At 41.4% G+C, this 121,896-nt stretch overlaps 2 protein-coding genes across 6 annotated transcripts; both read left to right on the forward strand.

The window, feature by feature from the left end:
- Window positions 1-539: 539 nt before the first annotated feature.
- Window positions 540-23,541, forward strand: LOC135446217 (24-hydroxycholesterol 7-alpha-hydroxylase). 4 transcript variants are annotated; one of them, XM_064709889.1, is made up of 13 exons: window positions 540-692; window positions 1,251-1,361; window positions 7,760-7,895; window positions 8,664-8,838; window positions 10,423-10,572; window positions 11,408-11,501; window positions 12,972-13,070; window positions 14,946-15,036; window positions 16,066-16,199; window positions 17,037-17,132; window positions 18,970-19,058; window positions 21,886-21,973; window positions 22,686-23,541. In XM_064709889.1, exons 4-13 carry the CDS (start codon window positions 8,714-8,716, stop codon window positions 22,755-22,757), a joined length of 1,038 nt encoding a protein of 345 aa, XP_064565959.1. In that variant the 5' UTR covers window positions 540-692; window positions 1,251-1,361; window positions 7,760-7,895; window positions 8,664-8,713; the 3' UTR covers window positions 22,758-23,541. The 4 variants fall into 4 exon arrangements, with proteins under 4 accessions (XP_064565959.1, XP_064565957.1, XP_064565958.1 ...); XM_064709887.1 differs by lacking the exon at window positions 540-692 and having other exon boundaries at window positions 1,110-1,361; window positions 18,957-19,058; XM_064709886.1 differs by lacking the exon at window positions 540-692 and having other exon boundaries at window positions 1,114-1,361.
- A 13,176-nt stretch (window positions 23,542-36,717) lies between these two features.
- On the forward strand, window positions 36,718-121,464 carry RCAN2 (regulator of calcineurin 2). Of its 2 annotated transcripts, XM_064709894.1 has the most exons (5): window positions 36,718-36,820; window positions 44,515-44,741; window positions 104,911-105,084; window positions 107,678-107,849; window positions 115,085-121,464. In XM_064709894.1, exons 2-5 carry the CDS (start codon window positions 44,517-44,519, stop codon window positions 115,243-115,245), a joined length of 732 nt encoding a protein of 243 aa, XP_064565964.1. In that variant the 5' UTR covers window positions 36,718-36,820; window positions 44,515-44,516; the 3' UTR covers window positions 115,246-121,464. The 2 variants fall into 2 exon arrangements, with proteins under 2 accessions (XP_064565964.1, XP_064565965.1); XM_064709895.1 differs by lacking the exons at window positions 36,718-36,820; window positions 44,515-44,741 and adding an exon at window positions 78,852-79,187 and having other exon boundaries at window positions 115,085-119,014.
- The last annotated feature ends 432 nt before the right edge of the window (window positions 121,465-121,896 follow it).

Below are 121,896 nucleotides of genomic sequence, written 5' to 3' on the forward strand. Positions count from 1 at the left end.
AGCCTCTCCTCAAATGACAGATGCTCCAGCCCCTTTTTGGCACTTCACCCTTGGCAGAGGATCACCTCCCTCAATCTGCTGGCAGCACTTTCCCTGATGCAGCCCAGGGTGCTCTGACTCGTGTTCAACCTGGTGTCCACCAGGACCCCAGATCTGCAAAGTTCCCATCCACCCAGGTGCCCCCTCAGCCTGTACTGGTGCATGATGTTGTTCCTACTCAGTGGCAGAACTTGCTATTTCCCTTTGCTGAACTTTATTTATTTATTTATTGTCAAGAAAAGCTGGACCAGGGGATCCTTGGTGTCCCTTCTGAACTGTCATTCTCTGATTTTGAGATAAGTCCCTCTCTGCCCATTTTTTATCCTGCTGAGGTCCCCCTGAGAGGCAGCACACTCATCTGGTCTGTCAGCAACTCCTCCTGGTTTTCTGTTCTCTTCAAAGCTGCTGAGGGTGTGTGGGGGTAGATGCTGACAGCACTTCCTAGGGGCTTTTTATATTTAATGCATTCTGTAAGTAATTTTGACGTGCCACTTTCACACACGCAAAGAAACTAATCTGACCTCTCTGAAACCTTGTCTTCTGACATGGCACAGATGTAATAGAGGTGGCCGGCAGGTTTTGATCTGTTAGTTCAACCTCAGAAGCATTTCTCTGCTCCTCAGACACTGGACACACATCCAGCCTTTAATGAGGTATTTCAGACGGGCGAGAGATCTCTTTCTTAAGGTTTCTGCTTCAGGTGATGCCTGCAGAAGTTTCTTGCCATCTATGACTTGCTGAAAGTGAAATGTCTGCAACTCACAGGCTCTCTGCTTTGTAATCTCAATACTGCATATTTTTTAAATTGAAGAAGGCTCTGCACTGCTTAGCCAGTGTCCCTGGCCGTGTCCCTGGCTGCCCGGTGGCCTTCCAGCAACCACTGCAAAGTCCAAGGCTTTGCCACAGCAATATCTAGGTTTTGTAACAGCACAGTTGGTCCTCATCCCAGAACGGATGAGAACTGGCTCTGCCTGTAACAGAACAAGGGCTGTGCCTTCTGCAGCTCAGGGCTTTCACGCTGTCCCCGCTGTCTCCGTGGCAGCGCAGGGCAGCTCAGGGAGGATGAGCTCGGAGCGCGGCCAGCGCGGCCATGCCGGGGCAGGCGGAGCAGCGGCCGGGGCCGGGCCGGGCGGCCGAGAGGCAAAATGGATCTCGCTGTGCTCTTGGCAGCGCTCCTGGGACTCCTCATTGTCAAGGCTCTTTTATTTCAGCTGAGAAACCCGAGCTCGCCTCCTTGCATCAGGAGCTGGATCCCTTGGTTCGGAGCTGCGTTTCAGTTCGGGAAAGCTCCTTTGGAGTTTATAGAGCGAGCCAGGAACGAGGTAAGGCCTGGTGCTCGTGGGTGCGTGTTCAGGGTGGCTGCCTGCAGGGGGAAAGGCGAGCAGAAACTCCTGCCTTCAGTTTTGCCCTTTCCTGACACCTTTTATAACGTCAGGAGCATTTAAATGGTGAAGAATCGGCTTAGTGCCACCAGCATTGGTGAGTTGTGGATCTGATCCAGGCACGGTCTCTGTGCTATCATCCTGTTTGGACCTCTGCCGTTTTGCTTTTGCAGTCTGGCTGTGTGTTAATCTTGGTTTCAGATAATGTGGAAAACTCTATGCCAAGTGCTGGGACCAGGAAACCACTTATTTGCATGCCTAAAGTTAGGTGAGATTTTTGAGCACCAGCTCGAAAAAGTCCCTCAGCATTCAAGGAATACAGATGTGCTTGGCAGATCAAATTTTCTGTCCTAAAAATCTTAACTAAACATAGGGGTCAGGATTTACCCCTTGGACTTGAATTTCTTTTTCTGTGTCTGTCGGATAGAAAGAGGTAAAATTCTTAATTTCTAGATATTTAATAATAACTGATATAAACCCCAGTTTCCCACTTTCATTCAGGAATTATATTTCCCCTGCTACTACAGTGTCATCAACGTTGAGTGTTTCATGCTGAAGGATCCCACAGCCCCACTACTTGCAAAAACTAGCTAAAAATGAAACCACTGTTACATCCTGAAATTTGAAAAAAAGAGAAAACCCACATCAATAAATACTGGATACCATTACTTTTTCATTTTGAACTGCTTGATTTCATATTTGCATTTCTTTTGTATTGTTATAAACACGTGGTATTAAAGCAGAGGATTAAATCTGATCTTTGAGAACAAGAGCTGTCAATCTTGCATTAAAGCACATTAGGTGCATCATGGGGTAAGCTTAGAGGTATGATCTGGAGTTTCTTGGCTTCTCTGTGCTTGACAGGCCAATTTAAATCTTTTTATTACCGTGTCTTTCCTGTAGCTTTCATCTGCGCAAATGCACACTCATTGGCTCTGGGTTAATTAATTTTGGTGTTCATTTGGTGTTCATCATCATCCAGGATGATGCTGTGGCAGCTGCTGACGCATCTGCACACTCTAGGAACACCTGAAGGACTTTATAAACCTCTGGTTTTGTTGGGACAGAAACTAGAACAAGAAACATTCTCAGTGGCTGAAAACTCAAAGCAAAGAAGGAAGAGAAGGCTTTCTTACACCTCTCCCTTTACTGTGTGTTTGCTGGTAGGGCTTCTCCTTTGACTTTTGGTCCAGCAGCTCCTTCTGACCTCTCCCTGTGGTCCCCCTGGGCCGAGGTCGATGTCTCCATCCCTCCCTCCCAGGTTGGCCACCTGCCTGCAGCACCATCACCTGGCAGTCTCCCTGCCTCTGAGGAAGGCCACTTGTTTGTTGTCCCCTTCCTCTCCTGAAAGCGTCCTCAGACACTGAAAGTCTCCCTCCCTTCCCACCTCCCACACTGGCACGCTGTGCTGAGGCCAGGGAAAATGTCTTTTCCTGCCTGCTCCCTTTGAAAGAGTAGGCACTGTTGGAGAGCACAGCCAAACCAAACACGTGCTGCTGCCAAAGGGGTCATTAACAGGCACTACAGGGCTTGCAAAATCCATCTGCAATAATTCCAGGCTCCTTGATACTGCCAGAACAAGGTTAAGTGTCCTTAATATGAGCGAGCCACCCTCGTAAAAGGTGTTACAGACACAGGCTTTAGGCAGTGTGAAACCTCCTCGTCTCTGCTAGGTCATTGTCCTCAGCGGAGACTCTTGCAATTCCTCCTCTGGATTAATCCTTCAGACTGCCAAAGTGACACTCATGTCTTTCTTAACCCCTTTCTTCCTTAATTCCTTTTGTGTCTGTCCTTCACTGTTTTTTCTCTCAAGCCCTGGGTAACACAGTAAAGTTCCACTGCTGCCAGCCTGCCCTTTGCTTGGAGTTTGCTGCTTCTATTTTCCTCCCACGGAAGAACACGTGGGCTGGAAGAATTGTCTCCTTTCCCCCTTGTGTCATCACTGGGACTAAGAAAAGAAAGTTCCCCTGCTCTAATAAAATATTTAATCTCTCATCTAATAAAAGATACCACCTCTTCCTCCTAAAGCTGCCTGGTGAGACAAGTTTTGTAGCAGTATGGAAAGGACAGGAAATAACCAGAACCACCATGCCCCATAAAATACAGGGTGATCTGCTTAATGAGGGGTTCAAAAAGTGGCTCCCCAGTTCTCCTGGGTAACATGATAAGAGTTAGTAAGAAATTTCAAATTCTTCTCATCAGTTTGCTGATTAAGCAAACAGGAAAATTTCAGTTAAACCCAGGGGATTGTTGTGCACTGTTGTGGGGACCTGTGGGATCCATACATCCCTCTCAGAGGCAGTGCTGAATTGGGACAAGGTGCTGTGTCCAGGACTGTTGGCCTTTCTGTGTGTGGCTGGGTGAGGGATGCCTCACTGGGTTACTCTGCAAGGGAGGGGAGCAGGCTGGAGAAGGCTTCTGGTGGAGCATTTCCATACTCAGTGTCCACAGCTGAGTCCCTGAAGGTCTGTGACTGGTCCCAGGTGTAGAAGACCAAAATGCTGCAGTCCCTGAGCTAGAGAGGGGACGTGGCATTGACCCTGTGTGTGTGCACACCCACGGGAGAGAGAGGAAACCCACCCAGTGCTCCCAGCAGAGCTCCTGGTGCAATGCAGCTGTCCCAGCTGAGAGTGATTGCTCCCTGTCAGTGCCCCTGGGGAATATGACTATTTCCCTGATTTCCATTGGGATTTTGGAGAACATAATTCTGAAGTTTTTATTTCTCTGGAGTGTTACTTTCTTCAGGCTTGAATCTGTCTCTTACTATGGCACTGAAGTGTTTCTCAATCTTTGGAAAAAAATTAGCTTTCATGAGTGAAAGCAATAAATCCTAAAAGGATTTTTTTTTTCTTTCTATATCTCTCTATATTGTGAAGTGTCCTTAAAAGCTGTTTCAGATCAGTAACCTGGCTGCAGTGCTGGCAGCAGAGCCTGCATTCTGTTGGTACCTTCCCATAAAACAAGTGCATTCCAGGAGCTGATTTTATTGCAGTGTAACATCCATGTAATTACACATTTTGACAGATGAGCAGTCTGGTTATTCAGGTGTCTGTCTGGGACTGCAGCCATCAGGAGATGCTCAGTAACCGGGTGTAAGGAGCACACCCAGGTGAGAGTATGTAGCTTCCTGCTTTTTCTTCTCAGCTCCTGGTTTAGGGATTTGCTAGGCTGGAATCCGCATCTATATGATTTGACCTAATCTCTTTTGTTACCCTGTGTATAAATTTGGCTTCACAGCAATGCACAGCAGTGAATCCTTAATTTAATCATGACCCATATAAATAAAGTATTCTGTCTGGTTTTAAGCCATCTAACTCCTAATCTCAAGCCCATTAACTTTTACATTATGAGGAACTGAGAATAATGATTATCTTTTCCTCTTTTCCTGGGATCTAAGTTCACTTAATCTCCTTTTATTGAAATATTCATGCATGTTGTGCATCCCTTTGACTGTGACTAGCTCAGAATATCCTGCTGAGATGGAATGGGCAGAAACACAAATTAAAGATGCAGGCACAGGATGGGTTTAGATGTTTCTTGTCCTTTTTCCTGTCCTTTCCTAGCAAGAGAAGAGCTCCAGATTAATTATCATAGAATGGTTTGGGTTGGAAGGAACCTTAAAGATCATCTCATTCCAACCCCTCTGCCACAACAGAGACACTTCACACTATCCCAGGTTGCTCAGAGCCCCATCCAGCCTGCTCTTGAACACTTCCAGGGATGGGGCATCCACAGCTGCTCTGTGCAACCCGTGCCAGGGCCTCACCACCCTCACAGTAGAGAATTTCTCCCAAACATCCAGTACAAACCTACTTGCTTACAGTTTGAAGCCATTTATTAGCACTTGCAAAATAGATTTTGGAGTTATTTCAGTGTCATTATTCTAAGCCTTCTTCTGTGACATTTCTAGGTCTTCTCATTTTTTAGACTCTCAGATGACTCCAGATCATGAGTAAACTTTTAGTTCTTCTTCCAAAGAATGAATTAGAAAATATTTCTAACACCACACAACCTTATGTCTCCCTAAAAGCTGTGCTGGGCTCTTTTGCAGTACATCCTATTTATCCACTAGTAATTCCAATCTTTAATAATGCTTTCTCTAATTTTTTGAATACCAAAATGACTCTGAGGCTTCCCAGGTCCTTCTGGCACTATGTTTGCCTGTCCATGCTCCTGTTGCTGAGAATGATTTAACAGATCACAGTAGGGAGTTCTGCAACTTCTTATTTTAATTCCTCAAGAGTTCTGAATTGAAATATTTATCACTGTTTTACCTAGAACTTGTTTAAGTCTATTCTGCTCAATACTTCCAAAACAAGGTCTCAGTCCCTCACTCTCAGTGAAAGGCTCCAAGGTGGGACTGGTCCTCCACTGATGTATTCCTAACTCAGGTTCCTTCCCCTCTTGGTTTCCTTACACCGTGAGTGTTTATCAGGCTCAGCAGTGCACTGGGAGACTCCCTGCATCTGACATGCTTGGAAAAGTCTCTAATCTGCCTCTGTTGAGGCAGATTACCTTTATTAGTTTGATTCTCAAACCTTTCTAGTTTGAGAACTAATAGTTTAGTTTTGCTTTGCATTCATCAAATGTCATATCTATTTGGACACAAAATTCTGCTTTCTGAAAGATTTGTTTGAATATCTGCCATGACAGTGCTGCTCTGTGAGACTAACTTATTCTGAAAGAGTCATCTATGGAGTTTTCTTTTTTCAGTTTTGTTAAATATTGATCTAATTTTAACGATTCTAAATAGATTGCAGGAAGTTGGATGAGATTCAAACCCAGATTGTTGTGGAGGTGTTTGCAGGTTACCAAGATGGTCTCTGGACAGGTTGTCAGTGCTGTCAGTGGAGTCCAAGGGCAGATTAGCTCCCTCCAAAACCAGGAGTGCAGGAGATGGTCTGGTGAATTGGTGTTTGAGATCCCTTGACTGCACAGACTCGATTTCTGTTGTCTGTTATTGGAACTCAGACATCTTGTTCACATGTAATCACCTAAAATAAAGTGTTCCAATCATTAATTGAGTGTGACCTTAATTGAATAATTAAGTGTTATTGCAGGCTGCTATTAATTCAAATTCAATTTTATTTTTAAATTAAAGTATGTTTTAATGTTTATTTAAAATTTTAAACATTTAATTTTTAAGCATGATACAAATTCACTGATATTTATCCAGACTGATGATGAGGACATGGACATCAAAAAGCAATCTTAGAAATTCAGCTGTTATAGAGTCATGGAATCACAGATTGGTCTGTGTTGGAAGGGACCTTAAAGCTCATCTTGTTCCACCTCCTGCCATGGGCAGGGACAAATTCCAGTGGACAGGTGCTCAAAGCCTCGTCCAACCTTGAACACTTGTTATTAAAACAGTATTTTATTTATTATCACCCAGAGAGTTGGAACTGTCATTCTTTCTCTAATAATTTGCAGTTGAAGGACACAATCAAAATTCAGCTGAGGCCAGGAGGAATCTTCTCCTTGGCTTCAAAGAGCTTTTGATGAAGCAGGATTTACACCACAGACACCAACAGCAAAAGAAATGGTTTAAGTCAATGGTATAAACAATGTGAGCAAGGTAGAATGATCTTTTTATGCCTACATCTGGCAGACAGAAGGTATTACACATTTGTTTTCTAGTTTAGAGTATTTACAAACATCAGTGTTAATTTTGACAATGTAGGAACTCAGAATTGAATTCCTATTGCTGGAAGTTCTAAGAAGGCTCTAGGATATTAGATTAAGGGAAGATGAAATAATGATTTATGGCATCAAAAACCTTTCCTGAATGTCAGTCAATCTGTTCTGCTCAAAGGTTGTTAGCTATTTTGATATTAATCTCTACAAGAAAGAAATCATTGGTATTGGGAGAAAAGACAGGGGGAAGGGAAGGGAAGGGAAATATTAAAAATATGTAGGAGGGTGGACTTTTTGCTAAAACAGTGTAGACTGAAACTGTAGGATTATGGATTTTTACAGTATTGGTACTTTGCTGTGTCAGCCAAAGTGTGCAGAATATAACCCATACCTTGACTTCTCTAAATCCACATAGGTTGTATTGCTTGAGCTGCAATGTAATTCAAATATAAAGTGTTAATTTAAGAGAAGAAATGTCTTTACTCTGCAAGAGGTCAGACACATACCACATTCCCTTCTGGTCATAAATCTGCAAATTTTGGTCTGATTCATGTTCATCCTGTGCAGTTCTGAGCCAAGGTGTGCAGAGGGCAGGAATGACCAGATCCTCCCTCCTGACCTCTCAGCAGCACTGAAGTCGTGCTGGGGCTCCTGCAAATTGTGTTAACAGTGTACTGACAGGAAATCTCTGTTTGTTCCAGCATGGACCTGTGTTCACAATATTTGCTCTGGGAAAACGGTTCACTTTCGTTACTGAGGAAGAAGGAACTGAAGTATTTTTTAAATCTGAAGACTTAAATTTTGAACAGGCAGTACAGCAAGCTGTCAAGAATGCAGGTAACTGAGACCTGTCTCTTTTTAAAGGAAACCAAATCTAGTTACCCAGGAAGATTAAATCCCAACCAAAAGCCTATTGGCTTTTTGATTATACCTTAAATGCTTATTTTAATCCATGACTCTGATGTGAAATGGTGAAATTCAATTTCTCCATGACGATCTAGTACTGTAAACCAACTGAGGGAGTCTCAAGGAATGAGAAGTTTCTTATCCAGGGAATGTTATTATTTTCACCATCCAGCAGTCCTAGTTTGAGATCAGGTCCTTTGCTGTGGCTGGACACCCCACATGCATGTACCTTGTTAAGAGCAGTTGTAGGTAATTCTATCACTTCACTGGAAAATCAGCTTGCAGCAATAATTACTTGCAGCAATAATTAGTTGCTACACAGTAGTACAACAGTCATTAGAAAAGGATGAGGGGTTTATGAGGATGTACTTCTATAGCATGGAGACACAAACTGGTTTTTTTCACTTCATTCAGTTTTGTGGCGTGCCTGCACATCTCTGTACATCCCACTGGGGGGAAATCTCTGGATTGTTGGTACTGGCACTGAAGCTCCACAAGGCAGGAAGACATTACACAGGCTGGGAGAAGCAGAATCATTACCAAAATCTTTACATGGTTACAAGGAGGCTTCCAGGGAATTTTACTTTGGGAAAATGAGGGTTAAGGCATTTAAATTAGAAGTTAAGTGTAAAAATGTTCACTCTGTCTTTCAGTGAAAAATCTACTTTCCAAAACGTTTCTGTTTCATTTTGTATTTAGTCTCTGTTCCTGCAGAAGCATTTTATGAGAACCATGGTAACCTCTACAGCATGATGAAGGGGAAGATGAGTCCCAGTAACCTGCACATGTTCTCAGGCACTTTGTGTAAGGAGCTCCATGAGCACATGGCTCACCTGGGCACGGAGGGCACGGGAGACCTCAATGCCCTGGTAAGGTAAGGGAGACTTGCAGCACATCTCTAACTCAGGGGTGTCCTTCATGGAAGGGAAATATTTCTGTAAAGCAGCTGGAGCTCAAAAGTCTTACAAAAGTTTTGTTAGGGTGCTCCTCACAGCTTCATGGTTTCAAAGTGGCTCACAGAGTGGACAGGGTTTCATGGAAAGGTGTTTCTCCCAGTTAGAAGAAGAATCTGAACTGCCTGTTTGGAAGAAAAAAGAAAACACAGCATGTTCCAACAAACCCTGTTTCCCAAAAGATGGGATAAAAGCTTCACATTATTTATAAAGAACGTAGAAAAAAATGCTTAATCTTCTGCAGGTTGAGAAGTTTCCATGTTTGAGCCAAGCTTAGCTTGAAGCTTAACTATGACCTTCTGCAACTGACTTGGCTGTCAGAACTTCACATTAAAAAAAATTGTTTCATGTGACAGCAACAAAGCTTTTAACTCCTTTTTCCTGATTATCTGGGATAACACCTGTATCTTGTCTGTCCATCTGTACTACAAGTTGAATATTCATGGAATCCTAGAATAGTTTAGGTTGGAAGGATCCTTAAAGATCCCCTTATTCCATCCCCTGCCATGGGCACCTCCCCTAGAGCAGGTCACTCAGAGCCCCATCCAGCCTGGCCTTGAAGATTCCCAGGGATGGGAACAGATACTGCCTTTGGTTTGGACCTGTTTCTAACACCTCCCATTCACATTGTCTTTTGCTGCCCTTTCCTGCATTATACAGTAAGATACAGCTGTTAGTGCAGTTAAATCACTTGGCACCTCTCACTCCAGTTACTGCAGTTTGGATTAACTGGGAAAAATGTGGAGGAGAAGGCTTTGAAATCTTGTAGGGGGCGATTGGTTCTGCTTTGCTAAACAAGGCAAAGTAAAAGTATTGGAATGCAACATTCTGAATAAATGTTATTTAGCGGTCTCAAAATTAAATCCTTAGAGCCACCAGATGGCCCCCTCTTCCTAATAATCAGAAAATCAGAAAAGTGAGCACTGTTCCCTGAAATACCCATTTAGTAACACATGGTACGCAGCAAAGGCTGCACAAGAGTTTCCTGGAGTACAGAAGGGTCTGAGGAAGGGGCTCAGAGTTTGCAGGATAACAGAGGAGCAAGCATGAAAGAGTGAGATGAAAAGAAACCAAAAAAACATTATCTGCCCAGGAAAGCTGCAGCCAGAGGAAGGATGTTTCAGGATGTTTGGTCCAGAGGGGTTTGTGCAGTGCCCAGAAGGTTCATGTGGGTCAAACTGAAATGAGAGGGGTGGTTCATGGGGAGAAGGGGACCTCGGTGTCCAGAGCCTTTCTGCTCCTACTCGAGTGACCAAACCCCAGCTGGTGAAGTTCAGCCATGTGTAGAGGACCAGCCTGAGCTCTGTGAATCTCCTGCCTCTGTCTAAAATCTGAAATAAGTGTGGGACTTGTAAGTGTGGGAGATGTGAGTCTTGTGCCAGCCCTTCCATACTGGTGTGACCCTTGAGTCCCACAGCTTCCAGGGTGGGCAATCCAATGTGCTAAAACTGCAGCAGCAGCAGCTTCCCTGTGGCCCCTAAGTCTTGGGCATCTTGTCCTTGCAGGCATGTCATGTATCCAGCAGTGGTGAACACCCTGTTTGGGAAGGGCATCTGCCCAACCAGTCCGAGTGAAATCAAGGAGTTTGAAGAGCATTTTCAGAAGTATGATGAGGACTTTGAATATGCTTCTCAGATGCCTGAGTGCTTCCTGAGGTAAAGGGGCAGAGCTGATGATTGTGGTGTAGCCACTACAGACATTTGTCTTGCTGCAGGGTCAGCCATGGGAGGGGAGACATTTCCCCTAGATGTTGCCCAGTTTATACTAATGGTGTTCCCTCAGGTGAAGCAGGTTTTTAGCTAAATGCTTCAAAAAAGTTCTGACCTTGTCTTGTACATTTTCTGGTATAAAGCAGAAATAACCTGGCTAGGTGAGCAGAGCCCAGCTTGGACCTATCAGGGACTAGGCAGAATGGGGTAAAGAGCAAAGGCCTGAGGCTAAATTTGAGTCCCAAGCTCAGGGGGCCTCCAATGAGGTGTCTCTCTGGTCTTTTCCACACCTCAGCTGTTTTCCCAATACCAATCCCAGGTTACATGTCTGCACTGTCACAGAACTGACCTTGGGTAGAAACACCTAAACCCTGAGGAGGTGCTTCCAGATGCTGTCAGTGCTCTCAGGGCCATCATTGCACCTTTAGCACCTCAAAATACCTTCAGAAAGAATTGAGGATGCTCTAAAAAAATGGCCTTGATTTTCTTCAAGATGATTGGCCTAAGCAGTCTGTCCAAATCAACAATGAAAACCTGTAATAAAAAGGTATGAAGATGTAGGAGTGTTGCAGTCCCAGGTCCTGGCTGCAAGAGGAGGTCTGGCCAAGGTGAAGGCCTTGGACATGCTGTTCCTCATGCCAGTCATCTCTTGGCTGTTCATCAGCTGATTGCTGCCCAGGGGCTTTTGGAAAACAACCCAAGGAGGGCTTCTCATGGAAAAGGAAATGTTGGTTTGTGCTGCCTCAGTTAAGTGCTTCTTGTTTGTTGCTTTTCTTTACAGCAACTGGTCTAAATCCAAAAAATGGCTTCTAAAATTATTTGAGAAAGTAGTGTTGGATGCTGAAAGGACCAACCCTTCAGAGACTGCATCCAAGGTAAACATCCGAGGCTAGGAAATAAGATGACTTTGTTGTATATTCTGACTGAAGCAATGGAGGGCAGGAATTACTTCAGTACTGGAAGGAATAAGTCAAATATGTCAGCTTTTATAGCTATACCCAAATGTTCCAGTATTGCTGTCACCTGCAGTAGGACAGACCCATAACTTTGACTCCTGTTCCTCAATTTAGTTCATTTGAAGCAATTCTGAGAATTAACATCTTCCCCTGGGGAATTTTAAGGCAAGGGGTCAGAGCTATGAGCCATCCCCAGCCTGCAGTCCCACGCTGCAGTGAGCAGTTGAAAGAGGTGAGAGAAAGACCCTTCAGTTGTTCCACTGAGGGCATGTGTGAAACTTCAAAACCTTACATGTGCTATTTATAAACCCTGGTGTAGAGTGAGCAGATCCTTCAACAGCCAGACTGGTAGAAAATAGCAGATTACTGGCTTGGGAGCCAAGTACCCTAAATATTGATTGTGTCAAAGCTGAGATAAGTTGTTCCCCTGGTTATTCTCCTGAGCTCTGGCAGGAATTCTGCCGATAGGGCTGACAGATGTGACGGCAGACTGGCCTGGGAATTTTGATCTACCAAATGGTTGTAGGACAGATCATTAAACAAAACAGGTTTTATTTAGACTTCAAAAGCTTTACATACTGCAATTTATTTAATAAAATAAACCAGATCAGCAGAAAGAAAGAGAAGGCTGAGAGGTGCTGGTGGGAGGTAAAGAAGGTGCAGGAAGTGGGCAGCACAAACTTGGTATCTTAGGTTGGATGGGAATTTGGAAAAAATCAGCAATTTTTTAAATTCAAGATTGGCCTTTTCCCCTCTGAAAAGTAGGCAGGAAGCTTTGCCGCAAGTGCATGGTTGCCCTGCCTTTAAGGAAATATTATAAACAAAAGCTGATCCTTGAACATTACACAGTTGCTATAGCTCCAAATATCAGCCCATTGAAGTCACTGCTTAGGTCACCAACAAGGTGCCTGAAGCTAGGGAGTTTGCTGATGTGTCAGACCATCTCTTTATAACAAGCACTTCTGGGCATGATCAGAGAGAACATTTTCTTCATTTCCATTTGCTCAATTGACTCATTCCCATTTTGAGGTTCTTTAAAGCAGAGGTGTAGAGAAGGGATTAGAATAGAGATTTTTTTTCCCTTTCTTTCACATACAAGCAACAATGGGGAGTGAGGGAACCCAATCCTCTAAAACTTAAAGGAAATGGAGAGCAGTCAAGAGTATTCAGGAGGAATTCATGTGGTGCACTGAGTTTTCCTTGCCCTCTGCCTATGTGAGTCTCATTTTCTTTTAATAGCTATCATCTCTACATTATGCTTTCCAAAAAATCCACAACTAACATTACTTCTCTTTGAGAAACTAGTCCTTGAGCTCTAGTAAGCCACGCCCCAAACTACATTTTAATATATTCTTGGAAATACAGATTATTTTATTTTATTTTTAACAGACACTTCTACAACATCTCCTGGATAGCTTGCAGGGAAAACATCTAGCTCCCAAGTATGGTCTCCTGATGCTCTGGGCTGCCCAAGCAAATGCTGTGCCTGTAAGTACATCAGCTGCAGAAACACCTTCTCTCTCTCCTGCTCCAAAGCCTGGATTTGGGGAGGAAAGGCTTTGAAGCAGAGGTCACAAACACTCCATGGATTCCAAAGAAGGGATTATCACGCCCACATGCATCACTACAAATATACCCAGGCTGCAATGTCACAGAAGCAATGACAAGAAAAGCTCTTCTTGTATTTTTCCGAAATTATGTTGTCCCCTGTCATAACATTTCAGGAACATAAGCCTCACAGCTATTAAGATCACAGTCCTAAGCTGTGAAGAGCATTTAACTCTGTTTTGAAGCACTGTGGCTGTATTATAGAAAAGACTATTTCAGATACCCTGGTATTACCAATTGTAAAGAATATCAAAAGCATAATATAGAGTAACTTCATCTGTGTGTAAACCCTCAAGTGATTTTTTCTCTTTCATTTTTGGGAAATCTGCTGTACAAATGCCAGTGGAAGAAAAGCAATAGTTTGATTCTAAAGCTGTTAAGTTTTGTCATTGTTAGAAAAGGATTTGCTGGATTAATGATACTGATATAAGTATGCTAACAAGCCCAATATATCTAAGACAGCTTAGGCTGACCAAAGACATTTACAGGAATTTCTCAGATGAAAAATCCATAGCAGCAAAAACATCCTTTATTTACCATGACTACTAAGCTCTTTCCAGCACAGTTATGTCCATTACAGATGTGATTTAGAAAAACAAGATAGTGAGTTATTTTTATATGTTCCCCTAACGGATATATCTATGTTTTTTGGAGATTGGATATTACTGCAGTTTAGCCTAAGGGAATTTCATCCATTTCAGTGAGGTTTCTGTGGATTCACGTGTTGGCATAAGTGGGAGGCATAGCTTGCTGTCTGTTATCAGGATAACTGACATTCCTTCCACAACACTTACTTCTGTAATATTCAGCTGTAAATAGACATACAGATATTTTTCTGTTTCTCAGAATAGTAACAACCACTGTTCTGGGGAATGGAATGACGAAAGAAAAGGCCTTTCACCTTCCAAGGGCATTTTTTTACAAGCACTTTAAGCCCTTTTATCTGAAACAATTCAGTTATCCCTTCTTAGCCCATGGAGAGAAGCCACAGTGTCCAAGTGCTGTACAGGAAGGCTAAGCTACAAGACTTGCTTTGCAGAAGAAGGGCTGCATCCATGTCAGTCTGTTTGGGAAATAACAGTCAGAGTTTCATCCCTCACCAGCACAGATGGCCCACGACCAGATCTGTGTGCAGGCTGCACCTCCCGCTAGCTCAGCAAGAGGAGAGAGACTCCTGGCACTGCTGCCAGTCCTTCTGGTTTCATCCTGCTTAAGAGGATTTTCTCCTTTCCTAAGTTTCTTGATTTTCAACTTCATTGCATAATCAGTTAGTAAATTATTTCTAAAGGGGATATACTACTCCTTGTTTTGCTGTTAATTAAAACTTTTCCTGCCTATTTTAGTGTGACTCACTATGACAATGCCCTGCAAATCATTTTACCTCGTTTCTGCAAATGCTAGTATGAATTTATTTTTCTTTCATTCCTGCAGCTAAAACTAATCATGCATGATGATTTAGTAGTTCATTTAACACCTAGTTATTTGAAAATAAAGGATTCCATGTTTCAAAGCTCAAGGCCAAAGCTATATAATGTTCCCTAAAGATAAGTACACAGCAGATGACTAGACATAATCTCCCAGGAGCTGAGCCCTTAGATATGGATTTACCCAGGAAGCACAGCTCCCCATGCATCTCAACCACAGCAGGCAGACACAAAAAAAGTACAAATGTTTTCACCTGCCTCTGTGATTTGCTAAAAAGATACTGCCATTCTATTCCATGTCCCTCAATTCAAGGATTTCCATTCTGTTTAGGTTGCATTTTGGACCCTTGCTTTCATACTCTCTAATCCTGCCATTTACAAGAAAGTCATGGAAGACCTGGCTTCTGTTTTTGGCAAAGCAGGTAATAAATGTGATTTTGTCCTTCTGGAAGCTGGAAGTGATTTATCCTGTGTTGGCCCAGCACAGGGCACACTTGGTCAGTGGCTGGGAACAATGAGTGTTCCAATTAAGGGTGCTACTGATAGCATAGACAGCTCTCAGGTCTTTACTCAGTATATGATCAAGATGTATTTCTAAGCAAAACCCATCTCTGATGTTAGCAGAAGGAAGTAGGAAAAGAACAGTATGTGTTTGTCTCTTTGTTCCTATCAGAAAAGAACACTATGTGTTTCTTCATTCCTATCACTTAAACTTAGATTTGTATTTGTATTTCCTAGTTTTGTGCTTTTTCCAGGCACCTAAAGTTGAGGTCTTTCAGTTCAGGTGCTTTTCATGGTGTGCTGTTCACCAGAGTTACAGCTATTCATGGTTAAAAAGTAGACCAGGACATGTTCTTTTCTGTCATCAGAGGCAAATTTTTTCCAGCATGGTTGACTCCCCATGAGTAACCTCTTTCACTCAAAAAGCAGTCACCTATTGGGAGCAGTTGTTCCCATATGCAGTCCCTTGGACCAGAGTTAAACTTTCACAGAAGCTCTTTGTTGACATGGGTCAAAACATGCCAGTAATTAACCAATAAAGAAAAATCCTGAAGTCTTTCTCCTGGTCTTCTTTCATTTTCTAACGTTAACAGAGTCCAAGAGCTCAGCCATGGCTTCTTGTCTTGGTGCCTATAGTGCCTGAGATTTCCATGCAGTGTCGTGTGAAAGTACAGAAAAACTCTGAAGACTTTTAACTTCCAACATGACTTTGTTTGGCCCCTTCTATCTAATGCCATATCTATACCTTAGAGTTATTGAATTATGTCCAGTGGCTTTTCTTAAATGTTACTGATTTGAGTCTGTTTATTTACTTTAAAATACAAAGACGATTTTTGGGTGTAAACAATGCCTTGAGGTCTTGAAGTATTTCACCCACAGTCCTAAAGCAAGACATGCCAGCCTGTATCAAAGCAAGTATAAATGGAATCTTCTTTTTCATGCCACAACAGGTAAGGATACACTGGAGGTGTCTGAGGAAGACCTGAAGAAGATCCCTTTCATTAAATGGTGCACTTTGGAAGCCATACGGCTGAGGTCTCCAGGTGCAATCACCAAGAAAGTCATAAACCCAATTAGAATTAAGGTGAGGTTTGGTTGTGGGGTTTTTCCCCCAAAGAATGCTGTGAGATTTGTCTGGAAAGGGTCCTCCCAATAGATCTGGGTAAAATTACAGTGATAGAGATATTCCCCAGCCTCACATATATATTCTTTTAAATAGATTTGTTTATCATCATTAATTTATGAGTGGTCTGGATTGTCTGGCTCACAGTCTTGCCTTCAGTTTTGAATTGATTTGAGATTGAATTGAATTGAACTACAGATACTGATGGCATATAAAAGAGGAATCAGACACCACAAAAATAGTTGAAGGATCTACATTTTAGTTACTGATAAGACTCCTTTTTTTGTCCTATTCACTACCATTCAGAAGGGAGGTGTCAGCATTCAGGAATCTGGCAAAGAAATGTTTGGGAAAAAATCCACTCTCTTGAGGAATCAGTGCTTGTGACTATTTAAGATTACTGATCAAATTATCAGTATAATCTATCTATTGTCATAGAAGGCTTTCTTTGAGTTTCTTTGCATTGAAGGAAGTATTTAACAAAATATTTAGAAAAAAGAAAACAGCTCATATGATAAATCAAGAAACAGGAAAGACAGAAATAATGCTTCTGATGTTTTGATATCTAAAAAACCCAAATCAGAACACAAATAATCTTTCCAGCTTCCCCATTGTTTAGGTTTTGTGGAAAAAAATAGCAGCAGCAAGAAGAAACTTCAGACATGTAATGTGGCCACCATGGCTTTATCACCCTCACTTATCTTTTCTTAGGATCTTCTGCTGATGGAAGAGAGCTACCAAGGAGGGACTATTTTGTGAGATTTTTAGTTCTTTTCTTAGAGATTTTTCTATTTTCAGAATTTCACCATCCCTGCAGGTGACATGCTGATGTTGTCACCATATTGGTTGCACCGGAATCCAAAATATTTTCCTGACCCAGAAATGTTCAAACCTGTAAGTTGTCACTCTTAGTGTGGATATTTTGCTGCCTTTTCTTCCCTTCACTTATTTTACAATAAAAGTATATGGATGAATGTGCTTAAATCTGGCTGGAGAATGGCCTTGAATACAGGGACATAAAGGAGGAGCCTGTGGAAATAAAAAAGTCTTTTAATTTCAGTGACATGTTGCAGATAATATGGTACTATTTTAGTGTCACTTTGATCCTGATCTTCTCACTCTCTGTAACTCCCTGAAAGGACATTGCAGCCAGGTGGGAGTCAGTCTTTTCTCTCAAGTAAGAGCTGATAGGATGAGAGGAACCAGCTTCAAATTGTGCCAGGGGAGATTCAGATTGGATATTAGGAAAAATTTCTTGACTGAAAGCGCTGTCAGGCATTGGAACAGACTGCCCAGGAAAATGGTCACCATCCCTGGAGGGGATTTGTGTAGGTGTGGCAGCTGGGGATGTGGTTTAGTGGTGGATTGGCAGTGCTGGGTTAATGTTGGACTCAATGATCTTAGAGGTCTGTTCCAACCTAACCAATTCTGTGATTCCAAGTGTTCTCCTCTCCCTGCCAGATGATTTCTCGTAGGTATTATCTCTGCTAATTCAGTAGTTAATCTAGTTTCTTGATTATTATTCCACTGCAGGTGGCTGTGTGGGCAGGCTTGTAACTGCTCTTTTTAGCACCATCCAATATAGAACAGTTTGTCTTTTTTATAGAAATACATCAAGAAGTAATTTAAACAAAACTTCCCTTCTAGCAAACTCTTCCTGATTTGAAATCCCTTTTAACAATTCCTGCTTCTTTGAAATCTGAAGCTGAAACTGATGCAGCAGCTTATTTTTTTAGTAACTTTTTTTCTAAAGAGCAAGTTAGTTTGTTTTTTAGAAACTCTCCCTTTTTTTTTTCAAGAGGAATAGATGAGTGCCCCTTGGACATTGTCATTCCAAATGTATGACCTTGCTTCATCACCACAGAGTTTTTTCTTCTTTATTGGATTTTGATGCTGACAGGTTTCTTTCTCAGAAATCTCTAATCAGCCCTAGCTGAAAAAAACTTCTAAAGTAGATAAATGCAAGATGGTGTCTTCTCTGGGACAGCTTCATCAGAGGAGTTCACCAGCAGAAGCTTGACAGGGTGTTAGTTGGCAGAGTAGCACTGAGTTTGTGGAGGCTGGTACAGTTTGTCACCCAGCAGTCATGAGATGTGCTTCTCTCAGCGTCACCCACCAGAACTTCAGTCAGTATTGCCTTGTTCCTTGTGTAGTCCCTTTCCTCTCAAAGCAATTTAGGATGGAGCTGGGATCCCTTTGGGTACAGACAAGCTGTTTTTTGTGGAGAGTCTTTCATCTTCTCACACACTGGCTTACACCAGTTAAAGCTCATAGACCTTGCATTTGTCTTAGAAATGTTTTTTCTGTGCAAGATGTGTGTGAGCTATTTGTGTGTCATGGCACAATTTTGTGGCTGAGGCTTCCCTCAGTACTGGTTGAACATTTGCATTTGTAGATCCATTTAAAAAGAGAAGGTTGCATTTTAATAGCAAAAGATGCAGGATTTAGGAAATGAGGATGTATAGGGAAACTGCTTTGGGGGTAATTTTGAAAACTTCTCCAGCATGTTAAGGCACCTAAATGTGCTTCAAATGGGACCCTCATTTCTTTCCCTGATTCAGTGTTGACTTTTGGATCCAGACTCTAACACTAACAGGTTGAATGCAAAAAATGGTATTAGTGCAACTTTGTATTGAGGATTAGCTGTCCAAGGTCATTTTTAGCCTGAAGAAATAAAGTTAAGCTTTATTTATATAAGGCTGATTTGGAAAAAAAAAGTTTCTTCCCACAGGATCGTTGGAAAGAGGCAAATTTAGAGAAGAATGCTTTCTTGGACAGCTTTGTGGCATTTGGAGGAGGGAAGCATCAGTGTCCAGGAAGGTCAGTGAAACAGCTGGAGTTTATTTATTCCTAAACCCTGCAGAGAACAACTCTCTTGAACTGGGTTTCTCTTACTCTTGGAGATAAAGTGTTTGCTTTGCTCTTTGTCAGTCTCCTAATGCACCATCTGCACCTTGTTTAAACTGATCTGAAAGTGGTTTCACTCCTGGAAAAGACAGGTGAAGTCACAATGAACAGGCAGAATCTGAGACCAGTGTATCAAGGGATATTTCCCCCCACCCAGGGAGGAAATTCAGCCTGGCTCTGCCCCTGCTGAGGTTTCTTTTCATCAAAGGAGAGTTGCTCCACTTCCATACACACCATTTTACAGACACAGTTACTTAGGTTGGCTTAAACCAGTTCTAAACAAACCTACAGAACATTTCCCAGGTTTGAGACTCTTTCCATTCTCTGTGATGCCATTGACATTTCTGTTGATCTTCAGGTATCCTAACTGTCTCCTCTGTGTTTGAATCTGGTCTTTGCATTAGGGCACACAGAACTGTATAATGGCTTAAATTGCAGATCCTGTCTCACTTCACTCCTTCAGCAATGCCAGCCTTGGTACTTCCTGCATTCCTTCTGCTGTTTTCTCTGCTGTCCCTCTTCCTGGAAAAAGTCCCAGGGAGGCAGCTGCTCCTTGTTCCTGTGTTCAAACACCTCTGTGCTCAATCCTCTGCCTTCAAAACCTGAGCTCCTCCGAGACAAAAATCTCCTTAGAACCCTTAAGACCAGTTGTTTTACCTCGAGTTCCATGTGGAGCAAGGAATCAGGAGGGTGTTGCAGCGGATCTGCATTCTGGAATCTGCACCCTATGGCAGGCTAGAGATGAGGGCCAGATAAACTTTGTGAAGGCACTAAAGACATGAGCAAAATGAGTAAAACTGCTTTTACCATTTAGGCTTGTCAGAGGGAAGTGCTCACTCACTGCTGTACCTCAGTGGCTTGTACCACATTCCTGAGCTAAATCTGAGCACAGCCTCATTCCCAGCAAGGGCAACAGCAAAATTCACAAGAGGCATCTGCAGGTACAGGGAAAGCTGCAAACAATGTTTCTGAAAGCTGCTTGTTTATGTATCCTGACCTATATCTTTGTTCAGGCTGTTCTCTGGACTCTGATAACATCTTTCAAATAAGTTTTAGTTTAGAGAGGAAAGTATAACATTTCTACACAGACAACAGATGGAGAATCTTGTTCTTGCTGAGAAACAAAAAAAGCCCTTTCAGACCCTTTGGCAGTCCACATGGTAACACACACATTCAGGTTTTTCAGCAATAATTGTAAAAGAATAATGTGATGGTCTTGAAAAAAAAGATAATTAAATCAAGGGTTGTATCAAGGATTCCAGGCTGCAGATTTCCTTCATACAACTGAATGAAACAATGCTATTTCAAGTTTAAGATGCATTTTTATTTATTTCCTTAATGAAGTTTATAAATTAAATATATGTAACATTTAATTTCTCCATTGAAAAAGTTCAGGATAAAATTAAAAGCTACTTTAATCAAACTGAAAGCTAGTAAATAACTTAGCTGTCCAATATTCTACCAAACTGATGTGGGAAAAGCTCCAAAAAAGCCATTTCTGTGCCATATTTTTTATCTAAGAGAAAAATTTGAAGTCAGTTTGACTACTTTGGTCAAACCAGATGATTATTGCTTGTGTGACTGTGCTTGTCTTGCATGGGTGTGTTGTCCCCTCAAGCACTGGGCTCCAGGGCCCTGCTGTGCAAGCAGAGCTGGGACTGGAAGGACCCAGCCTTGCATGGTGCTGCAGGCTTGGAGCTTGGGCTACATCCCACCTGGGCTGGGCTAGCAACCATCAAAATATCTTTGCACTCCATTCCCCTGAGCCAAGGCCACCAAAAGCTCGAGGCAGCTGTAGTGTGAAATCACAGGGATAATTTGGGTCTGAAGCTGTGCTGAAACAAACAAGGATATCCCACTCCAGAGCCCAGGGTGGCTCTGCAGGAGTTAACTTGGGTCTGTGGGGCTTTTTATTTTCCCTTCACACCTGCCAGGCCAACTCCATGTGCAGTCATGTAGCCTCTTCCCCTGTGAATTCCCCCATAGCTATTTCATCCAGGTTTCCCAGCATTTCTCTGTACAAGAGCAAGGTGGTGTTACTATTTTAACTGGGTATTTAAGACTTGTGTCTAAACTCTGCAAGTGAGTAATCCCATGACCTGGCATAGGTGCACACTGGTGAATGCAGAAAGCTCTTGTACACACAAGCTTTAAAAACCAGTAGCCTGGAGGGTTTCACCTGCAATTATCCAAAATCTTCTCTGGCCTAAGAAATACCTTTGGGAGAGTGTTACAGAAAAAAGAAACCGTGCCCTTGGGTCTCCTGCTGCATCCTAATGCTGACGCATTAAATAATAACTCCCACTGTCACTGCTCTCTGATGTCACCAGGCTCCCAGCTGTATTATATAACTTTATATAGCACAATTAGTCATATGGCCTTTTCTGTTTGACTGCCTTCTCACTCCTAGGAAGTTATTTCAAGTCAGCAAGTGTTAGGAGAACATAAATGTTTATACAGTGGAAAAATCCATAATGATAAGGAGCTGGTTTAAAATAGGTGTCAGAAGGATACTGTCAGTCCAGTGTTTCACCAGGGAAAGAAGGGGCAGCTGCCACATTTGTGTTCTTTGCTGAGCAACAAACCCAAACTACAGCAGTTTCCCTATGGAAGATAAACTTTCAGGCAGAACTAAAGCACAGAGTGTAAAATGTGTCAAAGACACCCTGTTTCTTACCTGATAATAACACACATGTCATGGTCAGTCTGGAGGGCCAATGCTTCCTCCTTTTTCGTGCAGGTGGTTTGCAATCATGGAAATCCAGCTGTTGGTTGTGCTGTTCCTGTACAAGTATGAATTTGTGCTGTTGGATGCAGTGCCAAAGGAGGTAAGAGATCCATGCATTTGTGTAGCATTGTCCATATTTATACCCTTCATTCATCAGGCTCAGCTGAACAACCATGCTCAAATGTGCTTACATAAATTTTGAGAAGAGTATTATAAAACATGTATCTTTGTTTTAACTCAGAAAATCCAGAGTAATTCCTGCAGTTCCAGTTAGTGGGGGCTGCACTGGCTATATAACCAAGAGCTTACAAGAATATTTTGTCTTATTGTTGCCTAAACATTACCAAAGATTTGATACTTGTTGCTCACAAAAACAGTAAATATGGAATAAGATCATGAATACTTTAAAGATATGGAACCAGAAGTAACACTTGTAATGCTCTTCCACTCCATATTCAGGGGTGGAAGGTAAATTACTAGAGTAAGACTGAATGAGCAGCTGAGACACAGAAAGGTTTTACACTTATGGTAGAACAGCACAGTTGCCACTTCATTATTTGAATATTTTGAAAGTATTCAAAACTGTGGGGATTTCTTAAGAGCTCATGTGTCACCCTGACAGAGTGACTGGAATAATAATTAACCATGAAGGTCCTACTCAATGGCTTCAGCAAAGCCAAGAAATAATTACTGTTATTTGGTCTTGGCTCTCTAAGACAGAAGATGCAAGAATATCTTAACATTAAATCACAGTGGTAATTCCATTAACTAAACTAACTGATGTGTTTTTTCTGAATTTTTTCTTTTTTCAGAGCCCTTTACACTTGGTGGGGACACAGCAACCCATGGCACCATTACAGGTCCGGTATAAATGCCGGGAATGAGAGTTGTCCAGCGCTGAGCTTTCTTTGCCAGCCCAGGCTGGATGGATGGACCACTGAGCTGCTTCCTAATTCCACATCTTCAGACAGCTTCTCTGCCTGCACAGTTCTTGATTTCAGCTTTCAGTGCTGTACACTGTGCTGTGCCAAACCAGTGCAGTCATACCTGTGTGCTGCCCTGGCTGCCCAGCTCCCAGTGCTTCAATCCAAGCTCTCCTGCTGCATTCATAATTTGTGGGCCAGTTACTCACTGACTTTGCAAATCTGATATACTAAACTCACCATCCAAACATTCAGGACAAAAAGATGCAGTGTCTGGAAATCTTGTGTGGAAGCTGTGCCAGAACCAGCAGAGAAGCAGCTCCCTTGGGCCAGGTCACTGCTTCCTGCAGGGCGCTTCAAACCAAGGCCGGACTGGTGCCTCATGCTAAGAAATCACATTGGTAACAACAAACAGCTCCCTGGTGCTGGTGAGCACAAAATCCAGGACAGTCTGAGCAGAGACCTCTGGATCAGCTCCACCCTGATAAACTGTGGGGACTTGTGTGTCACTGCCTGTGTGGGCACGTGAAGGTCTGGCCTGCTCTGCCAGCAACCAGTGCCAACATCTTGCAAATAAAATGCATTTGTAATGGAAGAATTGTAATTGGGATCTTGTTCCACTGGAACACCTGAAATTTCTGCTGAGCTTTATTTTGCTCCACAGGATTCAGAATCGATCCTTGCCTGAATTTGCAATGAAAGTTTGACCATATTTAGCTCCCAATAAAAAGTGATTGCAAGGAAAGCTGTTCCCGCTCATGAGACTGGTTGTCTATTATCTAGAACACTTTTACTTTCCCTTCCATGAGTTATAGAACAAATTGCACAAATCTAAGAATTTTTAATCCTGTAAGGAACACCTAATAAAAGTTGTTTGAAGATGCTGTCAAGTAAGTTCAGATACCAACACTTTAACTGCTGTCAGATTTAATATACAATAATAACTGGCATGTATTTTTAGTCTTATAAGTAATTATTCATAGCAAATACATTTTAAAAGTATTTGCAAAAAATACAAATAGACTTTGAACAGCAGAACAAACTATGGGAACAACATAGGATATGCATAGGAAAATAATACATTGTATAATTCATTACATGGTTGGCTTACCTTCATGATGGATAGAACAACTTCAGTGATTTATATGGCTGGAAAGTGATTCATCCAACTTTTATTTTAGCTCATAATAGTTAACTGTGTATGAGTTGCAATCTTAATTGCTGTTCCACTGTCTCTTCCATAACTGAAAGCCATTCCCTTGGATTTCATGCATGGTATTACCTGAAAGTGTATATTTTATTTTTAAAATTTGGAAATGACCATAATATTTGTAAGGCCAGGCCTGATGGGCCTCTGAGCAACCTGATCTAGAGGAAGGTGTCCCTGCCCATGGCAAGGGATTGGAACTGGGTGATCTTTAAGGTCCCTTCCAACCCAAACCATTCTGTGATTCTGTGATGATTTTTATAAATATTTTGCACTCACAGACCTCCACCTTCATCTGCAAGAGCAGGGGGCAGGCTGAGGCCACTGGTGCTGTTTGAGTGCTGAGTTTCTGTCTGAGCTGGCCACTGGAACCATCAGTGGGTACACACATTTTACACATCTGTAGATGTGTCTGCTGGATGCAGGGGCGTGGAGCTGCAGCAGCCTCACCTCTCTGGGGCTACTGGATTTAGCAACTCCCCATCAGTTGTGAATCAGCCATGAAAATATTGGTCCTGAAAGGCAGGACATGATTTTATTGCAAGTGCAGGCTTTTGGCAGGAAAGAAATAGCTGTTCATGGCAGAGGTGAAGAAAAGTGGGCCTGACTGTGGGGTCCCATCACTGCCCTGTTGTGGATCACAGCTCCAGGCACTCACTGTACTTTCCAAGGTGGAAAAAAACAAGGGAGGTGGATTAGTAAAGCAATGTGATGGTCAAGTGATAGAGCTAAAAGGGGTCTTCTGCCTGGAAATAATCCAGAAGCTTCTGGAGGAGGGAAAGACTTTCCCATGGGACGGGGTTAAACGGGCATTAAAAGGTCATTGAGATACCCTGTGCAGGAGTGGATTAAGAGTATCTAAATTATTCCTCTTCAAGTGCTTGTCCAATCAGCTTTTAAATACAGCAGTGCCAAATTTCCATGGGGGATCTGTCCTCTTACCTGACTCTCCCTGCTGTTAGAAAGCTGTCCTACATATCAGGGCATAGCAGGAATCAGAGTAAGGTTTTATCCATGCTTTTACCACACGACTGTAAGAAGCCAAATATTTTTAAGCCCACAGAGAAATAAAATGTATTTCAAGCTACCTTTTTTATTTCTACCTTCTATATGAAATCTGGGGGTTAAAGGGAAAGTAGTAGAACATACCTCAAAAAAAAAATCTTAGAAAATGTAACTGTTCCTCCTCCAGACATGGCAAAGGCCAGATTCCAGTGTCAAAGTCATTGAAACAATGGTAAGAATTGTCTTAATGGGACAGGAAATGTAGTGTTACAAGGAATGAGAAATAAAACTCTGTTACATGAATTTTCCTTTAATAATTGTACTTCAGAGAAGTGTTTCAGGGAAAAAAAATAAGGAAACTAACACATTCCAGACAATTCTTTTATATACTTTTGAAGAGGGTATAAACATTTTCCCTGAAATAATGAATTTCATGTGGAAATACAAAACTTCTGAAAACATTTCGAGTTAAAACTGTTGACCTCCTGTAAGTGAATCTTCTCCAGTCAGCACAGTGAAAAGATCACCCATACTATCAGCAGCCACCTCCCAGAATAATCACAACTTCTTTCATGTCTTCCCTCTAATGAGCCTCCCCAAAGGCCCCTCTCAAGCCAAGTATTTCAAGTGGTCTTTCTTTTTTCTGTGCCACTGATTGTCACAGAACCCAGAACTTTCAGCTTAGCACATACACCTCCTCAAAATAGATGTCTGGGGACTAGAAGATAGTGCTGTGGCTATTGAGAGGTGGGCTAAAAATAAAGACTTTCCCTCAAAAAGAAATTAATTTTAAGGCCCTTGCTCTGTGCTGGACTTAGGCACTTTGCCAAGCAAAATTCAAATTAAGCATGTGTTTTGCCTTAAACAAACACTTAAAATGGATCTGGGGAATAAGAATGGATTTTGATTTAAGCACAGGCTTAAGTGCTTTGCTGAACCAGGGTCCAAAAGCCTCAGTCCCTAACCTGTTGTTTACAGTTAGTCTTGGCATCTGCATTGCAATTTTAAGGACATACAAAGGTTAGTGGAAATACTGAGATGGCTTTGCTCATTTTAGGTGAACCTGGCACATGTGAAAGGATTTTAGGAAGCATTTATAGTCCAAACCAGTAGGCTTTGTTGGCAACAAGTATCTTTCCCAGTTATTTGGTACATTCTAAATGTGTGGCTCATCACACTGCAAAAAATACTCCCTGTCCACCATGTGGTAGAAGGGGAATTGGACACAGAAAAGGCAGTCAGAAGATAGCAAGCACTTAATTGCAACAGCCAAGGAGAGGCTTTCATCATGTGGCCATTCTGGATGACATTGGACATGGGACTGATTGGCACAGCATTATTTGGGTTTTTCACTTTGATCATAAAATTACCAGGAAAGGCTTAATGGAGTTATAAATATCTTGTTTCCATGAGAGTCCTGGGAAGATAATTATAGCACTAAAGTCTTTACAAAGATAGAGCATTTATGAAATGATATTATCTGAGGCCTCCAATGGATAATGCAGGGAATTCTGCACTCTATTCCCAACTCCCCTATTGACTCACAGTGCTCTTTGGGTGAATCACTTCATCCCTGTTTTCCTCACTTTGGGGTAATAATGACAATTACCTACTGCTGCAAAGTCTGTATGGCTTAAAAGCTGTTGCTCCCACTCATCAGAGCACTCCTGCCTGGTTATTGATAGCAATGGCTGCCTGGAAGGCTTTGGATGAGCTACATGTCTTCCTGATGTGTGCTACTGGTAAATTACACTGCTTGTAGAGTTACAGTCAAAACACTCAGGAGAAACATTTTAAATCTCTTAATTCACAGTTTTCAAGAGGATGATGAAACAGCTGTAACCCACAGTCTTCAAAAATACTTTGTTTTTAATGCAAAGCTTGGCATTTGAAGACTATGGACAAGTTTCTTGTTGAGTGGAAAGACAACTTCCTTTCATAAAACCAACCCCAATGGAGGAGCATTGTCTAGAAGGCTGAGTAGCAGCTGCCTGTGAGTAGGAACTACATTTATACACTAACATTCCTAGCTGCACTCTTGCTGCTCTAGAGACACCATATATTATCTTTCCAGCTTTGAAAAAGGCAAGTGAGGAAAGAGTGATGGCAAATGGGCAAATGATTGTCACATGGGATACTTTGCTTGAAGGCCCTAACAGGGATTTTGGTTACAGAAACACAAACTTCAGTGCTGGAGAGGAGATCCTGCATGTCCCATCAATAGCACTGTAACAGCCTGGCTGGGATTGCAAACAGCTCCTGATAAATTTGAGAGTGATCAGAGCTCTCCAATAGTGGATGGGCCTTTGGAGATTTGTGTGCCTTTTTGCAGTGGACTGAAAAGAAAATGAACAGCTTCCTACCTGGAACAAGGTAGAACTGTAGATGAGGAAATGGAATTGTTTTACCAAGCACTGAAATTATATTTCTGTATGAATAGTCCTGACAATAAAATTGCCCATTTTTCCAAAACAGAAGCTCTTGCTCTGGAGTGTGAGCATTCCTGGGGTGAAGAGAGGAGGAAAAGACGATCTCATTACTTTTCAGGAATCTGCACAACATAAACCAGGAGAGTCTGGAGATCTAAATTATCTATATGGGCATTCTGCTTCCATAAAGCAACTTCCAGGTAGTCCACAAGGCAGGAAACATCTTTCTCTGAGTGCATTTCTCAGATCATGTAATCGCAGCTGGGCAGAGAAATCTAAACCTAAGGAGGATCATGTTCTTTACAAAGCATAATTGTGGTATGGAAATACTTGGCATTCCCTTTTTCCTGTGTCGTTGCTCAGAGGCAATTACCAGTGAGTGCTGTGAAGATCTGACCCAAACAAGAGCCAAGAGAGGCTCTGTGGATGTGGTCCCTCAGCACTGCATGTCCAAACCACTCTTGCTGTGGGGTCTTGCACTGGTAAAGCAGGATCCAAGCTGAAGATGGGGCTCTGTCACACCTTCCCCTCAAAGGTCTCAATTGTAGCCAGACTTGACTGATTTGAATTAAACACTCTGGGTTCATAGTGTTGGTCTTTGTAACTGCTGACACAGAGGCACAGGCAGTTTCAAGGCACTGGCCTTTTATCTGACCTTTATTCTGAAGACCATCAATGATCAGAAAAGCATTGTGTCCTTCTGTCTGCTTGACACCAGAAGAAAATCAAGTGATTTCCAGTATTAGGCCATGGCCCCCTGAATGTGATTCCCAGGTTAAAATAGATAAGCAGCTTGAGATACTCAGAGTTCTGTTCTCTAAGTAATTCACTAGAGCTGAAGATATTGCCTTTGATGCTCTTTTGCCAAAATCTTAATATTACAATTTACTATTTTAAGTTTGTTTATAGAGCTGGAATAATATGCAGATAAAAAAGGGATAATTACTAGGGCATTTTAGGCATTAGAGCTGAGGTTTGGAGTTCCTTTTTCTGAGAAAATAAACCAAGGAATGTTTTACTATCTGAAAACCTGGCAACTGCTCTTTGCTTACCATGAAGTAAAATCAAGCACCACTTTGTTAAAAGCCAGTTTCAGCACAATGATCTAGTTGTTCCTTAAAATAATAAAGAGGCCTGAATCAGCAGGAGATGGTTTTATTCTGTCCTTTGGGTATAAATCAATATATCCAGCTAAATTTTTCCAGCAGACTCTGGCCTTGCAGCCTGGTTCAGAGGTTTTGGGCACATGCACAGTTTGTACATTCAGGCATGTGGTTCTGTAGGAAATGAGTTCTCTACACATCCACAAGCCAGGACAAATCCAGGTGATTTGTTGCAATCCCTTCTGCCCTGAGCTGCCACACCATGGGAAGGAACATTTATCCCTCCACACAGAGATGTTCCAGCATTGGCATCTTTGTATAGGGGTCAAGGGGGGAAGCTGGGCAAAGGAGCTGGAAGCTGGGGGTGTCCTGCCTGCTGGGCTCTGAGCTCTCACAGCCCAGGAAGGTGCCATGTCACTGGATGTCACAGTCTGAGGAGGTGCCATGCCACTGGATGTCACAGCCGGGGAAGGTGCCATGCCACTGGATGTCACAGCCTGGGAAGGTGCCATGCCACTGATGTCTTGGTGGGCTGGCTGAGCAGGACATTGATGGCACAGGAGGCTGCTCCCCAAGGTGGCCCTGGAGCAGTCAAAGGGCACAATCAGACTAGAGGCCTTGCTTCATCTTTCCTTTTTATCTTCCATTTACTGTTTCCATCCTCCCTAGGAACTTCAATAGTTCTCTTTTTCCCCCCTTCCCAGCTCAGCTGTAAACTTAGCTTAGATTTTCCTTCAGGTTTTTTAAGACATCCAGGCTGCCAAATGCCTGAAAAGCTTCAAGTTGCAGTGCAGTGCTGCAAGGGTAAGCCTGGCAGATGAGTGCCTCAGTAGGAGATAACTCCTGAATGCACTGGCTATCCCTTCTGGAGCTGTGTCACACTGCTGGGAGAGCAGGAGGAGGGGGCAGAGCCTTCCCTCTGGCTGATGTGCAAGGAGGACACTCCTTGGAGGTTGCTCTGCTGCAGTGACTCAGTGCTGTGGAAGCTGTGGCTGCCCAAAAATATCTGTGTCACCAAGACTGTTTCCATTTTGCCATCCCCAGTGCTCCCCTTGCACAAGGGCTGGCAGGACAGGGGCACTGGCATCATCACTCTCAGTCACTGATGTGATCTCTAGAAAATCAGTGCTAAAATATATAATGCAATGATATAAATACAAGCATACCCAAAGATAAAGTCTGTAAGCAAACTATGTCTTAGTAGAAGTGTTGAAAAATTAAGTTTTCACTTCTAGGCACAATTCAGGTTCAAAAATAGAGTCTCAATTGTTTCTTACCTGCTTATTTTCCATTAACTGGATGTGTATGTGGTGTCATGCTGACTAATAACACAGCCTTCTGCTTCCCATGATACTCCAATTATGCCTTCAGTAGTCATTTAAAAGTGCCAGAATAATGAATAAAAATTTCAGAGAAGAAAGAAAAACATAAGAAGCCTGAAGATTATGGATCACACTTAAGGAGACTGAAACATTCAAAATTTTTTTAATGATCTCTCAATATAAAAAAAGCTCCTTAAAATGACACTTTGGAAAGCCTTCCTGTGTCAATCTCCATAATTAAGGATAAAGAATAATAAAAGGGAAATCAATCTCATATAGTGGACTTCTCCATCAAACCTGTCTAGCATTGTTTCAGAACTAGGACTCCTAAATTCTACTTCTCAACAATTAATAAGCATTAATTACCACAATATTTGCTTCAGAGGAGTAAATTGTGTCTTGCAGTGAATTACACTCTGTGGCCTTCTAATTAGCACATATAAAAATAAAACTTCTAATAGCTTTTTTGGTTTTTTCCTTAGTTGTTTACATTCTGAAGCAAATTAAATAATATATTCATAAGCTCAGTCTGTATTTAGATACCTAAATAAGCATCTTGATTTTTAAGAGCACCTACAACTCTGAGAGTCACACAGTGCTCCTGAAAACCAGGCCATTTATTTAGGTGTCTATATTTAGGTACATGAGTTGGAAGTGTTTGGCTTGAGGTCACATAGCTATGGCTCATTGCATTTTTTTATTTCCATTTGGGTCACAATGGGCAAGTCACTTCTAATAATTCTTATCACAGATGTAAGAAATAGCAGGAGAGGTAGTAAGAATTATTTTCTAAAAGCCATCATGATGTTTAGCACTTCCTAAAAACACATGGAGTTTCATTCATGGAGAATTAAAATCTAAAAGAGATAGAAATCAGTGCATCAGCAAGGTAAGACAGTGAGTTTAGAGACTGAACTTATCTTGTGGTTAAACTGTACTCATTTCCTGGATTGAATTTTCTGACATCTTTGTCACTGCCTCTGTAACCCTGTGACCATTCTGACAAGCCAGATGTTTCAGCTTCCTGTAGTTTGACTGGCTAAATCCTAGAAACCAAGTGTTTCTGTTTGTTAACACATGGCAGCAAACCACAGTTTATCCTTGAGGAATTTGGGCTGACATCATCAGTCATGCTCTTGAATTGTGGCTACACCTCCAAGATTGCTTTGGAATGTGCACAGTAGCTTCTACAGGCCTTGACCTTAATGAACCAATTATGCAATAAACAGTCCAGGACTCTGCTGAGAGCACTTGGAAAAGGACATAAGGAGTTTTAAAACAAATTTTAAAGAAATAAGGAACAAAATGAAAACCTTCTATTTCAGCATCCTCATTCAAATGTGACAATTTGCATCTGGCCATAATATTTCAGATCTGAGGGTTGCACTTGTACTGTAAGGATGTTGTTTGTTACAGTACAAAAGGTTTGTTTTTCTTTCTTGAAATGGAGGTTGTTTTAAAAGTCAATGAAACCTGTTTTTCCCCTTGATCTATCATGCATCTAGGCTGAAAAAACATCTCTTGGTTAAAAATATTCCTTCCACAGAAATGGGGACGTGCCATTTTTGTTGTCTTTAAAGCAGAGGGTTACCTCTAAGATAGTAAAGTTCTGTTTTGTGGGACTTTATGTTAGATAGGGAATTTTTGCAATGTGAAATCAAAAAGCCCTTCATTTTTTTCCAACAGCTCTCACTCTCTGAAGTAGATGTTAAATGGAAAGATTTTTTTGTTCCTGTTCTGGTTGCCTTAAAAGACACAAGCTCCTTGTCTGACCTCTGTCTGCTCCTGAAGATGGTCAGAAACAACAGGGATATGCCAGAGAGGAGATTTAGGGAGCACCAGAGCCAAAATGCAGGGGGTGTCCCACTGCAAATGTGGGAGCTCAGGGGTTCCAGAGGAGTGCCACAGGTTCCTGTGGAATCACAGACTGGTTTGGGTTGGAAGGGACCTTAAGGATCTTCTCATCCCATTCCATCCCCTGCCATGGGCAGGGACACCTTCCACTAGACAACATTGTTCCAAGCCCCATCCAACCCAAACTTGAGCACTTCCAGGGATGAGGCATCCACAGCTTCTCTGGGCAATCTGTGCCAGGGGCTCACCACCCTCATAGGGAAGAATTTCTTCCCAATACCTAATTTAACCCTGCCTTCCTTAGCTTAAGGTCCTTTTCCGTGTTCTACCACTCCATGCCCCTAATGAAAGTCCCTCTCCAGCTCTCTTGTAGCCCCTTTAGCTGCTGGAAGCTCTCTCTAGGGCTGCACACTTGCCTGACCCACATGTAGCAGATCTGGAGAGAACAGACATCCACTGGAGCACGTGCTTCCCTGCATATCCCAGCCCCAAAAGGAAACAGCTCTGCTCCATGATAACCTGCTCATGGAGTAATATGCACAAGGGCACTACAGGCACTGAATTTTACAGCAGGTAGAGGATAGCCTCCTTTCCAGCAGGAATTTTTCAATTGTGTAATTATTATTCCTGTACTCAGAATGGTGTAAAACGCTCTGTAGATAAAAAGCAAGAAGAGACAGTGTTTGCTTTGCAGAGTTTTGCTTTTCTCTGTAATGTGTTGCAGCTAAGCTGCTGTGCAGTTGCTGAGCACACACAGACACTGGAGAGGTGTTGAGGCAATGCTGTCTCACTGGCCTGAGTGACTGGGTGATAAACCAGCACATGAAGTTCAGCAGTGATAAGTGCAAAGCAATGCACAGGGGAAAAATAACCCCAACCACACACACACAGACACTGGTTCCAGCACTGCAGGAGATCTGGAGACAGGAGTGGAAAGCCCTCTGGAAATGTCAGTGTGGGGCTAGGAATTGGTCAAAAAGGGAAACTGAATGTTAAAAATCAGTAGCTTCCCCCTTAGATGATGAGGAGACCCCCAGAGTCACAGGACGCTTTAGCCCAGATGCTCAGAGTTATTCCAAGTCCTTTGGCCAGACAGCTCTTGTCTATTCCAGACCCAGCAAAATTCAACAGTCATTTTAGCAGAATCAAAGTTTCAAAGTAGTGTTTTCTTGTAAAATTAGATAGGCTAGAGAGGATGGTGATAAAGTCTCCCAATGAAAACAGAGAAAACCACATAAAATTTGAAAAGGGAGAGCTGAAGGAAAATCCAATTAAAGGCTAGAAATAAATCACAGAATAGTTTGGAAGGAACCTATAAGATCATCTTATTCCAACCCCTGCCATGGGCAGGGACACCTTCCACTACACCAGGTTGCTCCAGTCTGGCCTTGAACACTTCCAGGGATGGAGAATCCACAGCTTCTCTGAGCAGTCTGTGCCAAGGCTTCTACAGCACCACAGGGAAGAATTTCTTCCTAATATCTAATCTAACCTTCCCTCTTCCTTCATCTCAAGTCAATCCACCTTGTCCTCTGATGATGGTGAGAAGGTATAAACAATAAATTTACTGCCTCTATAACAAAGGAACACTTGAACAGGAGTAAGACTTGAAATTGCTTTTACACAGTGAAGAACTATCCTGTCACAGCACATTGTGACAGGAATGCAAAACCACAAATGGGTTCAAAAAGAGTCAAAAACTCCCAGAGAACAGGACCACTGGTAGGTACTGCGTGGAGTAACTTGTATTCAACCATGACTTCCAGAAATCCCTACCTCCCTAGTTGCTGGAATATTAGAAGGTAAACAGGAGAACATAGAGCCTATTTTTACACTGATTTACTAAGCATCCAGTCTTGGCTGCTGGAGACAAAAGACAAAGCTAGGCGGATCCAACTGTGTTTTTTATGTTCTAAAAAAGTAACAGAAACAATCGAGATTATAATGCTGACAGAGTCAACATTAATTTTACTTGCTTTATCCCTTCTAATCTCCAGATTCAGCCATTTGCAAGAAATCATAATCCATATCTGGCCAAAGAATTTGGGATTATCCCAGTAAGCAGAAATGTAAAAGATGAAGCAATGACTTCTTGAGCATCTACAGATTTTCAGGCATTACTCATTTGTTTCTTCTAAAAAAGGGAAATTTTTCATCACAACATCTGCAAAGGCTGCAGGACCTAGCCAGGGTGTTTGTATTCTGATGATCAGAAATCAAGGTAACATTGTCAGGGGGCAAAATCTTTTGGTTCCAGTGCTTCAGTAGTGTTGAAACTCTCAGAGTCTGCTTCAGCACACTTGAGAGGCCACTTTTGCTTACAGATGAAATCTGGAGATGGGAAGCAGGTGCAGACTGAAGATAATGAGCAGCTCAGGATTTGGAGGAGATGGGCTAAGCCTGTGCTCTGGGATATCAGTAACAAACTCCCACTCAGTTCTGTGGGATGAGCTCACAGCTCTGCTTGTGGATCCTGCAAGCAGCAGCTGTTTTATCACCTCCTTTGGTATCCTTTCCAGAATTACAGCTTCCTCCAGGTTTTGGCACCCTGCAACTGCTTGGGCTGTGGGAAGATGGCCACAGCCTTCAAGGGGCACAGGGTGCATGGCCTGAACAGCTCTGGGGTGAGGGGTGGGACTCCACAAAGGACCTTCTCTCAATTGCTCTTATCCTATTATTTTTGCAACAGCATTTTTCCATGTCTAAATAATATATTGTTGCATGACCTTTCCTAACAGAAATCTTTAATGCTTATAACAGGGGATACTAAAATCCTGCAACTGCTGCCATTCTTACAATTATCTGCTTTGAAGGACATTTCACTGCAATCAGGGGAATTTAAGGTTTTTCCCCTTCATCTTAGCAATAGTGCCAGGATGCATATAAACCCACAGGGCTGACCTTGGCTTTCCTGATTTTTCCTGAGCATGGGTTGGTTAACTTGCTTTCAAAACTGCAGAGATTCCTATTTTAACACAAGGAAAACATATGCTAGGGCAGCTTCATCACAATGGAAACATCCTTCCCAATATGAAAATTAAAATTGAGACACAAGGTACAGTTAAGAGGATGGAGATAAGAAGACACAAGGAAATTGTATAACATAAAATGCAGGACAGAAAAAGCCCAGTGGATGCTCTTCCTACTCAGAATATTAAAATAACACATCATGCAAAGGGAACACACATAAATAGAGACAAAGGAAAATATCCTACCAGGTTTAATTCCCAAAACAAAAACCAACAAGCAGATAATTTGATTCAAAACCTGATTAGTTTATATAGTGACATCTGTGGTTCCATAGCTTGCTTACTGTTCTGCATAATGCCTAAAGCAGTAAGATCATGGTCAGGGATCAATATTTTAGACACAAGGACAAATCAATGAAAATAATAATTACTATTATAAATTACCTATTATACATTTAAAAATAAAAGTAGAACTGAAGCAGAAACTCTGAAAGGTATCAAGGAATAAATCAATCTTCAGTTAAGGGACCAGGAAGAAACTCCTCTGTTGCAAATACAGCAATCTCCAGTGCATTGCTCTTTGCTGTCTCTAGAGATGAGGTGGGATACACTATTGATTTCATTCTTCACACTATTTATTTTCTGCTATTATTGGAAAGTGCTGCTATAAATGGCACACATCTATTTATATATCTTTTAACTAATGGAGAATTATTCCTAACATAGATTTTTATAGGGTATTTAATAATTACATGGGAGTCTTCTCGTTCTTCATTACATTCTATAGATTTTCAAAGCCATCTTTACAAAAACCTATTTACATTTCTGTAGCACCCTATTGATTAAATCCCTTTGTATTACATTCCAAAGAAAAGAGACCACAGAAAATCAGTGCTAGGCTCAGATGTGCAGCTGGAAGAGAGAAAATAGCCCTTCTTTTAATAAAACATGCCTTGGGGGCATCTGAGGGCTTTCTCTTCTTTTTAAAATCATGACCAGCATCAGCCTTTTTCTATTATAAACGTGACTTTCCTTTAGAGCCCTACAGATGCTTCTTCTGGTCTGGCATCATCTGTAGTGGGGAGATACCCCTGATTCACCTGTGAGCCTGAAGATCTGGCTCTGTCTCAGATGGAGCTCACTCCAAAGGACAGTTTGAGGGGAACCCAGTCTTGGGAGCTTCATCCTCCAGAGTAATGAAGACCCCTGCAACATCACCACAGGAGGGCCTGAGGAGCTGTCACTAAAACCATGGCAAGGTGCCCTGGCACTGTGAGGATCCCACCCCACATCTCCCCTACCTTATCCCATCACCCCTTCTCACTCCTGTTCCATCCCATCCCACCTCTCTCCTACCCATCTCTCCTCACTTCCATTCCATTTCATTCCTTTCCACCCCTTCCCATTCCATCCCACACCATCTCTTCCCTACCTTACCTTACTCCACCCATCGCAACCCTCGTCACTCCCATTCCAATCTATCCTTTATGTCCCTACCCCATCCCATCTTATCCCATCTCTCCTCTACCCTAAGCCATCCCATCCCATTCCACCCCACCTGACTTCACCCAATCCCACCTCACCCTCAGGGTGGGGGCACGGACACCTTGAGGGAGAGCAGCTTTTCCAGGAGAACACAAACACGGTCCGGTTTCTACCGCTCCCTGTGTGCTGGGGTGTCAGGAGCTCTCGTCCTGGCTGCCCTCTGTCCCTCTCACCTGTCCTGTGTCCCTCCCGCCTGTCCCCACACACCTGCCACTTGTCCTCGGTCATCCCTTGTCCCCACACATCCCTGCCCGGCTCGCCTGGCGCCGCTCATCTGTCCCCGTACATCCCCGTGCCCTCTCCTCTGTCCCCCGTCCCCTCACGGGCCCCGCCGGTCACCGATTCCCGGAGGGTCGCCGTGGGAGCTGGGGGCGTGGCCAGGGGTGTGGGGGGCGGGGCCAGGGCACTCCTCGCGTTCTCATTGGCGGCGCCTCCTGCCTGTTTAGGCGGAGGCTTTGCTGATTGGGCCGCCCCGTCCTCCACCTTGGCGGGCGCGGCGCGGGCGGGCGCGGGGCGCTCTGAGGGAGCGTTGGGCGCGGAGTGAGGCGGACTCCGGGCGGGCAGGGAAGGAAAGGGCGAGCGAGCCGCAGGTAAGGGCATGGCCGCCTCCCCTGGGGCTCCTTCCCCGCCGGGGCCGCAGCGCTGTCCGGCAGACCTGGGTTACGCAACCGCCCCGCGGTCCTGCCCCGGCGCCGCGCTGAGCTCGGGGCTCCTTCCCCCCGCGGCTCTCGGGGGATGCGCGGCGAGGCGGCGGCCGCCCCTCCGGAGGGATTGGGGCCGGGGCCGGTGTCTCCCCTGGTGGGGTGCGAAGGAGCTTGCGATGAGAGATGGGGAAGTGGGAAAGGGTTTGCGGCCGTGCCGGGAGCAGGTCGGGGTCGCAGCGATGCAGACCCGGACCGGGCGCTCGGGCAGCTCCGGGCAGGGCAGCGCCGGGAGCCCTGAGAGAGAGAAAGAGAGGATTTTCTCGGGGTGCTTTAAACTTGGCTGCTGTAGCCGACGGGGAATGAAGGGGCTTTGAAGTGAAGGAAGGTTGGTTTAGGTTAGATATTAGGAACAAGTTCTTTACTGTGGGGCCGGTGAGGCACTGGCAGGGGTTGCCCAGAGAAGATGTGAATATCCCATCCCTGAAGGGTCCAAGGCCAGCCTGCATGGGGCTTGGAGCAGCCTGGGATAGTCGAAGGTGTTCCTGCCCATGGCAGGCGGTTGGAACAAGATGGTTTTTAACATCCCTTCCAACCCAAACCATTCTGTGATTCCGTGATCCCAAGCCAATATCATTTAATGCTTATGTAATAGATAGCTCTCCAAACTTGCTGGTTTGGGTTTTTTCCCCCTCACCTCTCCTATATTCTTTTGTACCTCTTTAAAATATTCTGTTCCTTTATTTCTTGAGTTTGGAGTTTAATGAATGTTCCTAAAAAGAAATGTATGATAAGTTTATACCGCTTAACAGTTTATACAGCTTAATCACATAAATGAGAATTGTAGTTTAATCAGGGGTTATACTTTACACCAGCCTCTTGTCTTTAGCTTTCAAGTTTTGCCCTTGGAAATGGTTTGGTCTTTTAGCTAGTTAGAGTATGTGTAACTAGCTAAAAGACCCGTCCCTGATGAAAAGGAAAACTGCTATTCTATGAAAATACATGATTAGTGTAAAGAAACTGCTGCATTCATCTTGGCAGTGAAGCTAAATTATATGGTTGCCCGTCATGCTTGTACAGATGGAAGTCTGAATACTGTGAGAATGTCAAACATTACAGAAAACTGCTAACACATCTTAGTAAACAAGGAGAGAAGAAGATTTTCTGTAGATGATCATCTCTGTTAACTGTCTTTGGTGCCTTTCACAGCAGGATCTCTCCTATCTTCCTTAAACTTCTGAGAAGTTGTCAGGTGTGTGATTCAGTTTGTCTGTCTCCTTCCAAGTATTGTAGCTTGTGTTCAGATTCAGTAGCTTGGTTTGTCTTTGTTTGTGTTGAAAATGTTTGTCATTGCATTGGAGTAATTAATTAAATAATTTATAAATTACTTGACTGTGCTAGCAGGAAATCCTTTTAGAGGAGGAAACTTTGAAATGTTATTCCAAGTTATCATTGTGTGTTTTCTATGAGTGAAGCCCTGTGAATGGCTCCTGCTGCAGGTAGCTCTGGGTGAGATTTCTGCACAGTTCTGAATTTCAGGTTCCAGGCTGAACGAGTGTTCCAGTGACCCCCGTGTGAGGTGACAGCTCTGGCTGAAGGCCGGTGACGCTCTAATGCTGTGTGCCCCTTATGAAACGGGCTTGCTTTAAATAGATTAGCATAGAGGCCAAGTGAAGGTGATCAGGAGGCTTGTTCTGGTTTCTTTGTGTTTGGGGAGGGTTTTCTTGGTGGTTTTTTTTTTTTTTTTGGTTCTTTGAATACCTTAATGTTGCCATGGTTACTTTAGTGCCCAACTGATTGAAGCTCGGCTTCTTGACTTTAAGAACAGCGCAGGGAATCTTCACACCTGGCACTGGCTGCTCCAAGGTATCCCCTTCCTTTTGTGCAGTGGCACTGGAATTTTGGCTTGGTTGGGTTCACCAGTGCCTCCTGCATTGTTTCATCCCATGCTGGAGATGCAGATGCTCAGCAAGGCAATACCAGAGTCCCTCTGTGCTCTCAGGACACATCCCTGGTGTGGGAGGCACAGCTGAGCCTTCAGTGTGATGTGCATGTCTTGGACTGCTTGAGCTGACCAGTCCTGCTTTAGAGGAATAAAACTGAATAGTCCCTTTGGATGTTAAAAGCTTCCAAAAATAGTTCCCAAGTCTCAGCTAAATTTAATGCGGCTAGAATGTCAATGGAAAGGATTAGAACATTTGGGATTTGCACCAGTTAGCATTTAGAAAAAAAAAATAGAATAAAATCCTCTTCCTCATATCTGCCACTTTTGTGAGAGGAAAAGTGGAGATTGGCACTATTTTTGTGTGGTGCTAACCAGACTGGTACTGATAATTTTGATTCCTGTGAGGGAATTTGCCCAGGTGGGAGATCAGGGTGAAGGCTGTGGGAGGGGGTCACTGTAGTCCTTGCTGCTTTTGAGGCTGCAAAGGTTCATTAATCCTGTCATGTGAGGTCCAGTTCTGCTCTTTCTAATTAAGTAAAAAGCCTCTATTTAAGTCCATAGGAGCTTTCCACAGTGAAGAATTAGCACCATTAAAAGTGATGCTCATCTCCAGTGTTCATTGTGCAGAGTGGAATGAAATTCCAGTAAGTTACTCTGTGACCTTCCGTGATACATTTGTGCTTTCTGACAGAGCCTTTTGTGTGGGGCCAGTTGGATTCAGCAGGAGATGCAGCCCTAGGCTGACACCACTGAAATTGGTGGCTCTGCTACTGTAAAGCCTGTGAATATTTTAAGTAAAAAGTTATTATTGCAGTAAGATTTTATTCACTGGGTTTGATTTCCTCCCTCCTGCCTCTCCCCTGCCTTTGAATTATGGTAAAAATTGCTTTTTTGGGGCTTTTTTTTCAGTAGGAGCCAAGATGGAATCCCTACACTTCTCCTGGACCCCTTCTACAAAAGCAACTGCAACTTTTCTTTCTTTGTTTTTTCCTGCAAATTTTCTTAAATTCCTGCAGATTATGGTTTCCAGGTTTGCACTCAGAGCTTAATAATACTTCTAGTTTATAGTGATTATATTTAAAGCTTCTATTTGTAACATTTTGTTTGCTTTATTCTATTTTTAGTCACGTTGTTTGTCATGGCAAGCAGTGTTTAATAAAAAAAGTTAAGTTTCCTAGTGATTTCAAGAGATATGTGCCTGTTTCTTGATGTCCCTCAGGGATTCTTTTGAAAAACTCCAAAGACAGGGAAATGTTCGCCAAGGAAATGCCTTATTAGTTTCCATAAAAACAGTGGATACATCCATAAATGCTCAGTGATATAGAAGGCATTGGTCCATTCAGACACTTCATGTCCTCAAATTATCTTAATTCAATACCATTTCTGCTGAATTTTTGGCTCTGCAGAGGTCTGAGTTCATGAGAAGATGTACATCTTTACCCTTTCATTTTTATACTAAATAAGTGTAATTTTTCAAAGAGAAACTTCAGTGAGCTACTGCTGTTTTCCAGTGACTATAATTTTCTGCTGGCCTCTGTTAATTTTAATTAGAGGTGTACTGTGTCTAAAAATAGTGAGGTAACAGAGTGAACACAGAGCTCCCACTTGGAATCTCTGCAGAGATTTTGGTCACAGCCTCTCCAGTGCTGAGCACTGACAGGACCTGTGCCAGTGGGAAGGTGTTTGTGTTTGGAGCCATCCCAAATTAGAAACCTTTGCACACCTGGACCACAGGAGGAGAAATTAAAGTAACCCACCTCAGAGTGAAGTGATGTGTAGGGGCTGGGAGGGAAGTGGCTGCTGTGGTTCTCCAAGGGTTATAATTGCAGCACTCTTGAGCTTCTCATTCTGTGGGGTGTATTAAAGTTGGGGGTCCAAACCTTACACCAAATTCAGAAATAACATTCAGGTGGGCTTTAAATAAAGGGAATAAACGGATGTGGCAAGTGCTCAGCTGCAGCTGGAGGTTCCATGAAGTTGTTTGGCTCAGGTTTGAATGTGCCTCAGACTTTTCAGGGGAACAATCCTGACAGAGCTTGCTGTCATGATCCCAGGTAAGATTTTGGATAATTTAGCATCAATATTGGTTCTGGATAGAGCCTGTATTAGTGTATATATTTATTTTTTTAATGGCATTGCCCCTTTCTTGAAATTCTGTATGGCAACATCTGGTATCTCAAGTATTTGTAAAATCTTATTTGGGAGGGGAGAAACAAATGCATAACTTGATTTGAATTCATTGCATTTTAAAAGGAAGGTAAGTACAGTTTACTGTTATGTGAGGATTTTTGATCTTGTTTTTTAATATAAAAAGGATCCTAAGGGGATGAAATTAACTCATTTTGTCAGAAGCTGTGGAAGGGAGCTTTAATATAAATGGGAATGTGATCCAGTGATTGTATTATTGTAACATAAAAGATTACTTTTAATTGGGCTTATTTGATATGGAAATCCAGATCATGGATGGTACACGACTTAGACTTAATTGTTTTAAGAGATTTGAAATATAAATTCTTTTGTTCTAAATTAGTTAAATAATTGGAAAGAGAATTTTTTTTTTGTCAGAGGACTTCCTGAAGCGGCTAAAGAATTTCAAAGAAGCCACAAAACACTACCAACAACATGATAACTGAGCCTTTAGGTTTGACAGACATAATAAAGGATATGAAGTTATGATTTTTTACATATATATATATATATATATATATGTAAATGTTTGTATGTGTAACATTATTCATAATAAAATGTAAGACTGGAAGAATGTAAGACTGGAAAAATGTAAGATTTCCGTAAGATTTCCGTCTTATGCCTAGGGATAACTTCTGATTGAAGTTTGCTGACAAATGTTGATTCAAGTATGTTTGTTCCCCTCTGATTATCATTGAGCTCAGGCTCATGTGCAGTTTATTTCTCTTGGGGAATATGTATGTGAACATGTGGGGGAACATTTTCTTGGTGAGATTTCTGTTTTAACTGTGGTGCTGTGCTTTCTATGGTGCAGTGCATGGCAAAGGAGATCCTGTGAAACAACAGTTACCCCACACCGGTGTTCCTAACCATGCCATCAGAAATTGGGCAGAGGATTTAGGAATCAGGTCTAAGTTAATTTGCTAGTGGAGGGAACACTAATCAGAACTCTGTGTATGTCTTAAGAGTAGAAGATGCTCTGCAGGCACAGACACCTGCAGGTCTGGGATGAGAGCTGGCCACAAGCCTGTGAGACAGTGACTTTCTTCAAAAGACTTGGCCAATACCCAAGTCCCACTGGGCAAAAATGTCTCAATAATTTGCTGCAAAAAAAAGAATCAAGTTTTTAAGTTTTTCCTATCCAAGAGCTCTAGCAGAGCAAGACTACTGCTACATGATGTAAATATTTATTAATTTCTCATCCTGGCTGCTGCAGCATACGTTCATTTTGTTGTTGATTAAAATCCTGAGCTTCATGGTTATAACTTAAAATCCTGTTCTGTTTTGTTATCATTGTGGTTTTGCTGAATTCCTAACTTAAAAGCTTTCCTATGTAGTATTTATAATATAGCTCTCCCAGGAGAGAAAAACTAACAACTGTTTAGTGAGGAAGCCTGCAGACTTCTGACTTGTTTCTTAATTGAGATTCTTTGCTTCTCTGCACAATTAACCTTGTTATGCCTTGGGAAAGGAGGTATGAAACTTGTTAACTTTAACATTATAACCCACATTTCTACAACATTATCATGTCCAGTGTGTAACTCTCAGATGGTCAGTGTCTTCCCTGGCTGCAAATTTTTTTGTCTGTTGTGAATGAAATTCTTCCCATAGCCTGGCACAAGTCTGCTCTGCCATGTAAATTGCGTTTTGTAACACTGGGCTTGAGGTTCATTTCCATAAACCTAATGGCACAAGCTAGACACAATGACAAACATGCTTAGAGATGATTGTTTTTGGAGGAGATGATTTATTAAAGCTTTTTGCTAGAGAAAATACTGCATTCTGATGTGAAGTTTCTGGCTGCTATGAGGATTTCTTTCCAGTATTTCCCTGGATGTGTTTACCATGAAATTTGCAGTAACACAAAGCTTAAGTGAGTTGGAGCAAATACCAGAGGCAATGTTGCTGTGAGGGTGAGCTCTCCTGCACTAACATGTACTGCTGAACTTGTAACCTTCTCTTCTGCCAGTTGTTCAGGCTTCCTCTTTCCAATCAGAATTTAGAATTTAATTTCTAAACTGAAATTAGTTGGAGGTAGTTGTGCTAGTATTGGGCTGAGATGTTGAAAGCAAAGTGTGTGTTTGACAGCCTGAAAACCCATCCTCAGGTTAACACAGTACTTTTGAGCATGGCTTCAGCTTGTGTACTTGAGAACTTCTGTCATTAGCCCTGAGACTCCAGCAATAGCAATTACTGATATTTCCATAACCTTATGTTATGGAATGATGTGCTCTGTCATCATCCAAATCTCATTTCAGAGCAGAGGTTATATGAAAGGCACAGCCATAGCAAATTAGCTCCATAATTTAGCTTTACTGAGATTAAGTGTAATAAACCCATATGCTTTAATTTTGGACAGCAGTTCTATATAGTGTGTTTGAGCTAATATTTACAGCTATTTATAGAGAATAGCGAGTATGCAAGAGAGCAAGGGCAGAGCAGAACAGATGAGCACACTGAGTTTATGTAACTCTCTAAATGCTTGTGCTAGGAGAAAAAGCAGCTAATGATTGCATATTGTTATTGAAAGAAATAAAAAGGAATAGATTATTATCCAGTAAACTTCTAATTAACTCACTGGGGCTCTCTAGATGCAATAAGTTGATGTCTACTAAGGACTGGTAAATAGCTGATTAAATACTAATTAACACACTGATCATTAATTGGACCTTGACTTACTCCCCTTGGCTGGCATGAAGCTTTCTCTTATCAGTAGTTATACCATTTTATGTATGGGCTCATTATGTGTGCCCATCAATTTGTGTGCTTTAAAATTACCTTTATCTACTGATGCATTTGGGATAAAGGCTCCAAAATCAGCAGGACTTTCCTAAAAGTGCTGAAAGTCATCTTGAGTCCACTCTTCCCTTAACTTTATTTGCTACCTGGTGTGGTTAAGATGCAAAGAAATTGCTAATGGGCTTTGAAAACCAGCCTAAACTGTAGAAGAAATTGGCTGTGTTCTGTGTGGCAGAGATATGTCTTGGTTGTACTGATTTTTGATGATGCTGTGTTCATGCTCCTTTCCATAAGGGTCTTTTATTTAGTTTTTTGGTTTTTTTTTTTTTTTTTCTTGAAGCCTGGTTTAAATTGCAAAGTTATTTTCAAAGTTCTTCTTACCCTGAGCATTATGCTTCCTGAGTTGGCTGCAGACTCAGAAGCACCAGCAGCCTTCCCAGTAACAAAGATGGTTCTTTTAAACCCAAATACAGCAGTGTTTTCTCACAGGGCAAGGGGCCCTTAAGTAATGTCTATTTGCTTGTGTTCAGAAGCTTGCACTGGTATGTTTAGGCATTTTCTGTGCTAATAAATGAAGTTAAAGCCCCTGTTTGAACCTTGGTGAGACTGGTCTCATTGCCCTGTGTCAGAGGCCAATTGTTGCCTTGGAATTGTGTGAAATTTACTTTGTACCAATAGAGCCCCCAGACTTTAGAATCTCAGGGTTTCCTTGTGGATATGAACATTTAAGTACATTGTGTAACTGTGTGATGTTCTCTTCTCTGTGCTGCAGGGATGAGGGGAGATTCTTACTTCTTTGGAATGAGGGGCCTTGGCCAGTATGGCTGCATCCCTGAGGATGGAGGACAGTTCCTGCTCTACTCTATCAATGGAGACAACGGCCTCAAGAGATGTTTTGCAGAGGAAGACTTCCATGAAATAATCGATTTCAACGATCTCCCAAATTCTCTCTTTGCCTGTAATGTTCACCAGTCCGTGTTTGAGGATGAGGACAGTAAGGTACAGTGTCTGTTTCCAGATTTCCCTGTAAGAGAACCTATCTTTTATATCTGTTTATTGCTGTCAGTGAAACAGTTTCATCAGTTTCATGCAAAGAAACTTGATCACAAATATGTCATCTTTCTTAGGTGACAGCAGCATTCTGCTTTGACGTTTATTTCAAGAGCTTAAAAGCCTTTTTGTCAGTTGAGGTCAACAAAAATGTTTTTCTTTTGTTGAGATTTGCAGAATAGTGAAATGAAGGTTTGTGTTTTCATGGCAACCTTGGCTGCAGGGATGGTGGGAACAGCAAAGTCAAACATGTGATGGCTGCTCCTGCTTGCTGATCACAGATCACTGAGATGAGAGGCTGCCTTTCTGTATTTTCTCACAGAATGAGAGAATCCTTAAGTTGGCAAAGACCTTTAAGACTGTGTTCACCTGTTAGCCCAGCATTGCCAAGCCCAGCACTAAACTGTGTCCCCAAGTGCCACACGTACACATCTTTTAAACCCCTCCAGGGCTGGTGACTCAACCCCTTCTCTGGGCAGCCTGTTCCAATGCTTGACAACCCTTTTGGTGGATGATTTTTTCCTAATATCCAGGCTAAACCTCCCCTGGCATGCCTTGAGACCTTTTCCTTATGTCTTACTGATGGCTAATTTGGATAAGAGACCGCCACCTGCCTCACTCCAGCCTCCTTCCATGCACTTGTAGAGAAGAGAGATAAGGTCTGGTGTGTTTTAAGTTATCTGTAATACTGTGTTCTCACTGTCATTCACTTCAGATTTTCTAGATAAAAGCACATGAGAAACTTCATGAAAATATTTTGAACTCTGCAATTAATCTGAAACAATGCTGAGAACAACATGGTCTTAATATAGTAATAATAACAAAAAAGCAACTCTTGTAGGAAGCATTCAGTTCCTGTTTCTTAGTCTAGTGTTATTTCTGACTGAGACTGCAAGAATATAAAACTGATAGCTTGGGGCTTTATTGTCTGATGAGATGAGTCTGAGCTAATTGTTATAGGCACATCTCAAGCTACTTGAGCGTCCTGTTCAGAATTTTCAATTCAGAAACGAGCTGGCAGTGGTACAGTGGGTTTTGCCTGAAACTGTCTGAGGTACCCAGATAAAACTACAAAATCACTGGGACCAGAGCAGGCCAGAATGGACAAAGATTTTTTAGTGGGGAGATTTCCAGATAAAAGAGGAATAAAACAAGATTTCTAAGGATACAGGCTCCCTGTTAAAGGTACTGCAAGTGATGTCTGGTGAGGCTGTACAAGTGAAATTATTCAGGTTTAGTTTTTTAGGCATGTTTATCTTCTGTGATAATGTCCTGTGTATGTGTGAGTAATATAGATTAGTGCTGCAATATGAGCATTAAAATGGGCATTTATATATTACAAATTCTACACTCTAAATTGCAGTTTTGAAAACCAGTTCCCTATTTTATTGAACAGGCCTTTTGCTAATAAGCATCTTGCATTTACATTCTGCCATTTTCCAGAATTTTCTCACCATCTGTTAATGAGCTTGACTAAAGTTAAGGGGTCTGAAAGTTCAGTTTTAAAGGGAGAAAACAGAAGCCCACCTGGAAGTAGAGAATCTCTCTGTTTGCCCTGCAGAGATTCTATCCCCACTTGCTCCTGAGCTTTCCCTTTTGAGAGCTGCATTCTGGTATTTAGCTGCTGGCTTAGTTAGAAAATGGAATGGCTGATTATGTAAGTATGTGGGATAGCAATCCCCAAAGACTTGCAGGACTTAGGGATGTGTCTCAAGAATAGCAGCTGGGTTGTGGAGGTGGATGTTCTGTGCCACGTGGGGCTGGGCACGCCCTGTGCCTGCCGAGGGTTCAAGCTCTGTTTGCAGGTAAGTGCTTACTCCTCTAAGTCTCTATTTAACAAGATGGGATTACCTTCAGATTTCTCATTAAATCCAAGAACCTGGGGAGTTGATGATGGTTTTTATTATTCCTGTAGAACATGTTCTTGTGTTTCCCGTTGATTAATATCCATAATCCTTTCTATTAATAACTGTTGCTGCAAGATAAGAGCACACACGAATTCAAAATAAAAATATTGTCAAGTTGCTAAGCTAAATTTTAAAATCTCACATGATCACTGTTCATAAATGGTGCTAACAATCATATCTTCAATTATACATTCACCCAAAGTACACGTAATGGTACACTAAGCTTCTAAAAAGTATGTGCTACAGTAATGATTATATCTAAAATTGTTTCTTTGTGGTGTTCATTCTGCAGAAAGTAAAGCTTTTTGTAATGTATTTTTAACTTTTACTCTTGACCTGCACTTTTAGGAGTAAAGTGAATATATGATTGGAAGTTACAAGTTAGTAGTAAAGGAAGCCAGAGAAGTCCCTCATTGTAAATGGCTGGTTTGAATTGGTGTGGAACGTTCTGAGTGGCTTTAGCATGGAACAGCATTAAAGAAGTTACCATGTCAGTTCTAAAGTTGCATTTTCTGAGGTGTTCAAGGGGCTGAAATGTCAAATTCAAACTTCTAACACACTGATATCTAAGCAATGCACTCACTAAAGACAGGTTTTAATTTGAAGGCATTTAACTCCTTTGTATCAGATACAGGGTAAATTCCAGATTGTGCTGCAATGTGGCCTTGCAGCAGCTCCTGGCAGCACGTACACCTGTGCTGGGGATAAGCTGATTTGGTTTGTTCTGAGTCCTTTGTCAGAAATACCCTCTCACCAGTGCTGTGCATCTACAATCCCTCTTAGAAAGGATTCAGTCTCCTGTCAAAAGCAATGATGGCACCTGCAGGGAGCCTGGGTTTGGATGTTCATTCTCTGAAGGTGAGGAATTCTGGCAGCTGAAGGCTGTGTCCTTTGCAGGGAAAGACACAGCTTGGGTTTTCTCCTGGCTGGCACCCTGAGGTCTCACTATGCTGAGCCTCAAGAGTTGTGGACTCTGGGATCTGAAGATGAGTTTGCCATCAGGCTTCAAGGGAGCTGCTTGGAACTGACTGCCCTGAAACACTGAAGAAAGGGGGAATACAGATTAATGCTCCCTACAACTGATCTTGCTTCAGTAACAGAGCATCTGGTCAAAAATTATTTTCCTACCTTCCAGGCTGTGTTCCTGGAAAGAAATGTGTGCTTGGATCAGGAGAATGCCCCAGATAACTGGGTCCATACTATGGGCATTTAAGGATTTGTGCAGCTTGAGAAGGATTGCAGCTTGCTGTAGCTGAGGGATGGTGGCTTTGCTTATCTCCACTCCCATCATGGACAGCCTGCACCTTCCTGTGGAAAATAAAATTTCATCTTCTTTACAGTGTGCTCGAAATACAGAGCTTTTTAGTTCCTAAAACCCAGCAAAGGTGTGGAGAAGATTATCCAACAGGATAATCTGTTGCTAGGCTGGGATCACATTTGGTTGTGCCCCTGTCACTGTCCTGTGTTCTGATCATTTGTTTTGGCATAAAGCTGTTAATGGTAGGGGCAGATTAATTTGGTGTTTTGGAATGTACAGCACTGACTTGATTGGGTCATGGAAATCTTACTGTAAAGAAGCAAAAAATAAAATTATGCCTTTAACCCTGGGTTTTGTCACATTGATTGGACTATTTATGTGTGAGCAAGATATGGCAAAATTGAGACTTATTTTTGGTTGGTAGTGTGACTGGATGGGAGATGCTGCTCCTTTTAGCTTTCCTGATAAAGCAAGTGTGTTGGTGAGCCAAAGGCCATGACTCTGATAACTCCTGAGGGTGGGCATTCGAGTAGTTCAGGGATTAATTGCTCCCCATAGCCCTTAAACTGTGCTGGTAACTCTTTTGTTGTGCTTTTGTTATGCATGTATCCCTGTTTGTAAAACCAACCTTTCTGTTCTGTGACTCCAGCTTCCTTCAGGCTGGGGCTGGTAAACACACTGTCAAAGTGAACCATCTTTGTCTCTTAGGATGGTTTCTTCAGACGCTGTAGTGCCTCAGGAGACACTTAGACAAAGCTAATAATATTCATTATTAGAATATGTTTTCATGAGGGAAGGATGTGTTTCCTCAAGCATTTTAGAAGCTGCATGCTCCTTTTTTTACCATTCTTTTGGCTGAAATTGGAAGGAGCACCAGTTAAACTTGATGGTTTTATTTCAGATAAAGAATGATTCATCAGTTTCTGAGCAGTTTAGTTATGGTGAAGCTGTCTAGGCAGTGATAGCCAAAGTCCACCAAGTGCTTTTTCTTGCCAATGTAATCTAAGCCAATAGGAGATATATTGTTATTTCTGCATGAGAAAATACTGATCAAATGTTTCCAGTTCTGGAATTTCCAACATGAGGGGGATGTAGACATACTGGAGGGAGGTCACAGAGATGAAGGGATGGGAGCCTGTCTGCTCTGAAGAAAGGCCAAGGGAGCTGTGCCTGTTGAGCTGGAGCAGGCTCAGGTGGATCTGAGCAGTGTGTGTGAACCCCTGAAGGCAGGGTGCAAACAGGGCTCATCCAGACTCTCTTCAGGGGTGCCAAGTGCCAGCAGCAGAGGCCTCAGGCATCCACTGAAATGCAGGAGGTTCCTTCTGAACATCAGGAAATGTTTTTTGCTGTGGCAGTGCTACCACAGGGTGCCCAGGGAGGTGGTGCAGTCTCTCTCCCCATGGAGATACTCCAAGCTGTCTGGACATGGTCCTGGAGAGCTGAGCTCAAGCTGACCCTGCTTGAGCCAGGGGTGTGTTGGAAAGGTTGACCCTCAGAGGTCCTTTCCGACCTCTTCCAATCTATGAGCACTTCTTGAAGTGTATACTAATTCTTCTGATGCAGAGGGCCAGTGTGGGAATGCAAGGTTGGGGAGTGAAGGTGATTAAAAATGCATTTTCTGAACCATGAGCTTAATGGAGGTGGGGTGGGGCAGGAAGGAGAAAAGTCAAACTAACAAGGCAATGGAAAAGATAATCCTATTTTAATAGAAGGACTTTACTATGAAAACAATTACTATTTTCGTGAGGGATTCTTTCACATTACAACTTTATTTACATATATTGGATGATTGCTTGCTCTTACTGCAGAAGCCTCTGTTAAACTTCCTCTGACTTTTTTTTTTTAAGATGTATTATTGAACTTGGATCTTGAAAAATATTTCAGGCTCCCTCAGGTGGGTGCTGAAATATTTGTCCAAGGGTGATGCTTTAAGAACTCTTTGTAGCCTTACTTGTAAAGGCTTTTTTCCCTTTGAACTTGCATTCAGATTTCTCAACAAGGTCCATTTTCATGCTGCTATTTTTATTTTTAAGGTTCACTGAAAGACACTGGACTGCTCACTGGTGTGCTGTGTTGTCTTTAACTTTTATATGTTAATTCTGGAACTGAAAGTTCCTGCTGATGCTTTGACTGAAGCAGATAATTGAAATGTGTCTGTTCAGTGCTCCTTTTAAACAAAGTGGAGCCAGTGTGTCTGCTGCCATGTGTGAAATGTTTCTCCAGTTCCCTTTTCATGCAGGCTAATTCAAGATGATGCTCTGGGAGGCTCTAGGCAGGATGTGTGTCTGCAGGGGAAGGAAAATCTGTTCCTTTTGACTTGAGTTTTAAGCATCTAGATTGTGAAGTCAGAATCTCTTTGTTCATATTACGTCACTGAAGCCTCTAGGTGTTGAGTCATCATTATATTTAGAGGGTGGCACACTTCTTTTTAGTCTAATATTAGTATTCAAGCCTGGACCCAGTGGAAGGTCACCCTAGCAAAGATGAAGTCAGGCTCCAAGGCTGGAAAGGAATGCAGGCTTCACTTTGCCTTCCTGGTACACTTGCTGTTGCTTTGTTTTACTTTCAGTTTTTCTACCTTTTAAGGTTGGTGCTGGTTGATATGATAACATTATCAGAAGCTGCTGCTTGAAGCAGACTGTGCCTCATGCAGTGGAATCCACCTACTTTTCTATGTCCAGCTTTATAAATGGGATGAGTGTTATTCCCTGTCATTCTGTGAAGATGGAAGTGTTTCTTTACTATGCACTGTCTGTGCATCCAATAAAATGAAAATACAGAGAGCTTGCAAAGAGTGGCTGCAGGAGCAGTGTCCTTCATGAATCACAGCTGCCCCCTGGGAATCCTATTTTGCACTTTTCCCTGGGTGCTTGTTTGCAGACAGCCAAGCACTGCTTTTTTTGTATGCACTTTTGGAAGCACTAAAATAAAGCTTTAGGAGGCTGTTCTTGCATTAAGAAATATGCACTCTTTCATTTTCTACTGCACTTTTTTCTGTAACTAATTTGAAAAACTTTTCCTATGAACCATCTCTGAGCAATACAGTGTTTTGTCTGAAAACACCTGTGACCTTCCATGCTCTGCATCTGATATTCCATCTGACTGCTGGAGTGGTAAGCCTGATTTTTTCAGGCTCATTATGGACATTCTCTCTCCAACTGAAAGAAGCTGTTGATATTTAGCCTTAAAATGGCCTTAAACTAAAGGGAGGGTGGGTTGACATTAGATATTAAAAAGAAATTCTTTACTGTGAGAGTGATGAGGCCCTCAATGGCACAGGTTTCCAAGAGATGTGAATGCCTCATCCCTGGAAGTGTTCTAGAACAGCTTGGTTGGAGCTTGCAGCAGCCTGGTCTAGTGGAAGGTGTCCCTGCCATGGAACTAGATCATCTCTTTAGATCCCTTCTAACTCAGACTATTCTACAGTTCTGCATTTGTGCTGCATAAACTTCCCTTTTACCCCATGGTGTAGCAGCTGGACCTTGTAATCCAGCTCTGTGTTGGCACCTGGAATGGGATGTGGTGTCACAGCTCCTCCCTGTAGCTGTTGTTCCTGTGCTTTGCTCACAGGTCAGGTGTGAGTTCTGTTGAGGAGCTGCAATAAGAAAAGCAGTAACTTCATGAAGGTGGATGTCCTGTAGCATGTGAACTCTCTAAACATCCACAGAGCATCTCAGTGTCTGGAACTCCTTAGGTCTCAAGCCACAGCAACCATAGGGAGCTGAGGTTTTACTGGAGAAGGGGAAGTAGGGAAGTTCACCTTCACTGACATTTGGGATATGTTGAGTATTCGTTGTGGTTCAGAGGCAGAAAATGAGTTAACTTTGATTGGTGTGTTTTGCATATTCAGAATGTCAATGCATATTTATAAGGAGGTGATTTCAGGCTGTTCTTGTAGCTCTTAACAAGACAACTTGCATTTATGTATGTATATAGGGTCTGATGGTAATTTCCTCTGAGGTGATCTGCAGAATTTCCAAAGGAGCTGTAAGGACTTGTCAGTGTAGTTTAGGCATTCCTTCCATCTTCTTTGGGTTGTTCTGGAGATGATGCTGTTAGCATGCAGGAATTACTCATCCCTGAATATTCTTCAATTGCATCAATATTCTGCTCTGAAAATGTGGTTTGGTGTTTTTGTGGTGCTGCTGGTGTTGTCTTCTCTTTAAACAAAAAAACTCCTCAACCAACCAAGAAGTTAGTAACAAGTATTTCTGGGTCTGAAAGGCCTCTGTCTGTCATGTGGATGCTGTGTAATAATTGTTCCAGTCCTTGAGGTTATTTTCCCATCCATGCACAGTGTTCTTGGTAGCACAAGTGCCCCTGTTTCGATGGGAGAACATGCCTGGCAAAAAACCAACTGGGTTAAAGGTAGGCCTGTATTCCTTGCAGCTAAAATCTGAAGTAGTGCTTCAAAGCATTTAGCTATACTAGTTGTTTGTAAATTACAAAAATAACCTGATTAATGTTCTTTCCAGAACACACAAGACAGCAGTTACTGTCTGCTTTTTAAATTTGGAAACGTACTTTTTTTCCTTAAGAGCAACTATGGAAAAATTCTTCCAGTGTTGGCTTTCTGTGGCTGTGTTCTACTCTGCAGTCTAGAGGGAATGTGTTATCTCAAACCAGGATGGGTGGGAAATCTTTCCTGGGAAAGGACCATTCAGGGTATTTCCTTTTTTGTTTTTTAATTGGAATATAATTTTCTTACCAGTTCTACTAAAATACAGACTTTTGAATAATTAGACATTTTACCAAAGGTGTTACTGAATCCATGCCAAGATTTATGAGGGCCTTCAGTTATGACATGAGTAAACAGGCTCTGGGAGCCACAGGAAGTTTCAAAATCTTGGTGTAAGTCAGTAAAAAATCATCCTCTTAATTACTCCTTTCTCCAGCACAATGGCCACAATGGATTAACTGTGGGTAGGTCTGATTTAGATATTCCTAAACACTGTACAGATTTAGGTTAAGATTGCACTTGGCAGCTGTCTGTCTCCTGTAATAGGTTGAACTGAATTCCTGGACTCAAATGCCTTTTGATCTTTGAGGAAGTTGTATCTGGCCTGGAACACTGAGGCTGCTCTGGCTTTCTCTGAACTCCACCGGGGTTAGCTGGAATGGGGGTTCAGCCAGGGACTTCTGCTGACTGAGTTTTGGTGTTGGTTGACTTTTCCTTCTGATTTATCCTTCTGATAACTCCTTCTGAGTTATCCTTCTTGAAAATACTGGAGTTTGACTGCATGGGCACAGAATATTGAGCCTTTCTTCTCTAGGATGATAGCAGGATATATTTTTTTCTGGGATGATAACATTTGTTGTAACTGGGGATACTTGCTATTCTTGAGCAGTGTTACTCCTGTTTGGGTTTTTTCCTCCTTTTTTTTTCTTGTCTGGCAATCTAAGTCATGGCATGTTTTTATAAAGCAATAAAAGCCAAGATGATAAGATAGCAGGTCACACTTGGAATAAAGCACAGCCATGAACTCTGCAGGAACTTCCTTGGGCCTCATTGAGCACATTGCATATTAAAGGAAGAAGTCAACCCTTCTGGTATCTGCTGACATGAGCAAGAGCTACAGCTCCCAAAGGGAAAAGCTGCCTTTATGTAATTTATAGAAGAGTCTGGTTTGTCCCACTAAGTAGTTCTTATCAGCAAATATCTGCTAATAATCAAACACAGTTTTGCCTTTCTCTCTCCAGCAAGCTGTCACTCTGAAATCAACAAAAATCCTGTTTTTCTAGCTGATAGTAATCAAAAAGTGCAGTAAAGCCATTCTAATGTGGTTAGGGCAACAGCTGTTCTTTATTTTAATAGCATCAGAGGTCCTAATCCAACCACAAGTTCTGATATCAGTTTTCTGGCCCAAGGAAAAGGCTGCTAAGTGAAGGTCAGCCTTCATTAGCAGTGCACAAAGACACTGCATTTACAGAAGCAACCCTATAGTTTAATCACATTCAAAACAGTAAATTTACAACTGTAATTTCCACTTATTTAAGGGAATTTCTCAAATATTTCATTCAAAATATGTTAACACTGTGCAAGAGTTAAATGCAATTAATAAACTAGTGGTTAATAGAGGTGGATAAAACAATACTGCTTGGAGAGGAATATTATGTTAGAAAATGAGGGATATGGGGAGGTGGTGTCAGAAAATACAGAGTAGAGAAGGGAGAGATGGCAGCTTTAAGATTGTGGCATTAATTAAGAATATGCAGCAGATTTGAGCACAAAGGTCATCTGATCATAGTTGATCAAGGTGATACAAATTATCAGTTACTTCTGTGCATTTGAAAACATGTTTTCTTCTGTGCCAGATGAATTCCTGATTCTTTTCCAGCCGATGGAAATTTTAGCATTTGCTGCAGTAGTGCAAAAATTTCTCCACGATTTTGTTCTCAGGTCCAATCCCAGTGCAACAAGATCTGCTGATACCATTCCACCAGTGAGGATTTTGCTCAGATTGTCAGTCTCCTGTGTAGTGTGTGTGAATGTACTTTTTAAAATTGTCTTGGTTTAATGTGATTACTTTAAGGTTGTTTTCTTCTAATTTGATTGCATTTTCTGGATGCTCTACCCTGCTTAAGTTACATAACTTTTGTACTGGGCTTTGAAACTTAATCCAGAAGCAGAGGCATTGCAGATATGGTAGATGTAATGTGTTTGTCTCTGAGGGATAAGAGAAGCCTTCCATGTGACAGGGACTGATGAGCTGGAAGTTAAGATGACAGTAAAATGGGAAAATAGAATTACAATATCTCTGGCAAGAGAGTAATGAAACAACTCTTGTGCTGCAGCAGGGTGGACTCAAATCTCTGTGTTGGCTTTACCTGGCCTTGTGGTGAGCTAAAAAAGTATAAAGACATTGTAAGACTGCATCATGCAGAATGTAGAAATGTTCCATTTAATTTTACTGGATCCAGCACTGGGGGGAAATCAGATGGTTTCATCCCTGTGTTTCCAGTGTGTGGCTGCCTCACAAGGGAAGGACAAGCTGGGAACTGCAGAGGATGCTGAGGAAATGAGGTACCAGCCCTCAATGGGGAGGGAGATGTCTCCTGTGTTAAGGCCTTCATATCAGACTGACATGTACCATGGGCTGACTTACAAAAGCCATGATAAAGTCAAGAAACTCATGCTTCTTTCATTTTTATTCTTCATTACTCTTTTGGATGTTGATTGTTTTTTTCTATTTCTTCTTTTAAGCTTTTGGTGATAGTTTTTTTTTCTTTTTCCTTTTTTTGATTTTATTTTGTTTTTTGTTAAACAGCTGGATTTTGTGGTATCCCTGACTGAAGGCAAAGCCAGTTCACTCAGACTGAAATACCAGCAGTCTTGAAGAGAAAGGAATGGATATTTCACATGGCTGAGGTTGTGTTGCATTGAGCCACAGGGCCATCTGAATCAGCCTTCTGCCAGTTTGGGGACTGAAGTTATTTTTGCATGGTTTTCTTTGAGTTCCTGGGACAGGGCCATGTACAGACTGAGAGCACTGACAGAGCCCAGAGGCTGCCTCCTGTGTGATATCAGACATTTCTAATGTACGTCAACAAGCTGGCACTGCTTGCTTTCACTTTTTTGTCTTTGCAAAGCTTTTGTGTGGATTCTCCCAGGAATGTTTCCTTAACAAGCAGAGACCCAATTTGGGATCTATAATATTAGATACTTAAATGAGCAATTTCTGGACCCATTCAGTTCTTACATATGGTGATCCTGTTCCTCTGAATAAACGTGCAGAGCTGCTCTAAACTGTCTCACTTGAGGGATTTGGTCACAGACACTTCCAAATTCCTTTAAAGTCTGCTGCTGCCAACAGGAGCTGTGGAAATACATCACTGAATTCTGTTATGTTGTCCTTCCTTTCTGGAAATCCCTTTATCTTTTGCATCTTTAACTACAAATCTTCCTTTCGGGTATTTCTGTACCTGCTGTCCATTCTGCCTGCTGTGTGCTCTGTGATGCAGCTGCTCCTGTGATTTGCTCACAGTTAAGAGGGAGAAACACAAAGCCCAAATGGTGTCAAAGTGTTTCTTAGGAATATAATCTGTCTTCCTGATTTTATATTCCAATTTCAAATTATTTAAATGAAAAAGCTTATATCTTTTAATAAGTGTTTCCCAAATAAATTGTTTTGTTGTCTTAATCAATCGCTCTTAAAATTCTGAATGAAAGTTTTTCTGACTCCCTGCTGGTTTTTGACCTATATATAGCAGATGCAGTTTGTCCTGTGCATGTATTTAGATTTTGAGAATTTTTTTTGGTGGAGCTGTCATGTAGTGAAGCACAGTTCTGATTATCTATTCAGAGCCCTGCTGCATCCCAGTCTTTCTGTTGATCTAAAATGTATGATGTGATTGATGCCGTGTGGCGACAGCACAAGGAGCTGCTTAAAATAGCTGGTCCAAGCTACGTGTCTGAATTCCATGTGTTTACCTCAGGCCTAAGAATTAAATCCTTATCTGATATTTGTCAGTCTTGAAACAGAAGGAGATGGATGTACACCTTATCAGTAGCCTGAGTGAAGATGAGATTTTTCCATGTCTTGCATTCTCAGCACAACCCTGTATTTTTCCAGCCTGTTCTTTCTCTAACTAACAGGAGGAAGAAGAAAAAAAAGTGCTGCAGAGATCTGCATTTGGTATGAGAATTAGTTTTGTGTAAAAACCAACTACTTTCTAGTGGTATAACTAAAGGGCAGAAGGGATGGTGGAGTCTGAATGAGAACAATAACAAGCACTGGATTTTCAGAGAATTCTTTATAAGGTGAAAATCATGTGAATACAGTGACTTCTTCAGAATTTTAGAATTTTATGTGGTTTATATACTGCAAATATGCAGTATAGGGTTTCTGGGTAGTCCAGTCTCCTTGAAATATTTAGTACCTGTCTTGCTTTTTCTTTACATTGGCAGTTAATGCCCTCTCTACCTTATTTTGTTATTGAGGACCTTCAGCTACCCTTTATCCACATTCTTGTAGCATAAGGACTGCTGTTAACCCCAGACCAAAAAAACATGAGTTGTGTCAGTATTGTGATACTGATTTTTAAGAGAATTTTAGGTTATTTTTAATGCCTTCTGGCTTTTGACCTAAGTTGCCTAATTTGATTGCATCAACCTGTATGTTGATTTTTTCTTTTTTATTTTTTGAGGTTGTATCTTAGGTGTGTGTTTGGCAAGGTGAAAGGGAGCATTTGCAATTGGCATTCTTGCACAGAAACTGATGTAAACTGGGGTAAAAACACTGATACTGTGGAGTTTGAGATTAAAATTATGAAAGTGAAAAACGCCATTCCACTTCTTTCTGATGTCTGAATATCATGCAGCAAGTCACCTTGGTAGTGAAGGTGAACTTGATTTATACACACTTAGAGCATTTACAGGGTATAAGGGAAAATCCTGGCTGGTAGAGAAAGAAATGCCAGGTTTTTGTGAATAACCCAGCCCATGAGTGTGAGCTAAGGGCCATCAGGGTGTGTGTGCTCTGGTCATGGGTGCCATCTGCTGACTCGTCCCTGCACCACACAGCACTTGCTGGAAGAGGGAGAGATAATATTTGCTAAGGAATGGAGTTTTAAATACCCCACCATTGGAATATTAAATACAAAATGCACTTTTTAATCCTTGCTAGTTTTGTGGAGTTAGGACAGCAGTGTTCACCCTAAATGTGTTTTGGTTTCAGCCATGCAAAATAGTTTTACAGAGGAATTATTATTACTATCAGATTTCTTTTGCAGTGTTTTTTCCTGTAGTGGTCCTAGATTAATTGCCTGATTATATTGTGGCTCAGCACCTGAACTCAGCTTCTAGCATTTTATCTTCAACATTTTGAAGTCTTCTCTTATTCTGTGCATTTATTCCATCTGTGGTATCCTGTATATAGGTAGGGAGTCAGACTGAAATAATTTCTGTGTTGTGCTTGCTTGGAAACCTGGTAAAATAGGTTCTGTTGTCCTTTGTGACCATTGCAGCAGCACTACCAGGTAAAGTGGTGTAAATAGGTGATTACACCTGATTTAGTAACAAAGCTGAGAGAAGGGACAAACTGGAGGAGAGCAGTAGTTTAGAGCCCACTGATTAAATTGGTTTTAAAGGCAACTTCTCTTTTGTCTTGCTTGTTATAGTTTTCTTTAAAACCTAAAATAGATTTATTGCTTTGAGTCACTCAACTGAATGTTGGTGAGCATGTACTGAGAAGGAATTCAATCCTAATAAATATGGCATATGTAATGCTGTTGCCATGGGCTGCTGTAAATCAAATCTTGTTCTGGCAAGGGCTCCATAAGTATAATGTGAGATTCCAGCTAATCCTCAGTCATGGAGCAGCTTTGCTCTCTGTGCTGTGGAGAGGAGGCATAACCAAATGATTATTGGTCTATTTAGGGCTTGGGACCCAAATTGTGTACAGGTTTATCTTTCTCTCCTGACAAGGACACCATCACAATTCCACCTACTGTGACTGGATGTTGTTGGGATAAATGCAGTCACAGAGTCCTTATGTTGGGAAAGATCTCTGGGTTCATGGAGTCCAACCATGGGCACCACTGATCCATGTCCCCAAATGCCACATCCACCTTCCTTTTTAGCCCTTCCAGAGGGTGATTTCACCAATTCCCTGTTCCAATGCCTGGCAACCTTTCTAGTGAAGAAATGTTTCCTAGTATCCCATCCAAACTTTTTCTGGAGCAACGTGAGGCCATTTTCATTCATCCTTTTGTTTCTTACCCAGGAGAAGAGACCACCTGAATACAGCACTTGTACAGGGCAAATGTATCCCAGGAGTGATTTAAGGCACTTAAGCCTGGCTCTTACAGGGGGACCCTCATAATTTTTTTTCTTTTTTGTAAAGTAGAGGAGGAGAAGTACTGTTGCATTAAGAAGATTAAAATCTGATCCACGTTTATGCATATTTATTGTCTTATTTGGCAAAACCCTATTGAAGTATATAGGATTATTTGAAAGCAAGGTAATGCATAAAATGGATAAAGTTTCATCCTGGTTTAGATGAATGGGATCAGCTGAAATATGTAGTAGTAAATTATTTAAATACATTTACAGTGGTTTTTTGAGCTAAATGAGAAGATTGAGTACTTGTGCTTTTCATAGCACAGCCTTGCTAAGGAGGCTGTTTTTGGCAAAAAATAACTTGATAAAAAGCTCTACTTTTAACTTTGAATCTTCTAATTTAAGAATATATCGCTTGTGCCTTCTCCACTTGACTGCTGAGGGGTGGGGAGAAATCTTTGGTATTCTTATCTTTGTGGGGGAGGTAGAATGTCCTCCAGATATGCAGAGAAATACTTAGCAGAGCTAATTGGTGCCTAATGGGTACAGTCACTGTCTAATATGAAAAGGTAGTTAATGAATGGACTGAAGAGAATGCTTCCTGAAATATTTGAATACATCAGTAGTTTTAAATGCATAAAACATAAGGAAAAGAAGGAAAAAAAAATTCAAGTCCTGTGATGAGAACTGATCTCTTTGATGTGGTTATTGGTTATCTTAACTGAGTTAGGACTGTGATGCTTGTTAGTTCAGCACCTAATATAATGTCCTAGACTCTAGAGGAATAAACACAACCAAAATGAATAATGTAACACTAGAGATGCCAGGAACAGTTTTTTTTAGGTAGATATGACTCATGTCCCTCTAATACCTTAAGTAATCTTGGTGATATCATGTCATTTATGCAGCTTGGACTTTTCAGTTAATCCTAAGTCAGAACATTTAATTATGAACTTCCTGCTCTAAGGTAATAACAAAAAATGCTTCTGCTGTGTGTAGAAAAAAATTAGCATAATATGTTTGCATGAACTGAGTGTGATTATTACTTTTTTCTGTATTTTGAATATGTAAGAGCAGATATTAAACCTACCTACCAGATGAATTTATTTTGCTGTTTGTTTTTCTGTGTTGCATGTGCATATGCACATAGTGTGTGTACTACTTTCAGGAAAATAATTCTGATATGGAAGCTCACTGTGATTTTCTTGGACTACTAGAACAGCCAGGTAATTTTAATAACAGCAGTAGGAAGTCCGCTCACCAAATTTCAAACAAATGTGTTACTGGAGCAGTTCAAGCAACTCAGACTGGGCACAAGAAATTTTTTAGGTAGAGAGACAACTCATCACTGTGAGAGTTACTGTTTTATTTGCAAAACAGTTTTCTCAAACTGCAGTTCAACCCTGTATACATCTTATTTCTCTTGGCAATGGTGGAAGTTCCTATAGACCAGCTAGGTAAAGGATGGCTTTATATGCTCAGAAGTCATTGTGATGAATTATATTGTAATTGAAAGTTTGGGTAAATGTAGTGAGGTATTTAAAATGTGCTGAAAGTGATATTTAAGTGGCAGTTAAGGAGGAGTTGACAGAGATTTGTCAGACAAAAGAGAGACCCTTCTCTAAGCTCTTGGCAATACAAAGTATATTGCATTATTTGACTTTGAATTTAACTTCTCTCTCTACTATAGGTTTTTTGAGTCTACAAGTAGCAGATCTCCCTGCATTTCCTTATGTACATTATAATTAAAAACCTATAATAAGGAGGTCTGAAACCAACACATTCTTTTTGAGTCTGAGAGTGGTAACATGTCCCTGAGTAGAATGGGAAGTGTTTTATTTGGTGCATCTGTGTGTCAGGCTAAGATATGCTTTTTCCTCATTGGGAGTGTTTGTTCCCCAAATTACTATTGCTGTCCTGAGCAGTTAAGTTCCTGCATTGTGTCTTCACAGGATCACAGAGACATGGGTTGGAAGGGATCTCTGGAGGCCATCTGGTCCAGCCTCTACCTCCAAGTTTAGGACTGTTGCCAGCTCAAGTTGAGGTCAACTCTGACTTTTTTCATCAGCTCTTGAAAACCTCTGTGCAGCTCCACAGCCTCTCTGGGGAGATGTCTGTATTATCCTTCAAGTGAATTTTTTTTCAGCACATTTGCAATTTGCCTTGTTGCCCAAAGTGCTTAGGAAGATACTGAGCAGCCTGTGCCCTGATACTGACCCTTGTGATATTCACCCGTTATTTTTTGTCAAATGGATGTTGAGCACTTGATAATTAGTGTTCCAGCCTGTCAGTTCAGCAAGTTCTCAACTCATTTTAACAGTCTGCTCATGCAGCCCATACTTCCTCAGCTCACAAACGAGATCATTGGGTCAGCATTTAGATGTTGGTCTTGGTCAAAGCTCTTTAAAGTTCTTAAGAAACAGGTGGTATTTGCATAATATTTGAATGCTTAGTATTAGTGTATTATTTCTTCTGTTCGTGGTTTGGTTTTGATTTTTTTTTTTTCTCTTTTTGTTTGCTTGGTTGGTTTTTTGGGTTTTTTTTTCATGTTTTTTTTTCTTTTTTTAATGTCTGAGAGTGATTTACAGAGCTCAATTTGCCTTCTATGAGCTACTGGACCCTGAAACCTGAGCTGCTGAACCTGAGCTGCTGAAAGAGATGTCATTTTTTCCTTGGAAGCAGCTGAGCCCTGGGAAAAGCTTCCAGAGCAGGAAATAGCAGGGGAGAAGAAAGGTGAAGAGGAAGAGACCTGCAGTGTAACAGTTTTGGTAAGACAGAAGCACAAACTGCAGAGGGACTTCCCAGGGAATCAGAGAACATGTTGAGTTTCCTGCAGTGCAGGAAGCCACTTTATTGCTGGATGGAAAGCCCCCCAAAGGGCAGCCCTTCTATCTCTGAGGATGCAGCAGACAGGGCTAAATTTGCTTCCAGCTGTGTTTCATTTCTGTTTTCTCACTGTGAAGCTTCTGTATTTTACTATGTTAAGATTCCAGTCTTCAGTCCCAGGTAGCTGCCTCGTGTGCTGTGGCAGCAGGAGCAGAGCCAGCAGCTGAAGGGTTGATTTATTTTAGTTACTGCTGAAGCAACATCTGGGATAGCATGTCCTGTGCTGGGCTTCTGTACACAAATAAAAGGTGTAGAAAAGCTGGAGAGGGGTTCTGAAGGGGTGCATATAATGAGGACAACCTGTGTGTGGGGCTGGGCTTGTTCAGCCTAAAGGAGAAGAATAAGACTCTGGAAGGACCTAATTGTCCTCTGCCACCAAGTGAGTGTGGACAAGAGACAGCCAGACTTTTCTTGCATGTGCACCATGAGAGGAGAGAAGGCAGCAAATGAACCCTGTCAGAATTTCCCACCTCAAAACTTACAAGGAAAAACCAGTTTTCACAATGGGTAAGCACTGAATTGAGTTGCTAAGGGAGGCTGAGGAACCTCCATCCTTGGAAGATTTTCTTGGACTGAACAGGGCCCTGAGCAATCTGATTTGATCTTGCAGCTCTCTGTGCCTTGAGTAGGAGCTTGTACCAGATGACCTCCAGAGGTCTCTTCCAAGGTAGATTATTCTGCTGGCCTATAACACATATGTTTACATGGCAGATAATTGGAGTATCCTGGAAAGTAATGTGGGTTTAGGTACATGTCTGGTTTTTTGTTCTTTGACTTTTGAAGGTCGTTCAGCAAAGTCAGTCATTTCTTTGTGCTGTGTTTTTCTTAGGGTTTTGTATAGCATTTAATCCTTCCATGTGAGGACAGACACCAACTGAAGAAAACTGATTTCACTGAGTCTGGTGTGAGCCTTTTCCATGCCTGATTGGCAAATGTAGAGTTGCCTTGTGTATAACCTGTCATAGATGGAGTGTGGGTGGTTGCAGGCATCTTAAAATCCTGCTTTTATTTGGACATATTCCTGGCCCTTCTGTGCATTGTTGTTACTACAAATCAGAAGTTTTCATACTCAGTGTTCTTTCCTGCATGACTGGGGAGAAGTGGAAATTAGATCAGCATTCTGACACCAACTTTATCTTTCTTACATTGATTAAATTTAAATTTTTTCTGCATAGTAGCCAAATACCCTGTGCTGAACTTCTTAATTCCTGACAACCTCTGCTATAGGAAACTGTCTCTGGGCTGAGATCTTGCCAGAGTGGGTTTGTTGTATTTGTGTGTGGATGTGGTATTTCAGAATACTTTTTAACCTAATTTGTGTTCTCTGGAGTGAGCATGCCTGGAATGTCTCTTCCACTTCAGTTTTCTTCCAAGAAATCCAATTTGCACACTCAGCCTGAGCAGTGGTGTGGAACAAAGTGTGATAGGTGAGGGTTGTCAGGAGGTTTGCTCCAAAAGCACAATCCTGGTCTGAACTAAATGCAAATATAGTTGCACCTATAAAATACTGTTGTGTGTGGGAAATGTATGGTAGTTGAGATTTTTCTTACCTGCTTATGGAGACTTAAAATTTATTCCTGGGGCTATATATAGCATGAGCCTTAGTAATGTGAACTCTCTCAAACATTTTAAAAGAAAAATACATTTTTGATAATGAGTGACTACCATATTACCATGGATTGTATTCTGATCATGACAAGTCTGTGAAGGTACTGAACAGCCATCTGTGGTTGTACTGGGGTGTGCTTAGCTGAATTTCAGATATGGAGAGAGACAATGAAGAGCAGAGGAAATACAGGGGCAAATAATGGAAAAAGTGTTAAATGTAGGGTTTGGTTCATTCCTTAAATTATAGTGTGAAATGTTAAATATGTGGAAAGTCATGCCTGATGAACCTGATGATAGTCTGTGCTGAAGTGATGACTTCAATGGATGAGGGCAGAGCAGTGGATACTCTTTATCCTGATTTGAGGTCTCTTGGCACTGCCCCTGTACCATCCCCATGCACAAACTACTGAAGGAGGTACCAGATGAGTACACAGGAGGTGTAGTGAGTCTAGTGCTGGCCAAATGCCAGTGCACCCACTAGAATTATTTACTCATTTTCTGCTGCAAGATAAGGATTAGGAGGAGAGCAAAGCAGGCTCAAAACTTTAAAGGGTGTAAAGAAAACTTTATTAACAGAACTAAAAGAAAAATAATAAGAAATCAGAATAAACTGTCAGAATACTTCTCCTCCCCCCAACTCCTCTTTCTTTCCTCTCTGAAAACATAAAGAGACAAAATTTGGTATTTTCAGTCAGTTTACCACTTCTAAAATAATTTTTCTGAAGTTCACTTAGGGAGAGGAGTCTCCCTTGCCACGCCATGGAGTCTTTTCCACACAAAACAGTTCTCTTGTGGTTTAAATTTTCACAAATAGCAGCCACCTGGAAATCTGCAATCATGATGTCTCCCATTTTTTGGTATCTTCCCACAGCTATCACTATGGGTCATTTCAGCTTATTGGGGTGCAGTTTTACGGATGAACTGCTCTAGTATAGAAACAAAAGTCCTCTTCTTTTATCTCTGGGAACAGAGGTTTTCTTCTTCTATCCCTGGGGCAAGGTTTCTCATCTCTCTCAGTTCAAGCTTCTCATTGGATCACAGCTACTTCAGCATCTGCTTGCTTCATCACTGGTGCCTCTGCTCATGGCTGTAGTTAGAACACTACAGCCCCCCAGTGAGTTACAGGGAAAAAATGTCTGATGGATTAATTCTGTCCTCACCATAGCCTTACAAGAGAATCTCAGCCCAAGACTAAGGCATTTCCTCATTCTTCTCCCATCTGGGATTTGACTCCTTCTTCACTGACCTTGGTGTCCCCATATTGTTTTCTCTATGTGTCTTCATCCTTTCCATTTCTCTCTCTCCAGAGAAAGGCAGGAAGCAAGAGAGTTTTTTCTGGATTTGGTTGTCTTTAAATGTGATTTCACAAACTACTCATAAGTGGTTTAACAGGGTGTCAAGTTTCAAAACTTGCCAGCTGATTGGTTCTGTCAGGTCCAAAAGAAGCTGCCAAGGTCCTACAGGGAATCGCTTCCATAGCTCATGGATTTTTTCCTTAACTAAAAACTAAACTACATTAAACCACAACAGGACGATTGAAAAGTGGCTCAGCTGCTGAGATAAAAGGGTTGAGATCAGCAGCACAAAGTCCAGCTGGAGGTCAGACATTGGTGGTGCATCCCTGGGATTGCTGCTAGGGCCAGTGCTGAGTGTAAGCATCTCCTGTAGAAGAATGAATAAGCTGAATCCACACTCTTTTCAATGGTGTTCAGTGAAAAGAAATGCACTGGACACAAACTGAAAAAAAAAGGAAAATTAATTTAAACATTAGAAAAAATTACAATAAAGCCTTCTTTTTATGGAAAGATGATCGAGTGTTAGCACAGTTTGCCTCGATAGACTGTGAACTCAGTCTTTGGAAATATTCAGATCCTGACTGGGCGTGACCCTGAGCAACCTGCTCTGGTTTGACCCTGCACAGAGCAGGGTGTTGGACTGAAGGATCTCCAGACTTGCCTTTCAGCTGCAGCTATTCCCTGATTCTTACTCATCTTCCTTCCCTAATAAAAAAGTCACAACTTCATGCAACACATTCCTATAAAAGCTCTTTATAAAGCAGAATTTTCTGGTACGCTCATGGTACATTCAGGACTGTTGATGTGCTGGTATCAGACTACTCCTGGTTCCTATTTGCCCTCACATTGAAGACCACTTAAAATGATCAATTACTCATACTGATTTAGCACTTTTTAGAATAATTTCATCACAGACTTTATTACACAAATTTGGGCACTTTCTTGACTGACACTTGTTGAAGTTTTTACCCAAATTAAAGTCAAACTTGGTGGAAGTAAAATACCTTCTAGCATATTCTTAGTTTAGGTTATAACAAGCTCCTGTTAGATCTGGGTTTGAGACTGCATTCCCAGTTTAATGGTAGACATAACCCAGTTTGTGCTTCATTGGCTCTTTTGCTAGGAATCTTCTTTGAGTTGTCCTGGATCATTGCTTTTTTTCTCCTGACTTGAGTCATCAGTATAAAAGCTGGAGTTGATTCAGCTTCCCATTTCTTACCTGGCTGCTTACATCCAGTTGGCCTGGTTTAGTGTTCATTTACGTGTGCTTTGCTGGCAGTGTAAGGACTTGAATGACTTCAACCAATCACTTGTTCCTTTTCTGATGCCTTTTTTGTTCTTTTATGATGAGTGTGTCGCAAACACCTCTGCTGTGGTTCCAGGTGGCAGGCCCAAACAATCAATCTAACTTTATCTGTACTCAGCAAACTTCAAGAACTGTTCTTTCCCTGATTCTGTGGCTGCAGGAATGTGTTTGACCAGCAGAGCCTCTGAGCTGAGCTGACCATGCCCTTGGGTATCACGACTCCCACGCTTTCTCCCAGGCTATTTCATTATTCAGCATTGCTGTTAAGCATCTTCCCTGTGAATCATTGTGCCCATGGTTCTGATGTATTGGAAGATGTAAAGTGGTGTGAGATAGGAATGTGCTCAGGGTTCTTTTTTCCCCTCTCCAACGCAATCGCTCTTACGTATTCATGCTGCTGTTTTACATTTCCGTTTCAAATTTATCGCCTTCTTTGCTCTGCATTTATTCCCTCCCACACTTAAAAATCCTTCAAATCACTCCTCTCTTTTTCTTTCCCACAGCAGTGCCAATCATCCTGTCCTGTTAACATTCCTACAGACATCTTGGAGCTTGTTCTTCAATCACAGGATTTATTCACTTCCTATGCCACAGTCATCTTTTCTCTCTCACTCTCCTTACATTGTGCTGAAGTGTTGTGAAGTGACATAATCACTTCTCTTTCTTTACCTGGAAGTATTCTGCTCCTGAAACCTGGGAAAGCAGTGGGGTTTTCCAAATGCAAATAATGTTATCCTATGAGGGTTGTTGGTCCTGGTCAGCTTCTGGTCCCAGTCTTGGTCTTTCATGCTTTGAAGACTTAGAGCCATTGGCGGATTTGTGAGTGCTGACCTGGGTCACGCGTGGGTTGTCATGAACGTGACAGATAAAATTGCTGCTAAAAATACAATTCAATAGGAGATATTCACAACCTTCCCATGGATTGGTACTTCTGCTGCTGGCACTGAAGGGACTGTTCTCCTCTTCTGCACTTTGTTCTGCACCAATCCTGCATTCTCTGCATTAGCAGTTTTCTGTTTGAAATTATTTATTATACGTGATCCCCCATTCATTTATCTGAGATAAACCATACTAGACAAAAATCTATTAAAAAATTCTCTTCAGAAAGAGTCGAACTGTAAACTTTTGCTGCTTTATTGTAGCATTCAAGTGTATGGATTGCAATGATGTCTTTCAAAACATCATCCAAATGTCTGTTGAATTTGTGCAGGCTTGTGCTCACCTACCACATTTCTGCCTGTATTTAAGAAAGCTGTGTTTATGTTTGTCCAGTCATGGAGTTTTATGAGTTGGTGACAACCCCAGGTTGATGAAATTTAAGGTTGTCCTAAGCCCCTGCTTTTGATTTGAAGTGAAAGTTTCAGACATTTTTTATTAGAATTGGTAAACAATGCGCTAAAGCAAGAAAGCACCCAAATTGTGAGATCTCAAAATTATTTTAGAGACAAGGTTAAATGGTTAGAAAACTTTATTCTGCAAAAACAGTATGTAGAGGGAACACAGGAGTCTCTTTTTCTAGTTCAGCCACTTTGAGTGGTTTTCCAGATTGCAGCAGATTCCGTACATTGATAAATGGAGGTCTGAGATAGTGGAAAGAAAGAAGCTTGGGTTTGCTTCTCTGTTATCTGCTGTTTTGAAGACTGAAATCTCTGTCTGGGATCTGTTTGTTCTTTTCCTTTGAATTTAAAACTGCATGGACTTCAGGCCACTTTTATTTATGTAAGTTCTGCAGTGTTCTGTTACTTAACAAATTCTTGTTGTAAATACCAGTGACTTTGGCTTCCCATTCACCAAAGGAAGTAATACTTCAATTCCAGACAAAGCAAATTCTGTACGACTGAATTCTCCATCATTATTACATGTAAAGAATTATGGACAGAAAATTATTGCATATTAAAAAAAATATTCTATTATTGCTGCATGCAGCTGTCCTGTGGATTATGAAATCACTGTTTGAGAATAATGACTTTTAAACAATAGAAAAAATACCTTTGTGTTCTTTTTCTGCCTTTTAAAATTTTGCTTTGAAAAAATGTTCCTTTCATCACCTTTTTCTCCAGAAGTACTGCTAAAATATTTCTTAACCTGTAATTCTGCCTACATTTTAGGAACTGCTGTTGGTTTTGAGCATTAAGCTTGCATAAATGTTTTACTTCAGAAATTTGTATAGTAGTAAATAATCCAGCAAAAATAATTATTTTGTGTTTATCCTGATAAATGGAAGAATTTAATTGGCAAATTGAAATACAGCAGTTGTAACTGGGGAATGGCTCAAAGGCATTAGAGGAAAAGTCAAAGATGTGGGCCATTAAAATTTAACTAATTTTTTTCTAGACTTAAATTGATGTTTAAAAAAATCCTAGCAGTGCCTTGAAGAGTCTCTGTGGCATGATTTTGTATTGGTAACTACTCTGTCTTCCAGAAAAGCTTTTGTAATCTGTACTTTCAAAATGCCCCATTCCTGGAAATAGCCAAGGTCAGATTCGACAGATTGCTCATTGCAGGGGGGTTGGAGAAGATGACCTTTAAAGGTCCCTCCTATGATCCTGTGATATTTAGTAGCTTTTGAACATTTATTTTACAGCTTTGTAACTAACTCTGCGTGTAAGTGGATGTTAATATAGAAAGCTATCTGTCTGTCATCCACCTTTGCTTTACAGAAACAAGGCAGCAAGCTGGGGCTGGCTTTAGGGATGCCAGGGTATGTGTCTTTATCAGTGAGTGTGGTTTCAGTCCCTGTGGGTTTGTGTTGCTGCCAGGGTGGGCTCAGTGTGAGCCCCTGTGGCTGCACAGTGCCCCTGCTCTGTGACCACTGCACTCCCTTGGCATGTAGCCTTGGCAGGCTGATGGGAGGCTTCTGGTGCTGAGCAAGGGGCTTTTTGTGTGCAAATTTCATATATTATGTCCATCACTGCAGTGAATGTCATGCCTTGAAGGCATCTTAGTACAGTCTAACATAGCAGACTGCCCTGAGACAATCTGAAACTTGCTATGTGAATTGTTTTATTGGGAAATTGGGTTCTTTTAAAAATCTGATCACTGTATATGGCCTGGTCCCTGTCCCTTCAGAAATTTGGCTGCCTTGTTGATGTATGTAAAATACTTTGTAAATGGCAACCAGACATTGCCATCACATTTTAAGATTTACAGGGACATCGACAGAACTGAAAACAGTAGCTCTTTCAGTTGCTCTGTCCAAAAGACAAGACACTATTTTCTTTGTTCAAGTTGTAATTCAGTTACCTTCAAGGAATGTTTCTTGGTCCATGACTGTCTCCAGTTGGCTCCATGTGTCCCAGAAACACAAACGTGCTTGAGACACACTGAGATTTGTTCCTCGTCTAAATTCCTGCATCAGCTGCAGGGCTTATCCTTGCCATGAGAAGGGGTTGCTATCACTGGATATCATCCAATGTTAGAACTCTCTTTAGCATGCTTTTAATGCTCATTTAAAGAGTTGTGACCTTCCTGTGTTACACACATTTTGGAGCATGAATTTCTTGTTGTTTGACTTGATGAAACCATGGAATGAAACAAAGCAGTTCCAAGTGTTCCTTTGAGGGAGCAGGTGGTACAGCCAAGGTGCCTCTTGCTGTGTGTTGTAAAATCTGAGCCTAAATTTATCTCTGTGGCCTGAGAAAATTGTAATATAGTTGGTGGGATCTCCAGTGAACCGAAGTAGGATTTTGTTTGTCCATCTCAAGTTGAAGGATGAATATGAAGTTCTGATTGTAAAATCTCAATTTATGACTAAAATGCATAGATACTACTTTGGAAATTCATAATAAATTACAAATTAATACTTGAATCTTTTTTGTCTTTTCAACAATGAGGAAGCAATCAGCTCTCTATAGTAAGCTCTGCTTGCTGCAAGGAAAAAGAAAGTGTTCAAACAAATTCATATTTTGTGGTAAACATTAGTATGGAACGCCTCACATCAAAGAGCACAAGGTGGAGAAGACTGGAGTTTTTTAGTCAGATACTTTTTCCCTCTTAAATGAGATACTCTGCACTGTATAAAAATGAGGCTATTGAATTAACTCTTTCATGGTAGAAATTTTTGAGTGCTTCAGTGCTTCATTGTCCATTCAGAGCTTATCTGCATTGTTCTAATTTAATTGAATTAAGAGAAAATTAAGTGGTCTATAGCTAGGTGATAAGCTTTTAATTGGAGTTGTATCCATAATTCTGTGAATTGATTCATGTGACCAGAATGGAATATTACTATGAAATTGTGTTAATAGAGTGCAAAAATAATTAGCAAATATAAGATAAATCACCAATAAATATTCTCAGATGATTTAATGAGCTTACTTGTGAAGAAGTACAAACAACTAAATATGCATTGCTTGGTGCTGAGGTGAAGGCAGCTGTCATAAGGTTGTGAGCAAAAGTCAGAGCAGAATTAACTGGGCACAAGTGGTCATGAATAGGAATGCAGAACTGAGTAGGAGGTAAAGTTACTGTGTACTAACAGATAATTTGAACTACCATTTATGTTGAAGACTTCCCTCATTTGGATGTTTAAATCTGTGTTGGACAATGTGATAGATGGACTGGACTACAGAGTACAACTCTCAGCAGATTATCATGTCTGCATCTGTGTATCTGGACATGCACAAGTCAAAGGCAGTTGCTGTGGGACTAAAGTTATGACTTCATAAAAGTTTTACTTTACAGTTTCTGAGACCCAGTGACTATATGGGGTTTTGACCTTTGCATTTGGAATGTTTTAATACAGTTTAAAAAAGCCCCAACAGATTGAACAGGTCCATTAGGCTCTAGAAAGTATTGACTGATAAAGCGTGGCTGGGAGTGGAGGCAACTAAAAGATCTTAAACATGGTCAACAATCCCAGCACAGATGTGGGACTGTTGTGTGCTGCTGGGTCTCAAAGCCAAGCTGAGAGTATTCCTGGAAGACTTACTTACCTGGAGGAACTGCAGGTGTGGTTTAGGAATCAGTGCTAGGTCCCAAATGTGTGTAGGCGCTCAATGTGAAATCTACAGATAATTAACCAGAATATTCCCAAAGTTCAACAAGTTCCTAAACTGGGTTTGCATAGGTGTGAAGTGACCAGAAGATTATAAGAAGCTATGGAAGAATAAAAAACTAGAGGATGAGAAAGTCTTGTTTCTAAGAAAACAAGAAACTTCACTGAACTTCACAGAAACAGTTATTTCTGATTTCTCTGGTTTTGGTAGGGGCTTCTGATTAAAACTGAAGTACTTAAAGTAAAATGAACAAAAAACCCCCAAAAAACAACCAAACAACCTACAAATAAACCCTACTCTAAGGTAACAGCTGAAGTTGCTGTAGGTTAGTTGGAGCCAATATTTATGTTCTCCCCCTTCTGCCTTTGGCTTTCCTAAACCCCTTTTCCCTTTCTACTTTCCTATCAAAAGTAGAATGAGTTGGAATTTTTGTATGGAAATGTTCTGCTGCTGGAAGATGCTTTGGTTTGGGGAGTATCATGCATCTGGATTTGTTGTTTGAAGCTCCATGTTTCAGAAGGAAGCTGTCTGTTTAAATATAGATCAGTTGCTTTGAAATAAGATCAATTTTCTGTCACTCACTTGTACTTTAATGTATTTGCTATTTAATTATTGCCAATTTAATATTGACAATGCAGTGTCAAGCTCTTGTATATTAGAGAGTGGACCAACATTATAGAATAACTAAATGGTTTGTAGCTGTTTTAAATACCTTCTAAAACCACACTGATATCTCATATTTGAAATGCCTGTATAGGAACTAGTTCTGCTTCAATTTTTAAATTGTTTTATTTTGTTGATGTCTCTTTAGAGCTGTATCACACTTCTTAAAAATATGGAGATGCTGAATAAACAGAGAGTTCAAAACATAGGAACAGAACTGGTTCTGATCCTTTCCTGGGCTGGGTCAATGGAAGACTGTTTCTTGAGTTCTAGTTAGGAAAATAAGTTTGGGTTTTAGGGAGAGGAAGAGGGGGAAACTAAATTTGATCTGTCTTCAAATAAGATACAGGCTCTGAAATGGCCCATCGTGGTCTCTTTCTTCTGTTTGTGAAATCAATGAAATCAGTCTCGTAAGGAGAAACTAGGATAAATCTGTTTTATAAATACATTACAAGTGCAGTAATATTTTAGAATTACTCAGGTTTCTTTCTTCTTTTCTTATTCACTTTAGAGCCACTGGAATCTTCTTACCTGACTTCTGGGTCTCATTGTATCCTCTCAAACATAAATAAAACAATAATAGCAGAGGATTTGTGGAAAGAGAAAATGGAGTCACTTGTAATGAAGACAAGAAGCACTATTTGTATATGGCAAATTTTAAGTATCAACACCTTTTTTTTGTCTGCAGTTTAATCTGTGGATTAATAGAAGAGACTATTTGTTTTAAAGTGTTGCAGTAAAATAAATCCCACCCTATAATATCAGGATAAAATAGCAATTACGTAAGAAATCTATTATTCATTGCTTCATTATTTGCTGTCTGACTGCATGCTGTTTGACAGTGGGCTTTTTTCTCTCTCTCCTTTTTTCCTCCCCTTTGAACTGGGCTGCTTTTGCTGGCTTGGCAGTAAAGGCTGTTTTCTCTCAGCACAGCCATTAAATCTCTCACCTGCATGTCCTGTGCAGAGCTGCAGTTGAGAGATAAGGTTGGTCTCTCTCACAGCAGTGAGCATTGGTATTCCAGGCTCTTCTTTCAAGGGCATTTTGCTGTGATGAAGCGTCTGAAATGACAAGGAAAACATACAGGCATGTTAAATACCCTTGCTAGTCTGAGACAAGTAAAGGTAAATGGAAATGATTTTAAAATACATTTTGAAGCTGTTAACAGAGCTTGTGGATAACAGCAAATCACAGTTTTAGGCAGGAGCATTACAGAACAATTCCAACTGGCATCATCCATTAAATAACAAATAGTAATGGAGAGTCCTTGTCCTGCCCAGATTACACTTAAAATCTAAATAAAACACAAAGCTCTGAGCCATTCTGAATGTGTGTTCCTGCATGCTCTTCATCCAAGGTCACAAAGGTAGTTCTTGTGAAGAATTGAATCCATTTCTTCAGTGTCTTATTCCTCTGACAGCCCCTGAGCACCTCTATCTTCCCACTGGGAACTGAGGGAGATACTTGGGATTTCAGTTTCCTGCAGCTGTCAGAGCACTGGCCTGGCATCCTCTGTGTGTGTGAATCTTGTACAGAATCCTTATGGGACCTGGGTTTAATTCTGTTCTCAAGTACTGCGAGAATAAACATATGTAAGGACTTCACCTGTTTTGTAGTCTTCAGTCATTATAACTTTTATAAAATTAAAGACAGCATAAAAATCTGTTTTACAGATTTGCTCATTAATATTGGATGCATTGACAGAGCAGGTGTCACCATTCCTGTCTTGCTGTTGGAGAAACTGAGGAACAGTGATAACTTTATGTGTAGGATTCAGTTATAGATTAGCACTTAAATTACAGCATCACTTTATACATCTGTACATGTGTGCTAGATGCTTATGTTTCTGTTGTAGTTGCTGGAAATCTCATTAGCAGTCAGAGGCTGGAGAGAAATTCAGTCCATCCTAAACTGCACAGCAAGTGATTGATCAGCAAAATCCCACTCTAATAGTCCGTGGAGTCCATAGAACAGGGAGTGTGTTGAACAGTTGCCCAAATAATAAGTGCTAATTTAAATATCTTAAAGAACCCCTTGGGGCCTCTGGCTGATGGTTCAGAGGAGGGTGATTTCCAGAGGTCCTGGATCATGTCTGTCAAGCCTGTATGTGTGTCTTGGATACCCTTAGGTATCTCCCATTGCATTAGCTATCCATGCTGGAGCAATGAAATTAATTCCCAAATCTGTTGCTTATACTGGCAATGTGTGTACCAGCATGTGGGGATCTATGTTTAGTTCTCTTAATTTGAAACCTGTGCAATTTATCAATGATCCTGTGTAGCTAGGCTGCAGATAAATTCAGCTTACCCTGCAGGGTTATGATCTTCCTCTGTTGCCAGGGATGCATGTGTGTGTTATGTATTCTGTAGGTGGTCATGGGTTCACCAGATGAATCAAGGATGTCTTGACTCCTGAACTGCAGCAGTTTATTTTACCAGAGAGAGAGAGGATTACAATTTGGGACCATAACAGTTGTTTTCCTGTGTGGATCTGGCACAGAAAAGGATTTGTAACCGTTCTGAGTTGACAGAAGACACACGCACAGATTTCCACCCCCTCACACCTCCCTGAATTTACTTGGAAGCGAAGGACTATGAATGGTACAGCCACGTTAAAATAATTGAGCAGCTCTGACTCACAGTTGCAGCTTGTGTGGAGCTAAATGAGACAGCAGAGTGATGCTGCCTGACTGACACAGTTGTTTATGCAGTCACTGAAGTGTTCTCCCACCATGTGCAGGCCTTTGAGTTGTTTGGTATTATCTTTATTAAAGAGGGAGAAATCCTTCATAATGCTGATGATTTGTTTTATTTTCTTGGATGCCCTCAGATTCCGAGACCTAGAAGCATGACTGACAGAAAATTATTGCCTACAGAAAAGCAAAATATCACTTAAAATGCAGAAAGCTGCCTTTCATGAAAGCAAAGCCAGCCAAGGCATTTTCTAAAATCAAGTCTCTGCATGTAAGAGGAACTTAGTGATTTAGGATTATTCTAAATTGAACTTTTATTTGTCCGGTCAAGATTCTGTGTCTTTAAACATCTTCATAGGAATGATTATTTATTATGAGAAGTGGTGAATTGGAGTCCTTTTTTTTGCCACAATTGATGCCAATTTAAGATATGTAGAAACTTTAGCTTGGGGGTCGGACTCATTGTGGGAAAATCAGTGGGTTTGCAGCTGTTGGATCGTTCAGTGTTCCTTATTCACTGCAAATGACAGCTAAATAGTCTCTTTAAAATATACACTTCCAAGCAGTTTGATGGCTGTTCAGTCTGCTGGTGTGTTCCTCTGGCTGGATTTGTCTGGTGCTTCCTTTGTTTTGGGGGTAATTGACCTTAGCACAAGCCAATGATCACTGCATTAAAAAAAAAAAAAAATTCTTTCTATGGGTGAGCTGAGCCCTGCCCAGTCTTCAGTGTTCTATTTTCTTTATGTCCTTGTGAAACACCTCTTTGAAGGAGCTAACTTTGCTCCTGAAGAATGTTTGTGCTTGGCCTTTTTTATCTTTTGCTGTAGACAAAGAAATTGGAAGAACTGTCTTCTTTTTCTGGATTTTTTTTTCAAGGCTGTCTCTTACATTTCTAAATGTTTATGTGGTTTTGAAAGTATTTATAATTTATAATCCCAATAAAATGAGATTATATTTGTAAAAGTATGTTCCTACTGACAGGTAGGAGCATGGTTTAAATGCTGTTTACTTGTGTTGTAGGCTGAACGAGATCGATAGAGATGCACATCATTAAAAGCACTTCAATCAGCCATAATGTGAATCCATTCCCAGTGTTCCATTCAGCCCTCAATGGGTCATTGATGGAGGCCTCCCTTTTATTTTTCTGGATTTGTACATTGACCTAGTAAGGTTTGCACCTGCAAGCGCAAGCAGAGCTGCTGCAGAAATAACCCCTCTAGTACCACTGACAACAAGCACAGGCTTCAGAGCAGAAAAGTCAGGATCTGAATTTAGCTGTGGGTTTGGTTACCACGTGGCTGATGTTACTGTGAGGTCCAGAGCCAGTGAAGTTGCCCTAAGGCTAAATCAGTTGTAGTTTGCTTGCAAAAGGAGGGTCAAGATTTTGCAGCGGTTGTTTTAATGACTTGAGAGTTGAGCTTGAAAATCTTAAATCTGTGGTGCTGCTCATGTGTGTTAAGCTGAGGCACAGCTGGAACTACAGGAGGAAAACAACTCACACAAGAGTAAAGGCTGTGCTGTTCCAGGAGCTGTCCAGATCCAGAATGGAAGATTCCTGGCTGGAATGGCATGGCTTTTATTTTCCTTCTGGTTGAGGAAATGAAAATATAAAAGCTGATGAAAATACGAGACTTGATCTTTAAGTGTTAATCATCAGAGTCTAGTGATGCTGTGGGGTTACTGTGGTGCTTGTGAAAGAACAATGGAATATTGCTCTGAGTTCTAGAACCTGTCTGATGTCTATCTATGTAACTGTGAAAACTTGGTATTTCCATGCTCAGCCTGATTGTACAAATGAGCCTCAGCTGCTCCCAAATTCAGCCCCCTGAGATATTCACAGTAGTGAGTAGTGCCCCTAGAATTCCATGCAAAACTCTTGCTATGGACAAACATTAAAACAAACTAAGAAGCTTTTGAATAACTGTTCAAAACTCTCCACTTTCTGTTCTTAGAACTTATGGTCATGGTCTTAAACCCCATATAAAATTGGTGAGGGATGGCAGTAGAGTTACATACTGGTACCAGTTTGTGATCTAGAGAACCTTCTGTACAATGCTGAAGTGCAAGTCTATCTATATCAATTTCTGTTTACTAAATATAATATTTAAAATATTCATGAAACGTGGCTTCATTTTTTCTTGGGAGTGTGGAGAACTGCAATTAACAAGACCATCTAGAGACAGAGTTTAGAAATTTTTTGAAAGAAATTGAAATACTTTTTTCTTTAAATTTGGATGAAAAGCAAGTCTCCTGAACTGGAGAAATAAGTCAATATTAACCAATTTTAAAGTATTCAGTAATAAATTTTTCATTAACATTAGGTGAGACTACAAGGAATTGTGCAGTGCCCTGAAAAAGAACCATTCACACAGTAATATGTCTTGATTTCAAATGAGAAGTGAGCAGGAGCAAATAGAATATGACATATATTCAAAGATATTAGCTGGGGTACTCAAAAGCTTTGTAAAGTTCTTCTGTTAGGTAATCTTTGTTTTCAAGAGGCAAAACCAACTAGGTTATCTTTGTAAAGAGCTCACTAAAATACCCTAGTGAGCTAGAGTGATTTTTAAGGGGAAAAATTAGGTTATACTTTGGAATAGGCAAGAAAAAGCAAGAAATGAAAGTAATTGTGATCTCAGTAAGGTTTCCTTATTCAGATGAAGTGGAAAAATTGCAGTGATTCTCTTTTGAAAGGAGATTAACAGTGGATGTGCAGGAATAATCATGAAGTGGAACAGATCAGTTTGCACATCAGGTGCCAGTTTTCATAAGAACATTCAGGCTATTGAAATTGATAGGTGGAAGTTTTTAAAGAAGAAGGGAAGAAAATAATTCCAGAACTATCCAGTGTAGCTCTATAATGGAAGATCATTTTTTCCATCACTGCTGTGGAACCTCACTCAGGCCAGTCATCACTCTCGCTCTGGATGCCTTTATGGACCTCAGAGACCATCATCATCTGGTTCTTGATCTTTTCCTTTCCCAAATGCTTGTTTTCTTTTTATCCTGTTGGTCCATCACTGTTACAACTTTCATAAGACTCAGACCCATGACTCATCTTTGCTTTCAGTGTTTCCTTCCAGCTCTATGGTAGCGCTTACTGGCTTCTCACTTTTCTGATGCTCTGATTTTTCCCTTGCTGTCTGCCTGCAACTTCAATCAGGCCTTTATGGCTTTTTTTCTCTTTTAGCACATGCATATTATATTCAGATATACAAATAAAAGGTCCTATAAACACTCCCAAAAATGTTAACTTCAAAATATTTCTAAAAAGTGGTTTCCTGTGGTTTATGAAAAATCTTGACAGTGATAAGTGACCAGTGCACAAAGGAATTGATAATTGTGACAAACAATATTGATTCATTTTCTGCCTTTTGCTGCCCTATCCACTTCTGTTGATCTCTATAGTCTGGGTTTGTAAAATGTTTAGTGCTGGGATAGGATTTTGTCCTGGCTGTGGATCTTAGTTTGTGATTACTGCTGGGGAGGTTGCTATAAATGCAGGTTGAAAAGTGGGAAAATCATTTAACAGAAATTGAAAAAGAATACTCTGGTAAGAGATACTGGCTCATCTGTCTCAGCACCTAATGTCACTGCCCTGTCACAGTAAAGAATTTGCTCCTAACACCTAATGTTAGTACAATTAGGAGTTTATCTGTGAGTGAAGTGGAAGTAAGCAGAGCAGTCTCTTACACTGAGCCATAAGCAGCTCCTAGGTTCATACCAGTAGTTAAATATTTATTTCTCCTTATTAATCTGACGTATCCATAAATGCCAATTCTAGGCCTACAACAATTAATAGTAATTTATGTCTCACGAGAAGGAAATGGTAGAGGAAAAATAATGGTGCCAGTCTGGGATAAAGATCATTTTAGAAGTCCCAGACATGTAGATATTTTATTTCTATCATTAAAAAAATGATAAAACTTGCAAAGAATAAACTGATCACTGAGTCAGCAGGTGTAAAGCATCTTCACTTCTACTTGTTTCTTTTGTTGAATTCTGTTCTATTTGTGAAGGGTTAACCCTTAGGATGGATGGTGTAAAGTTTGCCCAGTGTGAAGTCCTAATTTCAAGGAAATTTTCATGTTCTGTTCTTTGAAGGGGTATTGACTTCCAAATCACACACAGACATGCCTCTGATCTTCCTGGGGATGAGTCACAGTGCAACGTGGATGCGAAGCACTGGCATCAAATTTGCAGTGTGTTGATCGCTGCTGGTGACAGGACAAGATGTTCTCTAATCCTGTGTGTGGGGTTGTAGAGTGTGCTTTATTAAAAAAGGGGACTTAGAGCTATTAAAACCAGAGGGCTGAGATTTTGTTGATTTGAGGTTTTTTTTATTAGTACTCTGCCGTAGATTTTCAAGTACAGTGAAGTCACAAATGTTACCTTGAGATTAGTGGCTTTAAATGCTGGGTTAATTTACACACAGAGTGGAGCTTTCAGTGTCAGGCGATCTCTTTTATTTTTTATTTTTTTGCCACCATAAGCACTCAGCTGAAACAACAGCTATGACTCAGTTGACAGTGAACGCTGCTTGAATTGATTTAGTCCGAGTTCAGATTTAGCACATAATCATGTTCAATTTGATCCACTGTGCTGCCTAGAGATAAAAGGGTTGAAAAAATAGATTTAGCTTATGTCAGTCTTTGTGGTGATGTCATTGCCATGAGAGATGGAATAGCGCTGTTACTATGCTGTGCCTGCTCAGTTGGTGGGTGTACGGGGGACAGGCAACCAGCAACTCACTTTAAGTGCACAGAGCTCGTGTTGGAGGCTTGCAGGCATTGCCAGCGCTGAAACTGAATCTTGGACTGTTCAATTGCAGTACTGAAGATTTTTTTTTTATTCTTTTGTTGTTTTCTTGCATCGTTTGTGACTCTGAGCTTGCCTAACTCAGTGTGCAAAGGCGGGGGATGCCAGCGCGTAGCATGGACTGTGATGTTTCCACTCTGGTTGCCTGTGGGGTTGATGTGGAGGTTTTTGCCAGCCAAGAGGTTAAGGTATGCGCCTGCAATCCTTTTGTTGCTTCTTAGAAAAGCCTTTGGGAGCAATAAGCATTTGTATGTAGCAGTTGACAATAAGTGGGCAGATGAGATTCTGCTGCAGTGGTAAAAGAAACGCAGTTAAAAAAATCTGTTAATTAAGGGAGAGAAATATGGGAAAGGAAATGTGTCTGCTTTTTACTGTGTTTTGATAAGCTGAAAGAATAGCCTAGTGTTTACTCTTTAATGATGTAAGAATGGGTTATATAACTGACATCTGTGCATATGCATGTTTCATATTCATATAAAAATCTTTCATTGTTAATTTTGTCAAGTTATTTTTAGTCCAGTGTCACTTTTTAAATCAGCCTTGCCATAAATGTTATTTATTGATGTTGATAACCTTCAGATATCTTTACTCAGTTGAACAGTAGCTGTTTCTTTCCTTCACATTCAAATCAAATATGCAAACATAAATTTTTTGTGAAGGGCTAAAAGTTTGTAGTAAGTATCTTTGTGCATCTGCAGTGAAACAGAACACAAAAAGTTATGCATCTTGCATATCATATGCATACCTGAAAAACAATGCTTAAATCTAAGGCTTGATATTCAGGGCTCATAGTCTCTTAATTAGACAACTGCTGTAGAAAAGTCATTGGGTGTAATTGCTTACTGTTGAAATCAATTATCTTTTTCATTTATTCTCATATTATTGCAAGAAAATCACTGCAAATTCAGTTTGAAAGAGGAATTCTAAGTATGCTTTTCACAGATCATCTGAAAGAGCTCATAGATGTAATACAGTGATATTCAGCAGTTTATAAAGGACAAAGGTACAGACAAAATTAGTTTCTAATCTGATGGTTCTTAGTATTGAAAGACTGGAACGGGGTAAAAAGGATTTACAAATTGGAGGTCAGATTTCGAACCTCTGCTCTGTTTGGTTCTGAGTCAAACATTGAAGCCACTGGAAATAAAACTACTTTGATTTGCAAGAAGCTCTGATGATTTTTATTTGCCTGTTAGTCTGTTAATGTGTGAGATCATTTATACTTTATACACATGCTTTTGTGTTGGCATCAAGAGATTCTTCTTAATTTAAGAAGCTTTTTCTTAACAGTTTAATAGTGAATTTAGAGATGAAAAAGTGAGTAATTCAGAGGAATGATTCAGGTGAGGAGTCTTTCCTGCACTGGGACGTGTTTCTTGTATTATTTTGAAGTAGTAAAATGTTTATCTGCTTATTCATTTTCCTTTTCTTTTCTTTATTTTTTTTCTCTTTTTTTTCACTTGAGAGCATTTTCTTTTGACATGTAGGATTTACACCTGCATGATATGATCTTGTACCTTGGTGTTTTTGTGTCTGGTCCATGTTAGATGTAAGACCATGCAAGAAATTAAAGTAGTAGTGAGCTTCTTGTATCCTCATGCTGCTCATATGTCAGTAGCAGTGCAAAAGCAAAATTCTGACTAACATAAATCAGCAGAAAGCATTCCAGTGACTTGGGTAAGATTTAGATTAGCCTGATTTAGGCTGCAGCATCTATAAAGTGTGGGCCAGGAGTATGAGATAAGAGAACAAAAGGGTTACAGAGACATTACAGGAATTGTAACCCTTTTGTGTTACTTGGACTTTCTGTACCTTGTTTGCTTTGGTTGAAATTGCCCTGTTTTGCTTTTTTTCCTCTTTATGTTAGAATTAAAATGTTGATTGCAAAGACTTTGGGTATATTTACAGTGGGGACTGCACTGCAGACTGCACTGCAGCTTAGAAACGCAAAGTCTGCTTGGAAGTTGCCTGGGTGAGCAGCTTGTGCTCCATGACCCACAGCTCACTGCAGCTCCTTTCCAATGGGTTTGTCCCCAAACTCTGCTCTGGAGGCTGCGGCCAGCTCTGTGCTCATCCCAGGCTCCCCATGCAGCAGCCTGCAGTGTGGGCATCCTCTTTGTGAAAGTTTCACTGCTGCTGATAATTTAAAGCTGGAGATAGCTACTGCTCTTTGCTCACTTCCAGGAGAATCGCAGGGAAAAAACCAGTATGACTTTTTTTTTTTCTTCTTTTCTTTTTGTATGCAAAAGGGTTCACTTCAAAGTGAGGTTTTTTGGTGAAAGTGTGTTCGCAGCATAGAAAAGTTTATGTTGACTTTGATAGGATGAGGAACAGATTTAGGGTTAAAAAGGAAGGAGGCTGTTGCTGAGAAGAGATGGGTGTGGAAGTTGAAGAGCAAAAGCAAGTGCAGAATTCCTGTCTTCTTCACCCTCCACCCACCCTGTTAGTAGCCCTCTGCCCAGCCCTTTTGTTGGTCAGCCTGAAGGCACAGGTGGCATTGACAACTGAAGTCCAGGCTATTGTCACTTCTCCAATAGAAGGTTTTATTGCAGGGAATCTTCTCCCTGGGTGAAGGGAATGTTCCCTGAGTGGTAGAACAGATCCTGAAGATCTTAGAATATGTGTGGTGCTTGGTGAGATTTGCTAAGATGAGCTGTTAGTCCTGTGGAATAGTTCTCTGATGTCAGTAAGGGTTGTGTTCAGGATTTAGGATATGCTTACAGTATATCTCACTTTTATTTCAGTTTAGGTTTAGAACTGACATGAGGTTTGGGAGAAGGATGTTACTGAGCCATTGTTCTCCCAGGAGGTTTGGGAGAGGGATGCTGGTGTTACTGAGCCATTGTTCTCCCGGGAGGTTTGGGAGAAGGATGCTGGTGTTACTGAGCCATTGTTCTCCCAGGAGGTTTGGGAGAAGGATGCTGACAACACGGAGCCGTTGCTCTGCGCTTTGCAGCATGTGTTGGCCACAGCTGCAGGCTAGGGGTGTGAGGAGCTTGCCAGGACTGCAGTAGCAGAGCTTGGAGTGTTGGGGCTCTGGAGGAGCAGTTCCCACAGCAGGTGGCCATGGGGACTCCTGGAAGTTGCCACCTCTCAAGAGCATCAGTCCCTCAGAGCTGCAGAATTCTCATACAAAGCTGGCTTTGGGCACAGAACTTGGAGCAGAGGGAGCTCTCCAGCTTATTGCTGCTTTTCCACCTCTGGAGACCTCATTCCGTAGCCATTATGCTCTTAGCATCTGGCAGTCAGGCTTGGAAACACTCTGCTTCCATTTGGCCTCTGCAGCAGGGGAGCAGTTATTTAGTACTGAAGGCAAAGCTTTTTGGTTGCTGTATTTGGGGCTGCTCATCCTTTTGATGAACAGAGGCTTGTATGGGTACCTTGGCAGTGGCAGCTGGCCCCCAGCACTGACACTGTGGGTTTGGCACCCACAAACCATCCAACAAGCCCTTCACTTCTGATCAGCTGCTGCTTTGAGTTGGATTTTTTTTAATCCAGAAATTGGATCAGGCTAATCAACATGCTACTGACTGTAGATCAGGAACTAGAAGAGTTGAGAAGGCAACCAGAGAAATCACAAAGTGCAGTTCTGCTTTGAAGTTCACCTGGATAATTAAGATTCTTTCAGTGCCTCTAGATGATAATTTCATGTAATGGTCTTTGTTACATAAGCAATTAGTTAATGAATATCTTGTTTATTTCTAATAGAGGAATCCCAGACATCCCTGAAACAGTGGAAGAGAATTTAAACTTGTATTTCTTACTCTAAGCAATGTGTTTTTATATTATTAATTCTGCATATTCTCTCCTCATTTTTGTTCACAGACCATTCCATTCAGAAGCAAGGTAGGACTGGGGTGACTTGGCATTCCTGTAAGAGAGAAGAAACACTAATGGTCCAGATGGATCACAACCTGAAGGCAGTAATGTAGTGTGGATGGGGCCATTATCTTAACACAGGGAAAAAACCCAATGTGTACATGAGCCAGGCAGCAAAGAGCAATGGTAGGAATAGTTTCACTGTTTGGACTGTTGCTTTGGAGGATTAATCCCCACTGGAACAGGATCTCTGTCAATCTGTAAACTCATTACTCAGTTCAGATGCTCCAGTGAGCACCCTGCTAATGGGAATTGTTTGGGATGGATGGGTTAGAGGTTCAGTCACTGTCCTGCAGCTGCCTATCAGAGTTTTAGCAGTCTAAACTTCTGAGGTCTAAAGGGCAAAACCACACTAGATGCTTGTGGTTTTTACTCTCCACTTCAATTCTCCTCTTGTCTAAGTGGCTCATTCACAAAGATGTTCTGAGGTTTAAAGTTTAAGTGCTCTAAGGCCAGAGTCAAGTGAAGAAAACTGGAGAAAGGGGAGAAGTGTTGCTGCCCCCTGGATGGTGCCAGCTGTCCAGTGGCAGCAAGCAAGACTCGCTGGGAGAGTTTCTGGGTTTCTGCCTTTACATCCTTCTCCTTAGCCATGTGAGCTTGATCCGTGGGAAGAGTCTGTTGCAGTCATAAGACTTCACAGACGGGCTCTAAGGAGGGAACCAAACAACAGCATGACTGCCAAAAATACCCTGATGGCTCAAAGGCCTGCTCTGTACCTTCTCTTGGTATTTTCCATAGTTGGTAGTTCTTTCTAATTGCACATAAGGTTGAGTCTGGGAAATCTGTACCATCCAAGAGTTCTGCTGGAGAAAGACTTGTTTGTCTTTTGATTTTTGCTTACTGTCTGTGTTGATCTGGAGCAAGTAATGGAGAGGAGCTTTCCAAATGCTGTAGTGCTGTTTGCAGGACACTGACCCTGCTCTTGGCTTCAGGGTCAGCACAGAGAGACCCTGACAGCAAAGCTGGGGCTTGTGCAGCCAGTGCTGCTGCACACTGAGGTGCTCCCAGTTCCACCCACAGGCTGGGCTTTGTCTCTGTCCTTCTAACACCCTTATGGGAAGGCAGCTTGGCTCTTTAGGGAAGTTCCCAAAGAAATGATAGAATGGTAAGACTTCTAAAGGTCCTAATGTGCTCTTCAGGCTGATCTTCACTTATTTGTACTAACTTTTCCCTTGCCTGAGTAGAAGGGGGTGCTTCTCTTTCACCAGAGGTTGGTGGCAGCTGCAGGTGTTCATACACCTCTGAATATGGCAAAGCTTCTGCTTCTTCACCCTTTTAATGCTAACAGGGAACAGCAAAGCAAGTCAGAGGGCTTTGTATTCTCTCTCATCCTCCTTTCTGTTGGAAGTCACATGAAGATATTTCCCTTTCATAAGGATAGCTAGACAATGAGTAATTTGTCAAATGAAAATAAATAACAACTAGAATGTGTTGGTAGAAGGTGCAGAATTAATCCAAGGCAGATAATAAGGTAAGATGGAGCTTAGAGGATTCTACTGACAAATGGCCCAGCCTGTATGAGGAGCACTGAAGAGATGGTAATTTTCTTAAGCAGATTTGAAGAATTAATCAGTGCAGCTGTGGATTGATGTACCTGTAATATGGATACATGTGTGATACTGATTTTTCACGAAATAATCACTTAAATTATTAAAATTTTAGAATAAAATTCAAGTTCTCAGAAGAACCTAGAGAGATAAAGTATTCAAGTTCTTTCTCTTCTTCTCAAAAAAAATATCAAGGACACATTATTTTCAGGTCTGCAGTGATCCAGTCTCATTTTCCTCTGAAGGTGCTGTAGATGTGCACTCTTTTGTCTCAAATTTTACTGATGCTGTTTGCTGCTGCTTAGCATGACTAAGATTTGATACTGAGCAACGTTGCAGGTTCTGAGGCAGAGGTCTGCACCAATCTTTTATGTATCTTTAGTAATGTTTTAGTAATTTATAGCTTTTTTTTTTTTTTTTTTTTTGCTCATTGACTAATGTACATGCTTTGTGGTTGGAGAGATTGTCCTTTAATATTTTCTAGGGGTGATTCTACCAGAGGCCTTAAATAATCTACTCACTTTTGATCATTCAAGTGCTAAGCAGCCTGTTTGCTTTGGAAGATGCTGCCTAATCATATGCTAGAGTGCAAACAACTGTGACAGTGTGGTCTTGAGCAGAGTATTCTCCCTTGGCAAAAAGGCACAGAGGAAATTGTACCACAGTTTGTCAAACACTTGGCTGACACACAGGCTGCCAGGGACCAGAAACTGCCCCAGCCAAGCTCCAGTCAGTGGCCGCTGCTGGAAGACTGAACTTGTGTGTTCTCCATGCACATATTTACAGTGGCACCAGCATGAATGCATGAGCCTCTCCTGAAGATTTCCCCCTCTAACATGATTTTCAATAAGCAACTTCTCCTTCTAGAGGCCAAAAGAATTAAAATTTCCCCCAGGGGAGACTTCTCCCCTTTCTTTTCCTTATTGGCAATGCCTGTAAAAAGCACGTGCAGCTGTGGAGTTTGGCTCCAGCCTGTGTTTTCCATCTAGGATTCTGGTTGATTTCTGCTTTGTCCATGTCCATTCCTGGAAGCACAGACTGCCTTCTCACAACATCAGTGTCCTTGTGATGCCTTTAACTGTCCCCACATGGAATTTCTGTGGATGCTGAATTAAGGAGAAGCCTTTGGTTGTAGCAGTTGTGATGGAGCAAAGAGCTCTGCTGTCCTTGCAGGGTGGGAAAACAGCTGGATGGGTCTGTGTAGAGCTGGATGCTGCAGCAGCATCTCCATGGCACCTTCTCTTCTGTACACCTGCAGTTGCTGGAAAACCTCAGTGATGTTATAGGTAAAAAGTTCCAAGTGTTCTCATTTGCACATGGAAAACTAAGGAACCAGGAAGTAAGTTCTCTGACTAGGAAACTAGATTTGGCATGCAGAGCTGGTGTAATGAATAATTCTTGTTTTTATTGATCATGTTCTGTAGATGTTCAGTCTCAAATGTCATTGAGCTCTAGGCATTTTCCAGAGACCAAGGGGCTATGCTGAGTTAGTAGCTGATTTTGGTTGGTTTTTGGTGGAGGTTTTTGTGGTTTGTTTTTGTTGGGGTGTGTGTGTTTGTTTGTTTTCTTGTTTTTAACTATCCCAAACTTGCTGCTTTTCAGAACCTGCATTAGATTCTGGCAGACAGAAAGACTGACTTTATTTTACAGGATGGATTCATATTGATCAAGAGCATGGAAAAGCCTCCAGTTTTGCAGCACCAGGTAGTTCCACCTGTTGAAATAATAGTCCCTGAGCTGAGAAACCCAATGAACCCATTGAGCTCTGAGCAGCAACAACAGGCAGCTGTGCAGGGGAATTTCTGCAGCTCAATTTGTCACTTGCAGAAGAATCTCTCTGCTTCATCTGTTGCAGTGAGGGATATGTTTGCTGTTAAAAGGTGGAGGCATCCAGAGGGCTGAATCATGCAGCAGCTGCACAGGCACAGAGAAGCCTCTTTGCTGAAATCTTGTCCTTTTATTCATGTAGGTCAGATGTGCTGGTGAGAGGCAGATGAACAAATAATGGTAAAAAACCTGCTGATCCTCTCAATAAAATAAGTTCCATATATGGAGAAGATAAGATGATTGTTTTATTTGCTGTACAAATTTTACTCAAACATTGCCATCCTCAAGTTTCATCATCCTTTGCTGTGTATCTTTGTGCTTGGTGACAAGGTTCATTCATTCAGTTTTGGCTATTTGTCCACATTTCTTAGAGAAAACCTATAGCTAAACTACTAAGAATAAAAACTTTTGAATTGTCTGAATAATTACATCTATACTGGCAAATTTGGTCCTGGCCTCAGTGTCACCACATGAACAGGTGCACATTAACCACAAAGCAAATGTTGGTTATGGTGGGGGTGTGGTGGTGTATATTTTGTTTTGTTTGGAGGATTATTGCTTTATTTCTTACTACTGATAGAAAAACAAAACCAAAAGCAACCAGCAGAAATGGCCTTTCTCCATCAGAGAACATTTTTTTAAGAGAAGCAAGTATCTCTAAGGGACAGATCATAGGTGGAATTGTTCTGAAATGAGGGAGGAGGAAATCAGTTGTTATTTAAAATGTGGCCAAAATGAGGAAGGGGAGCATGGGGATTGAGAGGAGGGAAGGCACTCTGATGAAGTTCCTCTGTTGGGAAGGACCAAGAGTGGGGAAAGCTCCTGGGGAGGCTGGGGCAGGTTGTGGCAGGACTGGTGTCTGTGGGGGTGACAGCAGCAGGGGAGTTGGGATGGAAGGAGAGCTCATGAAAACAAGAGTAATAATGAAAGACCAAGGTGAGAACAGGTGAGTTTGGCTTCTTGTGCTGTAGTGGAATGATTTAAAGGCTGAAGATGATACAAGATGCTGGAAAAACCCATTGATAGTCTAAAACAAGGAGGTTTTTATGACAAAGCTTTCGTCAAGCACGTGTTAAGCATCATTGAAACTTTAGTTAAATTAATCTTGACAGCTTTCTGCTTTACTTCATCTTCCACAGGCTTCCATCCCACCTCCAGGTAACAAAATCCCTTTGTGAATGGGTACTCTGGGCTGCTGCCACTCTGCTTTCAGCTCCTTCCTCAAAACCTTTTGCTGTTAAATGTCTCACAAGGAATTAAATGGTTGAACATAACTGGACTAAGCTACATATACACGCACGGGACAGAAAATAATTTGGAAACCTTAAAAAAAAAATTCTCTTTTTATATATTCTGTTCCCACCTCCTCTGTCTTTCTGCTTCATCCTCCTGGAATGCAAGAAGGAATTTTGTGGTTTCCCTTGTTTTTGTTCAGTGTGGTAGATGATACTAGAAACAAATAACAGTAATTTTTAAATTGTTGGAAATAACCAACCAGTAGGTGAAACAGTAAGACATATATCAAATTATGAGACTGTTCTGGTTGCAGTTTTTTAGCAAATGGAGGTAGGTAATTTTATTTGGTGTTCAGGTTTGATTTTAGCAATTGAAGAAATTAATAATGGCAAGTACTGTTGGTGAAATTATTTTGAAGTTAGCTTTTGAAATAAAGACTGAAGTCAGAGGAAAATAATTTTTCTGAAAATTCATTTTCAGTGACCTTATGGAGCTGGTAAATAGTGTCTCCTAAGAAGATTATCTGAGGGACCAAGAACATGAGAATTAGCAGCTAAGGAGGCACTTTTGAATGCATAATGGAGATTATCTATCCTGATGCAAAGGACAGATGGGACATACAATGAGAGACTGTTAGGGCTACATCAGATTCTCCTTTTGCTTTAGAGCAGTTTAAAGATTTAATTATAATGTGAAAATCAAGTGTGCAAAATCACTAAATAGGTTTCCATTATCAGAGGTTTTAAGTAAGAACAAAGGAAGTCTTGTGATATATAAAAATTAGGAGGAAAACAATGTGTAAATCCATTAATAGCAAGATACATAATGTGGTGAGGGTTATGGTGTAACTGATTTCATTTATGTTATATGATAACACAGATAATTACCTAAATAATTAGAGAAAGCAACCCTAGTAGTGGCCACAGCAGAGAAAAAACTGCTAAAAATGCAGGAGTAAGACAGATATTTAAGTGTACAGGAGCTGTAAAAGTCTACCTAGGTATGCTTAAGGATGCAGCTGAAATAATTTTTTACTATTTGAAATTATCTTTTATGAATTCATAGGTTACAAAGAGACTGGTGAGGATGAGAGATAAAAAAAAATAACATTTGTGTTTAAAAGGGAGAGAGGAAAAAGATCTGAACAATTACAGATATTTTTACCTGACTCAGATTTTGGAAATAATTTAGAAGTACTTTGGAAGTAACTAGGCCTGGGTTGTGTAGACCAAGTCATATCAAATCAATGTGCCTTCCTTGTTTGACAGGGCAATGGGATAAGTGGGATAAAGGAGATGTGGAGTGTAGATATTTTGACTAAAGCTTTCACACTGTTCAAGTCATTTCCATAAGTAATCTGCACTCCAAATATAATTTCCATAAGGTGGGTGCATAGTTGTTTACAGAATGTCAAAACCGGAACCGGTTCATTCTCAAATGGTGAAGCCATTTAAGTGGATGAGCTCACATGTTCCTTCCTGAAAACAGGTTGAGAATAATGGCAGTAGTCAAAGGGGAAAAGCCTCAAAAAAAGTGTGAATGACACTGTCTTGGTAGGGCAGGGTCAAAATTCTGAACAGCCCTTGCTTAAACAACAGGATGAAATCTAGTGCAAGAAGAAATAAATCAGTCACAGCTGTATAAAGACATTCTCATGACTAAACAGTTGTGTGATGCAAATCTCTTGAGTTCTAGTGAGCAGCAGTGGATAATTAGCAGCAGTATCACACTTCTGTCAGCAAAACAAATGTGGAATCACTGAAAGGATTGGGTTAGGAGGGACCTTCAAATATCATCTGGTTCCACCCCTACCCTGGGCAAGGACACCTTCCACTATCCCAGGTTGCTCCAAGCCCCATCCAGCCTGGCCTTGAGCACTTCCAGGGAAGAATTTCTGCCTTAAATCCAATCCTAACCTGCCCTCTTTAGTTTAAACCCATTGCTTCTTTTCCATCATACAGGCCCTGGTAAAAGTCTGTCTCTATCTTTCTTATAAGTATCTCTCCGTCTTATCTTTTTTAAGTATCCCAAGGCTGCCATAAACCTCAGAACTCCTAAAAACCTTTTTTTCTCCAGCCCCAACTCTCTCAGCCTTTCCTCACAGGAGAGGTGCTCCAGCCCAAGTTTGCTGTTGCAGCTGTGCTGTTTGTCTCTGGTGAGACTGGTTGGAATTTTCAGATGCACATTTTCTTGTCTAGAAAGAAGACTTCATGTTGCTACCTTGTTTACAGAGCCTAAGAAGAAAAGCACTGAGGTGTGAAAAGTAGTACCTTTATCTTTAGAAACAGCTGATTCCACGAGAGGAACTGCAGGCTGTGTGACCAGCCAGCTTTCTGCAGGCTGCTGCCAGTCCTTGAACCACAATTTGAGAGTTGTTGAGCTAAAAAAAAAATTCTTATTAATCAAGACAGCTGGGAGCAAAGCCAAATGCTGGGCCATAGCAGAAATGAACATGCTGCTTATGTTAGACAAAAGTAAATTATTAGTGTACTTAAAATTTTAGAGGCTTGGAAGCTGATGTGGTTTTGCCTGATTTTTTTTTTAATAAGTGAATAAAAGGGAAAAGATGTTTAGCTATCTACTTCATGCTTTTTTAGCAAATTATTAGACTGACACTGTTGAAAAACTGTAGTGATGTAAGCAAGCTGCCTGCAATCCTAACTTCCAAAGTGGTGATATCTTTTGGCAAGGAGTATACATACAGTATTCTGCTGGATGGCATACAGTAATAATCACAAAACAAGAGTTTACTCAAAGCATACTACATCCTAGAATACAGTATAGAATATTTTTTCATGTCATTCCGTGTAAAATTCATGCTTATACAGTTTCATAGTTTATGTGTTGTACAGTGAAATAGAAGCAGAGCAAAGGAGTAACAATTGTATAAAGAAAAGGTCTTGGATAAGGGGAATTTACTTTGGGAATAAGTAGTTGGTATAAGAATGGTAAAATGATGGTATAATGGGAGTGTACACTTATGTGTAAAATGAGGTGTAGATGATAATGCTGCATGTTGGTACCTATCTAATTACTCTATTTTACAATCATAAAATTACCAAATCACAGCCTGGTTTGAGTTGCAACAGACCTTAAAGATTATCCACTCCCATCTCCTGCTGTGCCAGGGACACTTCCACAGACCTGCTTGCTCCAAGTCCTGTCCCACCTGGTCTTGAACATTCCCAGGGATGGGGCAGTCACAGCATCTCTGGGCAACCTGTGCCAGGGCCTCACTCCCCTCACAGGGAAGGATTCCTTCCTGATACCCAATCCAAACCTGATCTCTTTCTGTTGAGGCCACTTACTTACTTATAAGAAGGTACCCTCATTGGTTTATTCCCCCCTAATGCTTCCCATTAAATTTGAAGCTTATATGTAGCAAATTCAGTTATATTGTGTTTCTGGTTTCCCTTGGAGAAAGTCTGGACTATGCTGAGCATGAATATATTCACTTTTAATTGATAATTTGCCCTTCTTAATTTAATACTAATATCCCATACTGATTAAATACACTATTTCAATTCAAAAGTGTAAATTCTGTTCTTGGGGCTACAGCTGGTGCTGCTTCTGCAGTGCAGTGACTGCAGCTGGATGCAGGCACAGTCCATGCATCAAGCTGAGTGGTCAGGGACACCCTCTGAACTCTGAAAATGAAACCTCCACAGGGAACAGGTGGCTTCCCTTTATTTTGAACAACTGCTTCCACTAGATTTGGCATCCCACTTCTTCTCCTGTCATTTAGAATCTATTTGCTCCAAAAAATCTCCTTGACCTCAAAGGCAGACTCCTTGAGCCTGCGCTGTGTCATGGGAGGCTTAGGTGGGATTCCCCAGAGCAGGATTGAGCACTGAGCGGGCTCCCCAGGGAATGGTCACAGCCCCAAGGCTGGCAGAGCTCAAGGAGTGTTTGGAAAACACTCTCAGGCACAAGGTGGGATTGTTGGGGTGTCCTGTGCAGGGCCAGGGGTTGTTCATCCCCTTTGTTCATCCTTGTGGGTCCCTTCCAGCTCTGGATGTTCTCTGGTTCTGCATGTTTATCTCCAGCGTTCCAGACTGGCACAAGGGCATTTGCAGGGCAAATGCAACACAGAGCCAGTGTGAAACAGTGCCACAGGGCAAGAAACTATGGCATACTGATTATTTTTGTGTCCTACTTATTTGTAAAACACTTGTTCATAAAAAGAAAAAAAATCTCAATTTTTTCACCACTCTGCTTGCCAGTCTCAGGGCTTGCTCCTTCTCCCCAGTTGCTCTGGATCTCTGGACAGCAGCTTCAGTTTCATAATCCCAGTCCAGTATCTTTTTAATATCATGCTGTTACTGATATATTTTTCACATCAGGAAATGAAAATGATTTTGATGAAGAGCAGTGCTAGTTTTAGCTCTAAGATAGGATTAGTCTACTTTCCAATTCTTGTTTCTAAACAGAATTCATGCCAACTGCAAATTTTCCAGTTGGTTGAAAAATGACATGGGAGCAGTTTGGTCAGGAATATTTGCTTTTTCACCCTGGGGTTCCTTCTGTCTGCCTAATAAAGCAATTATATCACTGTAAGACTGAAATTCCCTGTTCTGTCTGGAAGTGGATGGTACTAGTGGCTGTTGAATCAGATGGAAAGCTCTGCTTATTTTTCTACCCTTCTGTACCCAGTACAGAACCTGTATCTGTCATCTCAGCCTTTTTGCCTGCTGGAATCTGCTTACTAAGTCCACACAAATCCTCTTTCCTGGCCTGCACAATCCCAGTTTTCTGATGTGTGCTAAATTCTTGATGTCATGAGGTACTGTAACACTGTAAAGTTCTAGAGGCTAATGAAGTATTGTGGTCTATGCTGGAAATTAAAATATGCTGTTGAAATATTTTTTAATAGGCAGGTAAACCATTGTGTGGTGTTCCCTTGGTATTTCAGCATTTGTGCAGATTGAGATGCTGGCATCCTCTAAAAACTGGGACCTCTGATGGGGAAGAAAACAGCCTCTCTAAGTGTAAAAATGTTTCAAGCACTTTTTTTTTCTTTTCCCACTGAAGTTTATTCAAACTGGAAAGCATCTTTAGTTTTTTTGTAGGTCAGTGCTGAACTGGGGGTTCCAGTGACAATCTAGAAGCAGCATGGAGGGAGGAATGTATCATCTCTGTTTATGCAGATGCTTCCCATTCATTTTCTGCCATGATCTGCAAAATCAAATTCACAGTTAAACTTTTCAGACTGATAACAGCATTAAGAAGAATTATACACAGCAGATTACAGCTCATTTGAGCCTCCTCTGAGGGCACCAAATCAGTGGATGTGGGAGAATGAGGAACTCACAGTCTTTTATAACTCTTTCAATGCAATGTGTGAACATTAACATTTTAGTCTGTGGAAGTTCTGCTATTTGAAGTTAGGAGGAACAGACTGGTATCTGTAGTTATTCCTTTTTCTGAACTGAAATTTTATATACATACATACATACATACATACATGCATACATATTTATTTATACTGCTGTTTTTATATTTTAGCACAATTCCTGTTATGGGGAAAGTCTATATCCTATGTAATAATAAAAAAAAAAAGAAAAATAAATCTGTTCAAATAAATGCATCAAGTACAATTGTTCTCTTATAAACAATTAGTGAAGGAAGGACTACAAGGCGGAAATTAGGTTACAAAGAAAATATGCATAAAGAATTGATGATGAACATGGTATTTCACTGGCAAGCTACAGAAGGAGATGTGCTCCATTCCTCTGAGCATGTGGCCTCCTCTGGACCTGCTCCATCAGGTCCATCTCCTCTTTGCAGTGGGGTCCTCAATGCTGGATGCAGAAGAGGGGCAGAATCTCCTCCCTCACCTCCTGCACTCCTTGTCTTTGGTCCAGCCAAAAATATAGATGATATATATGAATGTGATGTCAATATCCCCCAATTTGTCACATTTGTAAATAGGACGTTTCCTGCTCTTCCAGCTCACTGATGATATTTTCTTTAGTTTTCTTTTTACAACTTCCTTGCATGTTTATCTCTGATACTTCTGTTTATGCCATTAATTCAGAAACACCATTTACCTGTAGCTAATGTAGGTTTGCTAAAGACTCCACTCAGCCACTTGATTGGAGGCAAAGTATTCCCATCCTTGCTTTATGTTCCCTGTACAAAGAACCTCCACTCTCAGAGGCTGCAGCTCCCAGGAGCTGCTCAGAGTACAGACAACAGACCTGCTCGAGTAATTTGCAAATGAAGTGTAAGACAGGGAATGACAGATGGTTGGGACAGACTGGGAAGAGCAAGGAACAGTCAAACAGCACAAACAGAGCATTAGACAGTGGTCACAGTGCTGCTGGTTGTGACTGGGGGGGGTCACTGTGGGCTGCAGAGGAAGTAGAGAGAGGATGATGATGAGGGGATGTGCATTGGTGGATCAGGAGTTCCCCTTGAACCTTTTTTCATCAGTTAAGTAACATTTATGGAGCTGCATGATATTAGATTCTATTCTGCTCTCCTACTTGGTTTTCTTTTTTTTTTTTGCTTCATAGTCACTTTCAAAATTGTCAGTGTCCTTTCCAAATCCAGACAAGTTGAAACTGTATTTTTAGTCCTATTTGTGCAGTTTGCAGTGTTAGAGGAGAGGAGAGGGAGAAAGCATTCCCCATGACTGATGAGAACAGCTGAAATGCTATAAATGTTGATCACTGTAGGCAAAACAGTAAATCAGGAATGGGCAATGCAAGCATTTTATTAGTTTAAACTGTCCCATGGCTTGTTCTTGTTTATTTTTCTAGTTTAACTGGGTTGACAGTGTCAGGGAATAAGTAGTGTGCATTTTATGGTTGTTTTCCAACATTGCATCTCCAAGACTATAAATAAGACCCAGTTTCTCAGCTCTTGGTGTTGCCTTTATTGTAGTTCATCCTTACATTTAGCATTTTGCACACTGACGTCCTGATTCTGCATCACACCAACAGAGGTGTCCCCTGACACTTCCACAGCCTCAGTAACAGTTTTTTAAGAGGCTGAGGTTTCTATACTCCAGTTGGGGATTGTGTAAAAATAAAGTGATTCAGAGTAAGTTAGGAAAACTCTGGTTCTACTCCCATGGTTTCCCATGAGCCTGTGGTTTCCCCCTGTGGCTGTGGGTCCATCCTGGTCTCAGTGTCACCACACAAACAGGACAGTGGGGTGGCCTCAGGAGCTTGAGGACATGAAATTGCAGATGCCAAAAATCAGTGAAAAATGGGGTCATAATAAGATGGATATTTATGTAGCTTTTCTTACAGTATCAAAGTTTATACAGTTAATAGGAAGAAATTCTTTGGTGTGGGGGTGGTGAGGCCCTGGCACAGGTTGTCCTCAGAAGCTGTGGCTGCCCCATCCCTGGAAGTGTCAAAGGCCAGGTGGGACAGGGCTTGGAGCAACCTGGTTAAGTGGAAGGTGTCCCTGCCCATGGCAGGGGTTTGGAACTAGGTGAGCTTTAAGGTCCCTTCCAACCCAAACCATTCTGTAGTTCTATGAATATTAATAATTTTCACTCAGCTTCTCATAATAAATAATTTCAGTCCTAGATTTGTGCACAGGTTTGACCACCAGTCCCTTATTTATTATTTTCTCTAGCACTTCAGTTTGGTTGTGGAGTTGTTTTATTCTTCTCCTGGAGTGCCAGCTAACTATTTTTATGAGAGATACAGGCTTGTGTGTACATTAGCATTTTGAGTCCGAGCTGGGGATTCTCATGAGGCACCTTTCCTGTTGCTCTTCATTAACTGTGCTTTTTGTTGACATCACAGAGCAGTTCATGAACTGGATGCCTTTCAGATGAAATTCATATAGAAGATGCACTCTAGAAGTGTGCCTGATCTGCTCCAACTGCTAATGGGCATTCAGTCTGTGGCACCTGATCAGAAAGTCAGCACCAACTGTTTTGCTGCAGAGATCTGCTCCTGGAACATTCCTTATTAACATAAATGTAGCAGCTTTTGGTAAAAACTAATTAAGGTTGTTTTTCTTCCTTATTTTGTGTGCTAAATTAAGATAATAAGAACTTTAGAAACATATACACAGTAATTTGTTCCTTTTGCTACCAATTAATTGTTGAGCTTAACAGCAAGAGCAAGACAAAAGCAATGGCTGGTATTGTACTATGAACATTTTAAATCCAATGCAGATGAGTCCTTTGGAGTTCACTACATACATTATCTACTCAGTTATTGTTTGAAATCTTAAAACAAACAGAAATAGGCAGTTTTTTCAGGACAGTCTGAATATTTTTTTCATGTCTTTGTTCTTAGCATTATTTTTACCATTCTCAAGCTGAAATGTTAGGCTAGTATTTGGAAAATAAATGCATTAAATCTTCCACAAATCTGTTCAGGCTCTGATTTTTTTTCCCTGACAAATACAATGCAAAAGAGAAAAATAAAAGGCAACTATTTTTTGATGTTGCACAATGATGGTATTCAGCACTGGAATCAAATGTAGCTTTTCAGGGAACAGAGAATGATGTCTCTACAGAACACTCCCCAGCACTGGGGTTGAAACTAATGGATCTGGTCATAGAATGTGCACTTTGCCAGCTGGTTTGAAAGAGCACTTCCAGCATTTCAGGGAGCTCATACAGCATCTGGAACTGGAGTACTTCAAATATGGTGTGCTCAGAAAAGCTGTGGCTGATGATACAGTAAAATAACAGTGTTCCTATAAAGAAGAAATGTAAAGTGTGGATTTTTCTTTTAGCTCAATCGTTGGGTGTGAAATTGAATTGAGAACTCTCCAAACTATATTAAATCAGCCCCTTGGCATTGCCACAGGAACAATTTATTTCATCTTGAAGGAGCCTTTGGTTTCCAGATCAGTGGAGCTAAGCAGGAGGAATGTGCGTCACATTGAGGTAAACAGGGATGTGAGCTGGTTAAAAACAGAAAAGGCAACGCAGCAGAATTCTGTGCCCCTGACATTTGTCAGCCTCTTCCGAAATGTGAATGCATTCCCATTAAGCTTTGGGGCAGATATTATCTCTGTACCTTTTGTTGTGCTGATGAGCTGGAAGAGGAAGGAAAATTTATTTGGTTCAGCTGATTTTTCAAGAGGAACATGTCTGTTGTTCTGTTCACCAGGATGTTTGCAGTGCTCTCATGCCGTGGTGGGCATGTAATGCAGGAGGGCTGTGAGGGATGGATGCCTCCTCCTGCCAGCATGAGGTGGGACCAGCAAACTTCTTCCAGCTCCTGACCTACTTTTGCCACCAGGGCTCTTTGAGAGATGATGAGTTACAAATGTCTCTACAGCATAGTGTAATGTCTGTTAGACTTTCTCAAAGTCCCTCTCTGGACCAAGACACTGGATCTGTAAACAGTAAACATTACATCAGATATTTCTGCTGTAAGAATGATTTTGGCACAATGTGGAGGGCAGAACACTCAATGCATCCTTTAGGATCTAAAAGTTCTGTGCAGATGCCTGTGAAGAGCACCAGTGTGTAAGGATAAGAGAGCAGGATGTGTGAGCCATGGGCCAGGGCTATGTTTTGTTGCCAGTGTGCTCCTGTTTGGGGTTGGTTCACTGCAAATTGCAGGGCAAGGAGGCCACTGATGTTTCAGAACATCACTTCTGAAATACAAACTGTGCATTCTTTACATAGTAAAGCCTAAAGATATTAGGTTCCTCTTTAAAAGGATTGCAGTAGTGCAGGCAAATCAATCTTCATTTTACTGGAGAGAGCAAGATTTAATGCTTTTTGTAATGCCCCCCATCTTGAAGCCCAGCCTTAAAATTTTTTTTTTTTTTGGCTTTACTGTTTTATTTCATCTCTGATTCACAATTTACCTGACCTTCACCTCTTGAAAACAGGAGAAAGCCAAGCATAGAACAACAAACTGAATGGACTGGGGTAGCAAACTGGATTCGTTTTTTGATGTATTGAGAGAATTGTTCAATTTTGGAATATGCTAATTACTGCCATGTTTAATGTAAATAAACCCAAGCTCTTTCCAGCCCTATCTTAATGCTCTAATCCAGCTTCATGAAGAAATGAGCAGGGCTGTGCACTGAGTTCCAAGGTAAGGAACACATTTTAGACAATACAGTAACCAGAAGGTCATTGCAGAGTACTTTGTGATTCTGATTATCTGACAAAATTGCCACTGTTCCCTGGTTTTCCCCCCTTTCAAAATGTCTCACATGAAGAAATGTCCTTTTAAAATGTACCCTGGTGAATGACAGGTGGAAAGACACATTTTTCCACTCCTGTTGCCAGCTGAGAGATTTCCTTTGGTAACAGCAGAATCTTTCTGCAAACCAACATTCAGACAGTAATACTCAGGGTAAATATTCAAATAATACCCTCCCCCACTTGTAAGGAGGGAGTAGGAAAATCCCACTCTCTCAGCTACAGCTACCTACAGTGAAAGGTGAAATAAAAAGCTACAACCTGGACACCTTTGCCTTAAGGGGATCTCTAAATGGTAAATTTGTGCTTTATTCTCCTGCCATTAAATAAAAGCAGCAGGACAAGCCCATAGGAATTCTCTATTTATCATCACTGGTTTAAAATATTTCCTCTACTTATAGCACTCCTGGAATTTTAGCTGAAAATCAATAGTAGTTTTTCATATGCACTACCAGGATTTCCCAATGAGTTTCATCTTTTTAGAAGCAGAGAATTTGAAGAGGCTGTTGCTTACACTGGCTACTTGTGGGAGTTCTTGCTTTTAAGGAATTTTCACATGTGAGTTGTATCAAGCTGCTTCCTTGTTTTGTGTGGACCATTAAATAATTGTTAAAAATACTTCAGATGAACACAGTTATTTTAAGTTTTCATTAGACAAATCAGGATCCCTTTTTGTTTTCCTCTAGTCTTTCCTCTCCTTTGGTCTTTGAGAACCACAGAAATGCATAATGCTCTTCTCTAATATTTCCTTCTTACCCTTTTCATCAAAGCAATTGGCTTTTTTCTATTTCTGGGCCAGTGGAATTTTGATATGTTACTGTTCTAGTGCTAAGTAACTGCCTCAATTTAAGTCTAAATCTTTTAACAGGCAGTCTTTGTTTAATACCAACACTGTTGGTTAGTTTAATTCTGCTAATCTCTTTCCCTTTACATTATTTATGATTTCCTTACAGACAGATGCAGCAGGAAACACCTCATACTTTGGGTTCTGTTTCCCAAGGAGAGATCCCAGAATCCCAGAACAGTTTGACCTGGAAGGGACCATCCCATTCCAGCCCCTGCCATGGGCAGGGACACCTTCCACTACACCAGGTTGCTCAGGTCCCTGTCCAGCCTGGCCTTGAACACTTCCAGGCATGGATATCATTTACCTTCACCTCCTGTGACAGGTTCACAACTTCTCTGATCATCCTTGCAGTCTTTTATTGCTCTGCCATCTTGCCTCCATCTTCCTTAATCGAGGATGAGAAGAGCCCCACACAATATCCAGGCTAGGTCATTACAATACCCTTCACGTGGCATGGATATATCTCAATGCTGAAATCACTTCAGCTCATATTTTCTAGGCTTCTGTTTTAGTATTTTTGTTAAAGGTGTGTCACCTTAGTGACTCCTTTATCCCTCTAGAAGTAACTGGTCTGTCCATCCTCTTTGGTATAAACAGGGAATTAATCTGTTCTTAGATTGTTTTTTCTACAAGACTCTTCAGTGCACAACTTCCACAGTTTTACCAGATTCTGTCTCTTTTCTTGTGCCTCATGAGAGCTGTGTAGGGTTGCAACCAGCATGGCTTGTCTGGAAACAGAATGCATTCAACTCTGAGATAGGATTTTATGTCTTACAGGGATATTTATATCCACTACAGAACTAATTTCAGGAAAAACTAATTTCATAATTGTGAATTATATTCCTTTCCCTATTGTGGTTAGTTCCTTGGAGTATCTTTTACATGAATGAATGTGAAAAATTAAAATAGGAAAAATACTTTCTTTATTTGCTTGCAAAACTCTAGGAAAAGCATTTGGCTAAGTTCTAAATCACAACCATATCCTAAATCAAATGTGTAGCAAGGGTGATAATGAGTGTAAACACACTGAATAATAAAATGTAATTTGGGTTCTGAGTTCTAGGGCTCTAATCCAAAGCTTGCTGATGTCTGTGGAAAGGCTTCCATTGATTTGAATTAGGCCTTGGCTTTTGTCCTGAATGAACACAATACCAGTGGAGCTATTCATGAAAGAAATGTTTGGAAATAAATCACAGGAACTTGCTGTGTCAGAACCCAATTCACTTGCTAATTATGGCTGTCATGTTTTACAATGCTCATTGTGTCGATACTTTGTCATAGTCCCTCACATGAACTAACCAAATTCAATCTTAAAAAAATAATTTGCTGCCACTGCTGTAATTGGAACGTTGTTTCTGGATCATTACTCTGATGTTTGAAACCTTCTTTAACTTCTAGACTAAACCTATTTATGCCAATTGTTTCCACTCATTTTATGCCAATGTAGTCTTCTAGATTTACACCATACAGTGTGCTTTGTCCTTGCTCTGAACAGTGCTGGTAAATTACTGATGACTGTCCTATCTCCTCTCAGGTTTTGTTTTGTTTTGCTAAATAAGCCAAGCATTTAAATTTCTTATTTAGAAAGTTGTTAATTCATAGAATTATGGAATGGTTAAAGATGGAAAAGACCTGTAAGATCATCAAATTCAACCATTAACCCAGCACTGCTGTGATGACCACTAATCCATGTCCCCAGGTGCCACATCCACCTGCCTTTTGAGCATTCCCAGGGATGGTGATTCCACCAATTGCCTGAGCAATCTGTTCCAATGCCTGTCAACCTTTTCAGTGAAGAAACTGTTCCTAATGTCCAGCCTAAACCTCCCCTGGCTCAGTTTGAGGCCATGTCCTCTTGTCCTTGTTCCCTGGGAGCAGAGCCCGACCCCCACCCGGCTGTCCCCTCCTGTCAGGGAGTTGTGCAGAGCCAGAATGTCCCCCCTGAGCCTCCTCCAGGCTGAGCCCCTTTCCCAGCTCCCTCAGCTGCTCCTCCTCAGACCTGTGCTCCAGAGCCTTCCCCAGCTCTGTTGACCTTCTCTGGACTCATTCCAGCACCTCCCTGTAACCTTTTTCTGGATGTATTTCCATTAATCTGCTTAGGATACAGGCAACAAACTCTGCATTTTTAATGAGCTGCTCTAGTGCTCCATACAATGCTGTTAATACTCTCCTTGCTTTACTGGAAGTACTTTTCCAAATGTACCCAGCATCTTGTTTACCTCCCTATGGCTGCATTTCACTGATCTGTCACCATGTGACTTGCAGGGTCTTGCTCCCAGATGAGCTCCCATTTAGTGCTAGAAATAGTTTTGATTCAAGGAGGGCATAGGTTTGCCCTTGTCCTCAGAGGCTTTTAGCTCCTGTCTGTCACTCCAGTGCTCATTTCTTCCTTGCATGCTGCTCTGTTTGTTCTCAGCATTGGCTGTCCTAAATGATAACCATCAAGCTGGAGTAATCAGCAGCTTTAATTAGTATGGTCCTACTTTGTGCTAATTTCATTAATTTAGAAAACAAACAGAAAATAACTTTGGAAACTGCTAGAGGCACTGAGTGATGGGAGCTGACAGAAGGTGACAGGAAAGAACTGGGGAAAGGTGCCCAGTGTTGGGCAAAGGAATAATGAGGTGAAGAGAGGGCACAGGGCCTGGCAGGGAGAAGTGGGAACTTGGGGAAGTGAAGGTTGCTCACATCTTACAGAGCATTAATTTGGCCTCATTGAGACATACTTGGGATGGATGAAGACACTCCAAAATCCCAGAAATAAATGTGTAACTCATGACTTTCTACATTTTGACTTTTTAAGAATAGCAACACTGCTGCTTAACTTTGGATGTTTCCTTTTTTTCCCCACAAGTTTCAAAGTGCTCTGAAAGTTCAAAGACTTACTTTCTAAAAGCATTTAAAAGTACTGAATCCTAAAAGCACTTTAAAAGTTTTGAATTGAGAGGATTATGAGTCTTGAATAATTTATCCACAAAACTTGAAAGGGAAAGAATTTGCTTAGGTCTTTATAATGTATATGATAAATTTTCTTATAGATTGGAATGACTCTGAAAGACTTTTATCCAGATAAGTGCATTCAGCAGATATTAGAAGTCACAGGCAATAGCAATTAAGGCATAAGGCTTTTCCTGGGAATTGATATCAAGCTCGGAGGAGTGGGGATGGCTCAAAATGCAGCTGAGGGCCATTAACTTCACTTGATGATTAATGACCTCTGCTGAGGTCATTATTATTATCAGCTGAAAACGTAAAAAAATCCAGATGTATGAATCTTTTTAATGGGAGTTGCAGTTTCAGTTAGTGCTGTGGAAGTGCCCCCACTGTGGATAGACTGCCCTTTAATAATATCAAATGCAAGGCTTGATTTCCCTCCTCCCCACAGCGTTTTCAGGAGCGTTAATCAAGGCTGGGTCTCTAAAGCTGTGCCAGTACAAAATTGAAAAGCAAGCAGAATAAAGTCCATAGTGCTTTAAAGTTCTCCCAGAGTGGCAACAGCACCCAGGACTTAATCAGCTTTTTTGAAGTTCTCCATCTATTTCCTTTCAGTGCCTAATCAGAGTGAGTCTCAGTGTAGCCCAGGCATATGCCCAGCACATTCCTTGTGCTCACTGTTCTTGGACCCACGTTTGAAATTGTGTCTGCCCTAATGTTGTGTTAGGTCCCTCACCAAGATCCAGGCTCTGGCTTGTATTACAGAGGGGGCAGACACACAGCCCTGATTGCTGCATCCAGACAGGGGGCATCTCTTTGTTAATAAACAGTCAGTAGGAATAGATACTTCCCAGTGCCCACACAAGTCCATGCATGGTTCCTTCCACTCTTGGTGAAACTTTTTTTTATATGATGAATTTTATTACTGATTTGTAGAAAAACTGAGAGCTACTACTGGGAAATGTTCACCTTGCTGCTAATTTTTGACTTATGAGACTTCTGTTATAATGTCTTGATCATTCTATACATACATACATATATATATATATATATATATATATATATCTTTCTATCTCTCACAGAATCACAGAGTAGTTTAGGTTAAAGACCTTTAGGATTAACTGTTAACCCAGCACTTCCAAGTCCCCCACTAATATGTATTTGAATTTCTTTATTTCATTTTGAAAATGTACTGAAGAGGTTTGAAGTAGGTAATAAAGCCAACATGTAGACATAAGCTTTAATTAGCTATGTTTCTGAATGCTGTGTGAGTCCTACTTTACACAGACGCTGGGCCCCTGCCCCTTTCTCTCCCTTCCCCCAGCCCTTTTTCCCTGGTCATTGTGAAGGTTGTAGCATCAAAATTCCAATCAGGACAGGACTGAGATGACTGCTGCTTTTGGCTGACCTTTATACAAATGCCACTGGATGTAGCCTTCTGCTCAGGAAAATGGAATTTTTCAAAAATATAAGCAAAGCAGATAAAAAGCATAACTGAGGTGTAATAATTTGGGCATTGGGTGGTAAGACTAGACCTGCTTGTACAAACCTATGCACTTCAACTGTTTTGGGGATTGCTGCATGCCTTTAGTCAGCTTCTGCCAAAACACAGAGCTCTCACCTCCCTTTTTTCTTTTTCTTTTTTCATTCCTCCAAAGTATCTCCTGCAGTGAAAGTAAGAGGTGAGTGAGGTCAGGCAGAATGAAATGAAAATCATGAAAGCTTAATAGACCATAGGGAGGTTCCTTTGAAAGGGTGCCAGGACGGAATATCAGTTATGGGGAGGAAGACCACAGAGCTGGCAGTGAATGAAAGGAGATCGGGCACATGCGCCGTGGTGTCACAGCCCTGGCTGTGGAACTGGGCTGCTCCCCTGTTAACTCCTTAATAAATGTCCCACTCTGACAGTAGTGACTCCCACAGTGCTGTTAGTGCTCCCTGATGCAGCTGCATTGTGCTTCTGGATGAATTTTTGTGAGAAGTTCTGAATTCTTTGTTTTGCTGGTAAGCTCAATAGATGAGAACTGAAGTATTGATGAGATTACACAAATTGCATTTTCTTTGTCTTCTGTAGTCTGTACCAGTTATCTACTGTAAAGGAAAAGAAATTGTTTTTCTGGATGAGAAGCAAAGAAGTCTTTTAAAACATGTAAGAATGTGAGGACTTGCAGAGATAGCAAGAAAACAGAATCCTGAAATGGTTTGAATTGTAAAGAACCTTAAAGATAATCTCATTCCAATTCCCCTCCATGGGGAGGGACACCTTCCACTAGACCAGCTCGCTCAAAGCCCCCTCCAACCTTGCCTTGAACATTTGAGGCATCCACATCAGGTTATTGTCAATATACATTAGGTTATTATAATTATACACACCCTGACATAACAGCCCTTGGTGTATATGAAATGGTGTGGCAAATCATCTTACCAGTGATTTTTTTTTCAGAATAAAGCACTCCTAAAAGCAGGGGCTTTGGTCTGGCTGATTCTCCATCTTACAAATCTTCAAGTCTTGATTGCAGTAGCTAAAATGCTCAGATTTGATGTGTGACTCACTGGATAGCAGTCTGAAATCTGAGTAAACATGAAGGCCGGACTAAATAATAAGTGCCCCCTTTCAGCTTTGGCATTTTATGAATCTATGCTTGTGTGAACGAAAAGACCTGTGCAAGTGTCAGAATTGATTTAAGGACTTTGGGTTTATTTGATGATGTGGAACTTAGTCCTCTGTGTGCTCACAGCTTGCAGAGAAATCATGGAGTCTGAGCTTCCAAGGCTGCCAAAAGTGCCTTGAATTTCTTGTTTATCTCCAAGTCCATGGGTGTGATGAACTTCAGACCTTCCTTTTACAATGCTAAAATGTGCCTATTTTGTTGTGAGCTTTTGAACATATTTCTACAGCTAAACATTTTGAAGCCTGAAGTTTCTCTTTCAGACAGATCACTGTTTTCAGTTGTCCAGTTTGTTACCAGATGCTGCAGGACCTCCCAAAGAACAAGTGTGTATTCTCTTAAGTATCTAAATGACAAAACATCCAGAAAAACATATCAAGCAATACACAATGACCCTGCAGTGCTGATGTGGATGTAAGCCTCAGCTGCAGCCTTTGTCTGCTGACTCCACAGTAATTCAGCACAATGGCTGCTTCTGTGCAGATGAGCCCACCGTTGTCTGGTGTTTTCAGTCATGTGCCCTTTCAGCTTCATTTCATGTCACTGTCATAGGTTTGCTCAGCTTTTAAGAGAAGTTCAATAGCTGCTGGGTTCTCAATTTGAAGACCTCTTCCCCTTAACTCTTTGCAGAGTTCAGCACTATCAGACTACTGCTTTCCTTAATTTCTTTTCACAGAGCCTTTATTTGTCTGTGGACACCTGTCCCCAAATGCCACAGGCTGAAACCTCCTCCTAAAACAACTGTCGAGTTTCAGATTGTTGTTTGACTCAGACTGATGTGACAGAGCACAAAGTGAATCTTCAGCATTATTTCTTTTTGCTTTGCAGGAGAAATTTGAAGGTTTGTTCCGTGCCTATGATGACTGCGTGACATTCCAGCTGTTCAAAAGCTTCAGGCGTGTGCGGATAAATTTCAGCAGTCCCAAATCAGCTGCTCGTGCCAGAATAGAGCTGCATGAAACACAGTTCAGAGGGAAGAAGTTAAAGTTGTATTTTGCACAGGTAATGAAATCTGGAATCTGTTTCTGTGTTACTGCACAATATTTCTTTAAAAGCTATGCACTTACACTGAATAAAAGTAATAAAGGTTTCTCCCATGCCCAGTCTCTCTGATAGACAATTGCTTAAACCTGCTTGTGTTGACTGAGCTTTTCTGCCCTGAGGGTCTGCAGTAAATTTAAAGGACCACTTAGGACTAAAGTTGCTCATTCAACACACAGAATTATGTATCTCAGAGGTGATTTACAACACTGGGTGTTGTCTGTGGGTAGCTAACCACAAGTGCTAATGTAAAGAATCCAAGTGAACAAAAAAGGTGGGTCTGGATTACATATTTGGCTGCCACCCTGAGCCACAGTCAGGCTTCCTCCTGCCTTTTTGGCTTTTCCTTACTGAATACATGAATTACAAATACTGAATTCTCTAAAAGGAATTTATTGAGTCCAAGTCAAAGGAAGAAGGTAGGTGAAGAAAAACACTCCCAGCCTGGGCTGTAGGTGATTATATCCATCTATTGGAACTGTCAGGTGGGTGTTCAGTTCTCCTTGGCCAAGGGAGAAAGAACATAGATCTCCCACAGCAGGCTGGGCCCCAGCCAGGATAGAGAAAGTTGAAGGAGGTTGAGAACCCAACCACTGCCTCTTCTGAATGCAGTTTAATAAATTGATGTGGTCACTGTGGCTTGTGAGGTAACCACTGGTGTTTATAAGTAATGTAGGTGTGCTTTGAGCTGCCAGCTTGGCCCTTCAGAGGTCTGAGGATAAGGGCTGGCTCACTTCAAGGTACCAACAAACACACAGTGTTAAATTATGAGCCTCTTCCTCCTGGTCAGAATAGGAGCTGTTTTGAGCCTAGGCAGGAGCAGAACCACAGGAAGATGGGAAGCTACAGCTGTGAAAAAAAAAAACAAAACAATGTGCTTAACAAGTTAGATGAGCTTAGAAGATCTTACAGCTGGCTTTAGGTGTTAAGAATCTGCCTCAATCCTATTTTCTATGCCCTGATCTCCTAAATCTAGCTCTGAATTTTCTGAAAGGTTTCAAAACCTGCAGTTCTTTTAGGCAGAACTGAGAATGGTTTCATTCTAATTGTCCATTCAGAGGCTAATTGAAAACTTGAGATAACAACAAAAAGAAAAATGTGCACAACAGTGATTAGTCTCCCTATCTAAGCTGATTTCCTGCAGAGCCATTCTGGTACCTGCACTATGCTCTCCAGTACACTGAGTCTTACAAGAGCTTATTAGTCGTGTTCAGGGAGTGAAGATGTGGCAGCAGCAGTGTCTGGAGCAGTGTCTGGCCCCAGCCAGGCTGAATAACCACTTCCAGACCTACAAGTTCTGGGGAACATGGAGCTGAGAGATTCAGACTGGTTCTTTGCAAACCCCATGTTTGCTGTCCTGGAAATAGAGTTTATTGTGCTTGAGCTGGTTGTAACCTTGCTTAGGTATGGCTGCACTACAATTCATTTATATCAAGGCTTCTTTAACATACTAGAAAAGAGCAGGAATTGAAGTAGATAATTCAATATGGATATAATATAAGGGCACTCAGTTGCAAATGACTAAGGAACATCATAGATTCCTTTTTCACTTCAACTAAAGAAATAAAATCTGTGGAAACCTTTCTGAAGTTACTTACAAGGCCAGGCATTACTTGTGTGATGTCACTTTTTATTTAGGCATTTAGACCAGATCACAACAGTGCCTTTACAGCCTCAAAAATCTCTGAGCTAGCAGCTGGGACTGCCAAAACTTTGCATTTATCCTGAAAGAATTTACACAAGAGGCACAGACATTGTAGCTTTGCTGATGTCACAGCCCCACACTGTGCATTTACTGTAGAGGCACCATCTGTAAGGCTGAGATGAAATTCAGCTCCAGGCCTTCTCTTCTGAGACTGGTGCTGAAACCCTGCCTGGGTGGCATTTGGAGTGAGAAGGGTATGATTTGAGCAGTCATTCCATTTAGCCTTCCTGTGGGGATGAGAAGCTGGACAATGTGCCCTGACACCCCAGATATCCTGGGCTGCATCACCCACAGTGTGACCAGCAGGCAGAGGGACGTGACTCTGATCTGGTGAGATCCCACCTGGGGTCCTGTGTCCAGCACTGGGGTCCCAGATGCAGGAAAGACGTGGACCTGTTGGAATCAGGCCAGAGGAAGCCACAAAGATGTCCAGAGGGCTGGAGCCCTCTGCTGTGGAGACAGGCTGAGAACTGGGGGTGTTCAGCCTGGAGAAGAGAAGGCTCCAGGGAAACCTCACTGTGGCTTTTCAGTACTTACAAGAAAGGTGGGAATGGACCTTTTAGCAGGGGCTGTTGCAATAGGACAAGGGGGAAATAGTTTAAAAGAAGGTTGTTTTAGGCTAGATGTAAAGAACAAATCTTTTACAGTAGGAGTGGTGAAACACTGGCACAGGCTGCCCTGAGGAGTTCGGGATGCCTCCCTCATTCCTGGAAATATTCAAGGCCAGGCTGGATGGGGCTCTGAGCAAGGCAGGAGGGTTGGAGGAGATGACCTTTAAAGGTCCTTTCCAACCCAAACCATTGAGTGATTCTTTCCTGTACTAAATTGTGTCTTTGTTATGCTTTAAAGATTCAGACCTCTGAGACAGATGGAGACAAGCTTCATTTGGCACCACCACAGCCTGCAAAACAGTTTCTCATCTCGCCTCCAGCCTCCCCACCTGTAGGGTGGCAACCAATAGATGATGCAACACCTGTCATCAACTACGACCTCCTTTATGCAGTTTCTAAGCTTGGACCAGGTAAGCTTGTGGTCCTTCGGTGAAAACATGGCAGGAAAAGCAGACAAGAAATTCCAGTGTAGATAATAACTGTAGAGGGAGTTGGCATAGAGCTGGCAGTTGCATTAAAATTTGGATTTCAGTTGGTGGATGTCACCTGGTTCTTTCCTTCAGAATGAATTTTGCCATGTGTAGGCACAGAATTGTGTGTTATCTGCAGCTTGTGAGAGGTGATCAAAGCTTTGCTTACACCATTTATTGTGCTGGGGTTTGTGCCTAGATGACACAGCTGATGGTTTAGGTGGGGACTGGACAAATGTTTGGCTGTGGATGTGAGGAGCTTTTGCTGTACATGACATCTGCTCAATTCTGCATTCCAAGGTGCAGATTTCTCACTTGAAAAAGTGCACATTCACTGGAGTGGAGAATCTCTCACATTCTTCATTGAGAGAGAACTACTGTTCCCCAGTCCCAGTGGGATTGCTCTGTTAGGAATGCTCATTTCCTGCTGAAAACCATGCAGGAGGAATGGGATAAGTTGTAGGCTCCCTTAGCACAAGATAAATGTCAATGGATAATGCATCCAGGCTTTCTTCTGTCTTCTCATCTTCAGCTAACGGCAGGAGTTGAAGCTAGCTGGGATTTTTAAGCAATGCTTTCCCTTGGAAAATGCACATCTGATAAAACCAAAACTTTACATAGGAAAGGGTTACTTTTGATTTAATTAAGTCATCTTTACAAATAGTTTCCTCTCAAAGCTGTTAAAGCATCCTGGTTTAGAATTTTCAAAATTAGAAAGGTTCCAGTTTCAGGTCCAAGCAGTATCATTTACAAATTAATCTAATTTACATTCATAAGCCACAAGGAAAAAATAACCTATTAAATTATCTTCATACTGAAATAAAATATTTCATATCCAATCTAATAACAATTGTGGGGGTGAGCTCATGAAAATTTAGCAGTTTATTTTTGAAATTCTTGTGGGATGAGAGAATTGTTTTCTCCCCAGCTGTATTGGGAATGCTGCTTGCTCGCTCCGAGAGCAGCTTCCAATTGCAGACATCTAATCATTGGGGCTTTTGTGCAACTGCACCAAAGGAGCTCAGAGATGGAGTGCATGGGATGCAGAAGGATGTTTCATGATTCACAAGGTTTGCAGGATTATCTCCTGTCTTTTTCAGATGGGATCTCTCACAAGAGGAAAATATACATCAGGAGATTCCTATGGTTTGTAGGCAGTAGAAGAAGGCAGTCAGGGGGAAGACTTCATACGATATTGCATATTATTATTTCCAGGAGTGATACTTTGCTTCTAAAATGCTGAATAAAAGAAAAACCAAAAACCTCCTTTTTTTTTTTTTTTTTCCTCTTTGATGCAGCAGTGTTATAAATGGAAACATGTAAACGAATTCCCGAGCTAGCTGGGTAATAAATCAATTCCTGTTCTGGAGCAGTGGAATGTGAAATATCACTCATTGTCCCACACTCTGGGACAGCTTTGCGTGAAGGTCAAATTCACCCGGATTTAAGGAGCCTGCAGGGAGCAATATGAAAAGCCATTGTGTGCTCTCTTCTTTCTATTTTTAGCACTTGTTAGAGGGATCAATTTTAGTTAACTGCAGCGGCTGGTTTAAAATAGTGTTGCTGTTCTCAGTTGTGCATTTACTATGTTTAGAATTTCATTGAAAAACAAATCCCACTAACACTCGTTTCTCAGTATTGCAGCAGTAAAACACTGCTGGACATGAAACAGCATTGGTAGCCTCAGAGAAGATATTTTTTTTTTCATTGAGAAGCACAATTTAAAAATGTAACTGTGGCATATCAGCTGTTGAAAAATACTCACTGGGCACAGTTGTTTACAGAGATGAGAGTGTTAGAATCTGACTTCCATGTCTTTAACTTGTGAGGAATCTTTGCTGCATTAAATGCAGTGATTTGGTATAATAAACATCTGAGGACCAGGAAAACTCCTTAGTGCTTCTAAATAGTGAACAGTGTCTTTGTATGCCCTCAGTATGAGTCTTATTGTCCTACTTCACTGGAAATGCAAGATGTACCACCTGGACACAGACCCATGCTCCTTTCCCATTCCCTGAATCCAGGTCATCTCCTGCCACAGTATGGTGCCATAATCACCATAGCCATAAAATTAGACACCAAAACTGTCCCTGGTTGCAAAATGTTGGGAGATTTGCTCCAGAGTGTAAGGAGTATGCTGGAAGTGAGTTAACAGATTTGCTGTGTACTAGCAGTTTTGGACAGGTGTTTTAGCTGCAGCAGTGACAGGCTGGCATCTTGGGGGTCTGATGGAACAGATTTCTTTCTGTGCTCAAAAGGAAGCTGGTTTTGACCCCTTCACATGGAATTGAGATCAGTGAGGGTGCATTTACTCCTTAGGGAAGGTCATGGCATATTTAATTAAGTTCCTGGAAGATTGATGTATATTCTCACTTTCTACAGATGCAGAAATTAGACTTTAAATGAGGCATGAACAGAGCGCTGTAGATCAGTCAGAGCCAGGAATCATGACTGTGCCTTGTGCTGACCACCAGCCTACAATCTTTTCAATATATTGCAAATAAAGGAGTGCAATTGTTAATCAGTTTGATGGAAAACACTTCCACTGTCAAGACAACTTCCAGTAGTTTGATATGTTGATGAAGATGTGCCTGGACTACAGAACAGCCTGGCAGGTTGCAAACATTCCTGTAGGAAAAAGCTAGCTCCAAGTTAGGTGAGGATACAATCTGGCCCTGACAGGCAAACAATCAAACAACCACCCCACACTGCAGACATATTTTTTGTGAGAAACCTTTGCAAAGTGGAGGGAGAGGGAGTCTCCAGGTCCAGCATGTGTCTACAGCAGAGTTGCTCCTCTCAAAGGACAGGCAGCTGTTTGCCATTTATTAGTGCAGTGATTTGCAAACTATCCTCTTGGCACTAGAATATGCTCCTTCTTTTCTGGAAAGCAGTCCCTCCCTCTCCCTGTCCACTCCCCAGCCTGCTCTCCTTCCCCCACTGCCTCATTCTTCACAACAGATTGCCCTGTATCCCCTCATTTCTAACTCTGCACTCCAGAGTGCCTTTCCCCAGGATCCCAGGTGCCACCCTGACTTCCCCTTTCCAGCCTCAGCTCCTGCTCTGCCCTGGGTTTGGCTCACCCTTCTCTAGGGAAGGGGAAAACAGGTGAGAGCAGGACCCTGCCCAGGAAATGCCATACAGAGGGATTTCAAACCATCTCACAAGGCAGACTTTCTGTGCCCAAGTGTTTTCAAACTCTTGTGTTGGTCATCACTGTGTCAAAGGAAATACTAAATACTTCATATGACTCCCAGGGAGGATTAAAAGGGGATGGAGGGGCAAACAAATGGTGATAGATAAAACTTTTCATCTCTGTCTTCCTCTCCCTGCTGTTCTGTGGGTGCTTTTGCCCTTCCCTTCTCTTACCAGGGGCATAGTGCAGGAGAGCTGTACCCTGCCCCTGGTAAGAGAAAACTTTTCCTCTGGTTGGGAGAGGAGGGTGCCCAGCTCCTACAACATCAATAATGGGCTTCCAGGGAACAGTTCCTCCACTTTACTATGGCAGATTTGTGCTGTAGAGGTGTTTTATGGAGGTATTTTGTGGGATGGTCTGTAGCTCTTCTGTCACAAACATGCACCCATACAAAGGACCTCCTGTTATTTGCATCCTGTTATTTGTAAAGCACTTGGATGAAGGGACTGTAAGTGGAAGGTATTTTCATGATGCTAATCCCACATTTACATGAAATGGGCAGCTGTGAACTCATTAACCTTTGCTCATGAGTCTGAATTGGGGATGAAGTAGCTACACATTATCATTAGCATTTTTTACATTATTCTTTATGTATATGAGCCTGATCTTTGCTGGACAAAAGGGCCCTGTTAGACAGGAACTGTACCATCAAGGAAAGGTCACAGTATTGACTCACAGAGGGATAGAAAATCCTATACCATTATTTTTAATTCTGAAATATCATAAATTACTTCTGTGCTCATCTGTCTTACATCACCCAAGGCTGTGGGTTTACTCCTGGCTCATGAGGTCACAAAAAGTAGGGCCCAGTGACATAAAAGCAGCTGTTCTCATTGTTAAGGGAGAAAACTTCAAATTCTTACTGTTTTTCTTATGCAAAGCAAATGGTTAGAGAGGGAACATCACTGCTGTTTTCAGGGGCTTATCAGAAAGTTTTATTGACAAATCGATATAGTAGATGTGCCACAGCTGAATTCTTCCCTGAAGGGCAGAGTATATTTGATAAATTTTATGGTAATTTTCTAAGTAAATTTATGTGAGTTGCCACTGTTAGCTAATGTAAATGTTTAAATTTATTATTACAGGATAGAGATAGGCCAAAGACAGCTGGAGGAGAAAAACCCCTGTCCCCAAGAATCCTTTGGCTTAGCTAGCCTGTAAGAATTCTCCAGACAAGCAGGAGCCTGGATCAGTGTAGAGCCTGGGAACACAGAGAAGGCCATGTCAGAGACAGCTGAATGAGGTCACTGGACAAATGCTTGGGTGGCTGTACAGAAATAGGTGAATCTTACCTATGTTAATTCAACTTGCTACTCCTAGCTTGGGAGAACCTAGGTCTTGTCACTCCAGTGACTCAACCATTGCTTCAGTAGCTGAACTGCTGCAGGCTTAGCCCATTAATTTTATTTTTTTTTTTATGCTGCAAATGGTATTAAAGAGAAAAGAAAAAAAAGAAACGGGGAAGCAGCAAAAGGGAGGGGCTAATCTGGCTGTACCTATTGGATTATTTTGTTCTTATCACCTTAGTGTTTTTCTGCAAACAGTGGAACTTTGGAACAAGATATGGCTGTACAAAAGTCCCAGAGTTATTGCTGTCCTGTTCCTAACTCAGCCATGAAAAGGTTTTGTGCTGTTTACTTACAGAACAGAGTCTGCAGTTCATTTTGCTCAGAAATAACTTTATGCCTTAAAAACCTAATTTATGAGTGCATCACATTTTGGTTTGCAAAGTGACATTAATTGCTGCTGCAGTTCCTTGTGCCAGAGGCATCTGAATATTTTTCCTTGCGTCTGTACTTTTTTCACTGTTCTTTTTCAGCAGAAAGAGTGAGTCCTTCTGGGAGGGATTTGAGCAGTAAAAGAATGTGGCATTTGAAGTGGCATTATTACCTTTTAGGAGGGCAGTGGGTGTCATTTGCTGGGCGGCGCTGCTGTAGGAGGAGGGCGCTGCAGAGGGAGCTGCCCTTGGTGACAGTGACCAGCGCAGCCCTTGGTGACAGTGACCAATGCAGCCCTCGGTGACTGTGACCAACGCAGCCCTCGGTGACAGTGACCAACGCTGCCCTTGGTGACTGTGACCATTGCAGCCTGTGGTGACAGTGACCAATGCAGCCCTTGGTGACAGTGACCAACGCAGCCCTCGGTGACAGTGACCAACGCTGCCCTCGGTGACAGTGACCAATGCAGCCCTCGGTGACAGTGACCAACGCAGCCCTCGGTGACAGTGACCAATGCAGCCCTCAGTGACAGTGACCAGCACAGCCCTTGGTGACAGTGACCAATGCAGCCCTTGGTGACAGTGACCACTGCAGCCCTGGTGCTGCCTGGCGGCATTGACGTCAGCCCAGAGCTGAGAAATTAGCTGAGGCCCGCAGGGAAAATGGGCACAGAAAAACCATATAATTCCTCAATGCAGCACAACTAAGCTATTTCTCTTTTTATATTTTAGCCTATCAGCAAGACCTGTAATGCTTTGCTCGATTTGGATTCAGAGGAAAGGTTGCCAAAAATAGAGCAGTTAAATGTCAACATTAATGGTATCACAGCAGTAAAATATTTCTCACAGCAAGATGCCTGACTTATAGCTCTTATTCACTAGTTGCCTTCTTGTTTTTAGGCAAAAATACAGTGTGTCCTCTAGTCTCAAGCCACCCAAGCTTATTTGGACCAGGAATTTGTCTGCACAAACAGCATGTGAGCACAGTCCCAGAACTGTATGTGCTAATGCAGAGCCAAACCTAAAACCTCTTCTTCACATGAATTACTCAGCCACAAAGTGGCAGACAAATAAAACTCCAAATTATTGCCACAAGCAAGCCATAAGTGCTTTGAGGCAGGGACTGCTGTTTGCTTCCATGGTACAACATGTGGCACTGCTGGCTTCTGCCAGTGGTGCACCATTTAGGAGCCACTCTGCCACAAACAGAGGCCAGCTGGGTTTGCTGGGGCCTCACCTCCCTCATCTCAGAAGATTTTGCAGGCAAAGTTGTTTTTTTTTTTAAAGTCTTAAATTCATTTATAGCAATTTAATTACCAGTGCCTACTTGTAACCCATGTAAAATCCAGAATACATGTAGTGCCAGCAGGCTGAATTCAGGACTCAAAGCCCTGTGTCTGATCCTTTGTTTGCCTATGGACTTTTGTAGGTAACCACCCAAGCCCATATGGGTCTCTTAGTAGTTGGACTCCATGATCCTTGTGGGTCCCTTCCAATTCCGAGTATCTTCTGTGGAAAAAAAAAAAAAAAAAAGCCGTGTTCATCTTCCTCAGAGGAGTACTGTGTTGAGACTTAAATAAGGAATGTAGATAGTTAGAAAATATATGTACTGTTTAGGCATTCAGCCTTTTCTAGTGAGCATTTATAGACTGCTCTGTAATCTCATCTGTAGAGACAAAATTTGTTACAGCCCCAGCTAAAGAGCTTTGAAACTCAAAATCTGTCTGCAGCAGAGATATGGGAGAATTTATTTCTGGAGAAATTAGATTAAGTGTTGAAATCTGTCTAAGAGCAGCAACTGGGCTTTAAATGGGACTGAAGGAAAGCCACAGCAAAAATAAAGAATAACCCCAATCTAACAGGTGTGAAATAACTTCAGACGACAAGTTGGATAGGTTGGGTTCCAGTTCATTTTTTAACCATGAAATTTTGTTTTCTTTCTCCTTCCTCTGCCTACTTTGGGGGTTTATTTCAGTGCCATTGGCCACCAATATCAGTACCAAAACCCATTACAGACACAAGGATGTGTGTATTTTATGATGCCTTACAGATCTGGGATCAAACTGCCTCCAGGGGCAGGATCCCCAGGATGTGTTGTGGCAGCTGACAGAGTCCAGCCGTGCTGGTGCTCTCCTGTATTTAGGAGCAGCACACACTCAGCTCCCTACCCGGGTGTGGAGTGTTCTGCAGTCCAGGAGTGCCACGGGCTGTGTTGCTGCTCAGATTGCCATCGTTTGATGTGTTGCTTTTCTCTGCTTCCAGGAGAGAAATACGAGCTGCACGCAGGAACAGAATCCACTCCCAGTGTGGTAGTGCACGTTTGTGACAGCGACATGGAAGAAGATGAGGACCCAAAGAATTCTCCAAAGCCAAAAATCATTCAAACTCGACGCCCCGGTGTGCCGCCGCCTGTATCTAACTGAGCCTCTCCGGCAGAAGCAGCACTTCTCTCTCCTCCAGCACAGCTCTTGGTTTTTGTTTGCTTTGTTCTGTTGAAAGGCAGCCTTTGCCTTCTGAGCACCGGGACATTAAGGTCATTGAAACCCCTTCACAATAATCAAGCCTCTGTAACAAAAGGGCTAGGAAAAAGATCTTTGTACCTGTAACCATATCACACACCAACTGATAGATCTAGCTGGAAAGGACAAAACAAGGCTGAGGAAACAAGGGTTGGTTTCAGTCTGAGGATCTTTTCACAGCTGTAATTTACATACTGAAACACCACTACCAGAGATCGTTTGGGTGGGAATTAGGCCAATATCAGTCTTGATATTCAAACTCCCAGGATTGCTACTGCCCTTCATCCAGCAGCCTGCTCCTCTGCCCTCCTCACTTCCCAACAGTCTTTTTCCCTTTTCCCTTTTTTTTTTAAGGGGGGTAGGTAAGTTGTTTTTACTCTACTAGCAGCTTGGTGGCCTTTGCACCCCCCTGGAATTTTCTGTAAGGATTACCATCTTTGCAACATTTTCAGAAACAACAGAAAAGAACCCTCTTCCAGCAATAGCTGTAGAGAATGGTGGTCTGAAATGGTGGCAGGGATGTGAGATGGAGCTCTCTGGGCTGAGGGGAGAGGCAGCAGCTGCTGGGGGGTCTGGTCAATTCTTCTCTCTGGAGAGAAGGGAGCCAGAATATCAATAGGGATTGTCAATTCGTCTTCTACCAAGGGATGAGTGGTGCTTCTCTTCGTTCTGAGGGAGAGGAGGTGACTGACTGCTCATGTAAGATGGGATTCCTTACTCTCTGTCATAGCTGAATGTTCCAGTAACATTACAGGCTGAATGCTTTCCTAGTGGTGTGGTGAATAGCCCTGAAATTGTCAGTAATTACTTGCACATCTCTAGTATTCAGCCCTTTTCCCTTCCCGTGTCCTGTGCTTCAAAACCCTTTTTGAGCTGTATGCAGTTTGGGTTTGTGGAGGTGAGCAGAGGTTAGTTGATTTTTTTTTCTTTTTTAGGCCAAAGAAAACAGGACCATAATTACACACTTGAAATTAGACTGCATGCAACTGAATCCCCTTTTTTCACCCCATCCTGCATGTTTCTTTCACTTGCAATATATACTGGGTTACAAAAACTGTTCTGTGTTTGCATCATGGCTGACAGCAGACAGGTCCCTGATTCCCTGTCTGGCAGACCTTCCATGATGATTTATTTTTTTAAGGCATACTTGTCATTTGGAGAACATATTTTCTAGACATTTGAGCTCAGATTTTGCATATATTTAAGCATGCGCTTAATTTATGCACATGAGTAGTTCCACTGAAATTAATACTGCAGAAACTGAGTGTATGTGTAAGGTATGGTGGGATTTTTAAGCTAATTAGCTGCAGCTGTACTCCCCAAAGAGACTATAAAATGGCACAGCGAGCCTCCATGGTTTAAAATCCTTTATAGCTTAAAATAAGTAAGTACATCTTGGAAGCTTATTCTAGGATCTGAAAAGTCAGCTTAGGTTCTGCGATCAAGATTTTTGTCATAAAACCTAAAGATCTGGTTTCTGAGGGAGAGTTCCATCACACCCTTAATTAGCAGCAATGCTACAAAGCTTCGGCAGAGTCAGGTCCCCTTTGCAGGGTCTTGGCTTGGCAGCACTTCCAGGACGACAGGCGTGTTGCTCTGCCAGTGGGGACAGGAGGTGGCATTCCCAGCCTGCAAGGTGAGGACATCTGGGAATGAGGACTTGTCATTCTCACATAGTTCAGCTTCTGACCACCGCAGCCCCCTGGTATTCCTGATGAGATGCAGGTCTTTATTTCCATAATGTGGTAATTGTTACTGCATTATGGGCATTGTTGTGTGCTGTTACACTGATGGAATACTACTCATTAAATACAGCAGAGACTGAACAGAAAATGGGGCTTCAGTATCTTCATGATATAGGTGTGAAGTTTTCTTAAAGTAACTCCTTAGAGGTGCCACGTCAATTATTTTCCCAGTGATACATTTAAAATTGATTAAAGGAAACAAATTGTTAGTCATAGCCTAGGAATGTATCCTGTTGAAAACACCATCTTAGGCTACAAAGGATATTCCAGCAGTAACACCACTGGCTTTTTGAGAACACACCCAGCACTGATGCCCATAGGGTTTAGTTTAGCCCAGTAAGATGATCAGATATCATTGCTAATGGATTTTTTCACAGGCAAGACTGTAGGAGGCCAAGTCTTGTCCTTGTATCCATGTCCTCAAACTTTGGAGAGACATGGTTCTGAACTAAGTACTTTGGCCTCAAATGATGTAAAACTACACTGCAAATTAAAGCACTGGACCTTAAATGTTCTTTCCTCAAAGTGCATTTTCAAACAGATTTAAAACGAGGCCCCATTCAGTGAGTACTCCGTGCTTTGGAAAGCTGTGTGGTGCTACCCAGGAGGCAGCAGGACATGGCTCATTGCTTGGAGCATTGAAATAGAAACACAATTACAAACCTGAAAATTCAAAGCAGTCTCTATGGTCAAAGCTTATATATCACCTGTATGTGATAAACTAATGATCATTTTCCTAAAAAAAAAAAAAAAAGTGTTTCATGTATTATTGGAATAATATCTGTATTATCAAACTATAAGCATTTGTGACTCTTGAGAGAAGCTAGTGTTTTACTAAAGGCTGGTTCTTGCCTGACATGGAAAGAATGCTTCTTCCAAAAAATGCTGACTATCTGGAAGGAGAGTTGTCCTGTTCAGTAAATCACAGGCAGAGCCCCTACTAATTTGAGTGGGAATTTGCTTTTCTGAGGTCAGCCACTCTGATTTGCACTTCTCACAGGGTGTCAGGGGTTCTGTCCTGCTGGAGCCCTGGAAGAATGGAGCCTCAGTGTTACACTGTGGCTCCTGAGGCACGGTGGCACAACCTACATCCTTTTAATTTCCTCCCCGAAGCAGGAGCTGGAGGGAGCAGCTGGAGGTGATGCCCTGGGGCCTCTGAAGGGTGGACATGGCTCCTGCTGCTCTTTGGAAATTAAAAGAAGGAAATCAGGGGAGTACAGCTGCTGCTTCTGTTGCCTGCTGCCTACTTGTCCTTTCTGACCTCTTCAGAAATGAAACTGACATTTTAATGACTTCCTCACTACAGTTTAAAGCATGAAAACATTTCCAGTGCATGGAGAAAGAGTGTTTTAGAATCTGCTCTTTTGGAACAAAACAAGTAATTTTTGTGGCCTTGATTTTTGTAATTAAGACAAGTGTGCAAACTCCCCCCTTCCTAACATACACAGACACACTCCAGTAAACTTTATTTTCAGCCAAGAAAATATGGCAAGAGCATCCCTTCCTCAACCATAGCAAGACCACAGCCATAGCCACTGTAAAGTGTTTTAGGTTGTAAAAAATTCTCCCCATGCATAAATTTTGTAGCACTAATTTGATTCTAAATTGGGTGAGAAGGGTGGGTTGGTTTTATTTTGGTCTTTCCCCCTGCTCTGTCCCATTCAGCAACACTGTAAAAGCTTTCAGCAAAAATAAGATTGTTGTTTGTATTGAGGAATGGACTGAACTCCTGGAAGGATGCAATTCCAGTGGTTTGTCTGAGCACTGTCACAGATGCCATGAGCTTTTCCATTGTATTGTACATAACTTTTGAAATATTCTATTTAGTCATATTTTATAGGAATATTAAAAAGCTACTGGCTAATTAATCACTTTTACACTTGTATAATTCAGAGCTTAGTTTAAAATAATAAATATGGCAAACAGTATTTTTGTGTTCTGCTTGCACTGGTGTTTGGAAAAGCAACATTTAAAGAGTTAAACTATATCAATAAACTGAGTAGTGTGGTGTATACCCCTGCTAGAACTGAAAATGCTTAAACGTGTGACATAGGCCAAACTCTGTTTCAGTAGCAATTAAGGGGAAAGCAGCCTTCTTGTTGGCAGGCTATGCCATGTTCCATTTTAAGCTGCTGCAGTTTCACAGTCATGTGAACTTGCTCTGGCTTGCTGTGGATTTGGCTCAGTGTACACAAAAAAAGCTGCAGTGCAGTCCCTGGTGAGCAAAAGCCCAGCACGTCCCAGAGCCCTGATGTGGTTCTCACTGTGCTTTTATAATCATGGGTGATGCTGTGGCCATGAGTGCTTGCACAAGGAACATGGCATCCAGCTGCCAGCCAGGCTGGGGTAAAAGGTCTGTCAGCATTCGTTTTTATAAAAATTTTAACTAATTGTTGTCTCTTGCATCAGTTTGTGCTGGGTCTTGCAAAAGACTGGAAACTGGGAGATGAGTTTGCTGATAACTGTCCTGTGAAATTCTGATATTGAATTGCTCAAATCTGGATTTGAAAAAATGATCTGTTTTTCTGTGTGCCTGGCACACAGAAATCTTCATTTCTCAAAGGATGATTGTTCATAATTCTGAAAATTAGATCCACTTAAGAAGCCTCACTGGAGAAGTAAACTCTGAGCTCTTTAATTCCTTTGAAAAGGACAGGGCTTAACCTCTGTGTTTTAATCAGAAAAACAAGTAATAGTGAACTTCTTCTGGGGTTCTTACCACCTCTTTTAGAGGTGAAAGGCAGGAAGCCTGGTTTATTCTTCACTTTGAGCACCAGAAGAGCTTCCCCCACCACCATGAGTTTCTTCATCCACACAACTGAAATGCTGTGTGTGTGACATGCTGGCTGTGGCTCCTCCACTGTGCCTGGCACTGGACACAGCACTGGGAAGTGAGATTCAGGGCTTCAGCTGGGGATGGCAGAGAGCTGTGTCCCAGAGGACCAGACTGATCACTGTCACAGCACTTTCAGATCCTCTGAAAAATACTCACTGAATTTATTTTTGGTCCTTCTTGAGTGGCAAACACCTCAGCACTCAATTTTTTGCAGTTTCAGGCTTTCTCTCACATACTAGTGTGAAAGAAATACTTTTGCATGTCCTTGATTCCCTTTTGCCTAAGAGATCACTTTTAATTCTGGTTTATCAAAAAACAAAACCAGCTATGGATTAAAGTCCTAACCAGACCCTCATTTATGCTCAGCATCATGCAATGCTCTTGACTAGTGAGTTACACGAGCAAAAACCCCAAACACTGCTTTTCCTGGTTTCACCCATCTTCTGGGGGAGTACAGCACATTTCAATATTCCAGGTTCCTCTTAAAAAGAGATGTTTTTATAACAGTAGCTGTGCTCTTTTTTTGAATACATGTAGACTGCAGCATTCAGGGGTAAAAGGACAAGGGAGGAAGTGTTGTAAAAGCTCTTTCCCACAGGTCTATTTGAAGTGTGGAGTATATTTGCTTTGGCTTGGAGGGGAGAGAAGCCAGCACTGTTAGAAGCAGAACAGCAGCAGCACTCTGGATGGAATGGCAGGAACCAAGAAAGTCCCTACTGCAGAGATGCTCAGAAAGCTTAAAAAAACCAGCCTGAATTGTCTCTCCCCTTCTGTCAGTTTGTTCAGTAACTACACAGATTCTGGGGCTGCAGCAAGAGTCACCTTAATATAGGATTGTGTCCTGATGCTGCAGCTACAAAGCTTAAATAGGGACTTTTTTTAGGGAGATTCTTGCTGGAGTAAGGCTGGGAAAGCTGTGAAGTGTGAGCAGCCTTGAAGTTAATGAAAAATTAAGATATTCAGAACCTTAAAACAGACTTCAGGATGCAGAGTCATGTACCTGAGAGCTGTATTAAGAGCCCATTTGAATCAGGGGCTCACTCACAACATTAAGAGTACCCAGCAAGAAAGATTAAACCTCTCTATTGTTCTCACCAGAAAATCAGCCTTCTTTTAACAAATTATTGTAACTGATCATATATCTAGTGCGAGAAAGTTGTGTCTACATTAGTGTCACACAGATGTGTTCTCTTCACTGTTGGGTTAATGAAGGTAAATGTTTTGAATCCATTTTAGAGCAGAGTTCTTGTACAGAAACTTCTGACAGAAATGCCATCTGTAAGGACTGGTGGATCCTTAAGTGTCAGTTTGGCAAGTTGTCCTACTGTGGGTAGCTGCAGAAATATTTCGTGTATGTTGTTGTAGATTTAAAAGCATTGCTCATGGTTTCATTCGAGTGTCTGCATTTCTGACACGGATGTGACATATCTGTATATATTATAAATCAATACTATTTTTAACCACATATTTTGTACAAATATTCACATTAGCGCTGTACTTCAATGAAAATCTATTATGGTATTAAACATTTTGGTGGAATTAGCAAACTCCTTGTCCGTGCTTTGCTTTCATTTTATATCAGTGTTAAGCAGCTGAGCCATTTCTGGCATCCAAGGCAAATATTAAAATTTCCAGCATTCATGTTGTTCCTTAAATCCAGGTGCTCCTGTACCCTCTAGTGACTGATCCCAGCCACTGCAGAGGCAGCTCCCAACATTTCTAGATCCCAGAAAATCAAACCTGAACCAACAGCAAATGTGAGCACAGTTTTTTCTAGCTAACGAGTAACAACGTGGGACAGCACATTGCTGTTGAGGGACACCCAGCAAGAGATTTCAATACACACAGGTGCAGTTTTATAACAACTATTTCCTTTTTTCCATTTCTCCAAAGTTTCTGGTGGGGTTCACAGCCAGGAATCAGATGATGGATTTTGTCCTACAGGAGCAGAGCAGCAACATCCATGCAGGTTCT

Source organism: Zonotrichia leucophrys, chromosome 3 (assembly GCF_028769735.1).
Source record: "Zonotrichia leucophrys gambelii isolate GWCS_2022_RI chromosome 3, RI_Zleu_2.0, whole genome shotgun sequence".
Taxonomy (NCBI): Eukaryota; Metazoa; Chordata; class Aves; order Passeriformes; family Passerellidae; genus Zonotrichia; species Zonotrichia leucophrys.

What these genes read in the sequence shown, in the direction of transcription:
- LOC135446217 (XM_064709886.1), top strand. Translation starts at nt 1,185, where the DNA reads ATGGATCTCGCTGTGCTCTTGGCAGCGCTCCTGGGACTCCTCATTGTC. An exon ending in CCCAAGCAAATGCTGTGCCT is followed by an intron (nt 13,071 to 14,945) that starts GTAAGTACATCA and finishes CATTCTGTTTAG; the next exon opens with GTTGCATTTTGGACCCTTGC. An exon ending in TAAACCCAATTAGAATTAAG is followed by an intron (nt 16,200 to 17,036) that starts GTGAGGTTTGGT and finishes TTCTATTTTCAG; the next exon opens with AATTTCACCATCCCTGCAGG.
- RCAN2 (XM_064709894.1), top strand. Translation starts at nt 44,517, where the DNA reads ATGAGGGGAGATTCTTACTTCTTTGGAATGAGGGGCCTTGGCCAGTAT. An exon ending in TTGAGGATGAGGACAGTAAG is followed by an intron (nt 44,742 to 104,910) that starts GTACAGTGTCTG and finishes TTTGCTTTGCAG; the next exon opens with GAGAAATTTGAAGGTTTGTT. An exon ending in TAAAGTTGTATTTTGCACAG is followed by an intron (nt 105,085 to 107,677) that starts GTAATGAAATCT and finishes TATGCTTTAAAG; the next exon opens with ATTCAGACCTCTGAGACAGA.